General features: G+C 45.1%; 4 protein-coding genes and 1 long non-coding RNA gene across 7 annotated transcripts; 3 read left to right on the top strand and 2 right to left on the bottom strand.

The window, feature by feature from the left end:
- Nucleotides 1-6,802: 6,802 nt before the first annotated feature.
- LOC102463330 (protein-L-isoaspartate(D-aspartate) O-methyltransferase-like) lies at nt 6,803-108,036 on the top strand. Its single transcript, XM_075926111.1, has 8 exons — nt 6,803-6,942; nt 99,627-99,773; nt 100,562-100,666; nt 103,560-103,645; nt 104,081-104,221; nt 104,877-104,997; nt 107,352-107,437; nt 107,863-108,036. Exons 1-8 carry the CDS (start codon nt 6,816-6,818, stop codon nt 108,034-108,036), a joined length of 987 nt encoding a protein of 328 aa, XP_075782226.1. The 5' UTR covers nt 6,803-6,815.
- On the top strand, nt 28,355-39,231 carry LOC142829126 (uncharacterized). 2 transcript variants are annotated; one of them, XR_012903434.1, is made up of 4 exons: nt 28,355-28,613; nt 33,621-33,687; nt 35,699-35,763; nt 36,817-39,231. It is a non-coding gene; the product is annotated as an uncharacterized LOC142829126 (long non-coding RNA). The 2 variants fall into 2 exon arrangements; XR_012903433.1 differs by having other exon boundaries at nt 35,699-39,231.
- Nucleotides 41,350-61,828, bottom strand: LOC102462691 (prolactin-releasing peptide receptor-like). 2 transcript variants are annotated; one of them, XM_025187520.2, is made up of 3 exons: nt 59,844-61,828; nt 50,103-50,219; nt 41,350-44,409 (listed from the first exon to the last, which is right to left on the bottom strand). In XM_025187520.2, the coding sequence occupies exon 3, from the start codon at nt 44,369-44,371 to the stop codon at nt 43,274-43,276; it is 1,098 nt and encodes a 365-aa protein (XP_025043305.1). In that variant the 5' UTR covers nt 44,372-44,409; nt 50,103-50,219; nt 59,844-61,828; the 3' UTR covers nt 41,350-43,273. The 2 variants fall into 2 exon arrangements, with proteins under 2 accessions (XP_025043305.1, XP_006128722.1); XM_006128660.4 differs by lacking the exon at nt 50,103-50,219.
- CCDC32 (coiled-coil domain containing 32) lies at nt 92,266-99,227 on the bottom strand. The gene is made up of 4 exons (XM_006128662.4): nt 98,324-99,227; nt 96,993-97,248; nt 95,073-95,229; nt 92,266-94,043 (listed from the first exon to the last, which is right to left on the bottom strand). Exons 2-4 carry the CDS (start codon nt 97,234-97,236, stop codon nt 93,908-93,910), a joined length of 537 nt encoding a protein of 178 aa, XP_006128724.1. The 5' UTR covers nt 97,237-97,248; nt 98,324-99,227; the 3' UTR covers nt 92,266-93,907.
- A 1,664-nt stretch (nt 108,037-109,700) lies between the features above and the next one.
- Nucleotides 109,701-118,746, top strand: RPUSD2 (RNA pseudouridine synthase domain containing 2). Its single transcript, XM_075927100.1, has 3 exons — nt 109,701-110,502; nt 113,005-113,301; nt 116,196-118,746. The coding sequence occupies exons 1-3, from the start codon at nt 109,978-109,980 to the stop codon at nt 116,982-116,984; spliced, it is 1,611 nt and encodes a 536-aa protein (XP_075783215.1). The 5' UTR covers nt 109,701-109,977; the 3' UTR covers nt 116,985-118,746.
- The last annotated feature ends 3,870 nt before the right edge of the window (nt 118,747-122,616 follow it).

Consider the following 122,616-nt stretch of genomic DNA (forward strand, 5'->3'; position numbering starts at 1 on the left):
GACCTCCTGTGGGAAAACTTCCATACCTTGGTGGACAATGCTTTGTCCTGGGCTTTGTGATGGGCATCATCCCAGAGCTGCACACTTTTCTTGGGGATGCACGTATCAGAATAGGGTGTTGGATCAAGACCAGGTCCATCAATTAATTGCTTTGAAAAGTAGGACCAATGGCTTCACTAACACTGGAAGCTGATTGAGTGCCAGTAAAAGGACGTCGGCACAGTCCAGAAGGTGGAGAAGGCAGGCAGCAACACTGGGCTATAGACCAAGCCCCAGATCAGTGGTGAGCAACCTGCTGTCCACAAGGGGTCTGTGTGTGGCCCACAACACATTTTGTTTACCGTTGCCCACGTGCAGGGTTGCCAGATTCCACTGGTTTCCGTCCGTGTAGGCTTTTTCTTAGCAGTAGGTATTATAAAGTGGCACATGCATAAAGCAAGAGCATATGAAGTGAGGTGTGTCCTAATTGCCCACAACATTGACTGAGAGCTGTGCGTCCCCTCTGCATCCCATCAAAGTGCTGCGACAGTTCAGTTGGCACATCCTGCAAATTCTAAGTATGCAAGTGCCGTTACTAAAACAACCCCATTCCAGGAGACCGTATTGGTTACAAGAGTCTTGCAGCCCACTGAGATAGAGGGCCGCTCATGTGGCCCACTCACTAGCCTAGGTTATCATTAAGGGAATCCTAACCAGTGCTCCTCAGCTGGACACATGGCAGCCACAATCTGGTGTTTGTTTGAATGTGTGATGGTACGATAGTGTGAATAAATGTATCCCATCTCCCTGAGACTGGACCCAGAACTACTGGGTTTTTGCATAAGAAGGCTTTTGCCCGAACGGGAGCAGCATAGTATTTCCGCAAGAACACTGACAATCTTACATGAGATCGTCAGTGTTCTTGCGGAAATTCAAGCGGCCAGTGTAGACAGCTGGCAAGTTTTTCCGCAAAAGCACTTGCTTTTGCGGAAAAACTTGCCATTCTAGACGCAGCCAAGATGTGGCTTGAATAACACAGGGAGGCTGCAGGACCAAGTTGCAAGGATGTCAGAAGAGAAATAGGAGGCTGCTCTTGTGACCAGCCCTCCTCCTTCCCTTCTCTATCAAAGGAAGAGGTGGAGGGGCAACAGGTGGGAGAAGAATGGCGGCCCAGGGGGTACCACACAGTACTGGGTTTCATGGAACCAGGGTTCTGTCCTGGCTGCTGCTGACCTGCTTGGTGGCCTGAGATAAGTGCTTTCACTTTTTATGCTTCAGTTTCCACTCTCTTGTGTCTGGCTTGTCTCCTTCAGTTGTAAGCCTGTCAGGGCAGGGACTGTGTCTTGTTATGTATACCTTTACACAGCCTGTGGCGATGAATCTCTCAGCCTGAGTCAACAGACTTGGTTTTGTGAGGCTTGCTCTAGTGCACTAAAACCATCTGTGTACACTGCACTTTTAAGTTGTGGCTTGGGCTGAGGGAAGGGGGTGAGCTTCAGATTGCTGTCTGCCCAGCTATCTTCAGAGCCCTACTGTGGGGCCTGGCAGCCTTGTGCCTATTGGCTTGGGCTGGGAGGCTTGCTGCCACATGCTGCGTTCATGTACCCGTTCGTGTTAGTATAGTGCCTACGGAGGCTTACTACAAATCTATGAGAATAGCACAGCCTGCTAGTTATCCTAGGTTCAAGGGACAGGCAAAGAGTTGGCCCGTTTCTTATTTTTGCTGAACAGATTGGTCCTTTCCCAGTGTCAGTCTGAAGGGCAGCGAAGGAAGTTCTGAGTGCTGCCCTGGCAATGACCCCTTGATTTACCTGCAAGAGCACATCAACTCCCATTAATTCCTGGGAGCACCGCTGTACAGAGGTCTTGGTTTTGTTCTGCTGCTGCTTTTGAGCTAAAGCTTTACCATTAATATTCATGCCTGAATTGGGGTTTGAAACTTCCAAACCATTGCTCTTTGTCTTTGAAGTTACTGTGGTGCTGATGCTGGTGACGATGATTGTTAACTGTAATCAGTGCACACAGATGCCACGACTCTCTGATTCCAGCTTTCAAAGACCTGTGTCAGTCCAGCTCTGTGGTTTTATCCCCCTGTTTGTTCCTATAGCAACAGAGAGTTACTGATGCCAGCTTTTACCTTTATAATAATACAGGCTATATTCATTTCATGAGATTACTGCCCATCATCCTGCATATTGTGATTCCACTTGCAATTGGCAAACATGATTATGTTACTCAGTATTCAGTAACATGGGTACAAAAAAAACAAACAAAATCACTGACTGATGGAGTTTCTAACTACCCATGTGAGTAGGCACTTCAGTTCCCAGAACATGTGGGCTAGCACCTCTATGATCAGTGTTCCCTGTAAGCCGAGCTCTTGGGGAGCCTCCCATGAGAGATTCAAATGTCACCCAGCTGATTAGCAGAGTATCCGCAACCAATGGTATGCAGTTGTGTGTGGTGCACACTTGCATATGCCTCAGTGCATATGACAATATTTATTCCACACACCAGTGGAAAAAATGAGAGGGAACATTGTCCATGACCTCTGTGCAAGTAACTCAAGGGAATGATTTCACTCCATGGTCAGACTGATCTCTGACACTCCCATGACCTCTGTGCAAGTAACTCAAGGGAATGATTTCACTCCATGGTCAGACTGATCTCTGACACTCCCATGGAAGGAGGATGCCTCCGTGTCTAGAATGAACACTGACTGGCTGCCAAGTCCACATAATGGGTTCTAAAGCCTCTGAGACCACAGGAATTGCTTATGTTCTCAAGAGGTATCTCTGTAAGCAGATTGATGTCCATAGCGATCCCTGAGTCCTCATAAATCATCACATAAATATACAGCTGTTTTAATGTATGTGTATTGCTTGTTGAGCATACTATATAACAAAAGAGATTTCCAATGGTAGATTTTTAAATGAAGTTCAATGTGATGGATTTTTTTTTTAAATTTCTGTTCTTTAAATGTGTTAGATTGCTCTGACTTCTAGAAACTGAAGCCCTATATTTACCACATGGCCCCTACAACCCAGGGAGCAGCAGTACAAGATTCCCTGTCAATGTATGTCAGCCTATATATCCCCATCAATGTGCCTGAATCTAATCTGGTGGGAGCACTTCTAGGAATGTGGGGGTACATTGGTCTTCAGGCCCATCTAGTCTTTGGCTTCTCTGCACTACTAGACAGTTCCAATTATGGTTGTGTTTTGTGAAATGTGAACACCTGCCTATTGAGAAATGGGCTGAGAAGCGCCTTGCAGGTCACAAACTAGCTCAAAAGTAAAATCCAGCTATAGTAGACTTAAGGTCACCTGTGAATGGCTTCTGTGATCTTGGAACATAACTAAAGAAGGCTGTGCTTAGAACCTGTTCAGGGGAAGTGTGAGGGGGGGGGTCTATCTACCTTTGTTCATTTGTCTCAGTAAGAAGCTGTCATTCCTAATGAGCAGCCGAAACCAAATGAGATCTTGAAATCAGCTCACAATATGCAAATGAAGATAAGTGTTATGGGCATGCTGTTGTGGTAATAGTATGAAAACTTCCCAGGATGCATTAGAATCATAGAACACTAGAACTGGAAGGGACCTCGAGAGGTCATTGAGTCCAGTCCCCTGCCCTCATGGCAGGATCCAGTACCCTAGACCATCCCTGATAGATGTCTATCTAACCTGCTCTTAAATATCTCCAGACATGGACATTCCACAACCTCCCTAGGCAACTTATTCCAGTGTTTAACCACCCTGACAGTTAGGAAGTTTTTCCTAATGCCCAACCTAAACCCCCCTTGCTGCAGTTTAAGCCCATTGCTGCTTGTCCTGTCCTCAGAGGCCAAGGAGAACAATTTTTATCCCTTCTCCTTGTGACATCCTTTTAGATACCTGAAAACTGCAATCATGTCCCCCCTCAATCTTCTCTTTTCCAAACTAAACAAACCCAATTCTTTCAGCCTTCCTTCATAGGTCATGTTCTCTAGACCTTAATCATTCTTGTTGCTCTTCTCTGCACCTTCTCCAATTTCTCCACATCTTTTTTGAAATGCGGTGCCCAGAACTGGACACAATACTCCAACTGAGGCCTAATCAGTGCAGAGCAGAAGAACGACTTCCTGCATCTTGCTCACAAGACTCCTGTTAACAGAACTGCTACAGCTTTTTCAACGTTTTATCATCATGCCAGAATAGTTTCTTTGGCACCACATAAGAGATGGAATTTGAGAGTGGAAAAATCCATGTGTGTGTGATATGGTCACCTCATTTGAACATGCACAGCATCCCAACTGAGGCCGGATCCTGCTAGGTGCTCAGTGCTTCCCCCAGGTGCAGCATGGCTCTCCAATTTCCACTGACTACCTCTAAAGTTGATAGGGCACAGCACCTTGCAGGATTAAACACTTTCTGAGCCATAGACACAACACTATTCTGGGCACTTGGCAACTACACTATCAGTTTGATAGTTAGCCTATTAAGCACCATGTGCTTGCTGAAAATTGCCACCTACTGAGTCACTGACATTGTTTTTGGTTTCAAGCCTCCAAGGGGTTGTCATCATAGACAACACTGAGTTAAACAAAATAATTGTCCTTATGAAAGCTCCTTTGAAAGTGGGCTTTTACACCCGGGGGGAGTGAAGGAACAGGGAGGAGACAGGAGAATATGTGCAGGCGCTGAAGAAAAACAGTGTTTGAAATGCAATGAGAAACCTCAATAAAAAATAAATACAAATGTGCAGCCTGAATAGCTCCACAAATCAGGCTTGTGCTAGAAAAGCAAAGCAAATATTTGAACACTGTGATGCTGAGTTAGAGATTGTTAAAAGAATATTTCTGTTTTTAATAAGAAAAACTTAAAACAACGAATAGTCTAGCAGCACCTTAAATACTAACAAAACATGTATATGGTGATATGAGCTTTTGTGGGCACAACCCACTTCTTCTGATGACTGGAGTATTGAAAAGTCCAAATCCAAGAATAAATAAGGGAAGGGAAGGGGAGGGGGAAAGAGGGAACAATTTTTTTTTTTAAATAGTGAATTAGATTGTTCAAGTTACAAGTTGATAAGAACAATTTACTCTTCTTTAAGTATCCATTGTTTGATTAGTTAATCAGTATTTCTCAAACTGTGGGTCACGACCCCCAAGGGGGTTACGAGCAACTTAGAAGGGGGTCACAGGACAGTCCACTTTTTTGGATTTTTGGGACAGTCTGGTAAAAAAATTGAGAAAATACCGGGCATGTGCACTGTCCGGTATTTTCTGGTTTTCCGGCTGGGTGCCCAATGGAAGCCTGGCGGGGGCAGGGGGAGTGGCTGGGAGGCAGAGTGTGATCAGCGCTGAGAGCCTCTGGTTGCGTGTGATGTCTTGGGGAGGAGGGGAATCCCTGTACGTGCTCCTGAGCGCTGGTCAAGCGCATGGCGGAGCCGCAGCCGAACTCACTTGCACTTCACTGGGACTGTGCGCGGGACAGGCAGCGCCCTGGGATCTGCACATGCCCGGGTCAGTCCCGCTCCCCGCCAGCTGATTCACACTCCCCCTGACCTCCTCCCGGCTGGCTGGTTCTCCCCCACTTCTCCTCACAATCTTCCCTGGCCAGCCCCGCTGCCCCTGATGACCCTCCAACTCCCCCGGCCAACCCCGCTGCCCCACCAACCCTGCTTCCGGTGGCCAGTTCTCCCCTCCTCCTTGCAATGTCCCCCGGCCAGCCCCGCTGCACCCAACCCCCGCCAGTCCTGCTTCCTGCCAGCCGGTTCCCCCGCCTGATCACCCCCGGCCAGCTCCACTGCCCCCAACTCCCCATTTACTCGTGCAGCAGTGAGGGTAGGGGGTCACACAAATTCATGTAGAATTTTAGGGGGTCACGGTATTACAAAGTTTGAGAACACCTGGATTAAGTCATTAGGATATGGAAGGTAGTGTGCTAGCCAGCCAATGTCTTTATTCATTCCTCTCTGATAGGAATCAAACTTGTAAATGAAGTTCCAACCCTTCCCTGTGTATTTGGCAATTCCACAAGCCAAATACACAGGGAAGGGTTGGAACTTAAGAATCAAACTTGTAAATTAAGTTAAGTTCCAACACTTCCCTGTGTATTTGGCTTGTGGAATTGCCAAATACACAGGGAAGGGTTGGAACTTCATTTACAGGTTTGATTCCTATCAGAGAGGAATAAATAAAGACATTGGCTGGCTAGCACACTACCTTCCACATCCTAATGACTAACCAACTTAAAACATGGGTACTTAGAGGTGTAAATTGTTCTTATCAACTTCTTGTAACTTATAGAATCCTAGGGCTGGAAGAGGACTCAGGAGGTCATCGAGTCCAGGACCCTGCCCAAAGCAGGACCAATCCCTGCTCAAACAATTTAATTCAATATTTTTTTCTCTCCGCTTCCCTTATTTATTGTTGGGTCTGAACTTTTAGTACTCTAGTTATCTGAAGAAGTGTGTTGTGCATTTGGCAGCTTGAAGTCCTGCAGGCTCTATAGAAAGACCTGTTTGGATTCCAGTGTCATCAATACTGTGTACATTGCTGTGGCTTGCTGTGCTCTTTGCAATCTTTGTGAATCCAAAGGTGAGTCATTCACCCCAAATGGGCTTATGACAGTAGTGGGTCGCTGACCTGGTACATTCAGCCAGGAGGAGCACCTATCAGAGCTGATACAGGATGGTCCTGGTCTCTTGGGTATTGTACTGGCTTGTGAACCCTGTCCAGGATTTCCAGTTCCACCATAAACTCATTACAGAAATGCTTCCTCCCTGACTGGTCTGTGACAGCTCAAAATCTCAGGCTCCTGTCACAGTGTGGCTGGGCTACTGAGGGGAAAATGCCTGACAGCAGAACATTGTCAATTCAAGCTCTATCAACTTCAGTGGGAATTAGTCTAACTCATGGGGCACTGGATGCAGGTATTCCAGCCAACATCACATCAAAGGAAAAACTATCAAGAGCCAGTGAGTAGTGCTGCCAGTATTCCATATGATCTGCAAGAATTCAATTTAAGTCCAGCTGCGGATAGAATTTCAAACTGCCTGCTTCTTATTGCAACACTTTTCCTGAACACTAAACCTTTTCTTTCTTTTGAATTTTGTACCATAGAAGAGAGTTTTTGTTTTGAGTTTGTTACTAAAGTCACCCTATTTTTAGTTGCTTTGCCCTTTTCCACTTCTTGACCACAGCAGACATGGAGCGTTGTGATAATCAGGCTCAGCACTAGATCTCTCTTTCTTTCTCTAGCACCTCTTCCTGCTTTCAGAAATTTCTAGTGACTCGGTGCAAGCTCTTTCTATAAAATACTGCTCAAAATGGATGAGAGACTTAAGGTTGAGAGAACAATTAGAACTGTAATTTAGTTGCTGACGTTTTTTCTTTGATCTTGCTATTTTTCTAGAGACAGGGTTTGGTTTCATAACCCCTGGAATTGCACTGTGTGAACTGTGAACTTAGCTTTTAATGTTGCATGAACAAAAGGAGGAGACTTATAAGTTTGTCATAGATTCCAAGGTGAGAAAGGACCATTGTGATCAATCTAATCTGATCTTCTGCATAACACCGTCCACAAAACTTCCCCATAACAATTGCCTAGGGCATATCTTTTAGTAAATCATCCAAACTTGATTTAAAAATTGCCAGTGATGGAGAATAAATATATCATGACCATTGTGTGATGGAACTGGGGAGGAAGAGGGCGGCAGAGCTAGGGGTCTCCACATTCCTGTGGCGGACGCCGCATCCGGGGTGGGGGTAGGGCCGGTGTCGGGCAGCTGGAAGGTGTCCGAGGTGACGCCGGGCAGGGGAACCGCACCGCCACAATGGGGACCCCATCAGGGGGAGTCCGGGTGGTGGCGCGACAGCAGGGGATTTGCACAGGTGCTGCCAGGCAGGGTAGCCTTGGCGGGCCGGCACCTGTGTCCGGCCATGGGCGCGAGGATGTATGGCATGTTGGCGCGTGTGTCAGGCTGCCAGCATGGCGCTGCAGCGATGCCTTTTAAAAGGACTCGCCGCAGGTAAGAAGGGGAGCGGGAGGACGGAGAGGTGAGCAGGAGCGGGAAGGCTCAGAGACAACCGTAGGGAGCAGTCCGGATGTTGGGGCGCTTGGAATGTAACGGGCCGGAGCTTCAGGGTTCAGGCAGAAGGTTGTAAGTGGAGGGGGCAGGATAGGTAGGAAATGGCCATGGGCAGGGTATAAAACCCATGGGTCGACGCGTTTCGGGCGGCATCCCCGTCAACCATAAGAAGGAGAGAGCAAGTAATCTCACCTTCTTTAGGGCCCTGGGTCGGGACCCGGAGGAGTGGGCAGGCCCAGGCCCCCTACCTACCGCCCCGCCAGCTGGGCGGGACATGGTAAGTAAGGGCTACAGTGTTCGCTCACGCATGCATAACTATATTAAAAACTGTAAGTCCTCCGCAAAAGCGTGACTAGACTTAATTGTCGGAGGACACCAAACACGGGGCGGGCGTTAGGACCCAGATCGAGGTCTGTGGACAACAGACTCCGCACCCCACGGGGCTTAAACTGTTACTCCTTGGTAAATTGTCCCAGTGGTTAATTACCCTCACTGTTAAAATTACATCTTATTTTCAATCTGAATTTGTCTAATTTCAACTTCCAGCCATGTACCTTTCTCTGCTAAATGGAAGAAAATACTATTAAATATTTGTTCCCCATGTAAATTCTTAGATGGTAATCAAGTCACCTCCTAACCTTCTCTTTGATAAACTAAATGGTAAGACCCAAGAAGATCAGTCACTACAAGACATGTTTTCTAGTCCTTTCATCATGCTAATGGCTCTTCTCTGAACCCTCTCCAATCTATCATCGTCCTTCTTGAATTGTGGGCACTAGAGCTGGATGCAGTACTCCAGTCACATTCACATCAGTGCGGAAACCAACTGAAGTCCCATTGTTTGTGGAAAGATTTAGGTGGGTTTTTTTATGATTTGGTTATGCAGTTTTCAGCCAACATAGTTCCAGTTCTCTATAAGGCTGCTTGATGTAAGAATTCCCTCTGGCCACAGACAGAAAACACATGGGGCTTGATTATTCTATCTGCTGCCAAAACCACTTTGCACCAAATAGCACTGCAAACAGCCAACAGATGGGTAACTTGCTTAATGGGTTTTGACATGTAGAAAGTCCAAGATTGTAATTTCAAGATAGTGGCTGTTTAAATAATCGACGGTGCTTTGTAAGATCAGTATTCAGGTTGTGGACTGCTGTGTGATTTCATGCCTTGAATGAGATTACATTGTTGAGCAGACACTGAGGATGTGTCTACATTGCAATTAAAAACTCAGTGGCTTGCCTGTGTCATTTGACTCAGGCTCGTGAGGGCTATTTAACTGCAGTGTAGTTTTTGAGCTCAAGCTCCAGCCTGACCCTGAACATATACATTGCAATTCAACTGTTCCATGAGCCCAAGTCAGCTGAAACAGGCCAGCCATGGATTTTTAATTGCAATGTAAACATATCCTCAGCAGGATAAAGAGGGCATTACTACCAAAGAATGTCATAATGAGAGAAGGCCAATACTTGATGATTGTCTTGTACTGGGTGAGAATGTTGCCTTCCTTAGGATTTCTTTGTTTTTAAAAGCTCCCATTTAAAAAGTAACCATACTTGAGTAACCTAAATGTTAAGTTAAATGATTTTACATTGGATACTTTTGATTGCAGCAGTTCACCATTCTTGAAAGCTATTATGATTGAAATCCCCCCCCCCCCCCCCCACTTAGATACCTCAAATATAACTACAAATGCACTTTTGGACAAGTCTCTAATGTAGTTTGACTTTTCAGACACATTATTGCCAAGTGGAGAGTTCTGGGGTGATGAAATCATTGCCCTACCATTTGGTAAGATATATAAAAACTCACCTTTTCAGATATTTCTATAAAGAAGGGAGAAGCTGTTAAAAACAGCAAACTTGGACTGGCAGAAATGGCAACAAGTTTATAGGAATTAATGAGCAAATCAGGATCAGGCTTCCTTTTTTCAAGTCACTGATCAGATGTTCTGCACAAGCAGAAAGTCAACTTCCCTGATGTTGGATGGATGAAAAAGTAATGTTGCTTCTCTGACAATGGAGACCAATGGAAGAGAAACTGCAGCTTCCATGGATATTTTGTAACTGATTCCACCAACCTTATCCAGCAAATCACAAACTCACCACAGGAAGCAACCCTTAAGGTTCAAGCAGTGCTCTTATGATCCACGTCATTGAATCTATTTGCAAGTCCTGCTAGCGTGAGCTGGACAGGTCTCTAATGATGGGAGGTCTCTTTATATTTTAGTCATGTTTTGATAGGCAGGAAACACTTTCTGTATGTTTTTTGCATCATGGGGTCCTTTCAACCACTGACTTCCCGCTGCTCATCCTGTCTCATCGATGGAAGCGCTAAGTGCTCTGACAATCACAAGTCCAAATCCAGGTTATGGACTGACGCAGAGTATTCAGTAGCTTTCTGAACCCTACCGGGCAGAACAGTTGCAGAATTCAGAGTACTAGCACTCACACAAGTGTATCAAAGTCAGACCTAGCCATGTCACTGACAGACTGTGACAAGCAACCACAGGGAGACTGGACCCAGACCCTGCCAAAGAGCGTGCGGGGCTAAAAGCAGCACACTGAGCCACATGGCTCCCAGCCCAATGGGACTGGGAGCTGGGCAGCATGGGGCCCAAGGTGGATGCCTCGCTCACCTTGCCCAAAGGCCTGGCCTGACTCAACCAGCCATGTTAGCTAATAAAAAAGAGGTTAGTACAAGGAGCTTGTTTATTTAGCATCTGCAACAAAGTAAAACCCTCGTCAGTAAATGAAAATAACTGCACTTAATGAGAAGAGAATTGGGTGCTCACTTCTCATGCACTGAACAGCATGTTCATTTTCCTGCCTCTGCTTTCCGTATTGTTGCCTGATGTCTAAAATAGACTTGCCAGGAGTTTTCATTAAATCTCTAGGGCAGGAGAAAGCGGGAGATGGTGTTATTAAGATGAAAGCTTTGGCTCTCTGTAGTGCTCCATTATCTGTAGTTTCCAAATACATTGTTCCAAGAACTGAAATTTGTGTGTAAAAGATTTAAATTCCTACCTAAATGTTCCACAAATTGGAAACTGGTGAGGTTTCCAGCTCCCATCACAAGTGGGCTCCAAGCCTGAGTGGAGCCTCCTGGCACTACTGTACTACAAATAAGTGTTTAAAAAATAATTTCGCCATCAGTTTGGTTTTGCTGGAAGGGATTCCAAGTGGCTGCTGTTAATGTTTTATTAATACCACATGTATGTTCTAATGCTACTCTCATTTACACCACACTAAATCAGAGCTAGATGTACTGAAGTCAGTGAAGTTACAATAGTAAAACCAGCAGGAGAGCAGAATAAAGCCCATAGCTTTATGGAAATCTGATGACCCAGCTCATTTTTCCTCAATCTATTGTCATTGGCTTGGGGATGGTTATTTCCTGGATTTTTTTCCAACTTACATCAATCAGCCATCCCTTTCGCTCTCATACCACCATTCTGGTACAAATTGAACCTCTCAAATCTGAGACCCTCTGGTCCAGCAACATCCATGGTCTGGCAGGACCATGGATATTGCTGCATCAGGAAGCCCCAGCTGGCCAGGTTAAGAAGCATAGCCAGGCTGGGCTGGCAGTGGAAAGCACAGCCCCAGCCAGGGCTGGAGGCAGTGGGGCTGGCAGATGAGCACACAGTCCAGACCACTGCCATGGGAGGGTGCAGCCCTGGCCAGGAGTGGTGCAGTGGGGGTCACAGCCCGCCCCCTTGAGCTGGCATGGTGTGGGGGGAGGGACTGGAGGCAGCAGGGTTGATGGCAGGGAGTGCAGCCCCAGCTGAGGACAGAGCTTACAGCCAGGTGGGGAGCCTTGATCGCCTTTGTCCACTTCAAAGGTGGGGGCCCCCTATCAACTAATTGAATAGTCGATGAAAAAATGCATTGACTATTCAATTAGTCAATTACCCAATTCATAACATCCTTAGTAGGAAGTATCTACACTGAAGCACTATTTTTTTCTGGTCACCCAACTGAAAAATATTGTTGATGCCGGAAACCCAGCACAGCTGGGCATAAGGACTTTGGGGTGCAGGAGAGGGTTTAGGGCTGGGGTGCAAGGGTGAGGACTGTGGGGTGGGGTCAGTGGATTCGTGCTGTGGGGTGGGGACAGGGTCTTTGGGCTGAGGTAGGTGATTGGGGTGCAGGATGGGGTCAAGGCTGGTAATGCAGGCTATAATATGGAGCTGTGGATGAGGGATGTAAGATGCAGTAAACTCTGGTTGGGAGGGTTTTGTCAGGGGATTGTGGCATGGGCTTACCTCACATGGCTTCTCGTCAGCAGGATTTAAAGGCAGGCTTCCTGCCTATGTTGGCACTATACACCACACTGTGCCCCACAAGCAGCCAGCAACAGGTCTGGCTCCTACACTTGGCTCTCCCCTACAGGCACTGACTCTCCCCAGCTCCCATCAGCTGGTTTCTGGTCAATGGGGGAGTGGAGCTAGTGCTCAGGGTAGTAGCAGCATGGGGAGCCCCGTGGCCTTGCTGCCCAGGAGCTGGTCCTGCTTCTGGTCATTTCCAGGGCACTACATGATGTCCGAACAGGTAGGGATTGGCCAAGAGTTTTCAAAATCTGGGTTGTCACCCACCCTTAGCTGGCCTCCTGGGTCCCTAAATGCTGAGCAAGGCGACCCAGTGCCTTCTATTCTGCAAACCAGTACTGGGTCACAACCCACACGTTGAAAACCACTGCCCTATGGCATTGCTAATGCAGTGAGAAAGAGCTTCCCACCCCACTCCACTCCAGGATCAGATCTTTGTCAGAAAGGGCTTAAAATAACAAATGAAGATACTTTGTGTCATCAAGGCATTGTGCAGCCAGAATCCTTAGGGGTCTGATCCCAATGGGTCCTTTGTATAAAATAAAACAAGCCATGGCTGGCTACCTTTATACTGTGGAGCAGTGGTCCCCAACCTTTTAGGGCTGCTGGGCTGGGAGGGGTCTGCGCATGCACCGCGCGCCCAGGAGAGGGGGCCACACATGCACCACGCACCTGGGAACAGGGGCGCAAGAATGGCTTGGGCCGGCCCTGGTCACTACGTGGGCGCACATAAATGCCTGCACCACATTGGGGGACCACTGCTGTGGAGGCTGCCATTTTTTGGGGAGAACAGGGTCCGGTATAAAAAGCTCCAGTGTCAGCTGAGAGGTGGTCTCTCTTGCCTCAAGATGGAGAATTGCAGGTTGAGTTCTCCATTCCTTTGCACCACAGCAAGGTGAAGATCCAAGGCTGTTAAGTGGAAAATTCTGACCTGCAAGGGTTTTACATTCACTTCACACAGCAGTGCAGGTATAGGACAGCGGACAGTCGTGTGAATTGTATTCAGCTCACATGAGTTTAGCTAATCCCCACCTGAATGTGACCACTTTTCTTCATGGGGATGCGTGGGTCCACAGTCAGCTTTATTTTAGGCAGTCCAGTTAAAGCTCAGGTTCCTGTCTCGCTGGTGCTAGTCAAACTGTAACTAAACTCAACCTTTCTCCTAGTTGTAGACAAAGATGAGAGGGTCAGCTGGCCAGCTCTGGATTGGGGATTGCACCTGGTTTTGTGCACCACCGCATCGCCTTTGCTTCCCATATATGACTTGTGTGAAATCAGCTGTGCTGAAATGGAGCGCTAGCACAGTGGGAACTGTTATCAGATATTAACTCATCGGGCTTTAGAAACAGCACTTGGTGTCTTGTGCTTTCACACCTCACTCTGTCTGCTCAAGGTGTTGGCCTACTAACAAAAGGGCACAAAAAGATAACTTGACGGAAAAATCAATCTGAAGAGAGGGAACAAATAAGTGTTGCCTAGTTTTTCTCACTGGACTTGTCTGCAGCTTTTTCTGTTCTACAGAACACTGGAAAGAGAGGGAAACATTATGCCATTATTATGACTTTTATTACTAGGTAACATAGAGAAGTGCCTAGGAGTGATTTTGCTAGGTATTTTACACACATAAGACGGTCCTGGCCCTAAACAGCTCCCACTTGAAATAGCAGGTAGATGACAGACAAGCAGGCCAGGATATGGGCAAGGCATGGGTAAAAGCAAAGTAATGACTGCCCCTCTTAAAAAAAAAAGGTTGGTGCACAATTCTTAGCCAATCTGGAGTTGTAATCACAGCTCACCACCTTCCCAGATGTTACCAGCAGGCACTTTTCTGGAGCTATTAGGTGAGTTTTTGAGGCATGACTTGAAGGCAGAAAATGGTGGTAGTGTTATGTATTTTTGAAAGGGAGATATTCTGGTGCCCAATAGGGAGAAAACATGAAGCAGCTAGCGAGAGAAATTGAGAAATGAGTGACTTGAGGCTGGCGTCATTGGTGGAATGAAGAAGAGAGATCGCACTGTAAGCTGCAGAGTAGGGCTAACATTGGGAAGGATGTTGAAAGCAAGGGCAGGCAGACTGTTTGATGCAGTGGAAGAGGGGCATGGCAAGGTAATGCATAGTTCTGAAGAAGAGACTGTACAGGGCTGCACTGCCTGGAGGAACCTGAGGAGGCACCCAAGAACTGTCTCAAACCCCAGACTCCATGTAGAATGAGGGGGGGAATCACTGGCCAGACTGGGGAGGAGTGAATGAGTCAAAGAATCCTTTGCATCCCACCTCTTGCTCTGGAGAGGTTTCCAAGGGAAGTTGATACAGACTGAGTCCACATTATTTTTCTTATGGAGCCACCCTCATGCTGGGAAAACTCCCTCCTTTAAGAGGGACAGCATTACTAGGGGAGGCCCAGGTAATACACTGCCAGGGTGTGGAGCACTCTTCTAGGCACATGGTCCCAAAACCAGGACTGCAAATCCAGAGGGCTGCTGCACAGGTAAAATGCAGGACAATGTAGCACTTTAAAGACTAACAAGATGGTTTATTAGATGATGAGCTTTCGTGGGCCAGACCCACTTCCTCAGATCAAATAGTGGAAGAAAGTAGTCACAACCATATATACCAAAGGATACAATTAAAAAAAATGAACAAATATGAAAAGGACAAATCACATTGCAGAACAGGAGGAGGATGCGGGGGGGGGGGGGGGGGGAGGAAGGAAGGTAGGTAAGTGTCTGTGAATTGATATTAGAGGTGGGGCTGCACAGGTAGTTCTGGGCCTCCACCAGACCTGGAGATCTGTGAGGTTAAGGAGGATGCAGCGCCATTCTCCCACATAGGGTATCCTGCTCCACGCTCATAAAAATACATGAGGACGCCACAGGGGAAGTCTTGGCCTCTCTTTGAGTATTCTTACTTAGAGGTACAATCAGACCCTGAGAGATTCTATTTTGTCCCCTGTTACCTATGGGATAATTTGTTTTCTGGATCCTGCGTCCACTACTTCATAAAGTGTAAAAAGCCTGGTGAGTTATTTTAGTGCTCTGGATGGATGTTGCACTTTGTTAGTAATTTATTTCTCCCTATGCTGAAGAGAGGGTTTATCTGAAACACGACAAATGAGAAAAGCTCTGAGTTATATAATCTGTATACATTCTGATGTGGCCACGGTCTTGCACTGAAGATAACAATTCATTTCTCTCAAGGATGAATTGCTACATAGTTCTACAGAAATTTTCTGTTCTCAGTTCAGCCAAATTCCAGGTACACGAGAAACAGCTGCGTTTTGCAGGGTGGGTGAAGCTTCATCTTGGGGAGGCTAGCCTCCTGCTCTGCCTCCTTTACACAAGGCCATGGCCATGTCCCCACCCCATTCTGCCCCTTCCCTGTAGCCCTGCTTGTGTTCCATCCCCGCTCCACCTCTTCTCCCCCATGAGGCCCTGCCTTCTGCTCACTCCTTTCTGGCCTTCTCCCTGCACTCCTCCCTCCCACTAGACTAGAAAAGTTCCGGGTCCCTGCCATCCTGGGGTCACAGCAGAGGCATGAGAGCTGCTCCAACACCAGGGTTGTGGCCAGGAGAGATTTTCCACGCATCCCAAATTGGTTGGGCCGCATGGGCCCATGCAGTAATCCATCACTGCCCTCACCCCTGGTGGCCTGAGATTTGAAGAGACTAAGCCTGCCCCAGTCTCCATTATCTGCTGCCTACAGCCACAGAGCATTGGATCTATTCGCCAGCCTCACAGAGCAACAAAGTCTCTTTGCCCCTTTCTTCCTTTTTGCCCTGCATAAAGGCCAGCCACTATCCAGGCCTTAGTATGCCATTGCCTAAATAAGAATTTACCAAGACAAAAATTGTAATTGCCGTTTGAGCTTTACCAGAGAGCATGATGCTAATTAAGCCTCTGACTGGTACATTGCTGGAGGAGCTGGGCTGTTCGCTACAAATCTCCTCAAGGGGATGTGCAAGGAGAGACTCCTTGCCCCATGGCCTGTGGGGCAGCAGAGAAGGTGCTCCAACCACCGCAGATGAGTAGCTTCCATGTTATCTCCCAGGGCTAGAAGGAGTCTAGTGGTAGATCTCTTGCATTGTAAATCTGGGCTTAGACTCAGGTTTGAGTCCAACTCCCTATGGGTATGTCTACACTACCCCGCTAGTTCGAACTAGCGGGGTAATGTATGCATACCGCACTTGCTAATGAAGCCCGGGATTTGAATTTCCCGGGCTTCATTAGCATAAGCGGGGAGCCGCCATTTTTAAATCCCCGCTGCTTTGAACCCCGTGTAGCACGGCTACACGGGGCTCGAACTAGGTAGTTCAGACTAGGGTCCTATTCCGAACTACCGTTACTCCTCGTGAAACGAGGTGTACCGGTAGTTCGGAATAGGCACCCTAGTCCGAACTACCTAGTTCGAACCCCGTGTAGCCGCGCTACACGGGGTTCGAAGCAGCGGGGATTTAAAAATGGCGGCTCCCCGCTTATGCTAATGAAGCCCGGGAAATTCAAATCCCGGGCTTCATTAGCAAGTGCGGTATGCATACATTACCCTCCTAGTTCGAACTAGGAGGGTAGTGTAGACATACCCTATGACCATACACACACACACATCTGTCTGACTTTGGACTCAGAACCTAGGACCTATCTGGAGGGAAGCTGGGGGTGGCAGGGGCTGAATCATGCTGAGACTTGGACCCAAGTCCTGTCATTCTGTAATGCTGCTTGCAGTACAAGCCAAATACCCAAGTCAGTAGGGCTGCATAGTATAATACAGATGAATTAGCACCATTGTGAGACTTAGACCTAGCAGCTGGAAATGGCAACAGAAATGGGCAGTGGAACAGGGGCAGGGTCTGCGGTGGGGGATTGTTCCAAGTCCCGCACCCCCTAGGGATGACCCTGGTGGGGCAGAGGAACAGGGGGCGCTCACGGCAAGGCTTCCACCCCTTCCCCTGAATGATTGTGGGGTGGATGTAGGCACATTGCTCACCTCTTAGTCTTCTGTGAATAGGTTGGGGCTGGGTTTTCTGCTTTCTGGCAGGTTTTTTTAAACATACATCTCTCTCTTTTTTTTAAGCCATAACCTGTGTCACTTTCTGAGCCCCTTTCTCACACAGCAGAAATAACAAGTCTTGTACATCTGCTGCCGCTTGTGTCTCCCAGGCAAAGGGCAGGCCTGCTGAGGGCACGTGGGTCCTCATCACTACTTCCTCATTGTCAGGTGAATAATTGCTCTGCTATCATTGTTTGCTCATCAAGACCAAATCCACCCTTCCAAGCACTCTCCACACAAGATGAGAAAAAACATCAAATCAACTTTTTTCATCGCACTAAATCAATTCCCTGCACTCAGCAATGGTGCACCTCAGTCCCTCCTATTTTCTGCCTGTGGCACTTAATAATCTAGTCTCCTGTGGATTGCAATACTTTAATCAAACCCAGGTTATTGCTATTGCTCTACCAAATTCACAGTCATGCAAAGCATATCCCGGACCATGAAATCTGGTGTCCTCCTGTGAAATCTAGCCTTTTGTGTGCTTTTACCCTAGACTGTACCGAGTTCATGGGGGAGACCAATGTTTCTCAAACTAGGGGGTCTTGACCCATCAGGGAGTTTCAGGAGGATCAGAAGGTTATTTTAGGAGGGTCACTGTATTGCCCCCCTTACTTCTGTGCTGCCCTCAGAGCTGGGCACCTGAAGAGTGATGATTGTAATGTTGTCTGGGTGCCTAGCTCTGAAGGCAGCACCCTGCCAGCAATAGTGCAGAAATAAGGGTGACAATACTATACCCATGTCATTCTTACCTCTGAGGTGCTGCTGCTGGCAAAGGCTGTGCCTTCGGAGCTGGAGTCCCAACCAGTAACCACTGTTCTCCAGCTGCACAGTTCTGAAGGCAACGCTGTTGCCAACAGCAGTGCAGAAGTAAGGGTAGCTGTGCTGCAACTGCCCCCCCTATAACCTTGTGACCCTCACGCAACTCCTTTGTGGGTCAGAACCCCTACACTTACAGCACCATGAAATTTCAGATTTAAATAGCTGAAATCATGACATTTACTACTTCTATAATTCTACGACTGAATTTAGCCAACATGGACCATGAATTTGGTAGGGCCCTAGTTACTAGGTTCAATACAGGGATAACTGGGGTGTTGCTTAGTGGACTATGATGTGCAGGAGGTCCAGAATGACTAGACCTTGACTAGGTAGATATGTTTTTATTTTTATTCCTAATGAACCAGGAAACAATGCAAATTATTTGAAATTTCCTGAGCACTTCACATGATCCCAGTTCCGCCAGGGAATTCCTTTTACAATGTCTGTTTTGTTGATTACAAGAGGCATCATCACTGCTAACATCATGAGAGCACAAAAATAGCTAGTGGACTAAGACCAGTGGCAAATGATGAGGCTAATTTTGTTTTCATTGCCTGATTGAGAGAAAATTTCCAAGAGATGAGTCAGAATATGCAAAAATAGCAGTGAGCTTTCATGTACATTTATGACTAGATTACATCTTGTTTCATTCAGAGAGGAAGGACAGAGCAGTTTTTAATTCGCAGCTATTGGAATAATCTGAACAGTAATCAAATACTGTTAAACACCTGGCATTTATCTCACACCTTTCTGATGAAAATTTCCAAGCACTTCTCAAAGGAATGTGTTATAACAACTCTTCACCTCTTGGAGAAATTGAGGCATAACCTGAAAAACAGCCTAATGGTTTGATTTTCAGAGCTGTTGCTTTAATGAGAAGGGTGAAGATCAGACATTTTCAAAGGCCTGATTTTCAGTGCAACTCAGAATCAGAATCCACATCTCTGACTTACAAACCGCCTTTCTCTAACTAACCTTTGTGTTACAACGCCTCCCTTAGGGTAAAAGTCAGGATCACCCTGACAGTGATCATCTGCTTCCCTGTACATTGTGTAGGGCGTGCAAGTGATTATTTGCAATTAATTTTTTAAAGTGTGCAATTAATCATGATTTTTAATTGCTTGACAGCCCTACTATTTTATTGCTCCATTCCTAGAAGGAAATGGTAGATTTGTCACTAATGAAGAAAAGGCAGAAGTGTTCAATAAATATTTGAGAAATAGGCAGTTGATGTATGCATATCATAGGATGATGACTGATGAAATACTTTCCATTCCAACAGTACCTAAAGAGGAGGTGTCATGCCCCCCCTTGCTTTATGAAAATTGTATGATGAATACTCATAACTTGTAGACACTTTAGGCAAAGTGCATCATGTGACATATTATTTTTAAAGTTACAGTGTACTGAATGTTCATATTCTATTTCTGTGCATGTATCATTCTTGTATGTGAAGTTAGAAATATTAAATGTGGATCTGTTTATAATTTTAAAGGTACTAATGAAGGTCATTACTGACACTGGAAACATAATGGCCCAATGATCAAGCTGACAATTTATGAATGGTTTTGTTTTTCCTGTCAGGCTGGATTGTGGTTAGTCCTGCTGGGAAATACAGCCAGGACACCTGATGCTAGAACCCGTTTTGGATTTTTTTGGATTTTTCCACTCCAGGTGAGAAAAGTCTGAACTGAACACAAAGAATTCCCACCTTGGGCAAAAGGGATATATAAGTGGGAAACCAAATGCCAGAAGACCCCCACATACCACTCAAGATGCCTTCTGGAAATATCTAAGGGTATGTCTACACTACCCTCCTAGTTCGAACTAGGAGGGTAATGTAGGCATACCGCACTTGCAAATGAAGCCCGGGATTTGAATTTCCCGGGCTTCATTTGCATAAGCGGGGAGCCGCCATTTTTAAAACCCCGCTGGTTCGAACCCCGAGCAGCGCGGCTACACGGGGCACGAACTAGGTAGTTCGAACTAGGCTTCCTAGTTCGAACTACCGTTACTCCTCGTGAAATGAGGAGTAACGGTAGTTCGAACTAGGAAGCCTAGTTCGAACTACCTAGTTCGTGCCCCGTGTAGCCGCGCTGCACGGGGTTCGAACCAGCGGGGTTTTAAAAATGGCGGCTCCCCGCTTATGCAAATGAAGCCCGGGAAATTCAAATCCCGGGCTTCATTTGCAAGTGCGGTATGCCTACATTACCCCGCTAGTTCGAACTAGCGGGGTAGTGTAGACATACCCTAAGTGAACAAGGGGAAGGATTGAGACCAAGCTAGGAGGATGGCTAGTTTGTGAAAAAAACAACAAATGATCTGGTAGCACTTTATAGACTAACAAAGTGGTATCATGAGCTTTGGTGGGCACAGCCCACTTCTTCTGATGGCCGGAGTTATGAGTTTGGCATATGAAAACTCGAAATAAATAGGAGAGGGAAAGGGGAGGAGGGAGAGAAAGAAAAAGGAAAGGGGGTAGGAGACACAGCATAATGGAGTACAGGTAGTTCGGAATAGGAAGCCTAGTCTGAACTACCTAGTTCATGCCACGTGTAGCCGCGGGGCACGGAGTCCGGACTAGAGGACATTTAAAAATGGCGGCGCCCGGCAACATGCAAATGAAGCCCGGGAAATTCAAATCCCGGGCTTCATTTGCAACTCCGGTTGACTACATTACCACTCTAGTTCGAACTAGGGTGGTAGTGTAGACATACCCTCTGAGAGTGAGGGATCATTTTCCAAGATGGGTTGTAGATTGTGTGTAATGCATTGGAGGGGTCTGAGTTGTGGACTGTAGGGGTGTGTCTAGACTACATGGCTCCGTCGACGGAGCCATTTAGATGAATTTACTAGACATAGCAAAATGAAGCAGCGATTTAAATAATTGCTGCTTCATTTACATCAAAATGAAGGCATAAGGGATCTGATGACAAAGGGTGCTGGGGTCGGCTGATCCCCATCTAGACTACCGCGCTGTGCTGACATTCAGCTGATCGGCACAGCGCAGCAGCCATTTTGATGTAAATGAAGTGACATTATTTAAATCGCCGCTTCATTTTGCTGTGTCTAGTAAGCCCATCTACATGGCTCTGTAGTATGGAGTACAGAGCCATGTAGTCTAGACATACCCAAAGTAACAAGAGGAGTTCTGTTATTTTCTTTTTTGGGTCTGTCTTGAAGTAGTTCATGTCTGGGTATATTTTTGGCTCTGTCAATTTGTTTTTTCACTTCCCCAGGTGGGTATTTCAGTTTTAGGAATGCTCTGTAAAGATCCTGTAGGTGATTGTCTCTGTCTGTGGTGTTGGAGCAAATCTGGTTGTATCGTAGGGGTTGGCTGTATACAGTCGACTGAGAAATGTGTCTAGGATGGAAGCTGGAAGCATGAAGGTAAGTGTAGCAGTCGGTGGGTTTCCAATATAGGGTAGTGGACATTTTTCTATTATTTTATTGTACTGTAATGTCAAGAAAGTGGATTTCCCTTGTGGACTGGTCCAAGCTGAGGTTGATAGTAGGGTGGAAGTTGTTGAAATCCTTGTGGAATTCTTCAAGAGTCTCTTTTCCGTGGGTTAACAACTTCCACCCTACTTGTGAAAGAGACTGTTAGAACTACTGTTAGGGTAAGAAATTGCACGTAACAAGTTTCTTGGTGCATTAGGATTAGCTGTTGTCTTTTGTTTATTTTGGCTTAGTAATTTACTTTGATCTGTCTGTTTTCACTTGCAATTACTTAAATCCTACTTCTTATACTTAATAAACAAAGTGTTTTTATTATCAAGTTCAGTGTAAAGAATTGTTATGGGCGAGCAAGCACTGTGCATCTTTGCCTTTCGTTGATAGTGCTCCACACCCAGAAAGTGTGTGGGTTACAATTATACAGTGGGGGGATAGGAGCATATTGCATAGGCATATAGTTTCTTTCTATAAAATAAAATCTGACCAGAAGGCAGCTATTCAAACAAAAGTCATGTTTATATACTGCAAAGGGGCAAGCAGGCTTCCCCATTGAGAATGATGTTATAACTTAATTTCCCCATGAATGTCTTTCTGGTTTCATCCATAAGAGGAAGTGCTGTAATATCACAGAAGAGGATTTGCATGGGGCATTCTAGACCTGATCAGGAGCAGGCAGTATCAGAAATGTCATGGAAAAAGCTGATCTCATAAGATTTCCAGTCCAGGAGCCTAATTTCCCACTATATTACCTGATTTCCCCACTGCATGTAGCTCCAAGGATTCTGATGAAAGTACAGCAATGAAACTAGACTGGGGAATTGTGACCAAGGCTTAGAAAAGCATCTGAACTGATGGATGAATGATTAAACTATTTATTTGAACTTAAACTCTCACATTTCTGAGGGTCATTCATTGCTACTGGGGACCGCTGCTTGTGTCAAAAGGTAGAAAGGTGAATGTCAAAAGGCAGAAAGCAATCAAGTTCATTTTAGAGAATGCTAGCCTCTTCAGCTGAACAGTATGACACAGAAGAATGAGACTAGCAGGCACAGCATGGGAAAATTCATGCCTGAAACTCACGAGCTAACTTCAGAAGTGAAGTCTGAGGATGAGTCAATTACACTTCCTTCCACTCAGATTGCTTTGCCTCCAGTTATACTCTGAGATCTTTTCATACTCCCTCTGCTCTTGTGCAAGTGGGTCAAAGTTGCTCTAACATGCTGGTGAGGAGCAGATGATGTACATTAAAGTAGCTTTTTTCTATGTTGACACACTCTTTTTTTCAGGCTCCTAAATTAAACAGGTTTAAGCTACATTGACACTTGGAGCTGGGGGATGTGATTCCCAGCTGGGATAGATATACTTGTACTAGATCTCATCAAGCTAACACCCTAAACCAGTAGTATAGTTGCAGGAGTAGGAGCAGCAGGGAGTTGTGGCATGAGCAAGCTGCCCTGAATTTAAACACACCCAGACACTGTGGGTATGTATCCAGGGTGATTTGCCCCTTCTTCTGCGATGCTGACTCTGCTACTATTTTTAAGCATGCTAGCTTGACTAAAGAAAAAGTGTGTCTACAAGAGCTGGGAATTTTAACCCCTAGCTCAAAGGGTGGCTTAGGACTCCCTTGTACAGGTTAGAGTGGGTGTAAGAGGGTTTAGGCCAGTGTGAGTGAAAAGGGCATTTTCTGTTGACTTTAGTGGATTAGGCCACTAATTAGTAAAGGAAGGGTATGGAGTGTAACTTAAACCACCTCTGTATTTCTTCCTGTAGGAAACCGTAGTGGTAATAGGCTGAGTTGTCAGAGCCATGGCAGTTATGCCTATTGGTCAGAGCCATTGGTCAAAGAATCAAGGTTCCAGAGTGAAGTTGGAACAAGGCAGGAGTAAGAACAAGCCTGGAGCAGGCTAAGGTTTGTGGAGTGTGTTACCATGATCAGGGCTGGCCTATACTACTGTGGGAGATTGATCTAAGTTACCCAACTTCAGCTACATGAATAACATAGTTGAAGTTATCAGAGGGGGTAGCCGTGTTAGTCTGAATCTGCAAGAACAACAAGAAGTCCTGTGGCACCTTATAAACTACAGATTCTGGAATTTCCAGTACATGCATCTGATGAAGAGTACTGCAGTCAATGAGAGAGCAATCAGCGTCTATACTAGATGTGGTAAATCGACCCCTGCTGGATTGATCGCTGGCTCGTGGTGCCTTCCCACAGTGACAAGAGGCCCTCAGGCCAGGAAGAGTTCCTAGCTTGGAAATGAGCTCAAGCAGACTGAGCTGCTGTTCCTCTCCTGAGACTGATATACCTGCCCAAGAGTCCCCAGACCACCTCTTGTCTTGTGGATTAGCTGGAGCCTAGCACAGGAATGAATCATTCTTGAACGTGGCTTAAAGAGAATCTAGTTCAGGGTTGATTCGTCACCTTATTTGTCCTACCACACTTGATTGAGCCCTGCTACACTACTGGAGCAAGAAGGATTTTTAAGTACCCTAAGTGGAAAATGTGCTGCTAGATGGTCCATAGCATAAGCCTGAAGAGGAGGTGATGTATCGCAGGGAGAGTAATGTGGGGCCTTAGCAGAATCAAATAAATGAATACAAGACATGTTGAGAGAGGATAGCTTCTGCATCAAAGATGTGCAGCTTTAACAACTGACATTCTACTCTATGCAAACCACAATGTAATCCTTTCCTCTGAGAGAAGATTGGATAGGCCTATGTGCCACTTGCTACATTTGAAAAGAAAATTGCTGATAGGATAAAATAAAAACAGCAACAACACCACACAATACCAAATGGCTGAGTGGCACCACCACTAGGGAAGTTCCCTTGTGGTTTGTGCTTAGTTGTTGGCTGACCATCTCCTGGTGAATTTCATTTCGAGGTTCATCTAGTGCAAGAAGGGCAGAGTGGCAGAGGAACTGGCTCACAATTGAATTTTTTTAATGAAGTGGCCTGAAAATGAAAAGAACTGGTGGAGTAGCACTTGATTTCAATGGGTCTTCTGACATAAGTGCCACTCAGCAGAGTAAAGGTTTCATTCAAGTGGCTTTGTAAAAAAGCTGCAACTGTCTGTCATTGCATCTGCTCTTGCAAGCTTATTATTTCAGAAAATTGTTTGTTTATAGCTCTGCTACCTGAGAATGATACAGAAAGATTCACCCTAATGCTCACAGACCTCATAGCAATGGAGAGGAGAGGGCTGGCTGGAGGAAAATTACAATTGTAGGCAATGTGGCATTGTGTATTTTTAGGGAATTTAGGACACTCTGATGCCACTTGTGGCATCCTGGTAGATGCTCAATGTGTGTTGACCACATTTGCACTTTCTGTTTTATTAAATCGAGCAGCCACCATGGACCTTTATCAAGGAGAGAACTTCTGACACAGCTGATGATTGACCCTGTTCTAGTTTTGCCATTCCTAGGTTTGTAACTCAAATTCTCTGAGCCAGAAGTCAGAAACATTAGTTCCCTGTGATGTGAATGGTAATGACTGGACAAAAGAACATTTGGGGATTCTCATCAAAGCCCGTAGTGGTAAGTAAATTCAGCAATGCTGGCGAGATCATTGGACAGCTGATCATATTTTCACTAATAGGCACTGATCAAGCATGGTAAGCTTCTAGCCACCAGAAGGCGCACTGTTAAACAGCTTATACACCCACATTAAAGTGAGATATTAAGTAAGGAGGGGGGCCTGATTAAGCAGGTGGTGTCATCAGAACAAATAAATAAAAATGGCTCAGCAAAAAGTCCCTCTAATTGAGGATGCTGCAATAATGTTATAGCTTAAAGAGGAAAAGCAGCCACGTAAATAATTATGACGAAAAGAAAGATAGAAAACACAATGACAAGCATGACTCCCACTGACATTATTAACAGCCATAAGGAAAAGAAGCCAACCCACAGACATGATTGAGAAAGAAAAACACATTTAACTGGGAGGAGCCCACATCAGGAGAGTGTGCAAACTCAGTGACATTTCAGCATTGCAGCCTTCCTCAAAGCTAATTCTAGGTACAAAACTGTGGTACCTCAAAAGGACCATTTTGTTCAAAAGTTTAGGTTTTTGTGAAAAGACATTTTTACAAAACCTAAGACTAATAGAAATGTTTCCATGTTTTTTTTTAAATTCTCCTACAAATGAGTTCTAAACAGTCCCTGATTTTTTTTTTAAATTTCTCTCTCTCTCTCTCTCTCTATATATATATATATGGGGGGAGAGGAGGAGAGAGATCGACCAGCAGGCAGGCAAAGGATGGAGTGTTGTTGTAACTTGTTGGTCCCAGCATATTAGAGACAAGATGTGATAATGGCAGACAAAGTACTGGCTCATGCTGTGGCCCACAGGCCCTGCTGAACACCAAGATATGCAACTCCAGCTATATGAATTGTGTAGCTGAAGTCAACATACCTTGCACCAGTTTTTTGGGGTGACCCCACAGCAGGAGGTTGGTGGGAGAAATGCTCCCATCAAGTTCTTTTACTGCTCGTGAGGAATACCTATGCTGACGGGGGTGCCCTCAGCATTCAATTTAGCGAGTCTTTATCAGACCCGCTAAATCAAACTCTGGAGGATTGATCGCCAGAGTGTCACTCCTCTGTCGAGTGAAGACGTGGCCTGACAAAGGCATAGCTGGAAATTGCCTGCATTAGCATTGTTAAAATGGATGTTAAGCGGATAAACATGTGCTTAGTGTTTAGACTTGCTGAAATGATTGTAGGATTCTGCATGTATTGATATCACTTATAACATCTGTACTTCATGAAATGAAACCAAATGAGCCTTTGTGAAATATCAGTGTCCAAAGAACTTGTTAATTTTTGTCCTGTTCTCTCACACACATACTCATCCACTCCCATGAAGAGGAGACAGGCAGAACACTTGTTCCATCAGTTTGAACATTGAGGGAAGGGAATAAAAATCCCTGAACAAATGTCATTGTGTTGCTTGGAATTCAGAGAAGGCAAAATTTTTCTAATTATAAGTAAGTTAGTTGTCTTAGGTTAGCCCTAAAGCTCATATAAAGCTTTCCTGTTTTAGTAGCTACTATTACCTTTTGGAACCTAAGGTTATGTCTCATTTGTGTATAGTAACTCTCAGTTCTTTTTCTTGGTTCATAAATCTTTAGCTAGTATTATAGGATCTGCTACAAGCATTATTTTTGGCTTCCAATCTGATGCACAATTGACCTGGATTAAGTGACTGGTTCAGTATTGCTATGATCGTTGATGTAAGGGGCCATCTTTCACTAAGGCAAGAAGTTCGCCCTTGTTGGTGAAATCTGAGTATAGACCTATTGACCATATTGGGAGTTGTATCTAAACAATCTGCCCTGAAATTGGCACTCGTGGACAGCTTGACACAAGGTGGGTGAGGTCAATGTCGATAAATGCAAAATAATGCACATTAAAAAATACATCCCCTTTTTTGTTTTACTTGTGTATGTAGTACAGAGGGTAAGATTAGGGTCTTGTGTAGCATTAAACATTGTGAAATCTTTGTGTCAGCACAGCATTCTGCAACCATATGAGAGGGGGACTCAGAAGTTGCACCAAATTAACTCAGTTACTAATGATGGAAATTGGCATCTGCTTCTTCCATCCTTGCTGATGTATGAAGGGCAGGAAGAGCACAAATGCAGATTTTCACTTTATACTGATTGTTTATATGAGTACTAATAGGATCTTAGTTTTACCATAAGTTTCATAGCACGTAAGTAATTCCATTTATTTTCTAATGGTATCAATTCTCAGAGGAATAGCTATTTAGTCTATAACTTTTAAAACAACAAATAGTCCTGTGGCACCTTAGAGACTTAGATCAGTGGTCCCCAGTGTGGTGCCCGCGGGCGCCATGGCACCCGCCGGGCCATTTCTGTGCGCCTGCCGAGTGATCGGGGTCAGCCCCGCCCCTGGGCACATGGTGCATGGGCAGTGCCGGCCCCCGGGCATGCAGTACATGGGCTGTGCCGGCCTGGGCACATGGCCTATGAGCATCCCTGTCCCTGGGCCCGTGGCACAGGAGCGGTGCCAGCCCCGGGCACGCGGCGCATGGGCGCTGCTGGCTCCTGGGCGTGCGGTCCAGTTATAACTGTAAAGTTTATTGCACTTTAAAGGCTGCTGCGATGAACTTCCCCCAAGCCATTTCCTCACAGTGCTTATGTGGTGAAGTCTTCTTAATCCCCAAAGGCACATATTTGGTGTAATTAAATGCTACAGCCATACAAGCAAGTTGCAGTGATGACAGGTTAAAATGGTTGCCAGTGATTTGGACTTTCCTGGAGTTAGGGGCACCATCATCTCTGCCCAGAGGTGCTCATAGAGAGACTGAGGTAAAAACCTAGGAACTCCAGGGTTCGGTCCTCCCTGTGTGATGTGAGCCCTAGTCACACAGGGCTAGGAGGAAAAGTCAAGGTTAGGTACTAGAGTCATAGACGCGTAGAGATGTGGGGAATGCTGCAGCATCCCCAAGTTTTGCATCCGGCTTCCCCATAGTTGGGGAGGCCAGCCCTGCTGCCAGGTCCTCCAGCCCCAGGTACCTGCATCTGGGTGGCCCCCGTGGGGTCCTGCCAGCCCCTCCCCCCCCCCCCCCCCCACTTTTCCAGCCTTACACAGTCCTACTGTGTGACGGGGCGGACAGGCCCCGCACTGATGAGCAGGGGATAGCCCAGGCCCAGCTGGCAGAGAAGTCCCCGCCCCTCCGACCCTGCTGGGCATGCTCCCAACAGCGGCCGGGTATAAAGGCCGAAGGAGCCCGGCAGGCAGGGAGGCCCCTGGGTGAAGGAGGAGCCGAGGCTGGACCAGTATTCTTGCAGCCGCTGGGTCCAGAGTCGCCGGACCCTGACACGGAGGACGCAGCTGCCGACCCAGGGCGGCAGGAGCGCGCCCCCAGCCCCGACAGGTACTGCCTGAGAGGCGAAGGGGCCCGGGGGGAACCAGGGCGCGGTAGGAAGCAGCCCAGGGCAAGGGAAACAAGATTTGGCTCGGCCTGTATCGGCCGGATCCCCCGCCGAGCCGGCAGGAGCCATAGACCCTGCCTAAAGGGCCCTGGGCTGGGACCCGGTGGAGAGGGAGGGCCCGGGTCCCCCTACCACCCATTTTCCCCTTCCCTGGACAAACAAACCCCGGGCCAGGAGAGGCTTCTCGGAGCGGCTAGGCCTCTACTACCGTATTGGCCCTGATAGAAGGGCCTGGACTTTTGCATTGGGACTGTCCTGCCGTATTGGCCCTGATAGAGGGGCCTGGACTTTTGCATTTTGACTGTAGTACCGTATATGCCCTGATAGAAGGGCCGGGACTTGTGCAGTGAGACTTTAGTACCGTATATGCCCTGATAGAAGGGCCGGGACTTTAGCATTGGGACCATAGTACCGTATATGCCCTGAGAGAAGGGCCGGGACCTTGGCGTTGGGACTTTGGGGGCTGTACCGACCCGGTAGGGGGGGGCCGAGCCCCTTGACGGGGGCGTATCCCGTGACATACTGCCATGAGCTTTGCCAGCCTCCCAGGGTCCTGATGACCCTCAGGGTCCCATCACCCACTGGTCCCACCAATTCCACTGGCTCTTGAGGTCCTGCTGCCCACTGGCCTTGCCATGGGCTTCACAGCCTGCCAGTCCCATCAGACCTAGGGCCCCATCACTGGCCCAGGGTTTTGCAGATGCCCCTAGCAGTGGCCCCAGCCTGGGCAGTGAGGATTACTAATGCTCCCTATGTGGATGGACTAGATGCCATTTGTTGCAATGGAGTCCTGTCCATCCAGGCTGGGAGAGTTGGCAATCCAATTTCAATAGGTCTAAAATAGAGGAAGCAGCTGAACACTCTCACCCCAAAGATAGTTCCAGCACCACTGACCAGGGTGAAATGCATTGAGGGAGAGGGATGGCTCTGTTCAGCTCAGGTGTGCTGTGTACATCTACACAAAGAAATTACCTTACTCCAGTGGGACAAACTTCTGCTTATAAGAGGGAGGGGAAAAAATGTTGACATTCTGCAGATTTTTGGCTGGGATTTTTATTTTTCTATCTATCTTATTTGTTGTTCCCCCCTCTCTCCTGTGTTAATGTCAGTTATGAGGAGTCATTTAATGTTTACTTGCAAGCTGCATGGACACTTTTCAAAGCATCATAATAGAGGCCCAACTTAAACGTATACCCTAAATTAAAAAACATAGTAGAAGAACTAAAAAAGAGCCACCGTGGCTTAACAACCGTGTAAAAGAAGCAGTGAGAGATAAAAAGAAATCTTTTAAAAAGTGGAAGTCAAATCCTAGTGAGATAAATACAAAGGATCATAAACACTGCCAAATGAACTGTAAAAATGTAATAAGAAAAGCCAAAAAGGAGTTTGAAGAACAGCTAGCCAAAAAGGAGTTTGAAGAACAGCTAGCCAAAAACTCAAAAGGTAATAAAATGTTTTTTAAGTACATCAGAAGCAGGAAGCTTGCTAAACCACCAGTGGGGCCCATGGACGATCGAGATACAAAAGGAGCACTTAAAGACAATAAAGTCATTGCAGAAAAACTAAATGAATTATTTGCTTCAGTTTTCATGGCTGAGGATGCTAGGGAGATTCCCAAACCTGATCCGTCCTTTGTAGGTGACAAATCTGAGGACTTGTCACAGATTGAAGTGTCATTAGAGGAGGTTTTGGAATTAATTGATAAACTTAACAATAATAAGTCACTGAGACCAGATGGCATTCACCCAAGAGTTCTGTAAGAACTCAAATGTGAAATTGTGGAACTATTGACTCTGGTTTGAAATCTATCCTTTAAATCAGCTTCTGTACCCAATGACTGGAAGATTGCTAATGTAAAACCAATATTTAAAAAGGGCTCTAGAGGCGATCCCGGCAATTACAGACCACTAAGTCTAACATGAGTACTGGGCAAATTAGTTGAAACAATAGTAAAGAAGAATATAATTGTCAGACACATAGAAGAATATAATTTGTTGGGAAAAGTCAACATGGTTCCTGTAAAGAGAAATCATGTCTTATTAATCTATAAGGGTATGTCTACACTACAAAGTTAATTCGAACTAACAGCCGTTAGTTCGAATTAACTTTCATAGCGGCTACACATGCAAACCGCTAGTTCGAATTTAATTCGAACTAGCTCCGCGCTTAATTCGAACTAGGTAAACCTCATTCTACGAGGAGTAACACCTAGTTCGAATTAAGTAGTTCGAATTAAGGGCCGTGAAGCCACTTAATTCAAACTAGTTGGAGGCTAACCCTTCCCAGCTTGCCCTGGTGGCCACTCTGGGCCAAACCAGGGAAACTTTTCTGCCCCACTCCCGGCCCCGGAGCCCTTAAAGGGGCACGGTCTGGCTACAGTGCTTGTGCCAGTTGAAAGGCTGCCAGCACCCAGCGAACAGATCCTGCACCTGGCACGGCATGAGCCAGCCACCAGCTGCCACCCAGCCCTCCGCCTCTTCCCAGGACCAGGCTGGCGGCTCCCAGGAGCCTGCCCGGGGCTGCAAGAGGCGGGCGCCCGCCTGGTCTAGTGCAGAGATCATGGACCTCATCGAAGTTTGGAGGGAGGCCTCCAACGTCCACGACCTGTGCACTAGGCACAGGAATACGGCCGTCTAGGGCAGGATAGCTGCCAGCCTGGCCACCAAAGGCCACATGTGAACCCAGGAGCAGGTTTGCATGAAAATCAAGTTGGTCCAGTGAGACCCCAAACCCTGAGCCCTGAGCTTAGAACATAAGAATGGCCATACTGGGTCAGACCAAAGGTCCATCTAGCCCAGTAGCCTGTCTGCTGACAGCAGCCAACACCAGATACCCCGGAGGGGATGGACCAAAGACCAAGTGATTTGTCTCGTGCCATCCTTCTCCAGCCTTCCACAAACAGAGGCCAGGGACACTGTTCCTACCCCCTGGCTAATAGCACTCCATGGACCCAACCTCCATGAATTTATCTAACTTCTCTTTAAACTCTGTTATAGTTCTAGCCTTCACAGCCTCCTGTGGCAAGGAGTTCCACAGGTTGACTATGTGCTGTGTGAAGAAGAACTTTCGCTTATTAGTTTTAAACCTGCTGTCCATTAATTTCATTTGGTGTCCTCTAGTCCTTATATTATGGGAACTAATGAAGAACTTTTCTTTATTCACCCTCTCCACGTCACTCATGCTTTTATAGACCTCTATCATATCCCCCCTCAGTCTCCTCTTTTCTAACCTGAAAAGTCCCAGTCTCTTTAGCCTCTTCATATTGGACCTGTTCCAAACCCCTAATCATTGTAGTTTCCCTTTTCTGAACCCTTTCCAAGGCCAAAATATCTTTTTTGAGGTGAGGAGACCACATCTGTACACAGTACTGAAGATATGGCGTACCATAGTTTTATACTTCTCCTCCTCCTTCTTCCCCTGGCTTCCCCCTTCCAGCTCTCTCCTCCCAGGTTTCCCCCTCCCCTCTTCCATCCTCTCTCTTCCCTTCTCCCATCTCCTTTTCCCAGTCTCCCCAGAGGTTAATCCTTCCCTCCCCCGCTGTTTTGTTAAATGAAGAGAGTTTCTATTTTTGAACAGGGTCCACTCAATGTGGACGCACTATTTTGAATTAGCAAAACACTAATTCGAATTAGTTTTTAGGTCTAGATGCACTAATTCGAATTAGCTTAGTTCGTATTAACTAATTCGAATTAAGTTAGTTCGACTTAGTGCTGTAGTGTAGACATACCCTTAGAGTTCTTTGAAGGAGTCAACAAACGTGGACAAGGGGGATCCAGTAGATACAGTGTACTTAGATTTGCAGAAAGCCTTTGATAAGGTCCCTCACCAAAGGCTCTTATGTAAATTAAGTTGTCATAGGATAAGAGGGAAGATTATTTCATTGACTGAGAACTGGTTAAAAGACAGGAAATAAAAGGTAGGAATAAATGGTAAATTTTCAGAATGGAGAGGGGTAACTAGTGGTGTTCCCCAAGGGTCAGTCCTAGGACCAATCCTATTCAACTTATTAATAAATGATCTGGAGAAAGGGGTAAACAGTGAGGTGGCAAAGTTTGCAGATGATATTAAATTGCCTAAGGTAGTAAAGACCAAATCAGACTGGGTGGCTACGTCTAGACTGGCCCCTTCTTCGGAAGAGGCATGCTAATTTCTAACTTTGGAATAGGGAAATCCACGGGGGATTTCCTTCAGGTAGGAATAAGAGTCCCTCCGGAAAAGGGCTTTATTCCGGAGGATCGCGCCTGTCTGGACGCTCTTTTCCGGCTTTTCCCCAAGCCGGAAAAACAGCGGCGGACATGTTTATTTAAATCCCCCACGGATTTCCCTATTCCAAAGTTAGAAATTAGCAGGCCTCTTCCGAAGAAGGGGCCAGTCTAGACGTAGCCGGTATTTCTTGACTACATGCCTCTGCTGACAGAGGCATGTAAAATAGGCTACCCAACAAAGTCAATAAAGCAGGGATTTAAATATCCCCAGCTTCATTAAAATAAAAATGGCCGCCTCACTGTGCTGGCTCAGCTGATCGTCGCAACAGCATGTGAGTCAAGACGTGGATCAGTCGACAAGGGAAGCCTTTGTCGACTGTTCTCTTATGCCTCGCAAAGATGGTGCTAGAAACCCCAAAAGGGGCATGGCAGAAATGAGATCACTGTTCAGCTCCTTTCCACGTTGACCAACAGTCCTGAGTCAAGCTAGGGAAGCGTAAGTAGTGCTGTGTGTAAAGGGAAAGGCAGGGGTTGCTTCTGCAGGTATTCCTTCAGTGCTCTCAGAAACAGTGAGTCGGTCCCAAGCGCAATGGCTCCAGCAGTGCCAGTGGGACATTAATCCCTCTGCATCCTTCCTCCAAGGTGCTGAGGTTTAGAGCCATGTAGCATGGTTTCCAACCGAGTTCTAGTCACATGCTGTGGCCAGAGTGCCTGCCCCTAAACTTTAGTATCATTTCTGTCCAGCTTTGTACTATGCAGCTTGAGCCCATCTCACTTCAGAAATGCATTTGCGGACACATCTGTGAGCAAGGTAAGAAAAAAAAACCAAACCCTGAACTATTCCAGAATGATGTTTTCACAAACAGGGCTATGGTAGAAAACATTATGTGGGAACTTTCTATCTTAAAATTCAGGGTCAGATTCTCAATTAGTTTGGGAAACTATGCACAGGCAAAATGTGCATAATTTATGCATAAAGGTTTTGCAATTGCACATGCATTATTTGATAACTGTGTGCAAATCCATCAAATTAGCTAATTTTGAATAGTTGCCACAATTTACATATGTAAATTATGCATCCAGTTATGCGTACAGTTTGCACTTGGCAGTGCCAAAACTGTTTCGTTACATTATGTAACAGAAAAACTTTTAAATTGAATTGTAAAATTAAATGTAGTTTACCATTTATAAATTAACTAGCAGATGTACCCGGTATTGCTCGTGTCCTTAACTCTTTTTTGGGGTGGAGGATGCAGGAGTCATGGCAGGGAGTTGGGAGCTGTGGGGGGCTTAGGGCAGGGGACTGGGAGGTGTAGGACTCATGGCAAGGGATCCAGGGAAGGGGGTGGGAGGTTTGGGGGGGACTCAGGGTAGTGGGTGGGGGTGCAGGAGTCAGGGAAGAGGATGGGAGCTCAGGGCAGGAAGATGGGAGTTTCAGGGGCTCACTGGGGCTGCCTGTGGTATCAAGGGTGTTGCTGCTCCAGTGATGGCTCCTCCTGAGGGCCTGGAGCTATGCTGCCCTGACAGCAGTGTTCCCTGGGGAGAGGGGCCATGGTGGCAAGAGCTGTGCAGCCTGGCTTTGGCCAGCATCTGTTCCCTAGGGGTCTGTGGCAGTGGGGCTGCTCTTCAGCAGGGCTTCTCCCCGTCCCCCTGTCTGGAGCTGGAGCTGAGGGCTGGGGAAGGGGTTTGGCTGGAGACTTTGTGGCAGGGAGGCCCCAGCGGACCACTCTCCTACTGGTGCAACTGTCCCCCTGTTGTCACTCTGCAGTATAACTGTCCCCGCACTTGCTTTCCCCCCATGGTCATTGCAGAGTATAACTGTCCCTTCTATTAGACCCTTCCCTTTCCATTTTAAGGAAAACAGTCAGATTCCAAGCACATCGTATTGTTCTGATACAAACAAACTCTTGCCTTGCTTTAAGTTATGATAAGAGGAAACTGCATACCAAATTTGGTGGCAGATAGACAAGACAGACCAACAGGCCCACATTTCTGAAATAAATAGTATGGAGATAGATTTGGTTCTTTCTTTTTAGGACAAACTAAATTGAAAGAATGAGTAATTAACTGGAATAAATAGCCACTAGACTTTGATAAATACCATATTTCTGTTTGTGCTATCCGTTGTTTCATGGTGGCTGCATAATGCAACCTGAACTAGCAGTGCCTGAGTTAATCTAAGTGCTTTCTCCTACCAAAAGTGTTAATAACTTTGGACTTTAGTATGCTATTAGTTTTTGGACAAAACTCCCCAATGTAGGTTTCCACTTAAAAATTGATATTTGTGATAGCTCTTTGTATTTTTAATTAAAGTGTAAAGTCTGTAGAAAACAGTAAAATCTGCAAGAAAAACTAAATCAGCAGACACTCTGTAACCAGAAGTAGATGCTGTATTTCTTCTGACTCCCTCTTCAATCATTCAGTAGGAAATGGTTCCTGCACACCTTGAATTAGTAATGAGCCAGTAAACTGCAGTTTTATTTCCTCTGTGTTGTCTGAGCTGCTCTAAATGCATTGGGAGAAAACCCCTTAAAATACAATAAATTAAAAAATCTGTAGTAAGCATGTCTCTGATTCTCACCTGCCCCCTAGTGGTTGGAGGCTCCAAACAAGTCCTTATGCTGTAATAAAATCTAGCTCTTCTGGAAAATGTAAACACTTTATTTTCTCAAAAGGTCCTCAGCTAAAGTAGGCAATTAATTAGCTCTTCTATATTTGCATATATTTCCCAGGCTAATTAAAGGTAAAAATTACCACATCAAGGGAAAGCTGTACCATGTAGACCATTTGTAATTTGCCATTGTTTCATTTAAACATTTTAGATAGATGCCATTGGACACAACCTCATTGTGACTGTGTGTAATTAGTGCCCTTCTGCAGCATGCAGGTAGGTTGCATTTAATAAAATGTCCCAGATTAATGGATAGAGAGTAATGAGCTCTGCATTCCCATTAAGATGGCCAAGGCAAGAAACACATTTATTAGCAATAGTCACATTTCTTACACTTGAACTTTTTTATCAACATTTCAATGATAAAAAGACATCATAAAAAGTACCAAGAGAAGCTCCTATCCTACATTCCTCACACATTTTAAACTCCTACAGTCTTGGAAATAAATATTCAAAGTATTGGAGACATTCAAATTCTGTTTCTGATCCATATGGCAATTTTTGCAGAGCTCCTAATTTTAAACATTAAAAAATCCAGTTTGCCTTTGACAGAGAAAAATGTTTCTAAATCACCTCATTTTTATTGCCAGGGGCATTTATTTGTATGCCCAGAGTCAATTTGTGATGTTTTCTTTAATTCTGTGATAGAGTGGCATGTTACCAGATACCATAACCTGAGCGATGCTCTGTATGAGAACTAGGAGTTGTATCTCCTTCTCTAGTACTGAAATCTCACTGATGTTTTACATCACAGCCGTTTATTCACTTTGGAATTATTCTTACAAATGGTTAAATAACATTCAAGGTGCCATTTGAGTTTCGCCTTTTTAAGACTGCATTTGTTTAAGATAAATGTTAATATTGTTTATGACATTTTTGGTGATACTAAATAATATGGGAAGAGATGGTCTAGCCACTGAGTACTGGGCTAAAGAAGCAGGGAAAGGGGAATGCGAACCATTTCTCAGGGAGTGGGCATCACTAATCTGTCTTCATCTGGAATGCTTAGGAATACACACGGAAACCTCCAATAGGAGTAGAGGAATTATTTTACCTCTGTATTGGCACTGTTGTGTGGTTTACTGCATTCAGTTCCAGTGTTTACAATTCAAGAAGTGTGCTGATTGATTAGAGAGGATTCAGAGAAGAGCCATGAGATTGATTAGAGGATTAGAAAAAAAATCTATGGTGATGGAATCAGTCAAGACTACTTAGCTTAACAAAGAGAAGGTTGAAGAGAAACTTGATTACAGTCTGTGTTCCATGTAGGTACTTAGAGCTGATCATGGGCTCTTCACGCTAGCAGGGAAAGGTATAACATGTTCCAGCCGCAGGAAGTGGAAGTTAGACAATTTCAGACTGGAAATAAGATGTAAAATTTTATTGGTGAAGTAATTAACCCTCAGAGAAATTTGCCAGGGTCATGGTGGATTCTCTTTCACTGACCATTTTAAAATAAACATCGGATTCATTTCTAAAAGATATGCCATATTAATTATTTGGGTGGGGGGGTGGGAGAGGAATGAATAGCCTGTGTTAAACAGGAAGGCAAAGTAACTGATCACAGTGGTCCCTTCTGACTTTGGAATCTAGGAAAATGAAGACAAATGAGATAAGTTAAAACAAATCTACATTTGTTACTTTATAAAAATGTGTATTAAAGATATGTGGTTCCCATCTGCTGCAACTGTATTTTTTCTGTCTGGTGACATTTGCTTGTAGACATATCCTCCAAATATGGCAACCACACGTTAACTTACACCCCTGTGATTTCACCATTCCCCACCACAACGTCATCTCCAAGCCACAAGTAGAGGCAGCAGCAAGGATAATCTTACATAAACTCAGTATTCAGTTTTAGAATGAAAGTAAACCTCTTGGATTTTTTTCCTTCATGTGTCTATTCAAACTCCAAAAGATGCTGGGTTTTGTACATGTTTATTGAAAAGGACAAGAGGGGTTACTTATTTTTCCTGCAGGACAAGTGACCCAGTCTCTTCCACAGAGCACGATCATACATGACAGCTGTCAAAGGTAAATAGTGTTTGTTCTTTTACAGTAGAGAAGCAGATTAAGTACAAGTTGCCCACATTGCATTTAATAGGTTCCAACCTCAGCTGGTTACACTGCAAAACATAATACACCATTTAAAATAGCATCAATAGGACACACAAAAGTCTCAAAAAGAACAAAGCATGCAACAGCTCTTCCACATGTATAATGAGACCAGATTAGGGAACCCACTGGGCCTATTAAGTTCAAGCAGGCCATGTTTGCATTGAAGAATGCCAATATGCTTTTTAAAAACACAGTGACATGAATGATTTCTATAGCCACTGCACTGAGAGCTTTCACCTGGCAGTGGGAAAATGGAGTTTGCAAATCCTACCACTCTTCCTTCTTTTGAGAAGTACCAGGATAGAAACTCTCACTCATCTGAAGCTCAGTGGACAGCTACACAAAAGGCATTTCCTCGTGGGGACTGGTCACTGAAACCTGCATTGAACAGCAAAACCAGCCCTTCCCGTTGGCCTCGAAGTGAAAGTGGCCCAGAGATGCTGGCTGGACACAGATCCTTCTTTTGTCTCTCACCTGGAGTGATGAAAATAATTTTTCATTTTCAAGCTCCTTTGATGGCTAAAGAGAATGGAGCCTGAGACTGGTGAATTTGTGAAGCCATAAAGAGCACTTTCACATCTATGTGTGGGAGGAAATATTCAAGCCGCTTTAGTTAGTTTTTCACTCTGATGCTTTCTGGAAGCCTAAGCAGCTTCAGTTCATGAGTCTATGAAAGTCTTTTCCTTTCCTAAATGAGTCTTGTCTTGAATTTCTCTGGTACCATCTCCGGAGTTTGAACGTCACACATGCAAAGGAAATCACATTTTTTAATGTACACCCTTTACTAACCTATTGTGTTTGTTAAAAATTGCACATAGCGCAGTAATGTAACTATTCTCTGTGGTGCTATTTTAGCATTTTTTGTAGAAGAAAGAGAGAAATGTTATTTGTTGCTTAAAAACAATTCTGAGTCCTACAAAATGAGTTAATAAACTTTTAAGCCTGCTTAAAATACATCTAAATGTGTGTGGATTTTGTTGATCCATCCTAGTTAGAAAGATAATCAGGCATATGTTACCCCTGTGCATTGCACTGGCTGCCTACCCACTTCTGTGTGAACTTCAAGATGCCCTGGGTACAGTCTAGAAAGCCTTACTGATCTAATCCTAACTATGTGACACATTGTCAGATGCATGCAAAATACTCTGTCTTTCTAAGGTGAAGCTTGCAGGTGTCAAACAAAGCACTGTCACTGGCAGATGCTTGCCTGTGTAATTTGTTCCTACCAGAAATGCACCTGAGTCCAAACTGTTCCTTCTTCAATGCTTAACCGAACATTGGCTGTAGCAATAGTTTATCATTAGGTCTGTTCTTGTGTGGCCGGAAGGGCTTGATGGGTTGAAAGTCTGATGCTGAAACAGACTTGATGCACCCATGTAAGAGGAGGTCTGTCTCTGGGTCATTTCCACCCCATGGTTTGATGTAATTTTGTCCTGGATTTTGCAAGCTTCCCAGAGAATGGGATTTGCTGGAATATCAGCTGCAGACAATGGCCCTAATAGTCTGTAGAATGGAGTGATCATAAATGTCTGTGTTATAAATGAAGTTGTTCTATTTTATGCCCAATACGCCATTGGCATTTTGCATGGAAAGCCTCCAACTTTGCCCAGTCTGGGCAACATGGGCCCATGTTTCATAACCATACAGCATACAACTCAAATAGAACTAGATTGCAGTGCTGAGCCAATGTTGATTCTATACTCATTGTAAGTGATCCATGGCAGATGCTGCAATGTCAGTCCAGTGAAGAACCTCTATATGAGAGCTGGATGAACTCCTGAGTATAGAACCCAAATAGAAAAAACTGGAGACTTCTGGGAGAGTTTCATTATTCTGGGAGATGGGAGTAATGGGTGGGTGGACATGATCCTAGGTTTTGCACCTTTGTCTTTGACCACAAAACATGGAGACCGACATTGGCCAATTCTTCGTCCACCTGCTGGTAGGCCTATGAAAATGTTGGGGCTCTGTACTAGAAGAGCAATGTCAGCACCATAGTCAAGGTCTGAGAGTGAGAGATCCCAGATCCTAATGCCTATGCACCTGACAGAATGCTGCACTATGAAATCCATGGCCCAACAAAAGAATGCAGGGGCCAGACACAGCCCTGCCTGACACCAGATACTGATTTAAAAGGTGCCAACATCTGACTCCCAAGATGTACGCAGGCATCCAATGTTCCAATGTACATGGTTCCAATGTGCAGCTCGCTAATCAAGTCCAGCCGAGTGTTTGGGACACCTCTCCCCTTTAAATGTTTCCATAGTCTGACTTCATCAGTTGGCTCAAACACACCCTTAAGATCAACATAAGCCATGTGCAGGGGCTGCTTGAACTCATGGTGTACCTCCAGCCACAAGCAAGGGCGAAAATGGTGTCTGTGGACCTATTCCTTGTAAATCTTGACTGTTTAGAATGACACTTCTGATGTAGCAAGGGCTCCAAACACACCAGAGCATTTGCAAACACCTTCACCAGCATAGACAATAAGATGACTGGCCTGTAGCTCTTACCTTTGCTGTGCAGTCCTTTGCCTTATAAAGTGAGCTCACAATACTATCCTTCCAGGTGGTTGGCAAGGTTCCACATCAGGCGTAAGATGACTAGAAAGTATTTTGTTACAGAGTCTCAAATGTTCATTTTAGCAGCTCTGGGTGGAGGGTACCATAAGAGCAACTGTGGGTCCATTTTTGAGTTTGCAGCTGAGAATTTGTGGCTGACATTGATACAAAACATAGGCTAAACCCTGAGAGGAAGAAGTGCATTAATGTCAAACTTCATCATCATTGCAGAGGGATTACTTGCTTCTCAAAGCATCAACATCATCTGGGCAACCACTAGGAGATGATTCATGTTCATGGCACATTCTACATCATGCAATCGTTTGCAGGAGGTGAAGAGGCACCTGTCATGTATGATCATGAGGTCCAATTCCTTCTGGGTGACCCCATCATGAGGGATCCAGGACATCTAGTGTATGTGTTGTCACTTGAACCATGACTCAAGAATGGAGAGATTCTGAGAGGTGCAGCATGTGAGCAAGAGGCATATAAGGTTTTTGTCTAGACTACAGGGTTTTGTCGACAAAAGTGGACTTTTGTCAACAATACTATACCTGCGTCTACACAGCCTCTGAGTTCTGTCGACATAATGTCGACAGAACTTGGCAGTTTTGTCAATGGCTGTAAACCTCATTCTACAAGGAATAACGCCTTTTGTCGACAGAGTTCTGTCGACAGAAGGCTTTATTGCATCTACACTGTCCTTTGCGTCTATACTGTCACGTCGACAAAGTGGCTTGCTCTGTCGACAGAACTGGCTGTAGTCTAGACGCTCTTTGTTGACAGAAGCTTTGTCGACAGTATCTGTCGACAATACTTCTGTCGACAAAAGCCTGTAGTCTAGACATACCCAAGGGCTGTGTCTAGACTGGCCAGTTTTTCCGGAAAATCAGCCACTTTTCCGGAAAAACTTGCCAGCTGTCTACACTGGCCACTTGAATTTCCACAAAAGCACTGACGATGTCATGTAAGATTGTCAGTGTTCTTGCGGAAATACTATGCTTCTCCTGTTCGGGCAAAAGTCCTTTTGTGCAAAACTTTTGCGCAAAAGGGCCAGTACAGACAGCCCTGATTTGTTTTCTGCAAAAAAGCCCCGATCGCGAAAATGGCGATTGGGGCTTTTTTGCGGAAAAGTGCTTCTAGATTGGCACAGATGCTTTTCCGCAAAAAGTGCTTTTGCGGAAAAGTGTCCATGCCAATCTAGATGCTCTGTTCCGAAAATGCTTTTAACGGAAAACTCTTCCGTTAAAAGCATTTCCGGAAAATCATGCCAGTCTAGACGTAGCCTAAGTGTTTGGGACTGCTACAATACAGAAGAAATGAATGTGGTCTATCAGCCTTGCTTCTGATAGGCTAGTGATTGATATACCAAGACAATCTATTTCACATGATAGCAACCTGATGACCACACCTGTAAAGAGTTGTAATATTCTAGGTTGCAATTTTGATGGCTTGATGGAGATTCTAGCCACAATTGAATACAGTCGGTATACTGCAGGTGCACCTGCTGACACCAGGGGATGCACGGTCCTTGGGGAGATTTGCACTGGGGAAGATGTCATCAGCAGAGAATATGCAGCTGAGAATAAAGCAGGGACTTGCATGTTGGTGCTGTGCATTACGTTACTCATGCTGATCCAAAGCAGGAATGAATGATTGTCTCAGAGAATACATTGTCCCTCTGGGATGAGACTGAGGTGCAGTAATGCAGACCTTTCCTAGTCTCCCAGTACTGGCTTCCCATGTGCCATACAAGACGTTGTAAATTTCTCTGAGATTTCCTTTACCTCAAGTAGTGAGGCACAGCTGATGCCCAGTGTCTTTGCTGCCTGTGGACCTGTTCACCTCACATAATGCCCCAGGAGATATTTTGGACCAGTCTTCATCGCTGATGACAAAACTCCATGAGCAATCCCCTATTTCAGATATTATACCCCTGCATCATATTGAGGTACTGTTCGAACTCTAAGTAGTAAAACTTGGCTACTTTTTACAGAGCCCTTTATGTCCAGTCTTTCCATTATATGTACTTCTGGTGGTCCTTGGCTTTCACCTTCCTGCTGGGTTTTCTCCATCTTGGGATCTGTTGAGCCTGGGCCTAGCTGTCACCATGGATATGCTGACACCTATTTTGAGGGAAATGCTTGTTTTAGACTTGATCTAATCTCTGTATATGGCACACAGATACTATGCTGATAGATGCCATAGAAATCTGGTTAATCATCATAAGCAATGTGCCATTTGACAAAAACTGTCTTACGGTCCACACACTGACCTTGGAATCTGTGTGAAACTGAACTCCAAAATGTGTGTGGAAGCTAACATTTTGTCACAACTTTTAATGTTACTTTGGTTGCCAACATGTTTGAATGTGCCAAAATTCTCCTGTAGGCTTGCAAACTGATCTGTGCAAACAAATATCGCTCTTGGGTGTCTAGTTCCCTTTTTGCATAAAAATTTACTGATCCACACTTGACTTTTTGTGCCCTTTTAGGCACCAGAAAACAAGTACAACATTAAGCATATATATTTTCATCCCATTTCTGAAAATCATTATATTTATAATAAAATAGCTAAACATGTGTTCTTTAATTTTGAGGGTATGTTTACTGGTCTGTTGCAACAGAGCAAATGGCTGTTGTTTCATATGTAAAGACTTTTAACCTTTGAACTGAATTCAGTCAAGAGGAAATGCCTGCTTCTCCCATAACATCAACCTATACAAAAAGAGGACAATGTTAATGAGTAAAAGCTGTATAGAATTAACTTAAACTTAGAAGATTGCCAATTTGGTTGTTGAATTTGCTCATTTAGACAAAGAGCAAAATGCACTTCAGTTGCTCAGATGAGCTATTTCTATCTCTTCAGACACAAAATCCATCTGTCTATTTTCTTTGTTCTTCTTTCAGGTTCTTAGACAACTATTGTTTCTTGAAATGACCAAATATCAGTATCACATAACTTGCACAATAAGTATCCATGTCCAATATAGCAAGCCCAAAATTATGGTGCATACCACCTTTGCTGATTTGATCTCCTACAATATTTTAGTTAAAAGAGAACCTGCCTTGCAGGGTTAACTTATCGGTGATGCCCATGGGAATATCTGCCAAGGTTGAGCACGTATTGAATCGCGAGGCCTTGCGGGACAATGTGCTGGACGTCTTCTTGTGACGGCCAAAATAGTTATTAACATGGAATCGGAATTTGTCATGAAGGGAGGCATAGATGAAAGGGTTATAACAGGCAGAGCTCATAGCAATCAAGTGACATGACACCTGAATGACATTCACGTACTTCTTGTCCAAGATGGTAAACTCCTCATCTACATCTCTGATGAGGTTCACTACCTGCAGAGGTAGCCAGCAGACAGCAAAGCACATGACTGAAATAATGAGAACACGGAAGGTCTTTTTCTTTTTATTGGTCCATTTGTCTTGATTGTGGTAGGCAGCCCCTGGGACATTCCTCTTCCTGAGGCGATAAGAAATGGCACAGTAGGAGATAGACACTGCAGAAAGTGGGAGCATGTAGGACAAAAGGAGCATTGAACATGAGTACAGCAGCCTCTCTTTCTCTTGGTGCTTCCAGAATTCTTCACAGATGAACATGTTATGGCCAATCTTATTGAGATCCAGATAATGGGTGTGCAGAGAAGTAGGCATAGAAACCACAATGGAGAGTAACCAAATGAAGGCCACTATGTAGATACAGGACTTGTGGCTTAGCCTTTTGCGAATGGGGTAAGCAACAACAATATATCGGTCCACTGCAATAGCTGTGAGGGACAGTACAGCCACAAATACAGTAGCAGTTTGCATCAAGGTGACAAAGTAACACATGAACACCCCAAAAAGCCAGCCCCGGATCTCAAAGGCATAGGATGCAGTCAGTGGGACGCAGAAAATGCACATGATCAGGTCAGCTGCAGCTAGATTTCCAATAAGGAAGTTAGTGGTGCTGTGCAGTTTTTTGGTGATGATGATAAGGAGAATGAGGAGTAAATTGCCTGTGCAAGCCACTGCAACCAGAGTGGCGTAGAGGGGAATGAAGAGGGGCTTCAGGTCAAAGAGGAGGTCAAGGCCAGTGAACACAGGGACCGAAGTGTTCTTCAAAGTGTTGTTTGGTAGCTGATCATGTGCCATGTTGAGTTTCACGTCTGATGACTGTTACTTATCCTTGCCTTAAACAAATTCAAACAGGGAAAGCTTGTTAGTACAAAAGAAAAATGGGTTCATGTGCTTCTTTATCAGTTTCTGTCACAGGCAATCCCCTGATTTCAAGGCCTGAAAGCTAAGATGTAGCCCAGGAGCCTATAGGCTGACCTAGAAAGAGGGGTCCAAAGGAGGCTTGCCTTTGTTTCCCCCTGACTCTGAGCTAGCTGCATGCCTGTAAGGTTTCTTGGATTCTGTTAGAATAGCCTGAGTTCAGCTCTGAATTACTTTGGCTGCCTAAGGGACTGCTATGGCACCAACAATTCACCAGAGTGCAGGGAAACCCCAGCCACACACCTTTCTCCCTGGCGTTAGGGGACTGAGTGGCATGGGAGTCACCACAGTGCATGAGGACTCCTGCACACTGAGATGATCCTTCTATAGCAGGCTACATCATCATCATTTTTTGTTATGCTGGTGGTGCAGTGCAAAGCAGCCTGAACCTGGAGAAAGTGTCAGGTTCCAACCTTGTATCTTACCTGGTCCATTAGCTCAATCCCAACTAATGCCTAAGAGGCTCTTTCCACCTCTGGCAAGTGAGCCAGTCAGAGCTACTGGTCATAAGATTTCCATCTCTCAATGTACTTGGGTAGTCCCTGTGATCTGTAGGTCCATCCTACTTATTATTTTTTGCTGCATTGCCATGGCACTGGGAGGCTCACAGTGCATAGCACAAGGCACTGTACAAACATGTAACAAACAGAATGGTCTTTGTCCCAAAGAGCTACAGCCCAAGAACCTGACTCTCTCATAGCCCTCATACCAAACAGAAATGGCTCAGTCCTTCTTATCTCTAATGTATTTATCTTCACAAAACCTTTGTGAGGTACAGAGTTGCTATTATTGTCTCCATTGTACAGTGGGGGAATTGAAGCACAGAGAGGCTAAGGGACTTGCCAAATATCATGCAGGAAGTCTGGAAAAGCAGAGAACTGACCCAGGTCTACCAAGTTCTTGATTAGTGTTCTAACCATACAACCATCCTTCCTCTCTAGAGTTTAGGTGCTGCAAAGGAACCTTACATTAGGTGTTGCACTGCCACAGGGGTGTCAATGAAACGCAGGCCTTAAATATTTCAAATGTTAACTTATCTTCCAGGCAGCGGCACCTAGGAAAGTGACTGAGACAATGAACATATCTCCTTCACAGTCTGCTAAAGCGTGAGAAAGAGCAGTCTAATATATTACTCGTGTCTCGCTCTTCTCTCAAGCCCATGTTTTCCGTGAGGCATGGCAATGTACGCTAAGCTTTGAGATGGGCTGGCTTTAATGATGGTATCTGCCATTTTAAAATTGTTCAAAGAGGAAGACACAAAGGACAGAGTTGAAAGAATTGTCAGAGCAGATAAATCTGACAGTTCAGCTCATGCTCAATCTCACAACATGCTCCAGTTTGTCACTACTATTTCACACAGAGCAGCTCATTATCCTTTTGTCACTCAGACAGTCGTTCAGAGTCAGACCTCAAGAGCAGTGGTTCTCAACCAGGCGTACATCAGCTAATCATTTTTAACAGGCTACGTGAAAAGCACTGGCAAAGGTAGTACAGACTAAAATTGCATACAATGGCTTGTTTATACTGTTCCCTATAGTATACTATATGGCTACGTCTAGACTGGCATGATTTTCTGCAAATGCTTTTAACGGAAAACTTTTCCGTTAAAAGCATTTGCGGAAAAGAGCATCTAGATTGGCACGGATGCTTTTCCGCATTAGCACTTTTCGCAGAAAAGCGTCTGTGCCAATCTAGACGTGCTTTTGAGCAAAAAAGCCCCGATCGCCATTTTCACGATTGGGGCTTTTTTGCGCAAAACAAATCTGAGCTGTCTACACTGGCCCTTTTGCGCAAAAGCTTTTGCACAAAAGGACTTTTGCCCGAACGGGAGCAGCATAGTATTTCCGCAAGAAGCACTGATTTCTTACATGAGATCGTCAGTGTTCTTGCGGAAATTCAAGCAGCCAGTGTAGACAGCTGGCAAGTTTTTCCGCAAAAGCAACTGCCTATCAGTGTTTCTCAGCCAGGGCAGGGTTAACAAGTTACTTTATACTTATAAAAGGTAAAAATGAGAAAGTGAGCCTTTTCTCAGTGATAGCCTGCTGGGGTACTTTTGTATTTTTATATCTGATAAAAATAGATTTTAAGAGAAGTAAAACTTGAGGTATGCAAGACCAACCAGCTTCCTGAAAGGAGAACAGTAGTCTAGAAAGGTGGAGAAACACTGCTACAAAGTTGCATTTTATTGTCCCCTCTCCCAATTCTATTTCTCTATACCTAACATATCTCTCTAGTCCGGCCTGTCTCCCTCTGTTCTGTCTCTTCATTCCTGTTGGCTCTGACATTCTCTAAATGATCTACCACCATTTCCACAATAGAGGAAAACAGAACTTCTCATCCTTCTTCCCAATCCCATTTCACTGTCCTCTTTGTCTTGCAGGCATGAAGCTTGTCATCAATTCCTTCTCTCTTCTTCTCAACCCAGAGCCAGATTCTTCTTACATTGGGCTGCTTCTTACTTGCTAATATCTCTAGGATGTATCCTTTCCTCTCCATCCCACTCAACAAACACCTTGTCTAAGCCTTGGAAGTCTTACCCTCTGACTACAGCAACCCCCTTCTTTATGGCCCCTTTGCTTTTCATCTCTTCCCATCCCCTCAAGTCTGCTCAGTTTGTGTCTGTTAAAATCATCTTCCTTTCTCACCACTTAGACCGTAGGGTCTGATTTGTCTTTGCCCTGAACAGTGATCTACACCAGTGCAAAGTGCCCCTGAAATGTTAAACTCTGCTTTAGTGATGTTTTGTACTCACTGTACACTAACATGAACTCTTGTAGAAGGTGAAAGGCAATGGAGTACCAGACTACAGTCACTCCCCTCTGGGAATCTCTACATTGACTTCCTGTTGGCTTCCTTGTTGTGAAATTTAAATTTTTCACTCTCCCTTTCCAGCCTTTGAATAACTCTGTCCCCTTGTCCCATGTATCAGTTATACCATATTGATTAAATACCCTTTTATTTTACAATTTACATATACTTTTTGTTTTGATGATATATACCTATTTTCTCTTTTGAGTAATCTTCAAAGATAGGAATAACACTAGCCTAACCAGCTAATTCTGATCTCTCACTGGAGTTAATCAGGAGTAATTCCAGTGAAGCGGGTAGAGATACATCAGTGTTTAAACTAGTGTGAACACAAAATCAAATCCTGAGACTTTTAGTGTAGGAGACGAAAATTACTATAGAACGGTGAAGGGTATATTATACACTGAGACTTATACACAGAGCTTTCTGTGCATTAAGATGAAAATATACCCTATTCCTCCAATGAAAATACAGTGAATATTGCTCTGGAATGACTGGGGTATGGATAAGCAAGTATTAGTGACTTTCTGCACAGTCCTTCCAGTGTTCAAAAACACTTTGTCTAGATTAGGGCTACTCAACTATGGAAGCCCTGGGGGCCACAATGATACTGACAGCACATGCCGAGGGCCACAACTTTAGTGTGGTTGCATGTACATGCAAATATATATGCAAATAGCTTCTTTTATATTGACGGGCATGAATACAAAGATTAAGAAAAGACTACACAACATGCGGGCACCATTTAAGTCAGTTCTGCAGATATTAATAAAATGCAATATTTACCGATTTCAACCCTTGTGACAGCACTTTTAATAAACAATGACAGTTCAGGAATTTAACTACTAAAATACATATCAATAGAAGACCATTATATTGACTTGCTGTTATGGAACGTGTTCCCAGTGGAGGCCATGTTCAAAGGATCCCACCCACAGACCACATGCTAAGCCCCGTGTAAACCCAAACTGCACCATGGGTCACAAACAAATGGGTTGTGGGCTGCATGCGGCCCACAGGCCGCATGTTGAGTAGCCCTGGTGTCGAAATACATCTAAGTCAATACTAGTCCAAGAGAAGGAGGCTCCAATGTCACACTCTTAAGAGGTTTTTTGTCATGAGAGGAGCATTGGCATCAATTCAGCACTGGCTCAGAAAATGATCTGTGGTCAGTTTATTACTTACTAAAGGGAGGAAAGGTATTTTCTTTCATTTACTTACATTTTGAACATATCATGCTAAAACTAGAAATTCTATTAGGCTATGTCTACATTGCAGCCTATTTCGGAATAGGCTGCAAATGTAGGCATTCGGAATTGTAAATCAAGCCCAGGATTTAAATATCCCGCGCTTGATTTGCATCTTCCCAGCCGGGCGCCATTTATTTATTTATTAAATTTACAAGCCCGGAATAACTGCCCGCATCTACACATAGCAGTGAAATGGGCGTTCGAAATAAAGCCCTATTTCGAACTACCTGTTAAACCTCATTGCAGGAGGAATAACAGGTAGTTCAAAATAGGGCTTTCTTTCAAACGCCCGTTTCACTGCTGCGTGTAGATGTGGGCAGTTATTCCGGGCTTGTAAATTTCAAAAAATGGTGCCCGGACGGGAAGATGCAAGTCAAGCGAGGGATATTTAAATCCCGGGCTTGATTTGCAATTCCGAATGCCTACATTTGCAGCCCTATTCCGAAATAGGTTGCAAGTGTAGACATACCCTTAGTCTTTTGTCACAAATCAAAGTTGCTATATAGTTCAGGGTTACAAACTGTTTTGACTTGAATGCAACTAATATGTTGTTTAATTCACAGAGAGTTTTCTTCACCAAAAACGATCCCTTCTGGTTGCAGTTAGTGGCATGGATATTTTAGTAACTATTTTGTACTGATACTCTATAAAATAAAATCAGTAGAAGTAGAGGACTGGGTACATTCATATATGTGTCCATCCCACTTACAGCTCAGTCATCCATTTATTGCTCATTTTATTACGTGTTGCCATGGATATCTCATTTAGGGCTTATCTTCACTTACCCTGATGTTGATGCTTCAGAGATCAATCTCCCAGGGTTCAATTTAATGGGTCTAGTAAAGACCCACTAAATTGACTGCTGATGATCCCCCCGCACCCCTATTCTCTCTCACACACACACGCTTTCCCCCATAGACCCTAGTACTACATTGGGTCACGAGGACTAAGGGAAATTGACAGAAGAATTACTCCCATCCTCTCGCAATGGGGATGCCACAGAAATTCAACTTAAGATACATCGACTCCAGCTACACTATTTTCATAGCTGGAATTGCATTTCTTAGGCCGACTTTCTCTGGTAATGTAGACCTGGCCTTAGTCACATACATCTTACACAGAATATAAGCTTGTGCTCCTGTATAGCTTATCCAGTCATGTATTCTCCCATGGAAAATTCTCATAGAATGTGATGGGGATAAAACCAATAAGGTTTGGTAGAAATGTGATAGGATTATACAAACATTTCTCCAAAAAGTAATAGAAAAATGTATCCGCTGGTTTGTTTTTAATCATCCCACAAAATTCTATAACAAGGATATTCTTCTACAGTCAAGTCCACAAAAGGCTCCCAAAAAAGTATTATATTATTAAATAGGAATGTTCCATAACAATGTCTTCCCTATACATATGTATTTATCACCATATAATTATCCATGGTAGAATATCTTCTCTCCGGTTTCTTTTCATGGACTACTGGTTCCCCAGTGCATTTATCCCTAGTGATTCATACTGCTGTGAAATCAGGCCTTTTAGCAAGCAGCTCTCACCTTTGACAATTATGTTTGCCTTTTATCCTCTCTATGTTCTATGGAGTTGGCACCTGAGAGCCATCAATTTTATAACGCTTCAGGGACAACAAATTGAAGGAATTGTGAAAGTAGAACCTATGAAGAAAAAGATGTGTGAATAAGTCTCTCTCAACATGGCATGTATCTCAGTAAAGAAAAGAGGCGCTCAGCAACGGCTAGCAGACAACTCAGGTTTTAATTTCAGCAGGACCTCCCCATTCCATAAATAAAATCAAGAGGGGAAAGATTTAGTAAATTTGTGGAAATAAACGACACCAATATAGATACCATTATACCCAGTGATTGCAATAGCTTCACTAGATCTGTGTGTACTCTCAGGAATAGCATTGATTTATCAATGAGTAGCCAGTGTAGCTGCACTGAATCTGACCCCTACTTGTTGATAAAGGCAAACTGAGAATTGGATCAGCTGAGATAATTTAGGTTTATTCCTGCTCCAGGCATGTCCTTGACTATGCTTTGGGGTTGGGATCAGTGCAACTACACTGCAGTACAGACAAGACCTAGGCTGGAGATTTTATATTTTGAATGTCTGTGCTAGCATCCATTTGTCATGCAATATGTTATTCTGTTATTTCTATCATGTACTGAGTGAGTCTTTCTGTGTGATATTTAAATGTTCAGGTTGGATGGATTTAATGTTGTTTGTTTTTCTTTTCCGAAGTAAAACCAATTATTCCTCCCCAAGAAATGTTTAACATTTCTCACAGGACTAACATTGTTGCATCTTTCCGGATATTAGATGGCAATAAATATTTTATTGCCGTCTTAATGATACAGTTGAAGGCCCAGATTTTTAAAGGTATTTAGGCATTGCTCCATTTAGTATTACAAGGTCTAACTGACGTAGGACCCTAAAGCTCATTTTCAAAAGGAACATGGGCATTATGGCTAGATCTAGGTGTATAAGTGCCACTTTAGATGCCAGAGGCTAAAATTTAGATTATCTAAACCCCCACTCAGTTGCCACCAAGGCCTAATGGGGGCTAACGTCCATAAGCGTCCAAGGTTTGCCACTGAGTATGCACACAGCTAGTGGCACCCCAGTCACATGTATGTTGCACACAGTGTGTATCATTCCTGACTACTAGTGGCTCCTTGAGGTTGCATTGACAAGATCCCTGTGCAGAAGGAGGCTACCCCAAAATCTACCCAGGTTTGTCCCCTTCCTCATAATGGGGAGATGGCATGATCAAAACTAAGTAAGTGTCATTGTGAACTGGTCACAAAGTGGGTGCGGGAATTTATAGCTGTTGTGTTGGCACATGGGGAGGAGGGTGTTATAATCACACATGACAGTCACTCCTCTCAGATTTGGTCCTGCAGCCTCTTCATCATGATGCGGGTGTGTCAAAATTGAGAAAGTGATGTTGCACTTTGGCACATGGAACAGGAGGCAAGTCATAGCACTACTTAGTTTTGGTCCTGTCACATGCTATCATTTAGCAACTCAACTCCCCATTGCACTAGATCACAATGCCACTCAATTGTGGATCCATAGCCTCTCTATCGTGATGGAGGGCAGAAGAGCTAAAACTGAGCAGTGCTACAACGCACAAACCCTTGTGCACCTGATTATAAAGCCACTCATTCATGGTGCGTGTACACAGTAGCGTTATTCTGAAATAACAATGGGAGCATCTACACAGCAATTCCATTATTTTGAAATAAATTTGAAATAACGGATGGCTTATTCCAACTTCTGTAAAACATTCCACAAGGAATAATGCCTATTCCAAAATAGCTATTTGAGAATAGCAGTAGTATGGATGCTCCACTGCTGCTATTTCGAAATAGCTCCTCCCCAGGGCCATTCAAAGTAATTACTCCCCAGTGCCTCCTAGGATTCTAAATCAAGGTAGCACATCCATTTTAGAGAAGCCTGCCTCGGACTAATTTTGAGGCTTCCCTGTAGGCTAGACACGCTATTTCAAAATGAGAGATTTAGGGGTATTTCTTCCAGAATAACTTATTTCGAAATAAGCATGCAGTGTAGACATACCCTCAATGATGGCTCCTCCACCCTTCTGTCAGTGCTGCAACCCTCACATGCTACTATAGTACCTAGTGCTCCTGCTCTTCTCAGCACTGGAAAGCAGGATGGACCTGTGTTTGCAAGCAGGGAGAGGTAAGGAGTCAAGACCAGGGCGGGGGGAACCTGTGTTGAGGCTTCTGGGAAGGGGTGGGTATAGGGTCTTATGGGTTGGGGGGGTCATGCTAGTGAATGGTATGTTCACCCTTCCATGCAGCTGCATAAGTTCTAATGCCCAGGTGCTGAGCTTATGCCTAAGTCCCAGTGGGATCCTCAAACTAGGCTCTCCACTTACCTTTCCTCAAAGCTCCGATCGGGTAAACACGTTCACAACACACTCACCAGATTGGGCCTCACACAAAACACAAATGGAGGAAGAGGTGGTTCTGCCCTCCAATAACATGAATTCAGAACTTAGAAGCCTCACAAAATCCCTAGTGCCTAATTGCTTGTTCTTAAGTTCCATGATCTGAGGTACAGTCTAGGAGGTTTGTCTGTAATCATGGGAGGATAAAGGGAAAATAGTGAAAGAGAAAATGTATGTATGGAAATGTATACAAAGAACGTAGGTCATGCTTGCAGGATAGGAGAGTCATCTGAGGAAGTAATGACGCTGAAAAAATTTGTCCCCAAATTATGGCTTGTGGGTCAAGCCCACTGGGCCCTTCTGTCTGGCCCCCGAGCTCTCATCTTGGGAAGCTAGCCCCCAGTCCATCTCCTTCTGTCTCCCTTCCCCCATAGCCTCAGCTTGTCAGGCCACTAGCCCTGATGTTCTGGGTAGCACAGCTGTAGTTCCAGCCAGGTGGTACATCTGCAGCACCACAACCCCTGATGTTCTGCATGGTGCAGCTTCATCTCTGGCCAGATAGTGTGGCTGTATCACTACTACCAGTGCCAGTGCTCCAGGCAGGGAACGGGGGGTTGGATTGAGGCAGTGGGCCCCAGGAATGGTCAGGGGGTGGGGTGTATGGGGATTGAATCGGGAGTGGTGGGTCCCAGAGAGCAGTCAAATGCTGGGGAGCAGGATTGGATGGGGGACAGGTCCCTATCCAGCCTTCCATACAATTTTTGAACCCTGATGTGACTCTCAGATCAAAAAGTTTGGCCACCTTTGCCTTATAATGATAGACTCAAAGAGCTCAATCTATTTAGCTTCACAAAGAAATGGTTAAAGGGTGATTTGATTACAGTGAAAGAGATTTTTGTTTTTTAATTTAGGGCATATCTAGGAAATTATTTTAAAATAACTTTTTCCAAAATAATAACTCCCAAAATAACTATTTCAAAATAGTATGTCCATACTACAGGAAAGTCTCAAAATTAGTCCAAGGCAAGCTCCCTTAATGTGGATGCACTACCTCAATATAGAGCCCCAGAAAGCTGCCTAAACCAGGAATGACTCTGGGGAGTAGTTATTTTGAAATAGCAGCTGTGGAGTGTCCACCCTACTGCTATTTCAAAATAACTGTTTTGAAATAAGTGTTATTCCTCATGGAAAGCAGGAGTTGTTGTTATGAAATAACCAGCCCCTTATTTCAAAGTAATGGGCTTGGTAGTGTGGATGTTCCACTTGTTATTTTGAAATAACTCCCTAGGGTAGACCAGGACTTAGAGAAAATATTCATCCTTTGAGCTTCCTGCCTGAAGACGTGCATCTTTGCTTGCATGTTTTCCACCTCTTTGACTGGCCCTAAGCGTCCAGTCAATAACTCATAGAGAAAGTTTCATATTGGGTGAAAATATAAATATTAGAGATTTGTGCATCTGTCTATCTGTTTGTGAGTCTGCTTGTTCAAGAACTCCTCCTAAATATTAAGAGCTAGGGCCACCAAATTTGATATGCAACTTCCTCTTCTCCTAACTTAAGTTAGATCAGGGTTTGGTTGTGCCAGGACAACGGGAAGCACTGAGAAAGGGACTGTTTTCCATAACATGGAAAAAGAGGGGCTGTTTGGAGGAATGCAATACTGAAAGTGGCCACTAGGGGCAGTGAGCACACAAGGGAGAGCTATCCTGCAGAGTGTCCACTGGGGGCAGCCATACCACCAAAGGAGTGGCCAATCTTTTGCCTGCCACTAGACTAGGTAAGTCAGTATTTCTCACCCAGTGGTATGAATACCCTTTGGGGTACTCGAGAAAAGTCCCGCGGTGGAGGAGTATGTCAACACAACTGAAACTTGGAGAAAACTGAATTTTTGTTTTAAGTTTTACAGTGCTTTGTTATTTTTCTACTTTTTACATCCAAAATTTTCATCACCTGCCCAGCTACGATTAAGTTGTTTAAAGAAATGTGTTGCCATGGTAGAAAAAAAAATTGTGTGTCTGAAAACTGTAGGTACTGGGGGTATATATATATTTTTTAAAGTGGTACTTTATTTTAAAAAGGTTGAGAAATGCTGGGGTAAGTAGCCCTCCCTACTCCAAACTCTTCCTCCCTCTCCAGCCCGTGGCTGCAGCACTTCAGGAAAGGAGAAAAAAGGCCCCTGATATCAACCCTTTCTGAAACTAATCACCTGTGTGATAAGCAGATTGCAATGGATCCCCTACTTTGGTAATAGTTGGATGGTAGATTATTTGCTTTCCATGGTGATTTGCTTTCCTGTTTTGTGTCTCCCGTGGTTATCTTAGGGGTCGGAATAAGAATAAGGTGGGAGCATGATGTTAAGGCAATTCTCTGAGGCAGATAGTATCTATCTGTCTTTCCTATGGCACCAAGTCTCCATACAGCCATGTTGGTGTGTTTCTTTTTCAGTCAGGTTTTCTCTCTCGGGGTATATCTAAACTGCAAGCTTCTTTCAAAAGAAGCTTTTTCAGAAGAGACCACCGTGGACCAGGAGCATTTGGTGTCCCAGGGTGGGTCCTTGGAGCCCTGTTGCTGCTCCCTGTGTGGGCCAGGAGAGTCTCGGGAGGCTTGTGGCTGTGTCATGGGTCAGCAGGCCTTTAGAAATCAGAGCCACGTGGTCAAGATGCTGCTACAAGGCCAGCTTCCTACCACAAAGGCTACTTCAGGGTACCTGCAGCTTTAAGAGCTGGCAGGAGACAGGAACTATAGAGTCCTGATTAGCATGGACAGAATGTCCACCAGGGTACCTGTGCTTTTTCCTGGAGGCCTCTTCTTTTGAAAAAACTTCCTCTTTCATGTCCCCACACATCTTTTTCTGAAAGAGCTCTTTCAGAAAAGATGTTCTTCCTCATAAAATGAGGTTTACCAATGTCAAAAAAACCTCCTGTGTTCTTTTGATTTTCTTTCAAAAGAATGCAATAGCAGTGTGGACGTAAATGAAGTTTTTTCAGAAAAACTGCCATTTTTTCAAAAAAAACCTCTGCAGTGTAGACACACCCTCAGTTGGAGGACAGGGCTCCCAACATGCCCAGTGTGGCTAAAGCTAACTAGATAGTAAGCCAGGCAAGAGTTTTGTACCAAAGTGTGGGAAAGGAGAATGGCCATGCTGGGTATAGTTAGTACATTTAATGCCTTTCTATCATACAACTGCAACCTTATGAGGCCAGAAGGGGTCTAGAGCTTTTGAACTTCAGTGGAATAAGTATGCTTCATAAATGTTTTTCTTACCACCAGAGCTTTCCTCCAAACTATCTCACTTCACATAGAAGAAGTGTAGAAGAGTTAATGCAATGAAAAGAAGTGATATTGTATGATAAACTTGCCTCCAATAATTATCCTGATCATAAAAATCCTTTATTACAAGACATAGAAAGTGCCACCCAAACATCAAGACAAGAATGAGAGGGCTGTCTTCCTTAGAACTAAAAAGAGATTTTTTGTAAGCATTATAAAAATAACTGGAAAATGCATTTGAGACATTTATTAAGTATTCATTTTTCACCGCTGTATACTTGAGAGAAATGCTAACGACAGTTTGCTTGAGAAGTGTTAAATGTACAGTTTGATTTGGCAAGCAGAGTTATTGAATGAGTGCTCATTACACTCTTTGGCTGTGTCCAGACTAGTTTAAAAAGTGTTTCATTATAAGCAGCTAACATGTCTGTAAAGATTCTAAACCTTGCCTACAGTAGCTGCTAAGTACTAATCTGATTCTTTTAAAGTGTTAGCTAATATGTAAAAAATAAAAAAAAAGACTTTAAGCCTCATCTAGGCAGGACTTGTCTATGGTTGGTCCACAATTTGATAGTAAAGCGGGGATTTTTTTCTGCAAGAGTGAATGAAGCTGAATATGGTGTCCCTCCGCCCCCTATATCCCAGTATTACACAGATGTTGCTCTAGCATGACGTGTCTCCAAATCATCACATTTTCCCCTCAATTATTTTCCCCTTAGAACAATCAAGTGCTTTGTCTCTTTGAATACCTCAGCCTGTCTCTTTGCCGTGCATTGCTCAGTTTCCTCGCTGCAGGGCTGAAAGACTTTTTGTTTTTCATTTTAGAGAAACGTATTTAGCCGTTGGGCTTCCCAGCCACATCCTGCTGGTAAGAGTTCATCTTTGCTTACATGCATTTCCACCTCTTTGACCAGCCCTAGGAGGCCACCCAGTGGCTCACAGACCCAACAGTGCATGGGGAGGAGGAGCTGTCAGGTTGGCTCCTGCCTGTCAGTATTTATCTGCAGCAGAATTTTCCTGTTGCCTAAGAACAAAGGGTTTGCTCTGACTGAATGCTTGGTAAGCCAAGAGAGGCCACATCCAGCCCATTTCATTAGACTCTGGCATCTAATGTTGCTTTTGCCTTTAGTCCTCTCCTGGCTTCCTTATTAGAAGGGTTTTGTAAATGGATCTAGTGCCTCCAGGAAGGTGGTGTAATGAAATAACTTCATTCAAAGAAGTGGAGGCAGGTGGTTGCCTCTGGTTTAATGCAACACCCAGTGTGTGCCTGGATGGGTCATTTCACTGTGGTTAGATGATTCGCTTGGTACCGCACTGTGCTTTAGTGGCTAAGGGAGGGGGGCCAGTATGGAAGTGCTATAATCCCAAACTGGAGACTCACCTTATTGATTGGGCTCCTACCATGGCCATTAATATTATTGGTTATTTATATTCCAAATGCAGCTAGGAGCTCTAGTAATGGAGCAGCATCCACTGTGCTAGGTGCCTTATGAACAGAACAAAAAGATGGGTCCCTGCCCTCAAATCATTTGCAGCCATAAGCAGCAAGTTATATGAACCTGTGGTGCCCTGGCACTAGGAATGTTCCCAGCCCAGGACCGGCCTCAACCAAAACTCATTGCCTGCTTTCCCCTGTCACCCCATGAGCTTTCCTGTGAATTCCCTGGCTTTAAATTTCCTGGGCAACTGAAAATGCCCCAGGTGACCCTGCTGCTACCACTGGCAGCACAGCCAGGCTACAGCAGCCTCCTGCTACTTGTTCTCCCTGGCTGCCAGCACATGCATCCCTGTGGCCCAGGTGAAGAGGGACACTGTCTCCATAACCTGTGCTGCTCCGCTGCTGGGAGCAATGCACTGAGATACACATACCCCCAGCCACAAGGACACATATGTTGGCAGCTTCAGGGAACTAGCAGCAGGAAGCTGCTTTAGCTCCACTGTGCTGCCAGTGGTGGAGGTGGAACCCTGGGGCATTTTAAGTCACCTGGGGGTGGCAATTGGGGCTGGGGACTCCCAGGGGAGCACATGGGGCAGCAGGCAGACAGCAATGCCTGGAGATCTGTGGCCCCCTAGGAGCCACTGACCGAGGGGGGTGCCCCAGGTAAGCACAGTACCCCCATTGTCTCCCCCACACTTCCTTATGCATCCCACTCCTTCCAGAGCCTGCACCCTCTTTCCCCTGCCAACCCCCAAACTCTCTCTCACAGCTTGCATCCAGGACCCGCATCCTTACCCAGCCCATTCCAGAGCCTGCGCCCATCACTCCCTTCTTACCCAAATTCCCTCCCAGAGCCCACACCCCTCCCTAACCCAAACCTTCTCTCAGAGCCTTAGGCAAGGGGGGAGGGTTGTGGGCTCTGAGTATTTTGGGCATCACCAAAAATTTCTGCAAACCTGCCACTCTTGTTTGCAGCCTAACTAGAAAATTGGAAGAAGTGAATTGTGCCTAGGAATGCTCGTGATACCATCTACATGTGGTGTTAGGCTCTAAGGTGCTGCTAAACTATTTGTTGGTTTTTAGTTTTTCCAGTTACAGACTAACTTGGCTACCCCGCTGAAGCTTTAGACTGTAAATGTCATTCAGGGCAAACCCTTTACTCCAGGATGGAGATCAGGTTGGTGCAGCCAAGGGAGGAGTCTGGATTTCTCAGGGTCCAGCTGGGAACCTTGGGCATTTCCTGGGGTCAAATAACTCATTTATGTCCACTCCCACCATACTGCAGCTCTCTGCCATAATCCCACGTACCCGGCAGACTGGAATTCAATAGCCAGTCACCCATGTGCGGGGGTAAGAGAACGGCCGGGGCTACGAACTGCAATTTCCCCTTCCACTAGTGTCCTTTGCCCTGCCTAAACAGCTGCTTTGCAGACTCTCTGGTGGTAGAGACCAAAACCCAGGCCTGGAGACAGGGGATCCGTGAAAAAGAGGACCCAGGAGCGGATCTCTCCCACACCAGCCTAAGCTGTTCTGGGGTAGTAGGCACAAAGTGTAGTAGGGAACCTGAATTAAGTTAAAACCTTGTTCGTGAATTAGCGCTGACATAGCAGACTCTCCCGCATTAAAGACCTCGTAAACAGGACGGGGAGTTCACAGGATGGGGATTTTGGAACGTCACTCGCTCCCCTAAAAATTGCTTAGAACAATTTTTCAGGGAATTGGGAATCTCTGTGTTGGTGCTGCAGAATTACAGAGCAGAGGGGGGGAGAGCTGGTGGACAGGACAGGCAAGCCTGAAGCCTAGTGGGATCTACTTTTTTAAGAAGAAATGTCTTGGTGGAAGAGCCTACCCTCCTGCTAGCAATGTGGGGAAGGGGAGTCCTCGCCTTCAAACCAGCTTTGGTTATTTCAAAGCTCTCCTAGAAAGTACCGTACGCCTCACTCATCGCCTGCCATCTCAGCTGTGGACACCCACCGTATTGGCTGCTTAAGGGCCGGGGCACATGCAGCGCCCTCCTGCCTTTGCCTTTGTCTCTCCAAGGCTGTGTCCAGACTCAGGGGTTTTTTCGAAAAAACTTCACCTGTGTCTAGACTGCAGCCGCGTTCTTTCGAAATTAAATCGAAAAGAATGTGGCTTTTCTTTCGACGGCGGTAAACCTAATTCCACGAGGAAGAACGCCTTCTTTCGAAAGAAGGCGTTCTTGAAAGCAAACAGGCTTTTTGGAAAGAGAGCATCCGGACTCACTGGGTGCTTTCTTTTGAAAAAGCGGCTTGCTTTTTCAAAAGTTCCGCGTGCAGTCTAGACGCGCTCTTTCGAAAGAGGCTTGCAGTCTAGACATAGCCCAAGAGAAATAGAGGCGGCACGGGTTTGCATTCCAGACATGCATTGCATCGGCCGCTCTGCAACAGGGGTCCCCGCGACTGGCGGAAAGCGAGAGCTCGCTGCGTTTGGAGTCAGGCTCGAGCGGCTCTGGAAGACAACACGAAGCTGCAGCCGGAGAGCCGCGGGCCCGCCTGACGGGGGGAAGCCCTTGAATTAAGGAGCTGGAGGAAAAGTCAACGGTAGTTCCGCGGGCGGGGCGGGGGACTTGGCCAGCCGGAGCAAGGGAGAGCGCGCTATACCCCGTAACAGTCAAGCCACTCGGACACTTACTGAGTCAAGCCGCTGGCTGGTCCGAGATCCTCCCGCAGCGTCGGTGTGGAGGGTGCCCCGCAGCCCTTTGCTGGAGGAGCTGTGTCGCGGGGCTGTGTGTCAGGGCGCCGGCGGGGCTGTATCTCGGCGCTGTATGTCGGGCCGCTGGCCGGCAGCGCGCCGGGGTAGCCAGTCAGACAGCGCTGACAACTCGCGCCGTCTCCCGCGCGCGGACAAACTTCGCCCTGGGAGGCGCGTCTTGCAGACAGACACGGGCTAGGTGACGAATCGTGGCTGAAAAGCGTTTCCATTCAAAGGGGGCTGGGTACCCACGGGGGGGCTGCAATGTGCTTGCTGATGCGAGGAAAGCTGCCAACTACAGTCCTCCCCCCTTCCCCCGCTAGGAGGGTGGGAGGGCGGGCGGCGGAGGCTGTGTGGAAACGCTGCCAGTGTCACTGGGATTGCTATAGCAGTGGGGCGGCTGCCCAGCCTCAGGCAGGTGGGCGAGGGGCTGGTCCCCAGCTTGCCCCTAGGAGTTGTCCTTTCCCCGCGGTGCTGGAGCAGAGGGCTCGGCTCGCTACCTGCTCTCTAGCCCAGGGAGCAGTCGCCGCCGCCCTTTCGCACACTGAATCTGAGGCCCTTGCCTCTCCGCCCAGACACGATTTCCTCCCCCTGGGTGCTGAAGGAGGAAGTTGGCGATGGCCAGAGGGAGACTCCTCTGGGCGCCCAAAGCAGCCCACCTACTGTCGGGGTCCCCGGACACCCAGCTCCCAGGTAGAGCCAACCAGCCGGCCATCTTGGATGTGTTCTCGGAGCGGGGGCTTCTCCCGCTGCTTTCAGTGAAGTCCCCCAGAGCCACGTCTGCAGGAGTCAGGGGAATGAGGGGGACCCAGCCGCCCATTAGCCCTTCTTGCAGGAGAAACTTCAGTACTAGGGCTTGCCCACAGCTGAGGCGACGGTGTGTCTTCTGGAAACCCCACATGTTTTACTGGGAGTAGGAGGCTGAGAGAAGCTGCCCCAGAGCAGGTCTCTGGTGGAGCCTGATGCTCTGGTCTGGAAGGCGGGCTTGTATGGCATTAGCTAGCCAGAAGCTACCCCTGGAAAAAGCAGCTCTTCCCTTCGGGGCTTTGGCACCCTTCTCCCTGATGAGACACGGAGCTTGGGACCAGTCTGCCATCACAGGGGCATTTCTCAGAACTGTGAGGGACAGAATCGCTTTGTGGATCCAACCCACAGCTCAGCCGATGGGCACTGAAGACCAGACATTATTCCAAGGAGTGGGTGACCTGAGCGACTCCAATCCAAGTACATGTCTGCTTGGGCCCTATGGAACCATAGCAGACCAGAGTTGGAAGAGACCTCAAGAGATCAAGCAGTCCAACCCTATAGCAGCACAGCTAAGTAGAAACAGATGTGGTGCTGCATGCCCTACAGAACTCCCATAACGTTGACAGTTCCAAATTATGACATAAAGGAACTGTGGGGGAGGGGGAGAGAACCTTAGCTGCAGCAGAGTTCCACTTTGCCAGCTGGTGTGGGGGGAAGGTAGGTCTGGTTCAGGACCCCAACACAACTTAAGAACTTCTTTAGCTAGGACTGACTGGCAACAGCTTCCCAGAGTCACTCCACTTGATGGCACCAGAAAAGAGCAGCACTTTAGTCGGTGCCTCTGATATGCCTCTACACTGGACCCAGTTCCCAGAGATGGTTTTGATTTTGCTGGCACTGTGCTGCCAAGGAATTCCTCTGCACTAGTGAAACCTCCAGTCACATAGTAGAGCTGAATCCCACCCTACTGCTTCCCATTGACAGGGCAAAGCTGCTGTGGGGGGAGGGGGGTGTTCAGGATCTGGCCTGTTGTATTTCATCAAAACTTAGCCTCTCTACCTTTTGGTTTTATTGGAAACTCTGCTCAACAATAAAACAAAATTAGGCCTAAGTTTTCTTTCCAAGGTTGGCTGTTCATAGACTTTTCATGTAACAACTTTATCATGCACCCCAATTTCTTCTACCCACAGACCAATTTGCACCTCAATTTATATCCATGGTGGATTTAACAAGCCAGATGTGCCACAGTGAGTCAACAAGAATCAGTCGCCATCTCTCCCTACAGGGTTCCACCATCTGCTAATAGTTAAATACCTTCCCAGCCGGCTGCAAAATCAAGCACATGCACAGCAGATGGTTCCAGGCTGGATTCTGGTTCCATTTGCACAGGTTTACAGTGCTATAACTCTACTGATTTCAGCGGAATTACTCTTGGTTTATACCAGCCTAAATGGGACCTGAATCAAGCCCTGCATTTCACTGGAGAGGTATCTCCTGCCATCAAAATTTTCTCTGACATCTGGATCCTAATTCTTTTCTTCATAGATGCCTCCAAGCAGTTCTAATCTCAGAATGAATTAACCAAAGAACTGAAATATCTCAGAAGTGGTTTCATGTAGAAACGCAGCAGAAAATTATATAAGAAATTCTTACCATTTGTGATTCTCCTGATGAATAAATCTTCCGTCTTTCAAATTCAGTACAGATTTCTATTACTTCTTTAATAGGATTCAACTTTAAATAAATGAAGAGAAAAACTTTACTAGTGGGTTCTTATTTTACATGGATGCTTGCTGTACACCAGCTGCTTTTCCAATACAAAAATGTATTTAGGACCAGGGTTTCCTGTAAGTTGACCACTTGGGTGGCTACCCAGATGATTAGAAGAGCACCCATAGCTGTCAGTATGTATTTCTACTGGTCATAGACGTCAGCACATGCCTTGGTGTGTAGAGACTGTGTGTGGTACAAGAAAGGTTAAGCACTACTGTTAGGCTGTGTATACATTGGCAAGATTTAGCGCAAAAGCAGCTGCTTTTGCGCAAAATCTTGGTGCCTGTCTACACTGGCCGTGAGTATTTGCGCAAGAACACTGATGTTCTACTGTATGAAATCAGTGCTTCTTGCGCAAATACTCTGACACTCCCACTCAGGGATAAGTCCTCTTGTGCAAGTGTTCTTGCGCAAGAGGCCAGTGTAAACAGGTAACATCAATTTCTTGCGCAAGAAAGCCCGATGGCTAAAATGAGTGTCTACACTGGCATGGATGCTCTTGCGCAAAAGCAAATCTGTTGCGCAAAGACACATGCCAGTATAGACACTCTCTTACTCAAATACTCTAATGCAAAAACTCTTGCGTTTAGAGTATTTGTGCTAAATCTTGCCAGTCTAGATGTAGCCTTAGTGTATAACATCTGGAAACAAACGTCTGTTCCCTGTGCCATCATTTCTCAAGAGACTCTGCACAGGAATATGGACAGAGGAGGGTTGCATCTGAGAAGGTGTGGTCTTAAGTGGATCCTCAGCATGAAATCACTCCCTGCTTTGGCTATTCTCCTACTACTAAGCATGAGGATCCTGCTGGCTGACACAGCATTCCTCTTAGGGCAGGATCAAGTTTCCCTGCACTATCAATTCTGATCATCATCTATTTTTTTTAATCTTGCACTTGCAGCACACTTGTGCTGTCCAGCATGTAGCAGACATTCAGAGCAGGTAAATTAACAGATACTGCACATGCTGTAAATATTGCCACGGGGGAACTAGCTACATTCACCATTCCTCACATCTACTGTGGGGAAGCTGAAGACTGTATGTGACATCACCTATAATGGAAGGCTAAATTGACCCTGCCTTTGGGAGGGTCTATACTGAGTCACTTCAGGAAATAAAAATGGTAATAGAATGGTGTGTTTTGCTCTTTCCTTCACAAATCATACATTGTATTGAATTTCAACCAATCCAGATAAACACATTTCCATTTATAAAGCTGTAGGGAAGGAGTTTAGATCATATAAGAGGAAACATGTTTCAGAAAATGTTTAAATGTTGCAAATCATGAAGAAAGCTGCCAACAACTGAAATATGTCCAGAGTCTAGTGGTTAATACCCAGTGACAATCCTAAAAACTTAGGAGCCAAACTTTGCTACAGCTTGCCTATTCTTTTATGGTGAGAGGCATGTGTACTCATTGATCCAGCTTCATTTTCTTATTTATCTTCCTCTCTCCCCTTTTCAGTCCTCTCTCATTTGGTCCAATCTTAGCTCCTCTATGACAGATGAGAAATAAACAGCTTTGTTATCCTGTGAACCAGCTTTTATTCTTTTCTAACATTTTGAAGGAAGAAGAGAGAATCTGTGGTGGCTGTACAATTTGCTGATGTGTGGCTAAAGATTTTTAGAAATGTGTGGGTTTAGACGGAATTAACTCAGATTATCCCTAATGAGTATTAAAGCAATTTAGTTATTCAGTATGATTAAAAGGAGGAACTGAATTGTTCTTTCACATCAATTTCAGTTATTTGCAAAAGTAAATCTAAACTTAGACCTTGATGAGGCATTCAGTGTTCGCTGGACATTAACGCTACTGACTGTAGTAGTCTCATTCATTAAATTACACAGTGTTAACACAAATTAAACCATGACATAACTGGCCTCTTGACTGAAAGGATGGACTTGTGCTAAGGTACTGCAGAGTGTGCAGTTCTGTGCTGATTGTGGTTGATCCAAGGCCAGATTCTTTGTGTATTTGTTTGGGATTGGTGTGGTATTCAAGAATGGCTAATGTTTCTGAATAGCTGCTAAGTAGCCATGGCCAGATCACTGGTTACAGCAAAGAGCTCACATTTGTGTTCTCCCAACTCTGGGCCAGAAGTGCAGATGGAAACTAGTCAGGAACCCTCCCTTCCAACCCCCCTCCCTCCACACATAGCCCCTGGATAATGCTGTGGCAGATATTTTCTGCCCTGGAAAGAATTAACCCAACACAGACACTTCATAGGACTATTATAGCCTGCTCTCCAGAGGCTTCTTTCCCATGCAGGATGAATGTCAGGTGCAGGAAGAGGAGAGACAGTAGAATAAAGTGATATAGAGATGGAGCGCCTCTGAGTTGTAGAGTTTCCTATAGGCATCTTATATAGGATTGGTGTAATGTAAGAAACAGCATGATTTAGGCAATCCAGGGAGCTGCTCTAACAGTCCTGAATCCAAAGTGCCCTTTCTTCTCTTGGCCTGTTCCTGTGTGCGCTGGATTTCTTGGAAACCCAAGAACAATCCTGACCCTAATTTTTAAAATTATAATAGAAAGACCCATGAACTGTAAATTGCATGGGATTCAGTTTATCTACTGAAGATGAATGATGGAATGAGTTAATTAGTGGAATTTAAAATTGTGGTTCCAGGAACTCTATTGATGAAATCCTGGTCCCACTGAAGTATATGAGAGTTTTGGTATCAAGATTTCACCCCTAGAATCCCAAGAACCACAATTTTAAAGTACATCTAGATGTACCACATCATCTTAAATTACATAGGTTACAGCATAAGATTTAGAAAAAGTTATCAGCAATATTACCAGGTCCCTTTCTCTGACTTAACTCATCTATAATTCCAACTTAATACTCTACCTCCTCCAGAGGCAAAGCATTTAATTCCATGCTGATGGTTCAAGAAACAATGTAAATACAGTATTGTGTAAGTTGGCTAAACTGGCCTCCAAAAGTTATACAAAATGTTCTGCTGTGACCACTCTGGAGATCACTATAACTCTGCCCCTGAGCAGCCAGGCACATGGGAAACAGGCCTATCCCTTTTAAAGCCACCTGGAACTTTTGAATTCTCGTTTCCTGTTTGTTCAGTATGCAGAGCTCACCAGCCCAGCTGATCATGATGACTAGATATCCCAAACTAACCTGGAGTATCTAAAGGGTGGTGAACCTTATTGGTGCAAGGGGAGAAGAGTGTGTTCAGGCACAGCTCTGATCCAGCAGAAGAAATGCAGATATTTATGAAAAGATCACACAGGTTATGGGGGAGAAGGGGAACACCAGGGACACAGCAAAGCCATGTGAAAATCAGAACTTTGGTAGGTGTACCAGCACGCAAAGGAAAACCCTTGTTCTGGTTGTGCACCACAGACATGCCACTTCTACAATGAGCTGCATGCAATTCTCAGGTGATAGTGAGTCCACCACTATCCCCAAATGCAGTGGGAACACCTCCCAGGAGACTGACTCCCAGGCCACCTCTGACAACAAGAGAAGGACATTCTGGACAAGAAAGAGGAGGAGGAGGGGAAGAGACAGGCAACTGGGGATCCATTCTACTGAAGAGCCAGGAGCTGTTTTTAACTCTGGAGCCCAGCTGGTCACAGAACAGCATGGTGGCTGAGCAGGATAACTAGGAAATCACCTCTGGTGAGTATGCAATTGCAATCAAACTGTAAGGTATCTGCTTCCCAGTGGCCACTTTAGCTATGCAGAGGATGTCTCCTGGAAAAGACTGCTTATATGCACATAGATGGCCTGGGTTTATTCCTTGGAGATGTCTACAAAACTTTCATGGAGGTACTCTGTAATCCTTTGCAGAAGGCTTTAGGGGAAGGGGAAGGCTCCCTTGTTTCTTCCACCATGGTAGAACACTTTCCCATGCCACTCCAGTATTAACTCTGTTGGCATCATTGCAGTACACAGCATAGCATCATAAGAACCAGATCTATACTGAGATGCTTGCAGCATCAATTCTCTTACCACCTTTGTTATCCTCAGAAGACTGGTATCATATAGGAGAAAGGGGAGAAGTTTTCATTACAAGTGTTCATACCACAAACAATAGAGCATATGATCCATCACCCCGGTAACTTCTGAGTACCTCAACCACACTTTCCCCAACATGTCAGTGGTTTGGTTGGCAGGGACTGGCATTGACCTCAGATTTTGCAAGTCTAGGGCAGCTACCACCAGCAATATTAAGGAAAGGGCATGAGTGAGCTTCCTGTGTTCTCTGGTGCCCACAACCTTGCTGCCTCAGCCTGGAGCCTCCTGGAAAAAGACAGCAATTTGGGGGTCTTAACACTTGTTCCTGGTCTCTAAGCAACATACATTTGCTAGGGGAGGAGGCATTGTTTACAATTTCCCATGGGAGGGCCATATTTACCGTAGCTGGAACAGCGAACCAGTTCATTGAATAGCTTGGGATACTGATTCTGTTCTAGTTTGAACATGTGCGTATAATAAGGGGAGTGTTTCTTTTTCTTAACTAGCAAACTTGTCCTTGACCAGGCTATGTGCTGGCAATAGTTGCCTTCTGCTTTGCATGCCTTACTGTGGAAAACGTGTTCTTCAGTGGACCCTCCACTCCAGCCTAAAGGGTTTTGCAAATTAGAAGTTGGGAAAAGAAGATGCTTGTTGATGTATTCAGAGAGATAATGAGCACCTCCTGGCCAGCTGAGATGGAGCTAAAACCCTGGAGGATTTCATTGTCTGAAAAGTTGGACATGGAGAGCATTTGAGAAGCATGAGACGCTTGTAGCTTGTGAAGGACAAATCAGACATGTTGAGGCCTGTATGAGCTTCAAGAAAAGCAGATTGATATTAGATTCCGTCTGCATCCCCTGCAGGATTGCCTGCAAGCATCATCCTTTTCCAAAGATCCTTCCTCCAAATATTCCAGAAGGCATGGAAGAAGTTCAGCACCTGTTGCACTGAACACAAGGGGAGAGAACTAAGAAGGATGGTGATCATTCAGAGATTTTAATGGGCAAACTTACTGTGCTTTCACAGGCAAGCTGACTTGCTTTCTTCCCGCCCCAATCTGATCACCCCATTTGCCCAAAGTTAAATTTATTTTACATGTTCTTTAAGTTTCTCTGTGCATACAATAAAAGTAAATGTTCTGAGAACAAAATGCTCTTTATTTAAACCAATTGCAGATTTGGCCAGGGAGTCAAAGAAACTGATGCAATTGAAGGGATGGTATGGGAAGGCAGTGCGTAAATAAGCAGTACATGTAACTGGCTTGTTACTAAAACAGGTTTTCAGAGCCTCCTGGATAAATAGACAGAGCTTCTCACTGGGCTCTTATTGCCTTGGTATCTGCTGTCAAAATTAGTGGCCACCTTTATCTGCCTCCACGCTTCACCTCAGCAGAAACTTCTACCGCTTTGCCTCATCAGTACTATAGAGATGGGAGTGATATCAATGGGGTTATTGCTTTTGCTGAGGTCTAATCTAGTGAGCAAACTGCACCAGTGACTCTTTCAATGTCCAAAGGCACATGCCAAGATCATTCTGCACTTGCTTAGCTTATAGTTGAACTGTTCCTTACTGCTGCCCAGGTGGCTGTCATATGGGTTCATGAGCCCTGGGAGCAAAGAGTAGGCTGGGTCTTCAGGATTGCGATTGGCATTTTGACATCATCAGTGGTTATTTTGAGGTATGGAAGGAGAGACTCCAATAGCAGCTTTCTGAACAGACTTATGCACCTAAAGATGTGCATGTCATGCATCTTCCCTGACTATCCCATGTTGATGTCAATGAAATGCTCCCTGTGATCCAGCAGCATTTACAACACCATTATAGTTTATGTTCTCTTTGGCAAGGCAGCCCAGGGCCAAGATAGGGATATGCGGAGGGGTGATACATGGCTTGCAATCAGTGCATGGTTTTGCTATAATGAGGTTCCCTATGTCCTGTACATTGTCCAGAGTTACTATACTTCTTAGCAAAAGTCAGTTTAATGGAACTGTGCACTTGGATCACAGCAGCTCCCATGGTAGATTCACCAGTTCCAAATTGATTTCCCATTGACCTGTAGCCATCTGGCACTGCCAGCTTCTAGAGAGCAATCACCACTTGCTTCTCCGCTGTCACTATGGCTCTTGTTTTTAGTGTTGCTGCACTTCAGGGCTGGAAAAGCACTGCACCCAGTTCCTGGAAAGTGGCCTTCCACATTCAGAGTTCTGCAACCCACTGCTCATCATTTCATAGCTGCATAACAATGCAATTCCACCAGTCAGTGCTTGGTTCCCAGTACTGGCAATGTCATTCCACTGTGTTCAGCTGCTGCACAACTGCCATCAATAACCAAGAACTGTTTTGTTTGTTAGCAGGGTCTGAATCAATGCTTCCATTACAGCCAGCTGGAATGGGAAAGGAATCCTAGGTGTGATTATGTAAATACAGTTCACTCAGTTTGCTTAGGCCTGCTAGATATTCAATTGTTAGAATGGTGTTTTGCTCATTGTAACCATTTTAAAATTTTATTCCAGTGGGATGCTGGAATCTTTGGTCTGGGCAGTGCTTTGAGCTAAGAGCTGTAATCACTGAGAAGTTGAAAGCACTAGGTTTGTCCCAGAGCCAAATCCGTCACAAGGCCAGCAGAGTGGCTGGTGGGAGTAGTGGCAGGCAGCCAGTGGGAGCAGTGGCAGGCGGCTGGCGGGAGCAGCGGCAGGCAGCTAGAGGGAGCAACAGCAAGCAATCTGTGGGAAAAGTGGCAGGAGGCCAGAGGAGTAGCCAGTGGGATGGCTGATGGGAGCAGTGGCAGGCGGCCGGCAGGAGCGGACAGTGGGAACATCTGGCAGGAGCAGCAAGTAGGTGGCATTGCCACATGCTTAATGAGGGGAGACATCATGATGATATAACTATGAACTCTGGGTCTTCACTGACAGGACAGAGCCGTGACTGAGGTGTTTGATGTGGGGGGAAGGCACACTTTATGACTTGGGGGTTGGACTAATGATCTTTAAGAAAAAGATTCTGTTCTGCGGGCTCCAGGGATGATATCTTGCTTACAGGTTTTCTTTGTTTGTGTGTTTCCATAGACTGTTTCTATCTCCAACTCAGTGCTTATGAGAGGGGAAGACGTGCCTCTGAAAGCACCCAGCAGATAGTTTGGAATTTTCCCAGTTTACTGGGTAGGGGCTCAAGCCAATTTGGTTACATTGTTGAAAGAACTGCCCCCCCTATATATTGAACCTGGCCCCTCTGGCTGCTGACTGCTACCGGCAGATGGGTTACATGTTCTATGTCTTGCAGCAGGGCTGCTTGCATGACATTCCAATGTTCTGCATGGCAGCAAGTGGCTTGACTCTGGCAATGCTGCAGGATAAGGTGTGAAGTGTTTGTAATGATCACAACAAGGGAGTACAGCTGAGCAGGGTCCATGCTTCTTGGATAATATGGCCTTCGGGCAGGTAAGTCAGGGTTTTGAAGAAAGGTGTGAGAAAGTATGGGTTGTTGGCCGTTGACATCAGGGGAGGGAGGAAGAGAGAAGATGCATTATGGGAGGCTGAAGACATGTTTCCATCTAGTCCCACTCCTCATGACAGTATTTTTGGCCTCATGAGGCAGCATAAGCCCTTCCCAAACTCCTCAGTGGATAGTTGCACTGTGGGATAGCTTCCCATGGTGCACTGCTCTGTGTATTGATACAAGCACTATTAGTGAGGATGCACTCCACCAACATAATCATGTGGACACACAACTGGCTTTAATTACTGCAGTGGTGGGATGTCAATTTACATTAAATTAACTCAGTAGTGTAGACATGCCTTTAATTTGCACTTCTATTCTTATGATTCAATCTGAATTAACTAACTACTCCGATTACTTTTGTATTCAATTTCTTAAAGTTAAAGATATTTTTCTGATTGCATGTAATAACTGTTTTCTTTGTTTAATTTAACTATTTATATGTTCTAATTTACCAATGCCAATGAATAACTCTGTTAAATTAATATTCTATTTACTATGGTTCAGAATCCCAAATACTCTGAATTCTACCAACTAGATTTAGTGCTAAACATATTTCTAAACATAAAACAAAATACCTTGTTCCTTAACTTCTGCAAATGTTATGCTTTCTAAATTATCTTTAACTTTGACCAGTAACCACAAATACCCAGAAGAGAAATTGTTGTCACTATAAGATTATAAATTATTATGTATTTGTTCCGTTAATACAGGTTTTACTTTTAGACATTTTATAATTTCTTCTGAAATTATATTAGCTTGTGCCACTATCGATTACATAGCCTACCCACTAATAGAAAATGTATTTTGTAACTGACCAAGTCTCCTTGTAATTCAGTGTGACTTTTTCAAAATTCCCAGAAATGTTTTCTTTATCTGTAATGTTAGTTCTAGATTTTTTTCTACAGTATCTTTCTGAGACTTTTGAACTAAATGTAAACATATATGTTTTTCCAGACTTCCCTGTATACAAACATTTGTGAAATGATTCTGTTTCTTGCAGATATGACATGTTTGACCATTTCCTGCATTTTGTTTAAGTTGGTGCCTCCTTGCACTTCTAGAACATTCTTTCATATGATCACATGTTCTAACTTTAACAGTTTCATTCTGTTTTTCTCTGTGTACTTGTTTTTATTTTTTTCTTATTAAGTCTATAATCACATCAGTTTGTTTTCTTTCTAAAACATGCAATCATTATACAGGCAAATATAACTTAGATAGGGCCACGATAAGGTGGGTGCATAATTGGCTGGACAACCGTAGTCAGAGAGTTGTTGTTAACGGTGCTAAATCCTGCTGGAAAGGGATAACAAGTGGAGTTCCGCAAGGGTCTGTTTTGAGACCCGTACTGTTCAATATCTTCATCAATGATGTAGATATTGGGATAGAGAGTACGCTTATTAAGTTTGCAGATGATACCAAACTGGGTGGGGTTGCAACTTCTTTGGAGGATAGGGACATAATTCAAAATGACCTTGGCAAGTTAGAGAAATGGTCAGAGGTAAACAGGATGAGGTTTAATAAAGAGAAATGCAAAGTGCTCCACTTAGGAAGGAACAATCAGTTCCATACATACAAGATGGGAAGCGACTGTCTAGGAAGGAGCATGGCGGAAAGGGATCTAGGGGTCATAGTGGACCACAAGTTGAATATGAGTCAACAGTGTGATGCTGTTGCAAAAAAAGCAAATATGATTCTAGGTTGTATCAATAGGTGTGTTGTAAGCAAAACTCGTGAAGTCATTCTGCCGCTCTACTCTGCGCTAGTTAGGCCTCAGCTGGAGTACTGTGTCCAGTTCTGGGCGCCACATTTCAAGAAAGATGTGGAGAAATTGGAAAGGGTACAGAGAAGAGCTACAAGAATGATTAAAGGTCTAGAGAACATGACCTATGAAGCCAGGCTTCATGAACTGGGCTTGTTTAGTTTGGAAAAAAGAAGATTAAGGGGGGACATGATAGCAGTTTTCAAATATCTTAAAGGGTGTCACAAGGAGGAAGGAGAAAATTTGTTCCTCTTGGTTTCTGAGGACAGGACAAGGAGTAATGGGCTTAAAGTGCAGCAAGGGAGTTTTAGATTGGACATTAGGAAAAAATTCCTAACTGTCAGGGTGGTCAAATATTGGAATAAATTGCCAAGGGAGGTGGTGGAATCTCCCTCTCTGGAGATATTTAAGAACAGGTTAGATAGACATCTGTCAGGGATGGTGTAGACGGAGCTTGGTCCTGCCTTGAGGGTGGGGGGCTGGACTCGATGACCTCTCGAGGTCCCTTCCAGTCCTATGATTCTATGATTCTATGATTGTTAAGATCAACAGTGTGATAAATTCTCACTGCTTTTTGCAAGTTTAGATCTGACTTTTCAGTCTTTGTCTTACCTAGATACCTTTTTATATATCCATCACAATTTGATCACTTATCATTGACTCAAACTGCAAATTATATATGACTTCTTATTTTTAGCTCTTAAATTATTCAAAAGTCTTTCTCCATTTGATTTCTTAAATGAAAATAAAATCTTTCAAATGTTTCTTTGCTTTGGGTAAATAGTATTCCTCTTTTTTTAAAGAAAGATTCATAGTCTGCTCATTCTCTAAAATTTAAGCACCAATGAATAAAATTGTTTCATTACTTGCAGCATTCAAAAACACAATCTTTTATTCCTCTTGCTTATGAGTAGAGTATGCCTTCAGAAATAAATCAAATCTTGTTTAAGCCTTTTCCAATTTTCTGCAGCATTTCTCAATATTTTTAGAAATATAGGAACTCTTAATTGATCCATCTTATTTCATTCAAGCTTGTTTTTAACTTCAGAGTAACTTGTACCTCGAGTCTTCTTATGAGATTTTGTTTTGTTCTGGGTTTCTTTTTTTTTTTTAACTTTTTCCAGTTCTTTTACATCTGTTATCTATCACTCGTTGTTTAATATTCAAGTGTAAGCCGGGGCTGAATTACTGCTTGCTGTCAGCCAGCTAAAAGGAGAGAACTGCCCTGGGGGTGAGTGTGCTCACTCCAATTGTTTAGCTCTGCAAGATAAGTAACTGTTAACTGTTGATATGTAAATACAGCTCATGCCAGAAGGAGGAAGGAATCCGAGGTTTGGCTATGTAAATCCAGTTCAACCGGGGCTGATGGAGGATCAGTTTTGGAATGGAATGTGGTGTATTGTAACTAATTTGGGGCTGTTGTGGGGGTCACAAATCATGCTAGCCCTAAATTTAAAATATGACACCAGTGCTTGCAGGAGAGACACCATCATTGTAAGAGGTTTCAGAGGAACAAGCCTCTCCCCTGCCAGAGTTGAGTGAACTGAGTTGGGGGGGATGCCACTGGGATGAACATGCCGATAGCCACAGGGAGTGAGCAGCCGGAAGCTGCACTAACACAGTGCACAGCCAGTGATGGCAGTACCCTGCCCAGGGCATTTTAAATCACTCAAGAGAGGCAGACAGGGCCAAGGGATGTGTGGCGGGGAGTGCACAGGGCGGCAGGAGGGCTGGGGAAGTGCACAAAGTACTCGGGAGGCAGCAACACCCAGAGGTCCCTGCATTGCCAGAGCAGAGTGCCCCCAGATAAGTGTGGCACCCCCAACCTCTTCTTTTACAGCCCCTCATGCACCCCATTTCCTCCAGAGCGTGCACCCTTCCCCTTTTGTCCCTTCCATCATCCAAAGTCCTTCCTCCCCCCAACCGCTAAATTCCCACTTAGACCCTGTACTCAGGACCCCCACTATGTGCCCCATCCCAAAGCCCACACATTTGACTCCCACCTGCACCCAAGCCCCCTCAGAGCTTCACCCCTCACCCTTCCTGCCATAACTCCCTCCCAGAGCCTGCCCCTCTCTCCCACCCAATCCCCTGCTCCAGCACAGAGACAGCATCCTCCCCCTTTCAGAGCCTTAGGCAGGTGGGGGGCAGGGAATAGTTGAGTGGGAGAAAGGTACCGGCTCAGGACATTCTGGGCACCACCAACATATCTAGAAACCTGCTGCCCCTGCAGCATACCTAGTAAAGTGCAGGATATGAATCAGCAGCATGGAACCATTGGAGATGGCCAGGCCAAGATGGAAACTTCTAGCACCTCCATTCTTTCTCTCCAGCCTGCACCCGCTGTCAATAGCATGTCAGTGGTCATAACACCATATTTCTACTGAATAAGAGAAATTATAGCTTGGGGCTGAGAGAAGCAAAGCTGGAAAAGCTGGTAAGTACAGAAGGAATGTATTTCAGGCAAGAAAGTGCAGCTGGATTTCCAGTAGCCTTTTCAGGGCTTTTATCATGTATTTGAAATCAGTAGATCATTAATAGTATGCACATCCCTATGGAACCATTTAAAATTTTCACCGTCCAAACTGACATCTTGGTGGTAGCCTTCCAAGTCCGTGAGGGTATGTCTACATAGCCATTATTTCGAATTAACTTTACTTGTGTCTACACAGACAAACTGCTATTTTGAAATAAATTCAAAATACTGGAGCACTTATTTTGAATTTGGTAAACCCTCATTCTATGAGGAATAATGCCAAATTTGAAATTAGTGCTGTGTAGACACTTATTTCAAAATAGGGGCCCTCTAACCTTGCCAGGATACCCTGGTGGCCACTCTAGCCTCAAACAAGAACTCTCCTCTCTCTCCCCTCCCTCCCCAGAGCCCTTAAAGGGTTTGACTGTGGCCACAGTGCCTGTGCCAGCTCCAAGCCTGCCGGTCCAGAGCCCCCAGTCACTGCCCCTGTCCCAGTGGCCCCAAAACATGAGCCAGCAAGCCACTGGCAGCCAGCCCTCCACTGCTCCCCAGGAGCAGTCTTCCAGCTCCCAGGAGCCTCCCAGGGCCCAGAGAAAGTGGGCGCCTTCCTGGTTCAGGGTGGAGATCATGGACCTTATTCAGGTTTGGGGGGGATGCCCCCAATGTCCAGGATCTCCGCACTAGATGTAGGAACGTGGCTGTCTATACCTGGCCACCAAAGGCCACATGTGAACCCAGGAGCAGGTTTGCATGAAAATCAAGTTGATCCGGCGAGACCCCCCAACTCTGAGCCCTGAGCTTCTCCTCCCCCTTCTTCCCCTTGCTTCCTCCTTCCAGCTCCCTCCTCCCAAGTTTCCCCCTCCCCTGTCCCACCCTGTCTTCTCCCCTCTCCTGCCTCCTTTCCCCAGTCTCACCAGAGTTTCATCCTTCCCCTGCCCTCCAGTTTTGTTAAATAAAGAGAGTTTGTGTTCATGAAAATACGTGTATTTTATTTGACATCAGGAAGGGTGGTTAGGGAGGGGTAAGTGGAAGGACATGAGGGAGGAATGAGGCACAAGCCCACAGTGGGGCAGACCAGGGAGGCTCTTAGTGCTCCTCAGGGTGGAAGCTCTCCCGCAGGGCCTCCTGGATACTCACAGCCCCCCGATGAACCTCCCAGATGGCAGCCTGCAGAAAGTGCATCCAGGCTCGCAGCAACGCATCCACAAGAAGCACGAGAGTGCCTAGGGGCAGCTCTGGCTCCATGTTGCAGAGTGCTGTGGTGTCCTGAGTGAGGGCAACCAGAGCAGACAGAGACAAAATGCTTTGCTGTCCCTCATCGAGGTAGGCAAGCAAGCAGGGAAAGCTGAGAACTGGCTGCCCGGGGTAGGGGTCCCTTTAAGCACAAGCCTCAGATAGCCTCAGGCAGCAGTCACACAAATAAACTCCTGACCTGATGCCCTGCTGGACCTGGTTCCAGCTGGCCTTCAATGCAATCCAGTGTCCACTCAGTGTGGATGCACTATTTTGAAATAACAAAACACTATTTCAAAATGCATTTTGTGTGTAGATGTGTTATTTCTAAATAAGATATTTTGAATTAACTATTTCAAAATAAGATATTTTGAAATAACACTGTAGGTGTAGACATACCCTGAGTGAGAGAGAGGGCAAATCCAGGTGAGAAGGAGAAAATGCCATCTCTGATTAGTTCCCAAGAATACTAAATTGAGATGGTACTCCAGGAATTCTCAAATCAACAGGAATCCCTTGTCCTGTTTTTTAAAACTAAATGCAGAGTACCACTTGCTAGAACCACCAATTCCTGAAAATCTGTTGTCGATTTGCGTCTCATCTTCTGTTGTTTGTATGCTTCAGAAATAATCCAAACAAACAACCAAAACACACATCTCCATTAAATCAGTACACTGTGTAACCTTTGCTATTAACAGTCACCATGGCAATCAATACATTTTAAAAGCTCTCAGCCTTTCTATGATATGTCATCAGACAGAAATGTCAACTTATTGCAATGGACTTGTTTTTCCCCATGAAATGCAAGAGTTTATAATTTTGAGTTTTCTTTGCAGAAAAAACCTAATCCTTGTTTCTATTTGGGATTCACTTTGAAACAAGCTATATTAACTACTGTACACATCACTAGCTGATATTTAACTGGATCTGTACTGAGTTGTCTTCTGTGATGTGGGTTTCTTGACCTTGATATTATTGTCCATCAGCAGACTTGCGATGACATTTGACTCAAGATACATCATTCTCTCCAACCAAAACCATCCAAAACCTACATCAAGCTGAAACTAAAAGACATAGCCAAAGCACTGCCAACAATGGACAGCAGTTTTGCGATTCATATTGAATTGGTGAGTTGACAATAAACAATGGCTGTGTCTAGACTAAACCCCTTTTGCGGAAAAGGGATGCAGATTAGACACAGCGCAATTGCAAATGAAGCGGGGATTTAAATCTTCCCCGCTTCATTTGCATGAACATGGCTGCCGCTTTTTTCCAGCTCGGGGCTTTGCCGGCAAAAAGCGCCAGTCTAGATGGGGATCTTTCGGAAAATAAAGCCTTTTCCGAAAGATCCCTTATTCCTCTTAAAATCAGGAATAAGGGATCTTTCGGAAAAGGCTTTATTTTCCTAAAGATCCCCGTCTACACTGGCGCTTTTTGCCGGCAAAGTCCCGAGCTGGAAAAAAGTGGCAGCCATGTTTATGCAAATGAAGCGGGGAACATTTAAATCCCCGCTTCATTTGCAATTGCGCTGTGTCCAATTTTCTTCCCTTTTACGGAAAAGGGGTGCAATCTAGACACAGCCAATGTGTATAAGCTGCCCAACTGGCACAGCCCCTTACCAGCACTATCAAAATCACAACAACCAGCTATGTATATTGATTTTAATAGCCACCATAAAGTATGGATTACAGCTATACTAGTGGGGCCGTCCTTATGATTTAGTGGGCTCTGCATAACTGAGGCTACCCTCTGCCCCATTTGACTCCTGCTGGGGGGGTACCTCTGCCCTTCCTCCCCCATGCAGCTTATGCTGGAATCGGGGTCTTCCCTGGGGTCAGTGGAGCCACAGAGGCTGAGGGCTCCTCTCTACCCCCCATCTGGCAAGAAAGCATGCTCAGTTATGACTGACTGCTGACTGAGAGGAGCTTGTGGGGGGAAGGAAAACAAGAAGATCTGCTGTCCAAGGAGAGAGCAGCTGGGAAGAGGAAGAAATCAGACAATGGAGTTGTCAGGGCTGTCCTTAGGCATGCAAGTACACAAGGCTGTGTAGGGGCATCTGAAAATGTGGTGCCCCAAATTTTCATGTGCCTCATACGGCTGCATATTTTGCACATGGCTAGGAATGATCTTGTGTACCGGTGTTCCCTGGAAGGTACATGCTTGTGTGGCCACTAAGGAGAGATTCAAATGCCAGCCAGCTGATTAGCAGAGCTCCCACAGATCGGTTTTGTGTTTCTACTGGGGGTGCACATTTGCACATGCCACAGTGCACATAAAATATTTATGCCACACATGATGGAAAAGATTAGTGGGAACATCAGAGCGATAAATACCAGGAACGGAGAGATTTATTTAAGTTAAGCACCAGTGAGGACCACAGAACAAATAGACATGGGCACTGACTTCCCTTCTAGATGGGGGTGCTCACTCCACCTCCCACCACCACCACCACCATCACACTTGGCCCTGGCCCTGGCCCTGGCCCCACTCCAGGGGCAATTGCTGAGGAGGTAAAAGGTGGAAGGGGATACTAGTCACCTGACTGCTCCCCTTCCGTGTGGCTCCTCCCCATGTCACCCCTAGTCTAGGGAAGGACCAGGACAGACCCCCTCTATCCTGGACACCACTCCTGCCTTACCTCTTCCCACCCCTGCTCCACCTCCACCCCACTCCTATTTTATCCCTTTCCCAAACCTCTGCCCCATCTCTTCTGTAGCTCCTCCCTCGAATGTGCCATATTCCCACTCTTCCCTCTCCCTCTTAGAATGTCCCAAAAACTGAGGAACAGCTGTTTTGTGGCAAGCAGAATGCATTGAGGTTTGGGGGGGAATGGAGACATTCTTGGCTCATCATTCACAAATAGTTTTTCAGTTTGTGCGGGCAACTAAATTATCACTCAGCAGTGCAGGCTGCAGTTGGAAATGTGTAGAATAATTTCAAGAGAACTGTAACTGCTGGCAAAACATCACTCAAACCTTCATTTTGTTTTAGAAATTGCTTCACTTCACTCACCAAACTAAACTGGCATTTTCTCTAGCTGCAAATCTCTCTCAGGCTATGTCTACACTGCTCCCATTTTGTGCAAAAAGTGCAAATGCAGCGAAACGTGGAATATTGCTGTGCCTCGCTTGCATAATTAATGAGGCTCCGTTTTTGCGCAAGAGACTTTTGCGCAAAAAGGAGCCATCTACACGTAAAAATGGAGCCTCATTAATTATGCAAATGAGGTGCAGCAATATTCCACGCATTGCCTCATTTGCATATTTTTTGTGCAAAACGGGAGCAGTGTAGACGTAGCCACCATGAAAAGCTTCACTTATTGGGACAATGTCCAATTTTGAGCCATTTGCTGCATCAATTCTATGCTTCTCCAAATGTACTGTGAATGTAAAGCTTTCTTTGAAAAGCTCTGTTCAGTGACAACTTTGCAAGCATCAATGGTCCCAACATATATTAAATTAAAATAAGCTTTGGGGGTCACTAAAGATGTGAGGAAGGCTTTCATGGCCACGCAGTCTCACTGGCTTGTATTTTCTCAGGAGCGTATGATCATCTAAACAAAGTTTTCTTGCCTTCTCTGATGTTGTTTCCCAGAAGTGATTGTATGACGATTCAGTACACATCCCTCTCAACACCTCTTACAACAGGCCATTTTCTTCAATCAGGGATGAAAGTAATTTAAATTTCTTACACGTACTGTCCTATCACAACACATCCCTTTGGGGGAAGACTCAGGGCAGGGGTCGTGGGGTTGCAATATGACAGTACACCTGTAAGAAATGTAAGTGTGGGGTGGAGTGCAGGGGGCTCAGGGCACAGGGTTGGGTTGTGAGGTGGTGCAGGAGTCAGGGCAGAGGGCTGGAGATGTGTGGGGTGCAGGAGTCAGGACTGGGGTGTATAAGGAACTCAGGTCAGAGAATTGGGAGATAGGAAATGCAGGAGTCAGGGTAGGGGGCTGTGCATGTGTATAGGATGGAGTGCGGGATGGGATTTATCTATTTGTTTATTTAAGAAAAAGTGAATAGTCACTAGAAACCTGTAGTATTCAAAGAGCATGCACATGCCATGCTAATAGCACAGTTCATTTATCAGCAGGGATCCTATATTTCCCTGATTAAAAAAAAAACTCATAAAAACAAACATCTGAGTTTTTCCATTATTAAAATTAAACAATGAACTTTATTTTCCTCAGTGTGTGTGTTTATGTATATATCAGTTGAATACAAATTATTGATATACAGTAGAACCCTGTTTATCTGAGCTGCCTTTATCCAACCCTCTATTACCCTAGGCACCAGTTTCATGGGAATGACTGCGGCGGGGGCTAAGGGAGAGTGCCCCAGGTGGCAGGATCTTGACAGGTTGTCTCAGGCAGCAGGGACTCAGGAAGGCCACAACAGCCATGCCACTATCAAATCTCGGATGCTGGTGGTTCAGTTAATACAGAGCGTTGGATAATGGAAGCTTGGGTTCTACTGGATACGTCTTTATTTTTTCACAAAATGTAAAAACTAAAGCTTCTCTGTAAAATTGCAAATTCCAGATTTTTCGCTACAAACAGATGTTAGTACATGTGTACCCAATTTTGTTGTGTGCAACTCCACTCCTAGAGCTATCCCCTTCCCCTACCTAGATCCCAATTAGCTTTTATATAGAAGTCGGAGATTGAAGCTGGTTTGTGCTAATTTGTGTTTACTCAAATACTGCTTTGCTTCCTACTTATGTTTAAAAAATTCTCATCAAATACAGCAAATTAATTCAGAAAGGATTGTTGAATAACTAATCACATTAGTTTTGTAAATATGAGCACCTCTGCCATGAGGCCATTAATTTGTCTTTAAGCATGATATATTGTTGTATAAGCTTCTCAGTATTCATGGCCTTTGCCAACAGCCTAGTGCATTTCCTGTTTACCAGAACATATATTTTGCTCAACTATTGCTGTGCTCTCCATTATTATTACAGTTCTGTGGATGTTTGAGAATGTGAGAAGGCTAATAAGCAAGCTACATATTCATTGGCAATGCATCTTTTTGGCAATTCACCAGGACTAGGCTTGAGAAGTCATTCTTCTGCTCTACTCTGCGCTGGTTAAGCCTCAATTGGAGCATTGTGTCCAGTTCTGGGCACCGCATTTCAAGAAAGATGTGGAAAAATTTGAGAGGGTCCAGAGAAGAGCAACAAGAATGATTAAAGGTCTAGAGAACATGACCTGTGACAGAAGGCTGAAAGAATTGGGTTTGTTTAGTTTAGAAAAGAGAAGATTGAGAGGGGACATGATAGCCGTTTTCAGGTATCTAAAAGGGTGTCATAAGGAGGAGGGAGAAAACTTGTTCATCTTGGCCTCTGAGGATAGAACAAGAAGCAATGGGCTTAAACTGCAGCAAGGGAGGTTTAGGTTGGACATTAGGAAAAAATTCTTAACTGTCAGGGTGGTCAAACACTGGAATAAATTGCCAGGGAGGTTGTAGAATCTCCATCTCTGGAGATATTTAAGAGTAGGTTAGATAAATGTCTATCAGGAATGGTCTAGACAGTATTTGGTCCTGACATGAGGACAGGGGACTAGACTCGATGACCTCTCAAGGTCCCTTCCAGTCCTAGTAGTCTATGATTCTATGAAAGGCAAGAATAAGCACACAGAGGGTTTTGTCCCTGGACAGAACACCACTGCTCTGTACAGAATGATCTCTGCCAGCTCCATTCCCCATGCAAAGACCCCTGGTGTAGGGTGCAAGAGCGGTGTCAGAGACAGATCAGGGTTGGCTGGAAGAGGTGAGAAGAGGCATGGCTGTGCCAGTTTTATACCCTGGTGATTCCATGAGGAGGGAGTGTTTACAAACTAAAGCACCCCTGAAGGCTGCTCTAGCCTGCCCCAAAAGCTGAACCGATCAGCAACCCCTGAAAAAAGGAGGAGCAAATCACCTCCCCTCAGTTGGTGTGTCAGCCTCTAGAGGAATCTGGACTGGTAGATGAAGAAGGTTATGTCTTCCAAGGTGGGCTCCCCAAAAAAGTTTGGATGTTAATGAGCAGCCAAAAATGATGTTCCTACAGAACCTTCCAGATGATTCAAAGGACTGAGGTCAGGGATGCCTTGCCTTCCTTTCTGCAGGCCAGAGTGGACTTATGGTACAACAATCAAGGAAATGAATGAAATGTGGCTTTGTTAGGCACTGATATTATGAGGTGTAATGGGGCACATGTATCCTACACCAACCTAAAACAGTTAGGGTACGTCTACACTACAGAGTTAGTTCGAACTAACTTAGTTCGAATTAGTTAATTCGAACTAAGCTAATTCGAACTAACGCGTCTAGAACTAAAAACTAATTCGAATTAGTGTTTTGCTAATTCGAACTAGCATGTCCACATTGAGTGGACCCTGAACAGGGCTTAAGGATGGCCGGAAGCAGTGCCGGCAGGGCATCAGAGGAGGACTTAGAGCGTGGAGATGCTGTCTCAGGCTAGCTGAGGGCTGCGCTTAAAGGGACTCGACCCCCACCCAGGACAGACAGTTCTCAGGGGTGCCCCGCTTGAAAACCAGTCCTGGCTTGGATTGCCCGGAGTGCCCACACTGGGTACATCACAGCACTTGGCCATCAGACCGGCTGCACTTGCCGCAGGCTGCCATCTGGGGAGAGGGGACAATTGGGGGGCTGCAGGAGAGCTTCCACCCCCAGAAGCCCGCAGAGCCAGCCCAGTCCTCCCCATCGGGGGCTCGTACCCCATTCCTCCCTCACCTCCTTCCACTTACCCTTCCCTAGCCCCTCTTCCTGATGTACAAAATAAAGATAACGTTTCTTCCAACATTGACTCTGTCTTTATTGAACAAAACTGGGGGAGACTGGGAAAAGGAGGTGGGAGAGGGGAAGAGAAAGGCTGGGAGAGGGGAGGGCAACTAACATGATCAGGGGTTGGGAACAGGTCCCAGATGAAGAGAGGCTACAGAGACTGGGACTGTTCAGCTTAGAAAAGAGGAGACAGAGGGGGGACAGGATAGAGGTCTCTAAAAGCAGGGGTTGGGTGGAGAGGGTGCATTCAGAAAAGTTCTTCCTGAGTTCCCATAAAGAAGGACTAGAGGACACCAAAGGAAAGGAATGGGTAGCAGGCTTCAAACTAGTAAGAGAAAGTTGTTGTTCTTGACAAAGCAAATAGTTAACCTGTGGAACTCCTTGCTGCAGGAGGCTGTGAAGGCTACAACTAGAACAGAGTTGAAAGGGAAGTGAGATCAAGTCATGGAGGTTGGGTCCATGGAGTAGTCTTAGCCAGGGGGTAGGAGTAGTGTCCCTGCCCAAAGTTTGTGGAAGGCTGGAGAGGGATGGCACGAGACAAATGGCTTGGTCACTGTCTTCGGTCCATCCCCTCCAGGGTCTCTAGGGTTGGCCTCTGTCGGCAGACAGGCTACTGAGCTAGATGGACCTTTGGTCTGACCCAGTACGGCCATTGTAAGCTCAGGGCTCAGGGTCGGGGGTCTCAGTGGACCCCCTTGATTTTCATGCCAACCTGCTCCTGGGTGGCCAGGCTGGCAGCTCTCCTGCCCTAGATGGCCACTTTCCTGTGCCTAGTACGGAGATCGTGGACGAGGTCCACGATGTCTGCACTAGCCCAGGAAGGTGCCCGCCTCTTGCGGTCCCAGGCACGCTCCCGGGAGCCGCCAGCCTGGTCCCGGGAAGAGGGGGTGGGCTGGGGAACATCGGGTGGGTGGCTCTGTGCTGTGCCAGGTGCAGGGTCTGCTGGCTGGGTGCTGGCAGGCTTGCACCTGGCACGGGCACCGTAGCCAGCCCGTGCCCCTTTAAGGGGTCCGGGGCCAGGAGGGGGGCAATAGAGTTTCCCTGGTGTTGGCCAGAGTGGCCACCAGGGAAAGCTGGGGAGGGCTAGCCTCCCACTAGTTCGAACTAGGCTTAATCCTCGTAAAATGAGGTTTTCCTAGTTCGAACTAAGCGCTCCGCTAGTTCGATTTAAATTCGAACTAGCGGAGCGCTAGTGTAGCGCCTATGAATGTTAGTTCGAACTAACAGCTGTTAGTTCGAACTAACATTGTAGTGTAGACATACCCTTAGCTCTGCTCTGCAAGCTGAGGAAGCCCCTCCCCTCTGAGCCTGCTGGGCATGCTCAGTCTGGGGGCAGTCTATAAAAGGTAGCAGCCCAGCTCAGGCAGTCAATGGAGAAGGACATAGACAGCAGGGTTGCTTGCTGCAGGGAGCTGGTATAGGCCCCAACTACAGAGCAACAATACACAGAGTTCCAGGTGGACTCCAGGCTATCTGGCAAGTCTGGAGAAGGGATTGAGCCAGGTAAAGCTAGGCCAGTTGAGGACCCCAGAGACATGGGGAACTTTGCTGAGGGAGAAAGTGGGGGAAGCAGACCAGGTGACTTTGACTTGTCTCCAGTGAGTGAGTGGGGGAGCCAGTCTGTGTGTTTTGGAAGGATCCCCACTGACTTGGTGGTGATCACCAATGTTCCCTCTAATCTTGTCCATTTATGTGTGGAATATTTTTTCATGTGCACCAAGGCATGTGTGAATGTGCACCACCACTAGAAACAAAAAAATCACCTACAGGTGTTCTGCTAATCAGGTGGGCAGCATTTGCAACTCTCCTGAGTGGTTGTACAAGCATGCATCTTGCAGGGAACACTGGTGAGTATCCTTACCACCACAAGGGCCCTGGTCTGGAAGTGGGAGGAACAGGGAGGGCCTAAGTTCCCCTTCCCTGGGAGCCACATCCCCTTAAGGCCACATTATCGCATAGAGGTGGACTGCTTACTGACTCTAGCCCAGGGTTTCCTAACCTATGGGTCAGGACTCAAATATGGGTTGCCAATACATTTCAAAAGGGTCACCAGGTGTCTCCCCAGGCTGCTCTTAAGGAGCCATTCACACATTTTTTGAATTGCCTTGGGTCACCGAGTCTTCCTGAATTGTCAAAATGGGTCCCCATCTGGAAAAGGTTGGGAACCACTGCTCTAGCCATTAGACCATGTTGCCCTGAGTGAATGGGCTACTTATTGACTCCACCTGCTAGGCCATGTTTGGTCTTAAAAATGGCTATACAGCTTTCTTTCTTTCTTTTTCTTTCTTTCTTTCTTCCTTCCCATGTGTGACCCAGTCCCTGTGATGAGGAGTATCCACCCCGTGACAGAGGGGAAACATACTTTTAAAATCAGGGCATAATGGTGCCATCTAACCAAAGTAAGACATGAAATGTACCAATGAAATAATTTTATGAGGAACTGATGTGATTGAGGGGAGCTGTTCCTCAGTGGCCATTTTTGCATAATAAAGGCTTTGTGGATTCAATGTAACAATGCAAATTTCAAACTAGTGGAGCTATGGCAGAACTAGGGATGTTAAATTTAGATTAATTGGCTAATCAAACAGTTGTTGCAATTGCAGTCAATGCAATAGTCGCTTAGTCGATAAGGGCGCCTCTGCCTTTGAAGTGTAGCACCAGCCCCAAGGCTGTTGCTATCCTTCAAAGGTGAGAGCCCTGAAGGGAGCATGGGGCTAACAGGGGACTCAAGCAGTCCTCCACTGGTCCTGTGCTCCCTGTGGCATTTCAAAGCGGCAGCGCCACACAGAGCCTGAGGTTAGCTGGGGAGTCCCCGGCTGATCTTGGGCTCCATGCAGTGCTGCTGCTTTAAAACACTGCATGCAGCCTGGGGTCTCCCTAGCTGGCCCCGGACTGTTCAAGGTGTTTCAAAGTGGCAGTGCTGCATGGAGCCCAGGGTCTGGCTCCAGGCTCCATGCAGTGCTGCTGCTTTAAAGCACCCCTTCTCCTCTCACACCCCCCCCCCCCCACCTTGCTAATTCTTTCTGATAGAGGCAGCAAGGGGGGGAGTGACTAGTCATTCACATCCCTAGGCAGAACAAGCCTAATGTGGTGAATGCACATTTGTGCAGATAGGGTGACAAAAATGAGTGGGTGGGGGAGCAAAACTGTTCTCCTTGTTCTGGGGAGAGGTGGAGTGGAATGTTGTGGAAGGGCTTGTATCTGAGGGGAGTATAAGGAAGCTCCAAGTATTCCACAGGTGCATGCCAGAGTTATTGGGTACTGGGCATGAACACCAGTGTCACAGTGTTCTCCCTCTGCTCAACAGCTTCCCTGACTGCTGACGTGCACTCACAAGGTCAGCAAACATCTTTTCCCTGCCCTATTTTGCTTCCTTCAGCATTATATCAGATGTACATCACCTTAATGTGCAGTCCCAAGAAAGGATCCTATGCAATGTGTGCCAAAACAGAGCGCTGTCTTTGCTTTACTTTTTTTTTTAACTCCTGCAGATCAGCACAAAGAGAGATACAAAATGAATGGACTTTTCCAATAATTATTTTTGTACCCAAAGAGTAAACAAGCCTGAAAGAGGCTGATTAAAAATAGCCATGAATGCCTGATAATGTCTATGCATTTTGAAATGTGACTGTAGCCTTGGCAATTGTTGGCAATTTACCTATAAAATGTAAAAGTAGCTAGAACCTCAGGACATTAGTTAAACTGCGAGCTAAAGTAACGTTTCAATTGCTTTTTCTGTTCAGCTCTTAGGATAAACATGCTTGCTGTGAAATGTGTTTGATTTTTAACACCCTGTGCTACCATCTTGAAAGGAGCATCAGAGGAACACAGACAAGCAGGAGGGGGAGGGAGACTCATGTTGCTTAGGAGGGTGGCACATGCAGTCTGTGGTTGTATGATTTGATACATCAAGGAGAGAGGTCCATAGAGCTTAAAGACTCTGGTGTGGACTTCTGAGCAAGCCAAGTGCAGGGGAAAAGGTGGGCAGATCCCATTGTTCACACTGCCCAATGTGGCAGTGTGCAGCCAGTACCCAGGAGAAAGTGGTTTAAGTCTCCCTATATAGTTGTTGTATTGTAATACAGCACATAATACATGCTAGTAGAGCTCCTCCCCACCACAGTTTCATCTGGCTCTCCACCAGGGTTTCCTAGGGTATCTCTAGTGCCTAGGTTTCTGGTTCAAGGCAGGGTATACCAAAGAGGTTTTGGTTGTCTGGGGTTACCTTGTCTGGGTACCTTATGTGCTCAACTCCAAACTACTCAATACCCCATGTTAGGTTTTGGTGATGACCTTCCTTGCAAAAATCTAGTCCAGCTTGTCGTAGTATGGGCAGGTTATGGGAGCATTAATGGGAGTCCTGTTCTTGTCCCTCGGGGTATGTCTACACTACCCCGCTAGTTTGAACTAGCGGGGTAATGTAGGCATACCGCACTTGCAAATGAAGCCCGGGATTTGAATTTCCCGGGCTTCATTTGCATAAGCGGGGAGCCGCCATTTTTAAATCCCTGCTGCTTCGAACCCCGTGTAGCACAGCTACACGGGGCTCGAACTAGGTAGTTCGGACTAGGATTCCTATTCTGAACTACCGGTACACCTCCTTTCATACAGCAACTACAAAGGCAAGAACCCCATAGATTTCTGGGGCACTTCCCTGTACATGAACAGAAGGGAAGGTAACTTGCCCCAGTCCTGCAGATGCTAGTCCATGACAGTCTTCAGCCTCATCCTCAGGTGCTCACTAAATCTCTCCATCAGCCCATTGGACTGAAGGGGATACACCAAGGGCCACATATGCCAGACCTCACACTTCTCCCACAAGCACTGGAGCAGGGCTGATATGCCATTGGAGCCTTGGTCTGTGAGACCCTCTCAGGGGAACACCCCTCTGCTGAAGATGATCAGCAGCACATCTGCCTCAGTAGAAGACAGGGCCATTGCCTCTGAGTAAGGGGTATCAAAATCTGCCCTCCACCAGGATGTATTTCTCTCCTGCCAAAGGGCCCTACTATGTCCATGACTCCATGGCCCCCTTCTGAAAAGGTTTCTCTGTGACAGGCAGAGCTCTGAAGGCTGCTTTCAGAGCCATCCTTTCCATAGGATGAAGTGGGGCAGCCACCCTGGGTGCCCTGTGCATTAAGGGCATGCAGGGGATAGACAGGGACTAGTGCTGGCCGTAGGGGGTTATTCCCCCCTCCCCCCGTATTTATTTATTTTTGTTTTTCCCCACAGCCCCCCAGGCTTGAGCTGCTCAGTTGGCTATTCCCTGTTCTCCTCCTCCCCCCCACACACCCACCCACCCTGCTGGAATTGCCTGCTGCTTCCTGCAGGGTCCTAGTTTTTCACCACACTAGTGCCTGCCCCTGCCCTTCCAGGCTTCTACCTTGGAGGGAGGGACCCTTCCCTTTTCCAGCAGTGGGACCCTCCACCAGTACAGGGGGCCCCTTCTATCACAGGTAAGTGCCAGCAGCCACCTTCATTCTCCATCAGAGCCCCTCACTGATAGCCCCAAACTGGTGTCCCACAGTGCCCCTCCCTTCTCCCAGACCCAGGACGGGACTCTAGACCTTAACACGCCACTGTCCCAGGTCCTTCTTGTCTTTCTTCAGTTTTCCAGCAGCCGGCTCCAGCCTTGAGGTTCCCCTTCCCACAGTACCAGGACCTAGGGACCCCCAACTCCTCCACCACCACCCACCAAGGCTGGCCAATTACAGAAAAACAGCAGAGGGTTTCCAATAACTCCCCCAATTTAAGAGCTTTAAAACTCAACCTTTCTTAAGTGCTCTAGAATCTGAATGGTTCCTCTGATTGTCTGGAAATTTGTCTCCTGGGGATGCAGAGTAGCTCTAGTGAACTAAATTTGGGGTCATTTAACAGGCTGCCTCCCCCAGCCTGTTTCCTTCTGTTCTGTTAAACAGAGAGCAATTTGTGAGTCATGAGTGGTGGCAATTTGATTTTGATGAGAATGTAATCTGCCTGGCACGTGGGGGGGGGGGGAGGGGGGAGGTGCGGTAGGAGAAATGAGATTAGGCTTGTGAATGTTTCCTGGGCAGGGACCAGTACTAGGAGTCAAAGGCATGGATAAATAGAGGGAGAGTGGTGTGGGGTGAGGGGATTGTGGGGAAGGAGATAAGTGGAGATGGGTGGTCGGGGAGGGGTGAAATCTTGATGGGTCAGGTGAGAAAAGCATAGAACTATCCAGCTCTTTTAGTGTACCTCCAGCTCCCTGCACACCTCGTGCCTGCACTCTGCTGCTCCTCCAGGGCCAATGCACCCCAGCTCTGCACTCTAGCACATCTACACCCCCAGCTAGCATACAATGGCTAGCTCAGGCAAGCAGAGAGAGCTTCAGGTGCTACAAGAATTCAACCCCGAGGGAAAAAGTACTGCACTACAATTTCTTAAATCACTTGACAGTGCAGTCCCAAACACATCATTAGCAGACAGGATTTTGCTGCCAATCCCAGTCATAGGCGCTTCGGGAGAGTGAAGTTTTTTTCAAATTAAAAATTAAGGACTACCTGAGGACAATTATGTCTCGAGAGGCTGGGTGGACTTGTTATTCTGTCCATTGAGAAGGAAGTAGCATCAAACTTGGATTGCCATGATCTGATAGCATCCCCATCCACACCGTGCTTTCCTAACATCAAGTCTTACCAGGCAGGGTTCCTGGGAGAGCCAGAAGATCCTGCACCCCCAACTCAGCAGTGAGTAGTAACTCTCAGCCAGCATGTAAAATGAATAATAGAATCATAGACTACTAGGACTGGAAGGGACCTTGAGAGGTCATCGAGTCCAGTCCCCTGCCCTCATGGCAGGACCCAATACTGTCTAGACCATCCCTGATAGGTTAGATAAATATCTATCTTGAATATCTCCAGAGACGGAGATTCCACAACCTCCTTAGGTAATTTATTCCAGTGTTTAACCACCCTGACAGTTAGGAACTTTTTCCTAATGTCCAACCTAAACTTCCCTTGCTGCAGTTTAAGCCCATTGCTTCTTGTTCTATCCTCAGAGGCCAGGAAGAACAAGTTTTCTCCCTCCTCCTTGTGACACCCTTTTAGATACCTGAAAACCGCTATCATGTCCTCTCTCAATTGTCTCTTTTCTAAACTAAACAAGCCCAATTCTTTCAGTCTTCCTTCATAGGTTATGTTCTCTAGACCTTTAATCATTCTTGTTGTTCTTCTCTGGACCTTTTCCAATTTCTCCACATCGTTCTTGAAATGAGGTGCCCAGAACTGGACGCAATACTCCAACTGAGGCCTAATCAGCGCAGAGTAGAACGGAAGAATGCCTTCTCATGTCTTGCTCACAACACACTTGTTAATGCATCCTAGAATCATGTTTTTAGACTGGGACATGGCTTAGAACAGAGGTTGTTAGCATAGAAAACAGGAGAATTCAGTCAAGTCCATCTTGAGAGAAGGAGAGCCCAGAGCTATGGTTCTTGCCCAACCCTGTGCATCCAGCTAGACAAGACTGATCCACTTCCAGCTGCTTGGCCCCAGACATGTCTCTTGTCTTCCTTCAGCCTTTGTGTCTCTTCCTGGGCCAAGAACCACCTGGTCACATCCACCTCCTGGGGTTCAGGTTGCAAAGGGGCTGGCCATAGCTTATGTGCAGGCAGCTGGAGCAACCTCCACAAAAATTCCACACCCTTACCCCCACAACCTCCTAGACATTGGTGCAATACACAGGGAAACTGAGGCACACACAGTGTTCATGCAAACAGTAACACTCCTGTTAAAAATTAAGAAGGGAAACTCCCCTACTTTATTACACCTAGGTCAGTCTAATTTTTAAGTGCAGACCAGGCCTAATGACCATGATCCTTTACCACAGGGCTACTCAACACACGGCCTGCATGCAGCCCGTTTGTTTGTGGCCCATGGTGCGATTTGGGTTTACGAGGTGGTTTAGGTTGATACGTGGTTTAGTAGTTAAATCCCTGAACTGTTGTGAAGCCAAAACAAAAAAATAGTCAATATAACAGTCTTCTGTTGATATGTGTTTTAGTAGTTAAATCCTTGGACTGTCATTGCTCATTAAAAGTGCTGTCATATGGGTGGAAATAGGTAAATATTGCACTTTATTAATATCAGCAGAACTGACTTAAATGGGGCCTGCGTGTTGTGTAGTCTTGCCTTAATCTTTGAATTCATGCCTGTCAGTGTGAAAGAAGCTATTTGCATATATTAGCCTATATATTTCCATGTATATGCAACCAGACTTAAATCTCAGCCTTTGGCATGTGCTTTGAGTATTATTGTTGCCTTCAGGGCTTCCAAAGTTGAGTAACCCTGCTTTACCATATCAATTGTCCTGATCGGAGGAGTCAACCTGAAACGAATTTTCCTTAAAAAACCAGAATTCCTATTTTATTACAGAACCTTTTTAACTTTATTCTCCTCTACATTAAATATGAACTATTGTCAGAGTACTGCTGAGCTGTGACAGATATCAGAATTAGCTACACTTCTGACAAATTTAAGAAAAAAGTCATTTCATACTGAGATTAAAGAAAAATACCAATAGAGAAGGATAGAAAGCTAAGGAGAGTTAAAAGCTATATAAGGAGTGGGGGATAGGGATGTTAAGGGGTAACCAGTTAACGGGTGGCCTGGTAGAGCTGGAGCAGCGAGCAGAGTGGCTGCTCCAGCCCGGCGCGGCACACCCACATCATGTCATACTGGGGGCTGTTCCAGTGGTGCTGCAAGTGTGTTGGAACAACTCCCTGCCTGTGGTGTAGCATGGTGGGCCCAGCCTGTGCAGCTCCTGCCCACATTGCAGCAGGCTCAGCCAGGCCTGCCCAGAGCAACCCATGGAACAAGGGCCCAGCTGGGCTGGAGAAGCAGCTCAGGCAAGCCCATCACACCACAGGTGGGGGATTGCTCCGGCCAAGCCTGCTGCATCATACCGCAAGCAGGGGAGGGGCTGCTTGTTCCATGGTTAACCAGTTAAACATATTATTGGCTCTAGCCCCAGCCACCATCTGCATGGCTCCAGCCACCAGAACTGCTGTCAAGACAATCATGAAAGCTATGGGGGCATAGTCTGGTAGTGTTGCAGACTTGTAGTTGGGAACCACTGTCCTAGTGCACATAAGGATACTATCTTTTTATTTCCTAATGTGGAAGCCAGTGGTAAAACACGTAACATCTTCTTGTTATTTTATTGGCTTGTTCAGTGTTTAGAAGCATTTTAGAGTCAAACTTACTTCTTATGCAGCTTGTTTATTTCCACTTTCCCACAGATGCATTGGAGTGTAATTCAGGTAGGTTTATGAAGCGTTATTTTCTCCTGTTTGGATTTGCTTTTGTTTCTTTTCCTGAAAGGACTTGTTCTGGACATTTTTGTAGGTTGCTTATGGTACGCTATAGATTTCATTTCTTGGAAGTTGTGCTTTCCTGCTGTCTGGAGGAAAATCAGCTTTTATCTTGCTATATATTTTAGAAATGTGCATCTGTCTGTCTGTCCATCTGTGAGTCCATTTGTTCAAGAACTCCTCCCAAACAGTAAGAGCTAGGACTACCAAATTTGGTATGCAGCTTCCTCTGATAATTTAAAGAAGGTCAGGGTTTGGTTGTGCCAGAACAATGGGATGTGCATGTAATGTGCTTGTTTTGCATCAAACAGAAAGGGAGAAGTGTGATAGCAGGGATAGTTACACTCATGAATTATCACAAGAGAACAGCAAACATGCGGGATAGTTATACTCCTGACTGACCACAGGGGAGTTACAAGTGCCTCATCTCCAGTGAGCAGCTGCCACATGGCCCCTGCCACCCACGCTCGCTCCCAGAGAGTAGCAGTGAGCCATACCACGCAGCCCCTGCAACCGCAAGCCGGTCCCAGGGCAAAGCTGCCAGGCAGCTTGTGAGGCCTCTGCTGCCTCAGGGAGAGGCCAATGGGTGGCCTGCGCAGCCCCCCACCACACCGGGCCATGCAGGCCACCCATCCATAAGTCAGGATGTAATCTACTGTACTTTACTTTTAAGAGACTTTGGGTCATAAGGTTTCAAGGCACCCAACACCCTTCCCAGGGGGACATTTGACTATCCAAGTGCTTGAGAAGAAAAAAAAAGTCTTCATCTAGGACTGGTAGCTATACCTGCTTTATTTACCAATCAGGATAATGGGTAGGGCCAACATAGTTACTAAAGGTTTATGCTTAGGGAATTAAGGCTTATTGGAAAGAAGTACTGTAAAACCGTTTTGCTGCTAAACTGTGATTCTTTCAAATAAATAGCTTTGTATTGAAGAAAACACTTAGACTGGGTTTTCAGTGGCATTAATATTTCAAATTCTGCCCAGCTGTGGGTCAACAGAAGATCAGCTCTCTATATGATGCATTTTCACAGATCCATATTTGCTACCTAACATCTGTAGCTATGTAAGATACTTGAATTAATTGCTCCCTTTTTAAGATCTGTCTCCAACAGAAGATATAAACCATTGCTCTCTTTGATAGCAGATAAGAAACTGCAGCTATCCAATAATTAGAAGGATCAGTCTCATACAAAGGTCAGGATTACAGACTCTCCGAGTTATGATGGCAGACTACTTGGTATAGATAAAATATATATAGCAAAAGGCTTACTGCCAGACTCACAAGGAACTATTTAACATGAAAATAATGCATTAATCATTTGTCTCATCTACTTATTTAGATTTAGAATCTAACCCTACCCTCTCCAGGGGTGGTCGAGGGACAACAAATCAAACAGAGGAAAAAAAGTAAGAAAAACCTCTTTTCATACAAGAATAACTGAAGGTCCATTAAGTGGTTATGTCTAGACTACTACAGAGTTTCTCCAGGATACCTCCAGTATCACAGAAAAACTCCGCCGCGTCCACGGAACGCGTCTGCTCTTTCGACATTTTTTGCAGAAGATGCGCTCTTTTGGAAGCCCTGCATTCCTCATTTCATGAGGAAGAAGGGTTCTTCCAAAAGAGGAGGTTTTTCTGAAATTTGGCCCAGTGTAGACAGGCCAAATTTCGAAAAAGCCTCTTCCAAAAAAACCAATTGGAAAAAGGTGTGCAAATTGCAAAGTACAATTTGCGTATCTTTTTCCGACAAAAAGCAGCAGTGTAGCATATCCAGTATGATATTCCAGGATAGTACATTATAAAGAGAAAAATGTTAAACAGGTTTTGATAATCATCATTGGAAAGTAGGATCGCCTTCAGTTTGCACCAAATCCAAACAAGGCAAATGTTTCTCATCAATCCAGGATATAGTTTAGGGCCAACTCAAGCACAAATTATGGAGACTTGCAGTAAACTTTACAGTGGAATTATTATAACAGATCAACAAATAAAGTCCATGAAGCTAATAATAGGAAAGATGTAACCACAAAGAGAGGGTACAAGACAGGAAGAAATGACTCAGTCTTTTCTGGTCTGCTCTACTCTAGGACATCACCTTTTTTGACCAGCTTCTTTATGTTCAGTTATCTCAGTAAATTACAAATAACTTTCTTAAAAACTGGAATGACAGGTTTGTTACAAGATGAGAAATTAAGTAGATAAAAGCAAGATAAGCCCAGCATGCACTGAGTTACAAGACGCATCACTCCTTCCGATAACAAATTAAATGTTATCCTCTGTATGTCCATAGCTCTTCCCCTTACTGAACAAATATTGGCAATTTCCTTGCCCTCCCCTTTTATTACTGCCATTAAATGCAGCTCCGTAAGTCCTTGCACATCTGCTTCACATGGTTGGAGTGCATTTCATTGTTCTGCTGCTGGAGACTCTTCAGTTTCTTGCTTCTCTACATGGGATTCTGGGGGAATCAGGTATTGTACCTCTTCAGTACTGATTGCCACTTTATCAGGCTGCAGCCACCGTTTTAAAAGTTCCAGTGTGCTGAGGGGAAGCAGAAGGGAGAAGTTAAATATAAAGCAGCAGTAAAAGCCAGTATTTAATTATAAAATGAGTTTAGTGTTAACCCTCCACAGGCCTTTCTTCCATTTTATATGCTCTCCTATAGGGAAGGATAGGTACTAAGCTGTGCACTAAGGAAGAAACAGGAATCTGCTGTGCCCAAGAAGATCCCCATATGAGCTTTTAATGGCATCTGTAAAGGTGACGAGTCAGGACACCTTCTCTAATGGACTACAGTTTAAAGTATAGGAAACAGCCTCTTTCATGAGATGGAATTGGAACAGTTGTGCTGTGGAATTCTATTTCCTTTACTAACATATCCAATGAGGATGCTAAAACTTAGCACTTATATAAGTTTCTTCAGAGGAAGAGGGAGCCCACAAGACCACTACAAGGCTGAGCATAGAAACAGAAGCCAGGAACTCAATCGTTCTAATCTGAGCTCTGATACCAATTCCTGCCCTGGAACTGATCTTGCAACAAGTTCCCTGCAGGTATATCCATTGCTGGAGTGGGGCTCTACACAGATGCAGGAGCTAGCCTGCATGAAGCTTTTCACTGTAGGTTAAGGTCTAAATTTTCAGACATCTCCCAACTGAGACACACACTGACATATTTTCAGCAGGCCTGACCACACACCACTTTAAAGAAAGAGATAGAAACCATAGCATCTATGAAAAGCAGGCCCAACATGTCTCAAGCTGGACATCCCAAAATTGAGGCACACGCTATTAGTGAACTTTTGAAAATTCAGGTCTTACTTTCTTTGCCACGCTTATCCTCTGTATAAACTGGAGTTAATGACTACTTTCCTGTCTCATTGAAATGCTGTGATAACATCAGTCAAAAGCTTGGAAAATGCAAAGCGATAAGTATCAATATTACTGTATTGCTGTAATTCCCACACACACACTTCACTAGAAGTCTCCAACAATTTTATTTTAGTCTTTTAAAAGAAAGTTCTGCTCTATTTACTAATGGTAGTCCCTGAAATTTCATCATGCTTGTTACCTCTCTTCAGATTCATGTCCCTCCACATAACATTCAGACTCAAACTTCTCCTGCAGGAACCTATCCCAGCATTCCTTCTTAGCTTGGGCCAGAGTGTGTAGCATATCCTTGGAAGTCACTTCCTGAGACAAACCTTTAACTCTCATCAGTCTTCTCTCTGAGGCAAAGAAAAAATGCGTTATTGAATTGAAATAAAAACAGGCAATTATGACAAGAGTTTAAATCCAAAGGGTTAGATTAACTCCACCTGATTAAATATTTAAAAGTTAACCATTTTACTACTACTTGAAATCTGGATGAGTGCATAATGCTTAAAACAATGTTTTGTTTTAAAAAATCATAGTGGATTTCTTCTTTATTTGGCTTATATATTAACTACCACTCACTGTAGTTTTGACCGAGAACAGTGTCATAGAAAGGAGTCAAATTTGGCTAGCTTTTTGTGGTGCCATAGCAGGCCAGTATTTCTTTTTGGAGGCTGTCATATTGTGCTCCAGACTCTAATGTCATTTGAAAAGAAAATAAGTCTCTAGCCCTTTTGGTTGCAAAGATTTTTAAACTTTGAGGTATCTGCCCAACTCCACTCACAGGATGAAACAATATGTGCAAAACACATTTGTTGCAACAAGATACAGACTCTGAAGCTTATTCATAAGACTGTAAGTGTCAACATTAACTATTTAACAACTAATGCACAAAAAAAGAACTGATGTCAGAATGTGCCCAGTGTGCAAGAAAGAAGGATAGTCAAATTATAAAGAATTGAACAATTACTGCGAGTGTCTCTTTTTTTTTAGTCTCTTTAGTGAAAGAGCAAGAAAGTATCACTGCTACTGATTTTGAGTCCCCATGCCCCCACCTGGATGATGACCACAGATCAACAGTAAACTACACTTCTTTCTCTAAGTACATAACATATTTGATAGAATGATTAGATACTGGTAATGCAGGCACTGGAGTCATCATGAGTTCAAAACATAGTTAAATGTAGTGGAAGCTATTTTCTTCAGAGGGGGAACTGTGGTTACTTTTGAAAGAAGGTGTGGGATCTTTAATTCACTCACAGAAATACCCAGAAATGTGTAGAAAGGGCCTTAGTTTTAACAGCTCAACTGAAGTTCCATCAAACTAATTTTGCAGCTCCTCCAATTGCCAGTACAGGCAGTCCCCGGGTTACGTACAAGATAGGGACTGTAGGTTTGTTCTTAAGTTGAATTTGTATGCTGGTACATAATGTAGGGGAAACTCTAGCCAAACATTTCTCCAGAGCTCAGTTTTATTCTCCCATACCTCACTTCCCTTAGTCCTTTATTCTCAAGCTGAGGTGTCTGCTGAAAAAAGCCGCTCCGCGTCTTCCTGGTCTGCTGGGGGGGGGGAGGGCGCTAGCTTCGCGTCTCCCTGGTTTGCTTGGGGGGAAGCAGCTAGTGCGGGGTTGCCTCACCCTGTTTGTAAGTAGGGATCCGATGTAAGTCGGATCCATGTAACCCGGGGACTGCCTGTATAGGATGAACCTTTCTAAACTGGGACTATATGATTGGCAACATCCATGGTCCAGCAGGACCTCAGATGTTCCTGGATAACAGAGCCCCAGCAAGTGGAGCTGGGAGCCCTGCCAGGGCCAAGAACCCAGTTGGGTTGGCGCCAGGAGGCTGGTGACCGGCAGTCCAGTTGGGTTGGGAGTGGAGCATGGTGGCTGGTGAGGCGGATGAACCATAATCACATTAGTTTGACCATCCTTCCCTGAGCCACAATCACATTAATTTGACCATCCTTCTTTCTTGCACACTCTGCACATACTGACATCAGTTCTTTGTGCAATGTTAAATCGTTAATGTTGACACTGACAGAAGACACCACATTCTCAAAACTTATTTTCCGACTGAAGCAATCTCAGAAATCAGTATTTTATCATACACTCACCTAGTGATGCTAAATATATCTCTGAATCTTTCAGAGGTGCCCAGGGTTTCAGATTTGCTTGGAAAGAACCACACAGTTCTTCATCCTGGCTTTTTCCACTGATGTAAGAATCTGTGAAGGAATCTGCAAAAGCATCTCTAGAGCCTTCTTTCAGGTTTGGATCTGGCAGACATGAACAGATTTCAGCCCAGAGGTCTTGGCTTGACCTAGTCACTACAGAGTCAACATTCTCAATCATTTTCATTATGGAGAACTCCTGAAAAAAATGTATGTGATAATCTGTCAGCATCAATTGTAAACCAATATTTATATCTACATTTGATTCTTTGCCCACCCCTATATCTAAATAAAGAAAATGTTTTCAGATTTTTTTGAAAGCTCATTTCAGAGAATCACAAAGTCAAATTTCTCTCATTCAATAAAAGGAAATTTGTACTAATAGATTAGGGGTCAGCAACCTTTGGCGCACTGTCCATCAGGGTAATCTACTGTGAGATGTTTTGTTGCCACTTTCTGCAGGTCCATTGGCTGGAAATGGTGAACCACAGCCAATGGGAACTGCAGGGGGCTGTACTTACAGGCAGTCAATGTAAACAAAATGTCTCAGCACAAGAGTGGATTACCCTGATGGGCTGCATGTTGAAGATTGCTAACCCCTGTAATAGACTGTATTTGTATACTAGGATTATGTGATCTATTACTGTATGAATCATAATAGAATGATTCAGAAGAGCTTGCAACTCAGACCATTTTAAAATATTTTGTAAAGAGTCACCCTATTGCAGTGGGGCCATCATGTAGTTTACTGGCCATTGAGCTAAGCCTAAAATTTTCAAACCAAACGTGATTTCAGAAGGCAGCAATTCTGCTGCAGTGAATAAAGTCTCAGATTTGCTGAAGCCTATTCACATGGGCAAAAAAGGTGTGATTACAAAAATGTTCTTGTTCCGTTATATAAATCCAAAACAACCAAGTGTGGTTCAGATCCCATTGCATGCGCATCCCCATTCAGGGGAAGGTAAACAAGTGGGGGGCTGCCCATCTTCCTTGCGGGGCACGTTGCTTGCTTCAGGGGGCATTGGCCAGGCATGAAAATAAAGGTTCAAAATCCTAGCAGGTGCAGCCTTTCGGCTGGTGGCGATGCCAATGGCCTCACCACGGAGGCCCCTCAGCCTTGGGGAGCTGCCGCTGGAGCTGCCTCCTCGGCCTTTCCCCAGCAGGACCCAGAGGTGCGCTGACAGTCCCCCCCTCCTCCTCCTCCTCCTCCTCCTTTCCCTTCCCCCCGACAGCTGCGATACCCCAGGACCCGCACAGCTCAATGAGCCACCTACCTGCGTCCCCCACTGCCGCTCCCTCTTCCCCCAGGCTAGGACGAATCGGGGCGCGCTGAGGTGTCACTGACGTGCAGCCTGACAAATCAGCGACGGAAGGGCACTGCCATGCCAGCCATTGGCTACACCAAGTGCCAGAGGGCGGGGAATATAGCGCCGTGCTTGGCGTGACGCCATCTTAAAACCGGGCGGAAGTTGTCCTTTCCTACAACAAACGCCAGGAAGGGCAGCCGCTGTAACTCATAGACTAGGTGAGGCCGGGAAAGTGGGCCTGTCTGCGGTATGAGCGCGCGGAGGAGGGCCTAGTGCGCTTGCGCAGGTGAGTCTGATGCTCCCACTTCCGCAGGGGCAGCGCGGGGTGCTAGGGAAGGACGCTGCGGTGTCGTGCCCCGCTCCGCCCCACTTCCTGCGAGCTTGGAGCCCCCAGTCCGCTGCGCGGGCGGGGCTGCGCTGCTCCCTTCCGCGGCGCCAATCGCCCCCGCCTCGAGCTGGGCCGGGGCGCGCGTCTCAGCTTCCCGCGCTGCACCCGCAGCCTCCCGCGCGGGGAGGGTTGATTTTTTCGCCTCCGGTTCTTACTCGCTGGCCCTTGAGTCCGAGGGTTAAATTGCCAGGCTGGTGCGCGCCCAGGCGGGTCAGAGCAGCGGGGCGGCCTTGAGAGGGGCGAGACTGGAAACTGCGCAGCCCTCAGGGCCGCCCCCGGCCCCCTCGCCAGTAAGGCGCCCGCGCGCTGTTGTGCAACGGGACGTTTCTCTGATTCTCCCGCCCCCTCTCCCCCACACGACGTGTTGCATTGCACTTTACTGCGCGTCCTAATCGCCCCTTTGGGTGAGGCCCAAGACTTTCCAGCGAAATGAACGGCCAGGAGCTTTGCACAAAGCAGCCCCTACAGCTGAACGTGGTATTTGACTAGTGACTTTTAAAAAGATCCTGCTACTGCTGATTTTTACAGTGGCTCCTCAGTTACAAAGGTGCACATTTCAAAGGAGGAATGCAGACGTGCCTATGGACTACTTGACTAGTAAATTCGTTGTTAACATCCTTAGTTGCCAGAGCAATCTGAGGCATTCTTGTAGTGCAGATCTTTGTGGTCTGAGGCCTTGATTTTTCAGGGTTAGTAATCAGGCTGTAACAAATGCAAAGGTCATTAGAATTGTTTATTGGCTGTAGAGAATGTATATCATTTTAACTTTCCCAGTCACAAATGGCCAAGATTTTGAGTTCTTCAGGCTGTTATCAGAGCTGGTTTTAAACTTTGTCTCTCTCTTTCTTCCACCTCTCCTTCCTTTCATGACTGACACACAAGGCCTGGGAGGCCACTGTGCATTTCTAAGAGATGAGCAGTGCCTACAGTGTATTATGCTTACTGTGTTCATGGGACTGTTGCTCACAAGAACCATGGCCTGGACTTCAAGTGGGAAAACACATGCTGAGCTACTCAATAATCTTTACAGTGAGTACCACCAGCAGCCCCTCTTCAGAGATCACATTTAAAGCTGATGATAAAATTTCTCAGCACTTTAACAGGTGTGAAAAATCAAACCTACAATAGACTGGGGTTGTAATCAATCATTCTAAAATGTCATGCAATAGTTTTGGTGCTTCTGTCTTTATCCCCATCACAATCTGGATGTCACAGCCTGAAACCATTCTGTTTCTAATTCTAAGAAGAACACGAAGCTAGGATTAATAAGAGACTAAGGCCCAAAGTCTCTCTGATGGGGGGAGGGGGATGTAATTTGGGTTTATGCACAACACTAGTTGTGTAATTCTCTAGACAGTTACATATAACAGAGATCCAATGTGCTGTTTTGGGACTAGAATAGTTGAGTAAAATCCCATTTAATTGGTTAACCCTGTGATTCTCAAACTGTGGGTCCTGACCCCCCTGGGGGGTTGCGAGCAATTTGGGGGGGGTATCACAAAGCTCGAGACCCCCTGGGTTAACAGGTTAAACGTTGTTTAACCATTTAAATGGGAGGGGGGGAATTACTCTGGGCCCAGCCAGAGAAGCCCCTGACCAGGTAGCAGGTAGGGAGCTGCTCCAGGCCTCACCTGTTAACCTTAACCCATAAGGCACATCCATTAAGGGTGAGGTTTACTTGTTAAGCATTCACATTTGTATTGGTATTCCCCACTGCTTTTTGGACAATGATTATGGTTCCACTGCCTCTCCTTCTAAACCTGAGTGTTTTATACAGTGCTAAATAGCTGAAGTCTTCCTCTCCATTCTTTTTGTAGAAAATGGAGTGATTAAATCTCAACGAGTCTTGGATGTGTTAATGGCCACAGATAGAGCCCACTACATCAAGTATTTCCCATACATGGATTCTCCTCAGTCAATAGGTATGAAACTTGTAGCAGAATGACACTTTTATGGTATGTGTAATAACTGCATAAAACTCAGTGATTCTTTGGTAGAGGGAAGACACAGGATAAGTTTGCAGGTCTTGATTTACTATGCTAGCAAGTCTTGCCTTGGAATAGTGTCAGGAACGGGAAAGAGCCCATATGCACTCTTTCTGCTAGTTCAAGAAGAAAAGTATCAGAATGGGTCTACTCATGGGTTTCTCTCAAAGAAAGAACAAGATTCTACCCTTTGAAGGCTGGGAATTCTCATGGGGCTACTGTATTTGAAGTAGGGATGTAATAGTATAGCTGGTTAAACAATTAAATAAGCAGTGGCTTATCGTTTAATCCTATCAGCTACATGGAAAACATCCCCCCCCCCCCTTGTGGCTCTGCATTTAAAGTATTTTGGGAGCTGGCACACAGACATGCTGGCTCAGTCCTGGCTCGTGCCAGTCCTGGCAGCAACCCCCATTGCAGAGCCACTTATTGGTTAACTGTGTAAGGAACAATTTTTTGTTGGCTACACAATTACCAAATTACACAGTTCATAACATCCCTAATTTGAAGAACAAAACTCTTTATGAAGTGTAGAAAGTACAAATGTCTGATCACTGTTTCTTGACACAAGGTATGTTTACATTTAGGACAGTGTATGGTGAACTGACACAGCATGTAGCACTGGCATTGGTAAAAATAGCAGTGTAGATGATAGCAAAGCATGGCTTAGGCAAGAACAGCACCTAATATGCTTACAATTATATACCCTACCAGCGCTGGACATACCCAAGCAGGGCCTCACAAGTTGACACAGCTGTTGCTGGAGCATTTCCCTACAGTAATGAAAGACTCCAGCAGTTGCCCCTCCATGCCTTTCTTCACTGCCTTTGCTACATGTAGTGGCAAGTCTGGATACAGGCTGCAGTAAAAACAGACTCGAGCTCAGTGGTCACCAACCAGTAGATCAGACCAGAGCCTGCGACCCCAACCAGCTGCCCCTACCTGGTGAAAGGAAGAGAGGATATGGGAGGGGGAGGAGAGAGTGAGCAGGGGTGAGGCCTCAGAGAAGGGACACTAAGGAGGCAGGGCAAGGGTATTTGGGTTTGAGGTAGATCTTGGATTGCACTTAAATTCAAAACATGATCTCATGCTTAAAAAGGTTGGAGACCAGTGCTCTAGCTATATGTGTAATGCACATATGCTACCCACTGCTGGTGTGAATGTCAGAAGTGCTTTGTGTGCACAAATCCAGTTGACTTTAGTAGGAGTTCTGTTGTGGCAACTCAGTATCTCTGAGAATAGTCATTTGGGCCAGAAAAGAAGAAAACGGTAAAACTTCTGTTTGTTTTCCTCTATTGATTACACTGTTTGCATGTATATTAGTGCATATAGAAATACGGTAGATTCAAAGAGTAAAATATTGGTGCTTTCAAACTGGTTTGTGATAAAGTGAAAGCCTCCTGGAAATGGCTTTTTCCTTCCAAATATAATGTCAGAAAATGAGAATTAAAAAAAAAAAATAGCTACAAGATAAGAGGACAAATCCTGACTCTGCAATATCATTGACTTACCACTTAAAACAGGAGACATGTTTTGAGTGGGGGCAGGGGGAATAAACTTTGAGGTTAGGCTGTAGTTTCAGAGGGATAGCTGTGTTAGTCTGTAAATTAAAAAAAATAAACGAATAGGCCTGCAGCACCTTAGACTAATAAAAATATAGATGAGCTTTCATGGGCACAACCCTCTTCTTTATTTGAGGGATGAAGCCATTTTTTGACTCTCATTCATGAATTCACATTCACTGTGAATAATTTCCTTGAAAATCATTCTATGGGACTGTTTTTTCCCTCCTAAGTCATAAGGTATAGTATACACACGTGTACCCTCAGCCCTGAAGACTTCCCTTGCAACTTTGTCTGAATCAACATTTTAAACACCTGAAGTTGAAATCTTTATCACTGATATCTTAACGCAGACATATCTATAGCACAGATACTTTTTGTAGCTTCTCTTCTGAATTCTGAGAAACCTTGAATTATTATCCATTCTAGGACTTCTCACTGCTGCCTCCACTACCACCTCTGATTTCTCAGACAACTAATTTTTTACACCAAACACACTGAAATATCTGTTTGACTTGTCTCCTGTTTTGAGTTTATCCACTTTATTGGCTTACTCTCCTAGACAATTTGTGGTATTACAGTACTGTAACTATTTTTGTGACTATCCTCCCCCTTCCTTACATACAAATTTGGTTTTGCATAAGGTACCTGAGTGGAACAAACTTGAACAGGATGGTTCTGTACTCAGAACTCTAAATTGTCTACACTACCCCTTTCAGCACTAACTCTGTAGTTTTTCAGGGATGTGGAAAAACACAACCCTGAGATACAAAAGTTTAAGCACTGAAAAGCATCAGCATAGACAGTGATTTAATCTCCTGGCAATTAAGCTACCACTCCTCATTCAGGGTAGGTTTTTGTCAGTGGGAGAGCTCTCCCCAGGCAATAAAGAGCAACTATGTTCCCAAGTCACAGTGCTGTAACATGGGCAGTGTTGAGCTCTTATTGATTAGAATGGCTGCAAAAATGGTCTCTAAGGGATAGAAGATTGGTTTTAGTTGTGAATGAGCCTGAAAGGTGGTGGTAATTGGCACACTTAGGTGGTGATTGGATAAGTCAGCTGAAATATTGCTCTTTGCTGTCATTAACACTCCTTAGAGGAGGTAGTTTAAGTTGATACATTGCCTCAGGTAGGTGTGAAAATAGAAAAGGCTTGAAATATTGAAAGAAAACTAAAATCAAACTGCCTTTAGAGTAGATAATAGTAATTATTCTGACATGGTCATAATTTTGTACTAGTGTTTTAATTATCAGTGGTTTCTTTTCAGGTTATAAGGCTACAATCAGTGCACCCCACATGGTAAGAAATTTTCCATTGTATTCAGACTTGGAGGGTTGCTTTAATTTAAAAGCTGTAATAACAAATTGACGTGTGTTATGCTTTGAGCACTGCCTTGTACCCTATGTTCTTCTACTGGTATCCTGTAAAACTGAAATGTTTACAAGGAGTTTTAGGAAGGACAGTCAACCTTGAAAAAAATCACTTTAAACAATAATTCTGTCTTACTAAGGGGGGTAGTTGAAGCTTTCTATTTTTTTTCCAAGAGATACATTTCCTTCACAAGCCAGATATTTTCTGCTACACATCCCACTAGTGAAATCTATATTCCTAACCTCTTTCAAAGGTGCTGTCATCAGAACAATACTACAAATTCAACATTGGGACATGATTGCAAAATTAGCTGTGGGAAGGAAAGGTGTGTTCTAAACAGTGTGCTTACACAGCTATCACAGTTCTGACAGGAAAAACTGGGGGAAGGGCATGAGAGAAATCAAATCTGCATGAAAGTGTACAACATCTCATTTTGTTGGTGTTATCCCTATAGCACGCCATGCTTTGGAGTTATTGAAAGATCAGCTAGAGGAAGGAGCAAGGGCCCTGGATGTGGGATCTGGAAGTGGTTACCTCACAGCTTGCTTTGCTAGAATGGTGAGCAAAGTACAAAATTATTTGCTTATTTTCTTGAAATAAATAAAAAGAAACCTTCTTAAAATTGAAGGTCAGATCAGCCTAAGACAAATAACTGATTCCTCCAGTCAGTTTGAGTATAAACAACTAGAGTATCTGCCTACAGAAATGCAATATACTAGACAAATTAACCCGTTATAGACTGAAAAGGAAGTGAATTAAGTGCCATGTACCGAAACAGTCACTTTGACTTTCACTTGCTTTGCTGAACTTTAAACCTACTCTTGAGAAAATGACTTAATGAAAGTAGTTTCTGAAAATAATCTTAGAGCATTAGAACATTGCCCAAGACACATTCTCCTCCCTGGAAACTGGTCACAATTTCAAGAAGAAATCCTGACAGACTTCTGTTTCCTCTTCCCAACTGGCCTTTGGTGGATGACTTCCTCTTTCCTAATGAATGGTGATTAGGAATCCCAGTAGATTGGGCTAGTCATTGTTTGGGTACCCATCATTAATAATAACTTTATACAGAATTTGCACCTCCTTTTCAGATATTCCTCATAAACAGATAAGTCCCTGGAAATTCTCTCTGATCCTTCCACTGCAACCGTGTAAAACCCTGTAAAATGCGTAGAGACTGTGTGCACATAATGAAGCAACTCTCTGGTTTCAGGTGGGTTCCACAGGGAAAGCAGTGGGCATAGAACACATTGAAGAGCTGGTCCGTGAATCCATTAGAAATGTCAAAGAGGATGATCCATCTCTGCTCACTTCTGGTCGTCTAAAGCTTCTGGGTGAGCTCTGTGGCCTTGGCATTTCGTTCCTCTACCTGAACGTGCTGTAGCCTGGCAGTGCTCAGTCCTTGCTGGTTTTAGAGATCTGCCTGTCTGTGGTTGGAATGTCTCTGTCATGGTAGTACTCAAGTGCTTGTCACAGTAGTATTAAGACTGTTTTTCTGTTGAATAACATTGTGATGGGTTGGATCACAGAGGTCCCTTGGGGACTGTCACATGATGAGCTGATCATACCACTGGTCCCACCAACCTGTCCTCTGGGGCATCCCACCACCCTATTCTGCTGGGTCAGAAGCTCTAGTCTCCCCCAGCAAAGGTAGAGTTGAGATGACAGTCCCCAGCAGACTAACATGAGAGGAGAGATTATGTACAAGAATTTGACAGCATCCTGGAGCACAGCCTTCAATAGGGACCAAAACTCCAAATAAATGTCTAAAGTCTGTATAAAGATTTTACACAGAGAAGTCATAAGTTCACTACCTTTCTCAATAAAAGAAAGAAATGCATAGCAGTTACTCTACCTCCTCCAACCAGTAACAATTATTTACACTGGGTTTGATAATAAACAAGCATGTTTTAGTAAGTACTAGCAAACTTATCCAGCATTGACAGGGGTCTAGTGGTGTGGGGGGTGCAGAACTCAGGGCATGGCCTTGAGGATGGGGGTGGAGGAGTGCAAGAGTGAGGGGTTGGGGGATCAGGAGGGGTTCAGAGCAGGAGGGTCCATCTGGCATACTTAGTGTGCTGGCAGTCAAGGTAGCAGAGCCCTAGTCCTGCTGGCTGCTCCCTTGATGGTACGGCTGACCCCAGTGGACAATCTGCAGAATGGCTGTCCCCTGCAGGCTTGATGCCCCAGTGGCAACTCTCCTATTATGTCCCTCCAAACAGCAGCCCTTCCCTCTTCATGTTATGGAAAACTGTCCCCTTTTTTCCAGGGCTTCTGGTTGTCTTGGCACAACCAAACCCTGATCATGCTTTAAGTTAGGAGAAAGAAGGCTGCATACCAAATTGTTCAGGACTCCTTCTAAACAGATGTAGTCACTTAAATCCATCTACATGTATGAGTCCAAGTGAAAATGGGACCAATCAAAGCAAGTTGCTATTCTAAAATAAACAAGATGCCAGTTATGCCTAATATACTAAGAGAGACTGTTACAGGTCATATTCTTACCCTAATCCTTATTTCAGGTAAAATCCTTTGAGTTAGAACTGATCTTTTCTCTGGCTTGGGTCTACAGCTTCTTATGTACTCTTAGAATAGACAGGCAGTTTTGAAAAGCCAGCTGAAGATGACTTACTACTTCCCATTCCTTAAATAGAATTTCTCCAGGACAGGAATCCTTTGTTTAATTTCCCCCATACCTATAGAAAAATATCAAATTCAAGATGGATTCCAGCACTACGTGTCATGGTGACAGTCTTTCTAGGACCAACCACAGTTTGGGTTTTCAGGGAAAAACAAAACCATTTACTGATCCTTGTCTTCGGCATTGGATCATTAAGTATGTACTACTAATGGCTTTCACTGGCAGGTTTATGCTTCAGATTTCTAACTTTCCATACCAGAATATGTACATGCAAAAAGAATTTGCACATTCAGCAGATTATAGGCTCTTGAATTCTAGGTTTCTTGATCGGTTATGCATATTCGTATTAAAATGTATTTTCATAAAAGCCATGGGAGCATAGTGTCAAGCCTTCATTTTCACAGGTAAGTGAAAATTACAGGTAGGTGGCTTATAGCACTGACTGAAGCCATATATAATGTAGGCAGTTGATTCATCTCCAATCAGCACTTGTCAATACAACTTTTTCCTTATTGGTGTGCAACAATTCTTATTTCAGTACTCAGCCCCTCTTAAGTAAACAGTTTCAGAGGGGTAGCTGAGTTAGTCTGTAACAGGAAAAACTTAAAGAGAAGTCTAGTATCACTTTAAAGACTAACAAAACACGTAGATGTTATCATGAGCTTTCGTGGGCACAATCCACTTCTTCAGATGTGTTAATGCTACATGGTCAAAAATCAAACCCAAACTCTACTTCTGTTGTTATCCATCAGATTTGAATCTAGGTCTCTGGACTCCTGTATCTCCACTTACCTACTTTGTCTTATTGAGCCCTTCCCAGTGTTGGTGCTTCCTTCTAACAATATTTTCTGTTTCCAAAAATCTATCTTTCTTTAAAAGTTAACTTCCTAGAGCAGCCTGTCTTAGTAACATTCTTGTAGAATCCCTAATTGTCAATACAATTGATGTACAGAGTCCACATACCTTTTGTGTGAAAGATAAAATAGAGGATTATCTAGGTTAAGTTGCCATATGAACAGAGATCTTCTTTACGTATTACCTCTGTAGTTGGAGATGGCAGGCAGGGATATCCTGAAGAAGCACCTTTTGATGCCATCCATGTTGGAGCAGCAGCAGACACTGTACCAAAGGAGGTAAGTATGAACAGAGCTGGAATAGCGTCCTTTCAGTTCTGTGTGAGATACTATTACTGTTTTGGTGGACATAATAGATCTCATAATCAGCTTTACTTTTGTCTTTCCTTATTTAAACTTCAGAGGGGTAGCTGAGTTAATCTGTAACTGGAAAAACTTAACAGTCTAGTAGCACCTTAAAGACTAACAAAACATGATGGTATGAGCTTTCATGGGCAAAATCCACTTCTTCTGATGGCTGGAGTATTAAAAGTCCAGATCCAAGAATAAGGAACTCGGGATGGGGATGTTCAAATTACAAGAGGCTGATGAGGAAAAATTAGCACCTCGGTTGGTTGGTTGGTTAAGTTATTAGGCTGTGGAAGGTATTTAAATTTATTTAAACTTGTTTTTGGTTCTTGCTGATATTCTTTTCTGATTGCCAGTTGCTGAAACAGTTGAAGCCAGGTGGCCGTTTGATCTTGCCAGTTGGGCCTGCAGGTGCAAACCAGGTTCTGATGCAATATGACAAAACCAGTGATGGGCAAATTGTGGAAAGACAACTGATGGGAGTGATCTATGTTCCCTTGACAGATAAGGAGAAGCAGTGGTCTCGGTAAAAATATTTCCCTGGTTCTATTTTGTCTTCAGAGGGGTAGCTGAGTTAGTCTGTAACAGGAAAAACTTAAAAAACAACAAATAGACTAGTAGCACCTTAAAGACTAACAAAATGTGATGGTGGTGGTATGAACTTTCATGGACGCAATCCACTTCTTCAGATGAAGCCAGACATCTGAAGTGGGTTGCGCCCATGAAAGTTCATGATACCGTCTACATGTTTTGTTAGGCTTTAAGGTGTTACTAGTCTATTTGTTGTTTTTAAAGTTTTTCCTAATTTGTCTTGTTACATTTGTTTTTATCAATGAGAAGATGTTGAAAGCAGGATAAAAAGTCAACCCCCCAGATTTGTATCCAATGCAGTGAGCTAGGTGAAGGGAAGGGGTTTACATACTGTGCATCTCCTGGTATTTTAGAGATTAAAGATTAATAGAGCATTATCGCTCCCAGCACAGTCTGGCCTTCTGTTTTTCATAAATATTTTATTCATATGCATTATCATTGGAAAAAGACAACACGGAATTTATTCACAGCAATAACAGTTGCCTTTTTTTTTCTACACATAGGGATGAATTCTAACAGAATATCAAATTCTCTTGGAAAAGCTCATGAACCAGTTCCTGAGGAAGCAGCTATAGATGTGTATGACTTTTGCTTTATAAATCTTTTTTTTTAAACGTGGACATATTGCAAAGGTGTGTTCTGCTTTTTAAAGAATTTGGTATGGAAGAGTGAGAGGAGAATATTCTTCCTCAATCAACACCCAGTTCCTGGGCTGTGGAGACCTTGACTTACCTCTTCCTGGACTCTTAGTAAAGCCAGATAAGCTGACTTGCTGTTTGGTCGGCAAGTATATAATATCCATGCAGATAGAGAAGGGAGAGTTACAATACTGTTATAGATTTGAGAATTCATGTGTATTGTACTTGATTAAATGGTAGTGCATTATATTCATGACTTCATCTGATGCTTGAAGAACAGCTACAGTATTAATTTGATACATTTAACGTTCTAGATTAAATTTTTTTCATCCCTTTTGGGAAGCTAGTCCACCAGCTCTAGCAACACGTGTGTAGCTGAAGCCAGGACTTGACATTAGCAACCATGTAAATACTTCATCAGAATTGAAAGAGAGGCTCCCAGGACTTTCTCTTAACTTATTTTTTCCCTCCATTGAGTAGCTATTTTTAAGATGAAACAGACAGTTCCCATGTTTCATATGATACTAATTAGCCCTGTTTTGAAATTGGAATGTGCATGTTCTAGAAGCTGAAATCTTTTTCTTTCCTCAAATTGGGTTCTGAAAGGTGGTGGTCCAATTTAATAAAGCTGAACTAAGGAAGCTCTTACTGGCATTTCATGCTTACCTTATCTAAAGAAAAAGACAGCATTGGAAATCCTCATGCCAGCAGTGCGGGGGCAGAGTGATGTTTTTGTAAGGACCAAATGGCCCTCTAGGGCTTGCTTCACTTTTCTTGATAAGTGAGGCTTATCCATCCCGTTATGCCTTTCGGACACGTTTTCTGGTCCCCTGTCCTGGGCAGCTTGCTACTTTCATAGCTGGCTGTTGCTTCCTGCATTTGTGTCCATCAGTTTCCTGTACAGCTTGTGCGTGATGGAGGGGGGGAGCGAACGGGCTAGGGGCTAGCAGACTTGGCGAGGACAAAGCAGGAGCCCAGCATGTCGTAGATGGCGTGGCTGGGATACTAGCACAATCACTGCAACTGCCACGGCCAGATTGGCGGCAGAGCCCGTGCTCAAGCCGCAGGGGTTTGCCCATTGCACTGTCCTGGCTCCCTCTTCCCGCGGCCTGGCTGTAGCGTGCAGCGGTGGCCCGCTCCCCCTATGTAACAAACTGCGCCGGTGAGCTCAGCGGAGCGCGCGGCTAACTCCTGCCAAAGGGGCGGGGCACTCTGTGTTGCCTGTGCTAGACGTCACCGTAAATGGGAGAGCTGATTGGCTGGGCCGCAGGGCATCACGCGCACGCCGGGGCCATGTGGGCGAGGTCGGCCGCGGTGCGGGCGCTGGCTGCCGAGTGGGGCCTGCTCCGAGCCGGCTGCTCGCGCTCCGCGCAAGCGCCGCGCATGGAGGAGCCCGGCCCGGGGAGCAGCGAGCCCGATGCGCCCCCCGCGGCCAAGCGGCGGCGGCTGCTGGCTGGGGAGGCGAAGGGGCCGGGCCGCGCCGAGCGCTACGTGCCGCCCCCGAGGAAGCGCAACCCCGGCGTGAGCTTCAGCGAGGCGCACTTCGCCGAGACCCGCTACTACTTCGAGGGCGGGCTGCGCAAGGTGCGGCCCTACCACTTCGACTTCCAGACCTACTGCAAGGGGCGCTGGGTGGGCAGGAGCCTGCTGCACGTCTTCAGCACCGAGTTCCGCGCCCAGCCCATCGGCTACTACCGCGCCGCGGCCAGCGCCGGCCGCCTGCGCCTCAACGAGCAGCCCGTGCGGGACCTCGGCATCGTGCTCAAGGCGAGTCACCGGACAGGGCCCCCGCCCGCCTGCGCCAGACTCCGGGTTACCGGGGCGTGGCACCCGGGCAGTCGTAGGTTATAGCTCATGGCGGGCGGGGGAGGGAACAACTTTAACCCCCCCCCCCCCTTGGAAGAGAGACGTCTTCCCGCGTGCAGCTCCCCTACCTGGCCCTTCGGTCGTCTTCACGCTCGCCTTCCTGCTGCCTCTGTGGGGCACAGCCCTGCCCACTGGGCGGCTCACGGCTGCCGCTCTCTAAGAGGAAGAACTTCAACAACAACAAAGTCTGGTAGCACTTTAAAGATTAACAAGGCATGTAGATGGTAGCATGAGCTTTCCTGGGCACAGCCCACTTCTTCAGATGATCTGAGTGTCAGATGTCCAGAACCAAGAATAAATGGGGAAAGAACAAATATATGGGAGGAGGAGGAAGAAAGAGGCAGTGAGTAGATGAGTTTCAAAGTAAAAGTGGAGTCAATCTGTAGCAGGAAAAATTGAACAACAAATGGTTGTCACCAAATTATTTTTGTTACCATATGATCAGAAAAAGAGCCATAACAACATGTTCGAGAACTAGGTTCTTTATGTAGGCTATTCTCATCCCTACTCTAGGTCACTGCAAATCAGCTACATACATTTCAAAAGATCACTTTAATTAGCTGGGCTTTGCAATCTAGCTAGGGGGTTTGGGATTCTACTTGATCTTGATTTCTTCTATAGCAGGAAACATAACACCTTTTTCTCCATCCACCAGGAGCCAGGCAATGAAGCTGCATCTGCAGTAATCTTTAACCTCCATGGATACTCGTTAAGGAATCTCCAAGTTAGCACCTTAAAGACTAAATAGTTAAATGAGGCTGATAACCATTAGTTTGCACTAGGAAAGGCAGAGTACTAACAACAGATTCTATACAAATATCAAGAACTATTGGCACGTTCATTATTTGGTTGGTTGATAATGTCCCAGCCATCCAGTATCACAAATTAAACTATCTGCATGAGAAACTTGTGAATCCTTCTCTATATATTTGGCTTGTGGAATTGGTTTGTAACAAAACAGTAACTTGGAGATTCCTTAACGAGTATCCATGGAGGTTAAAGATTACTGCAGATGCAGCTTCATTGCCTGGCTCCTGGTGGATGGAGAAAAAGGTGTCATGTTTCCTGCTATAGAAGAAATCAAGATCAAGTAGAATCCCAAACCCCCTAGCTAGATTGCAAAGCCCAGCTAATTAAAGTGATCTTTTGAAATGTATGTAGCTGATTTGCAGTGACCTAGAGTAGGGATGAGAATAGCCTACATAAAGAACCTAGTTCTCGAACATGTTGTTATGGCTCTTTTTCTGATCATATGGTAACAAAAATAATTTGGTGACAACCATATTTAAATATAGTCAGTGCTTCTTTCTTTTTTTTTTTCTTTTTTTTTTTTTTTTTTGTGTGTGTGACGGTATGCATCACTATGGCATACTGTCACCTTTGGGTGCATTTGCAGTTTTCACCCAGCACAGCCCCAGCCGGCCCTGGGAGCACTCACGCCATGCTAGACAGAAGCCTGCTCAGGACACTCAGCAATTTAAAGGGTCTGCAACCGCATTTCGGCCCCAGTGGTTTTTTCCTGGCATGTCCCCCAGGACAACTTTGCCATCTGGCAACCCTAGTACCGGCATTTTTTTTTTTTTAAACAAAAATGTTTTTAAAGTGCTACCAGACTATTTGTTGTGTTTTTAAGTTTTAGCTCAATTAATGTGGCTTTCAGGGCAAAGGTAACATACCTGCAGGAGTCAGGGAGAAATGTATCCCCTTTAGGCAGCATTACCCACAAGTGGCCTTTTGCTGGGGGGGCCTTTTGCCCCCCTTGCTGCCTCTGATACTGTCCTAACCCATGTGCAGAATCCCAGTTGCTTGGCACGCCCAAATATTTGGGGCACCACTGAATCTTAATACTCACCCATCTTCACCTTATCCCTCTCCTGTGGCTTTTCTTGGAGAGGGTCTAATTAACTTAAAAGTGAAAAAGCTGTCATACCAATTAGCAGAACTAATTCAAGTGGTAATGAAATAATTTTCCAACCCCTGTCTGTTTCTGAATTTAGGACAGGGCCTTAGTTTAAAAATTGCGTTTAAAAAAAATTCATTATTGTTGCTTAAACTATAAAATCACATCTCTTTAAAAAATCCTCCTCCTCCTGTCTGCCATCGGGTATAGGGCACCAATTTAATAGTACTGTGTAGGGCCCCATACATTCTACGGATGGCTCTGTCTTTTGCATTATGAGTCTTCCCCTTGCCTAAGAAAATTATAGGCATGAGAGTCTTATTGAGATGAGCTTTGATGAACCAGTATGCTAAATTATAATACGTTTTTATTTTTCAGTGCAGTTTTAGTTGGCTTCTTGATATAGGGTTTCACTTTGTTCTGGATGTGGGGTTTGGATCCCTTATTTCTCTCAAATTGATGTTTGAGGAAATTGTATCTCTTCTAATCTATTTTGGTTATAGAATAACGATTTTCTGAGGAATACAGTGCATCGCCATGAGCCTCCAGTCACTGCTCAGCCTATCCAAATTTTGGTAGACAATGACGAGATGGTGGTTGTGGACAAGCCCTCATCTTTACCAGTACACCCATGTGGCAGATTTCGACACAATACAGTCATCTTCATTTTGGGCAAAGAGCATAACCTGAAGGAGTTGCACACTATTCACCGGCTTGATCGCATGACTTCTGGTGTGCTCATGTTTGCCAAGACTGCAGAAGTGTCTAAGAGGATTGATGAGCAAGTTCGACAAAGACAGGTGAGGACTGAAATGATGTTCAAAGTGCATCCTTAAAGAAATGATGAAGTAGATTTGGTCCAACTACAGGTTGTTGGCCAAACACAAGTCCCAAAATTTTCATTGCAGCATGTGGCTGCATTCATTTTTAATTTTTGTACACACAATGTATGTCTAGGGGGATTGCATTTTAAGATCTGTGGTCTCAGTAGATCAGAACTCTTCACTAAGACAGGTGCAAATTGTACCTTTTGTGCTCTTGGTAAGATGCTAAAGTGGTGCTCCACTGAGCAGAATTGGGGTGCCTCAGTAGGTTGTATAGTTAAGAAATGTACTAGCTTTAATAAAATCCCTATTTCAGTTTTGAAGGACTAATATTTTCCCATAAGTATTTCATGCAGTATCCTGTTGTGACATTCCCCAGGGTGCATTCGGTACTGCTATATCCCCTCCAGCCTGCGATGCCCCTTTTCCATTTGCTTTGGTGATGAATGCAAACCTTTCTGGGCTCTGATCGTTCATGTGAAGTCTCTCTCAGCTGAGCACATGAATGATATGCCCTGCCATCTGTGGATGACATCTGAATATCCCTGAGTCCCAGCCTTGTAACATTCATTAGCCCACTGGACCAGACAAGCTTGTAAATTAGTCTGTCATTTCTTCAAAAGGTAACGAATATGCACCAGTCTTTGCCTTAAGTGGAAGCTTCTCAAACACGTTGGTTTAAATTTATTATATTGGCAATTTTAAAATATTCGAGTATGTTGATTTCAATTAAAACAATACAAAATCTACAGTGTTCAATTTGTGTTTTTACAGTGCAAATATTTGTAATCAAAAATATAAATGAAATAGAATTTTTCAATTGACCTCATACTAGCCCATTCAGTGCTACTTACTCAGCTAATTGCTTAAGACAAAAAAGTTTGTGTACAGGAGATAATGCTGCACACTTCTTATTTAAAGTGATACTTGGAAGTAAAAACAGACATTTGCATGGAACTTTTCTAGCCAGAATTACAAGGTATTTATGTACCAGGTATGCTAAATATTTGTATGCTTCGACTTGTAAGCGCTAAAGTTTCGCATTTTTTTGGTTTTGGTTTTGAGTGAAGTTATATAAAAATAATAATTCTACCTTTGTAAGTTAAATTTGCACAATACAGATTGCACTACAGTACTTGTATGATCTGAGCTGAAAAAATACTTTTTTACAGTGCAAATATTTGTAATGGAAAAATAGAGCACAGTACACGTTGAATTGATGATCAATTTGTAATCGATATATTTGAAGACGTAGAAAAACATACAAAATATTAATAATCTTTAAATTATTTTGATACAGGGAGAGGGGGGACGCAGCTGGGAGGGGGGGAGGCAATAGCTCCGCGAAGCCAGTGTTCCTGCTTGCCCACCCCACCCTGCACTGCTACCTCTGATAGAGAGGCAGCAGTTGTGGGGAGCAGGCAGCTCCGCGGGAACCGATATGTGTAGAGAATTGGCTTGAAATCTGGCTCCCCATGTGTACTAGCTCCTGCCTTCTTCCTCTCCTCTTCCCCCCCCCCCCCCCACCTTGCACACTACTGCCTCTCTGGCTCCCCACGGGCATCAGCTCCCGCCCCTCCCCGCCCCCTTGCTGCCTCTGATACAGCAAAAGAGTGGGGGGGGGGGGCGCCATTTGGATTTATTGATATACCCAGGCTTATAGGTGAATCATTTAAATGACTATATGCTAACATCCCTACCCGTGAATGGCAAGGGTTTACTATAGATAAGTTCATGGAAGATAGGTTGGTCTGTGGCTGTTACCCAGATGGGCAGCAATGGTATCCCTAGTCTTTGTCAGAAGCTGGGAAATGATGACAGGGAATGGATCACTAGATAATTGTGTGCTGTTCATTCCCTCTGGGTCATCTGACATTGGCCACTGTCAGAAAACTGGATGTGAGGGTAGATGGACCAATGGGTATGACCCAGTATGGCCCTTCTTATGTTGAATTGTTTTCCGTTAAATACAGAGTTAACAGTTTTTAGTTTGACTTTCAGCATCTCGACTTCAAAAATTGTTCCAGCATCCCTGTTGTCCTTAGTTCTATGATGCACCTTTGTGTTTCAAGTGACCTTCTGTGACTAAAGAATGGGAAGGAGAGGTATCTAAAGGCATTATTTCTCCCTTCTTATCTTTCAACTCTTTGTACTGAAAGAGTATTTTCTGGTTCATAGTGTTAGGCAGTTCCCTTACATGAGGTGCCAGCTGTCCTTGAGATAAATTATAAATTTCTTGTTTATCACTCTCCTGCTGGAATATCTCTGATTAAATAGGTCATGTCCTTTTAGCACCTAGCTGATGAGCCAGTGTGCCTTTGGCTTTGAGGAAAATGGTCTGAGGGCATTACCCAAACTATAGCACATTTCCATAACAATCCTATACCAAAATCTCATAGCTCCATATGCAGTGTTAAGACCCGCATTTTGATAGGACAGTGCTCAGACAGTTTTCAAATACTACCTCACAAAGGTGTTCTTCATACAGGGCCTGCAACCTGCCCAAAGCCCATTTGTGAGATTTGTGGCAAGGGCACAAAACAAGGGACACAAGGAAAATCTGAAGTTTTACTTGACATGTTGAATTATTATTCAAGTTTGATAGCTTCCTAAAGTAGGCCTGAATGGGACAGAAACCAGTGTAAGTTAAATAGAAGATTTCATCTTATAATGAAGCACTCTTGAGATGTATGTTTTCTTCTCCTGTTTATCTGCAATCCTATAACTGAAATGTCTGAACTCCCCCAGAGATCTTTAAGTGAAGGGGAGGGTAGGAATGGTTAGTATTAAGCTTAATGTACTTGGCGCTCAGACATTTACATTGAGTCTGAATTGATTTTTCACTCTCTCTTTTTTTTTTTCCCCTGTAGCTGGAAAAGGAGTACGTCTGCCGCGTGCTTGGGGAATTTCCAGAAAATGAAGTGACCTGCGAGGAGCCCATCCTGGTTGTTTCTTACAAAGTGGGGGTGTGTCGTGTGGACTCCAAAGGCAAATCCTGTAAAACTGTCTTCCAAAGACTTAGTTATAATGGTAAAACCAGTGTGGTCAAGTGTTTTCCCTACACTGGTCGTACTCACCAGATCCGGGTCCATTTGCAGTTTCTAGGATATCCTATTGTCAATGACCCCATCTACAATTTGGACGCCTGGGGTCCCTCTAAGGGCAAGGGTGGTGAGATTAATAAGACAGATGAGGAACTTCTGAAGGCTTTAGTGGAAGAACATCGTTCCAAACAGAGCTTGAGCATCTTGGACATTTCAGAGGAGGACTTGAAGCCCATTGTGGGAAATAAAGAATGTGACAGTTCAGGATGCTGTACTGAGCCAGTTGAGATTATGTCCAGAGCTGTAGATTCCTGCAGAACTGATGACTCTAAGAGTCAGAGAGAAGCTGAAATACTGGCTGCTTCACAGAATTCTGACACCAGGCTAGAAACACATGAAGCAAACCCTGAAGGAGCTAGTAAGAGTGGGAATCAAGATGATCATTCAGAAGAAAAGGACCCTCTGTGTGAGGATTGTAAAATAGTGAGGCAGGATCCATCTCCTAAGGAGTTAGTAATGTACTTGCATGCCTTGCGCTACAAGGGAGCAGAGTTTGAGTACAGTTCAAAGATGCCAGACTGGGCTCTGGAAGATTGGGATGAGAGCAAAGAATAGATACTGAGTCTTTTTTGTTTCTTTTTAGTTTTGTTGGAAGGAAAGTATTTGAATCCTGAACTTGTGTGAGACAAAAATACCTCATTGGAGCTACTACTGTCTTCCATCGTTATTTGTGTTGTGCCTGGATTGCTTGTGAATTTTGAGTTGGTGAGAAGTGTTCTTCCAGATTAGTCTCAAACTCTTACCTAACAATGAAGGGAGGAGAGGTGGTTAATCCAAGACACTTTTAATTATGTTTTTCTTTAATATGGCAACAGTGATGGGAGACAAATATTATTCAAAGGTGGGAAGACTGGAACAATCACTTCCTCTTCCTCCCCTTCTCACCACATGTTTGAGGTACATTGTTTGCAAACTGAATGCAGTTGCTTACTAAATGCATACAACTAAGACAATCAGCATAATGTCTCTTTTCTTGTATGTCAAGTTATCTAATCCCTTGTCTTTCTGGATAAGAGCTTGTGCAATATTAGTCAATCTAAAATACTTCAGGTCTCTCACCTAGGTCAATTTCACGTATGTTCCTAATTTTGTTCATACCAGGGAACTGTGCAGGCTGGTTATTTTCCTGCCAGGTAAATAACATTTTATTTGGAATTCTGTGGCATTCTACAGTTCTTATCAAAAAGAGGTTTCCATTCTCCTGTGCATTTCCAGCTCCCTTTTTTGTTTTGGTTTGGTTTTTTGTTCTTGCATTGAGCACAGTCTGTTCTTAAATCAGCTTTGTAAAATTTCTTGGAAAAGCATACTGCTGACTAAAAATTCAGTTGCCCAAAGAAATGGTCTACAATGCTGTTAGTGTCCAGCTCTGTAGATATTCCCACCCAAAACAATCCCTACATAATATTAACCAACCTGTTTCCTTTTCCCTTTTTACTTCCTCCCAAACAGTTTCTCTCCTTATTACTACACCCCATTACCCTTTTGGGTTGTACATATCTTAACTTTCTACTTCCATGTACCTACACACAGGGCTTAGAAAATTGCCAGAAAGCTAAGTCTGATGTGGAAGGTGGCAGGGGCTTGCTACTCTTCATTCTTTTGGCTTTTTTGATGGCTCTAAGGAGTCATGTTTCTGCTACCCTGGCATTCGTTTTACAACTCGTAGCCTTAATAGAAGAAACTTCAGTATCAGCCTCAACTGTTGCTCAGAGACTTTGAGAGTTGCTGCAGAATTATACATCTGATTGCAGCAGTGATACTAGCAAGATACAGGGTTCTGAATGGTAGAAGTAAAGCTGACAGTAGCAGTACTTAGGTTAGTTTTCACCTTGCTACACCTTGTTCTGAAAGCTGTAACTCACGTTAAAGGCATGTGGAGAAGAAAGTCAGTCTATTTATGTGTGTAAGACTTTTTTAGGATATAAAAGTTTACCTTCTGTGGGAGGGCTTTTTTGAAGGGGAGGTCAGTAGTGTATTCCCCTGGACATTTTTTATTTGCCATAAGGGATTTTTCCATACCCTTACCAAAATAATATGGCTTATGTTGGTAGATGTCTGCTGACTCCTTTGTACTTGCCCTGCATCAGATAGTAAACCCAAACCTGTACAAGCCAGAGCATTGCTGGTAAATTTTGTCTGATACTAGGTAATCTTTAAGGATGCCGAGAATTCAGCTAAAACAGAAAAAAGGGAGTGTGGGAAATTTTTGCCAGAGAAATCCTCTCACCACCCAGTGCTTTGTCTGATTAACATGCATTAGTCCTTTTATTATTTACTAGAGGGCTGTACCACCTGCTCACTACACTCATCAACCCCCCTCCTCCGGGAGTAGGCAGCCCCGGACCTCCCTTCTCACCACCAGGCAGGGCCCAGTCCAGGCCACCCCAGCTCCCCCCCCACACCTGTACTTCAGTTTGATCCTCTGCCTCCATTCCTATACTCACCATCCTTCCTATCCTACCCCCTCCACACACCACACTGCCTATCCCTCCTCCCTCCATCCTTCCACACCCATCCCCCTCCCTCCATTCCTATAGCCCCCTCACCCCATCATCCACCCCTAACCCCATTGCCCATCCCCACATACACCCTTTCCTTCTTCCCTGCACACACCTTGCCCCCTCTCATGAATTCGTTCAGCTGTGCGTATTCCCCCACCCCTGCCCCCAAGCATGGCTGGGCAGCTCAGCCCCAGTTACTTCAGCAGCAGCAGCAGCCATAGCCTTCCCTAAGCCCAGCCTTTCTGCACGGGCTGTTGGGGCAGATTTGCTCTGTGTCAAGCCCAGGGAGCACAGAGCTGAGGCTCCAGAAAGCCTCAGAAGCATCCCTCTGCAACACCAGCCTGGCTCGTGGGGGGCCCGGGAGAGCATGTCTGAGCTAAGGGCCTGGCCCTAGGTCACCAGCACATGCTGGAGCCGCTTGCTCGGGGGGGGGGGGGAGGGAGGGGGAAGACCCTCAAGCACTGTGAGTAGGCCAGGCGGCACAGATCGCAGGCATGTGGGACAGGGAGGCAGGGCAGAGGCAAGCAGATGCTGTGCCAGAAGGCGTGTGGAGCCACCACCCAGGGCCAGCCCTGGGCATGGGCACCTGTGGGGAGCAGGCCTGCCTTCGGGGTGCATGGCGCATGCGTGGCCCGGCTACAGCTGCTGGCACGCAGCCCAGGACCCGCCTTCAGGATGCATGGTGCACGCGCAGCCCAGCTATGGCCGTTGGCGTGCAGCCCGGCGCTGCGGGGATGCAAGTGGATCGGCGCTGCGGGAGCCAGGCGCGTGGCGCCTGATGGAAGCTGTAAGGGACGCCACGCGCCCCTTACAGCTGCTATCAGGTGCCCCCCCATCAGTTGGCACCCTGAGCAGCTGCCCAGCTTGCCCATGCCTCTGTCCGGCCCTGCTACTACTCCACCCCACCACACACACTCATTGCATGGAGCGGTCACGTGGTCAGGGCTCCTGGGGATACAGAGTGATGTGCTAATGTCACTCTGCTGTCCCACAGGAAAAGTGGGGGTTTTTATGTAGAGAGAGAGATTACAGCAGCACCATGAGGTCTTGACCAAAGACTTAATGTGGTGTGCACTGCCCACACCTTGTAAGAAGATAGCCCAAGGTTGGCAAAATACAGGCAGTCCCCGAGTTATGCGGATCCGACTTATGTCGGATCCGCAGTTACGAATGGGGATTTTCTCACCCCGGAGGACGGGAGTGGCGGGACGCCCGGTCCCGCCGCCCCCGTCTTCCAGGGTGAGAAGCTGCTCTGCTTCTCCGTGGTCTGCTGGGGGGGGGGGGGGTGAGGCAGCTAGTGCGCCCCCCCCCCCCCCCAGCAGACCAGGGAGACGTGGAGCAAAGCCCCGGGCCTGGGGCAGAGCAGCTGGGGTGCTGCTGGGTTGGTCCAGTAGCGCCGCCGCTCCTTGGCGCTACTGGACCAACCCAGCACCCCAGCTGCTCTGCCCCAGGAGTCCTGATTCAGCTGCTGCTGATCAGTTTCAACAGCGGCTGAATCTGGACACCAGTTCCGACTTACATACAGATTCAACTTCAGAACCCAAGTCGGAACTGGTGTCCAGATTCAGCCGCTGTTGAAACTGATCAGTTTCAGCAGCGGCTGAATCTGGACGCCAGTTCCGACTTATGTACAGATTCAACTTAGGGACTGTAGGTTTGTTCTTATCTTGTACGTAACCCGGGGACTGCCTGTACAACCTGTGGGCTGGATGCGGCCTGCCAAGCTGCCTATTCTGCAAAATGAAAGCTCATTAGTGTAACACCTTCGGGGGGAGGGGTTTAAACCCTGGTTTCTTTCCTGACTGATATTTTGAAGAATGTGTTGAATTTATCACTCTGCCTCATTAGTAAATATATCCAACAGGGAGGTCCTCTAACCAGACCAGGAAAGACCAGAATTGCAGAGAGCGCGTATGCACATGCACAGAAATGGGAAAAAAACACCAACCATCGTACATTAGATATGGATATACACACACATCTACATATAGAATCCAAAACAGGGAAGCCTTTTTTTTTTTTTAAATCCTTGGTGGATTACTTCTGTTTTGTTCTACTTCACTGCTACATAAACCTGACAGTAAAGAACAAAGTGCTCTTTTATAAATCTAAGCAAATCCTTCTGTTCATCCTTTGAAGAAATGAATTTTGAGGTCCCAACTCTACAGTAGAGGCTGGAAGCCATGAAAGCTCCATCCAGAGCTGTTAGGGTTTTTGTGCTTCCCGATGGGGCCATGGCATCCCAGCCTCAACCTGTAGCTCAGGATCTGAACTTCCAGCACCATAGGGAAGCTCCGAGAGCCCCATCTCTCTAGCTGGGTATTCCATGCTGCCTGCTGTGGACCCAGACTCACCACAGTTGCCTATACTCCATTATCTTGGAGATCAGCTGGCATGGTAATTTGGCAGCCCTAGGGTTACAAACTCTGGGTCATCCATGTGGCCAGCCTGCCATGGACTTGTAATCTATGGATTCCCTGGCAGTTGCTGATGTTTATTTCACAGCTGCCCCAGACTGAATGGCAGCCTTGAAATTGACCAGTGTGATGGAAAGTAGTGAAACTGACAAATCATTTTGGTTTCACTAAGCAACTACCTGGGAGCATGTGCCTGTGTGTCCTGGAACTAGGGGTGCTACTGCACCACCACTTCGAAATGGTTTCCATTATATATAGGTGGCTGTCAGAACCACCCACTCTTATAAAAATTGTTCCAGCACTCCTGCATATTTAATTTTGAAAATGCTATTTTGGTGTTTTTGAAACACAATTTTCAGAATCTCTAGTTCATGGGGAAATTTGAATGTTGAAATTTCTCATGACTTGGAAATTCCAAATTTCAGCCAGCTATGGTCCTAAATTTAATTCTGCTGCCTTCTCTCTGTCTTCTGTAAGATGACTACCACAGGAGAGGAGGAAGCAAATCCTCTATAATGCTAAAATACAGAGGTAATTTATATTCCTGTGTGGAGAATGAAAGGTAAAAAGGCCTCCTTTGGAAAGCTTCTGGGGAAGGAGTAAATATAAATGTATTGGATACTGTCTCTCAGCTTCACTTTTTCTGACCATGCTTAACAGTTACTAAGTGCTACTAACAGGCCTAAGTGCACCACAACATTATTTAATTTATCCCATTGACATATTGAAGAAAGCGAAACCAACTGTGCTTGCTGCCCCCAAGACAATTTGAACTGTGGGAGGTCAAGATTTATTATCCTCCCTATGAGCACCACTTACTTGTTTTATTTGAGTTAAAAGCTGATGTCTTTACATTGCATGTGCATTATAATTTGTATCAGGGTGGATAAAAATCAAATAATTTTTTTAATAAAAAAATTATTTTTATTTAGAGGGTTTTTTCCCGAAAGTTATTTAAAAATAGATACGTTATGGCTCAAAGAGATCTCATCAATGAATAGGGATTGTAAATTCTATATGAGACAATATATTCATGTAACATTTAAGAAGTTTTATAAATAAGTTCCAATAGCTCATGGATTAGGAATCTAATCCTATGGGGTTCCAGAGTATACATTATTTAGGTTAATTTTTCTATCTACCCAATGGGACTCGGTGCTCAATCTAGAAGATACCATAAGAGATGCTTAGTTTTGCAGTATGCAGTATGATTTGTATGCAGGTAGCCAGATTTGTGCAGAGTCCCGTCTGTTTCCTTTTTATAAAGAC

The sequence above is a fragment of the Pelodiscus sinensis genome, chromosome 4 (assembly GCF_049634645.1).
Source record: "Pelodiscus sinensis isolate JC-2024 chromosome 4, ASM4963464v1, whole genome shotgun sequence".
Taxonomy (NCBI): domain Eukaryota; kingdom Metazoa; phylum Chordata; order Testudines; family Trionychidae; genus Pelodiscus; species Pelodiscus sinensis.

What these genes read in the sequence shown, in the direction of transcription:
- LOC102463330 (XM_075926111.1), top strand. Translation starts at nt 6,816, where the DNA reads ATGCCTGACAGCAGAACATTGTCAATTCAAGCTCTATCAACTTCAGTG. An exon ending in GCTACTCAATAATCTTTACA is followed by an intron (nt 99,774 to 100,561) that starts GTGAGTACCACC and finishes TTCTTTTTGTAG; the next exon opens with AAAATGGAGTGATTAAATCT. An exon ending in CAGCTTGCTTTGCTAGAATG is followed by an intron (nt 104,222 to 104,876) that starts GTGAGCAAAGTA and finishes CTCTGGTTTCAG; the next exon opens with GTGGGTTCCACAGGGAAAGC.
- LOC102462691 (XM_006128660.4), bottom strand. Translation starts at nt 44,371, where the DNA reads ATGGCACATGATCAGCTACCAAACAACACTTTGAAGAACACTTCGGTC.
- CCDC32 (XM_006128662.4), bottom strand. Translation starts at nt 97,236, where the DNA reads ATGAAAATGATTGAGAATGTTGACTCTGTAGTGACTAGGTCAAGCCAA. An exon ending in GATATATTTAGCATCACTAG is followed by an intron (nt 95,230 to 96,992) that starts GTGAGTGTATGA and finishes TCTTTGCCTCAG; the next exon opens with AGAGAAGACTGATGAGAGTT. An exon ending in GGACATGAATCTGAAGAGAG is followed by an intron (nt 94,044 to 95,072) that starts GTAACAAGCATG and finishes GCTTCCCCTCAG; the next exon opens with CACACTGGAACTTTTAAAAC.
- RPUSD2 (XM_075927100.1), top strand. Translation starts at nt 109,978, where the DNA reads ATGGGAGAGCTGATTGGCTGGGCCGCAGGGCATCACGCGCACGCCGGG. An exon ending in ACCTCGGCATCGTGCTCAAG is followed by an intron (nt 110,503 to 113,004) that starts GCGAGTCACCGG and finishes TTTTGGTTATAG; the next exon opens with AATAACGATTTTCTGAGGAA. An exon ending in AGCAAGTTCGACAAAGACAG is followed by an intron (nt 113,302 to 116,195) that starts GTGAGGACTGAA and finishes TTTCCCCTGTAG; the next exon opens with CTGGAAAAGGAGTACGTCTG.